General features: G+C 39.0%; 1 protein-coding gene and 3 long non-coding RNA genes across 8 annotated transcripts; 3 read left to right on the top strand and 1 right to left on the bottom strand.

Moving 5' to 3' along the window:
* Positions 1-56017: 56017 nt before the first annotated feature.
* On the top strand, positions 56018-58792 carry LOC143753915 (uncharacterized). The gene is made up of 3 exons (XR_013207837.1): positions 56018-56247; positions 57395-57501; positions 57614-58792. It is a non-coding gene; the product is annotated as an uncharacterized LOC143753915 (long non-coding RNA).
* A 5794-nt stretch (positions 58793-64586) lies between these two features.
* On the bottom strand, positions 64587-68601 carry LOC143753919 (uncharacterized). Its single transcript, XR_013207838.1, has 2 exons — positions 67777-68601; positions 64587-66508 (listed from the first exon to the last, which is right to left on the bottom strand). It is a non-coding gene; the product is annotated as an uncharacterized LOC143753919 (long non-coding RNA).
* A 740-nt stretch (positions 68602-69341) lies between these two features.
* meis1b (Meis homeobox 1 b) lies at positions 69342-133792 on the top strand. 5 transcript variants are annotated; one of them, XR_013207835.1, is made up of 13 exons: positions 69342-70003; positions 71342-71562; positions 72869-73010; positions 73236-73286; positions 73726-73776; positions 74679-74825; positions 83888-83999; positions 100121-100266; positions 116431-116507; positions 127223-127281; positions 128189-128385; positions 128787-128880; positions 132333-133792. XR_013207835.1 is itself a non-coding variant. In XM_077246723.1 (13 exons), exons 1-12 carry the CDS (start codon positions 69992-69994, stop codon positions 128843-128845), a joined length of 1167 nt encoding a protein of 388 aa, XP_077102838.1. In that variant the 5' UTR covers positions 69342-69991; the 3' UTR covers positions 128846-128880; positions 132333-133792. The 5 variants fall into 5 exon arrangements, 4 of the variants coding, with proteins under 4 accessions (XP_077102838.1, XP_077102848.1, XP_077102820.1 ...); XM_077246723.1 differs by having other exon boundaries at positions 128189-128278; XM_077246733.1 differs by having other exon boundaries at positions 127223-127285; positions 128193-128278.
* Positions 116518-119247, top strand: LOC143753921 (uncharacterized). The gene is made up of 2 exons (XR_013207839.1): positions 116518-118209; positions 118244-119247. It is a non-coding gene; the product is annotated as an uncharacterized LOC143753921 (long non-coding RNA).
* Positions 133793-144179: the final 10387 nt, after the last annotated feature.

Here is a 144179-nt window from a genome sequence, read left to right as displayed (position 1 = left end):
CCAGACTCCATCTGTAACTTGTAAACAAAATAAGACAATCAGTTATAAAACTGAAAATACAGCATCTCTTATTTATGAAAGAGCAAATTACATAGAATAATAACAACAACAAAAACATTCTACTTAGACAAGACTTTCCTGCACAAAAGATAAAAGAAAGTATTCTTGCTATTAAGTGCGACAGGCATCCCTTTACCAACTGGCAAATTTGGTAACTTCAGATTAAAGATTAAGGAGTCAAATTTTTTTGGTATTACCGCATTACAGTTAAATGTATTTATACCACGGCGTGCTGTGGTGAACATAAACTGTCCCATAGTCCATATATTTGTTGGGAAGAGAAGTTGGACAGTTTTTTTTTGTCTCGTTCCAGTGATTGACACATCTGGGTGATGGCGTTGGATATACGATAGCTTGTTAGATGTATTTCCACTCACATACCCAACAACTGCTGAACAACGCCGACACACAGTCTTCGTCTTATCAACCACTCTCTCACCTGTACTACTGTAACTGACTGGGAAACCGACGTTTTCCCAAACTTGCGATCTTAAAGAGGCCGACGGGTCCTCTAACTCTTGTGGGTCGCCAATACTCGTCCTTAGTGCTGCTATCTCTGACTCACTCACTGGACTGTCGACCTGACAAAAAACTGCATACATAGGCGGAGGTCGGCTACAGAGGCGCCAATCAGAGCTTCAGAGCTAAGGCGGGGCTACAGATTAGGTGTCCCTGAAGAACCTGCTTATCTAACAGAAGTTCAGCATTACATTAATTAATTTGCACGCAAGTTTTATTTATTTTTATACCGTCTATTCTCTAAGTAAATTCATGCACCGAACCGTGACGCTTGTACTGTTTCGGTTCAATACGAATACATGTACCGTTCCACCCCTACTGTCTAATAGTGATGTATGTCTCGAGACCACTTTTACGTGGTCTTGGTCTTGTTGTGGCCTTGTCACGGCCTTGACGTTCTTTGGTCTTGGTCTTGTCTTGGTCTCGGACCTCTCGGTCTTGTCTAGGTGTCGCTGTCTCAGACCGACATGGTGGTCGGGGGATTTAGCCATACAATACTACAATATCCACGACGACACAACGTTCGATAATGCAACAGTATTTGAATTTTCCTGTGACTCGTTTCGCCTATTTGAACAATGTATATCTTAATGGTCCAGTGGCAGAATTTTCGCCAACTGTGTCAAAGGTTCTGGGTTCCAATCCGCACTTGTAGTTCGTTTTTTTATCAAAACCGATTATGTTCATCAGTGGTTGTATATCAAGCAGGGACACGTTTGTGTGCATTATGTTTTGTGATTTCACCAGAATGAATAGAGAGTACACTAGCAGTGTTGTGCCTGGGAAAAACGGGATGGGGGATGGGAAAAATCTTACATTTCTGTTCAAACTTTGCCCTCCGATAAAATAATTGTTGTCTGTAGTAAATATGGGCTGTGGCAATCATTTTGAAAAATAATAGCTCGCAGCAACATATGGAAAAAAATATCTATGAATATGAACTGAAATGAACTACTTCATTTTAAAATTTGTGAACTGAACTTTAAACTAGTTCATGTAGAAAGTGAACTTTCCCAACACTGTACACTAGTCTGTTTTTTTTTCCCTCCGGTCTCGACTTGGTCTCGGTCTTGGTCTCGACTTGGTCTGTCTTGGTCTTGGTCTTGGTCTTGTCTTGGTCTCGATACCCTCTGGTCTTGGTAGTGTCTTGGTCTCGGTTTAGGCGGTCTTGACTACAAGTCTACTGTCTAATCAGCATCTTGATATGCCACACCTGTGAGGTGGATGGATTATCTCGGCAAAGGAGAAGTGCTTACTAACACAGATATACAGATTTGTGAACAATATTTAAGAGAAATAGGCCTTTTGTGTAAAATAGAAAGAGTATTAGATCTTTGAGTTCAGCTCATGAAAAATGGGGGCAAAAACAAAAGTGTTGCGTTTATAATTTTGTTCAGTAATTTATGTGATATTTAGGAACTTCTGGGAATTACCCTTTACTATTTATTTAACTTTAAATTACATAGTATTTCATAACTTTTAACTATTAATTTGACAGTATTTTACAGTAAAATTAAATAATGAAATGTTAAACCTTTTCACAGTATGTTTTTATAAAAAAAAAAACATTTTTTACAATGTACCGTTGATGGAACAGTTAAATAACCAGAATCATGAAGAGGATTTAGAATCCGAATCTGTATGTAAGCATTTTCATGTATTAATTGCTGTTTTATTGCCAATGTGTGAACAGCTTGTAATGAAACTTAAACAAGACCTTCCCCGACATTCTAGGTCGTCTATAAAGCCCGTAGACTGATAATAATGTGAAGGATTTTTGTCAGGAAAATCAAAAGGATGTGATAATAATAATAATAATAATAATAATAATAATAATAATAATAATAATAATAATAATAATAATAAACTTTATTTTATAGAGCGCCTTTAAAAGCAGCTTCTCAAAGCGCTGTACATAAAATCACAATCCACTGGAAAAGACAACAAATAAAAGTAAAAAAAAAAAAAATCAGCAACATTAATAATAAAAAATAGCTGTAAAGCGATCACGAAGAGACATCAGCAGTCAAATGCAAGTTTAAAAAAAATGTGTCTTGAGAAGAGCTTTAAAAATGCCAAGAGTCTGTGCTTCCCTTAGTTCAGGAGGGAGAGAGTTCCAAAGTCTAGGAGCGTAAACAGAAAAAGCCCTATCACCCATAGATTTTATATTTGATGGTCATATGTGCTCCTGAGAGCCTCTCTTCTGTTCAATGAAATGAATGCTTATACAATATTCAGGACAATGCAGAGTATTAATTACATCATCTGTTAACATGATATTAGTGAATTGCAGAGGTGGCACAACAAACATATCCACATCGCTATGATCAGATGCTTTCTGAACTGCTGTTTTCTCACCGATGTCATTTCTGTTGTGTTTCTGGCTGTGTGTAGTACCTGCCGCTCTGCAGATCCTTCTGAGGAAGGCAACATAAGTGAGAAGCTCAAGTTTTTTTTAATCAATATACCTGATAATTTCAGTCTGGTCTTAACAGATTGTCTGGCACATTTCAGCACAGCTCGTTTTGTCAGTCTGTCACAGAGGCTGATTTGAAGGAGGGGAAAGTACAAAAAGATACTAGACAAAAAAGTTTGCAAAAAAAAAGATGATTTGTGGTTTCTAATGACTCTATTATATCAATTAATGATGTCATTATGTCTATAAAAGCAGCAATATTTGGTCAGGAGAGGGAATGAAACAAAAAAGTCCAAAATACCCTTGTTTCTTATTTCTCTGGTGCCTCACTCCCTTAAGAAAATACAGGGTTTAATGGCTCTAGCAGCTCCGGTGTGTTCCAGCACTAATCAATGTGCTCCACCGACAGCGAGCCAGATCCTCACACAAGGCTGCCAAGACAGTCCTGTATGGCTACCCAAGATCACCATGGTGATCACTCCCATTAGGATAGTTGCTTTCCTGATGTTGAATGTCTGCCTTCAGACACATACAGCCATTATATAAATCTCCTTTCAGAATGTTGGCCTTTTCTAGCCAAGGCTTTTTTTATGTAACAGAAAGGGGCAAGCAAGAGAGAAAACAAGACTCAAAGAGGAGAAGTGCCAGGCCCAAGAATCACATCTGCTAAAGTACTAGAGCATATAAGAAAGCACTAGACACGCATAAGAAAAAGATTAAGAAAATGGAGACATCTTTACTGTTTGAGTGCTTGCTGTATTTTCATTAAATCCCCAGTGGATTCTAGTAAATACTCTTATAGGTATTTGTTCATTTTCCTCCAACTGTACTTGGGAAAGAATTGACACATGTACATGGAATCAGCAGGATAGTTTCATATTTGTGATTTCACTTGTTTTCTATGAAGCTCAGTTGCCTTTTCACCATTTTTATGGACAGTCACAAGAAACTTTTCACAAAAATATAAAAATAGTTTCACATTTCAATAGTTTTGTACATCTATTGAATACAGTTGGTAATAAAACTATGTTATACAAAATCGACTATTTAATTAACAATACAATTAAATAAAAAAAATAGCACTTCAGTACCAGCTAAACTCTATGGATGAATGTCTGTTGACTAGCTGCTGGAACAACAACACAAAGTATGACAATGATAATCTCAGGTACTGTTTGTGTGCTTTATTTAATGTTATACGTGTCTAATGTGTGTTTAAATATCATGTTGTGTGACCATTATAGGATGGTTGTAACATTTTTGACATTTCTTGTTCTTTAAGCCATTCTTTAAGCCATTACGTTAAACATTATATATAACTAGTTTCAAGTGTCTGTAATTAAATGGTGTAGCTGTTAATCTTTGTACCACTACACTAAACACTAAAACATTACAACATGGTGTAATATTTATGCATGTGTGTTATTGGTTTGTGCAGGCAGGCAGACAAAGACACAGAAGATAAAGGTTCCAACACAGTTTACTTATAATCCAAATGGGTAGCTATCCAAACGGTAGAAACAGACACATAGGTATAATGGTGACCAGACAGGGAAGAAGTCAACGTAACTAATATACTAAAGATAACAAGGTGATGAAATTGACACAGCTGACACATCTGGGCCGAGGGTTTTGGAGGACTCAACAGGTTTTTCACTCTGGAGCAATAAGGGTGCACAGTAGGGTGCAGCAAGCTGACATAGCCAGACCTATCGGTGATTCTACCCGTTTAGGGTGAGAACACGGGAGGAGACCGGCTCTACACGTAGGCTATAATATCTAGCGAACATGTTAGGTGTCGCCGAGCCTGCAGCTCTACAGATATCTGTTAGTGAGGAGCCACGTGCCAGCGCCCAGGAGGATGCAACGCCTCTCATGGAGTGAGCTTGGTAAGCCAAGGCGATGGCATCCACTATCCAGTGGGCCATCCTCTGCTTGGAGAGTGCCTTTCCCTTCTGCTGGCCTCCGTAACAGACGAAGAGCTGGTCTGAGGTTCTGAGACTTTGAGTTCTGTCCACGTACAAACGCAGAGCACGAATGGGACAAAGCAAAGCCAGGGCTGGGTCTGCTCCTCCAGGGGCAGCGCTTGTAGGTTCACTACCTGATCCCTGAAGGGAGTGGTAGGAACCTTGGGCACATAGCCAGGCCGGGGTCTCAGTATAACGTGGTTGTCACCCGGCCCGAACTCTAGGCATGATTCGTCAAACTAAAATGCCTGCAGGTCCCCTACTATCTTGACAGAGGCCAATGCAACCAGCAGCAAAGTCTTCATGGAGAGAAGCTTTAAGTCTGCTGATTGGAAGGGCTTAAAGGGAGCATCCTGAAGTGCTCGAAGCACCAGGAAAAGGTCCCAAGAGGGTACCTCAGGAGGTGGGTCAAGGTGGATTTAATCGTCTCGCCCTCCTAAGGAACCTGATGACCAGGTCGTGCTTTCCTACTGTTTTGCCATCTATGTGGTTGTGATATGCTGAAATAGCTGCAGCATGTTCTTTAAGGGAGGAGGGGGACAGCATTCGCTCCAACCCTTGCTGCAAGAAGGAAAGCACGGCCCCCACGAACATCTTCGGGGGTCTTCTCGGCAAGAAGAACACCACTCGATGAACAGGTTCCAGTCAGAAGATCCTTCCTCAGAGGAATGGGCCCGGGAGATAATCACGAGGTGCCTGAGTTCTGGGAACCAAGTCCAGGTTGGCCAATAGGGAGCCATCAGAAGGACCTGATCCTCGTCTTCCCTGACTTTGCACAGGGTCTGTGCAAGTAGGCTCACAGGGAACACGCATATTTGCGGAGGCCCCTCGTCCTCCTTAACTTTGCACAGGTTCTGTGCAAGTGAGCCTATTTGCACAGGGTCTGTGCAAGTAGGCTCATAGGGGACACGCATATTTGCGGAGGCCCCGGGGCCAGCTGTGTGCCAGTGCATCTGTGTCTGTGCACAAGACATGGGCATCGGCTGCTCTGACTGTAGTGGAGCGGATTGCCCGAAATTTAAGGGGACGCCGGGCGAACTGAATCACATAGCCGAGTCTGATGGTCCAAATGAGCCAGCGAGACGGACTGGGGAGCGCTAACCAGATTAAATTTAAAATTAGTGGAGAGGGCTGCAGGTGTGGCAGTTATAATGTTACAAAAGTTTCTATTTAATAAATGCTTTAACACGTTTAATAAATAGATTTAATCAATGCAAATCCATGCTTCATTGAACTTTTTATTCATCAAAGAATCCTGAAAAAAGTATCACCATTTCCATAAAAATGTTAAGCAGGACAACTGTTTTAAACATTGATAATAATAATAATAATAATAGTAATAATAATAATATAATAATAATAATAATAATAATAATAATAATAATAATAATAATAATAATACATGTTTCCTGAGCAGCAAATCAGCATATTAGAATGTTTTCTGAAGGATCATGTGACACTGAAGACTGGTGTAATGATGCTGAAAATTCAACTTTTTCCGTTTTAACAGTTCTTTTAATTTGTAATAATAATTCTCAGTATTACTGGTTTTACTGTATTTTTGATTAAATAAATGCAGCCTTAGTGGGCATAATAGACTTCTTTCAAAAACACAAAAAAGGTTGTTTTTTCAGATGATACAGGCAATGATCAGATATAGATTGATCTATACTGTATAGATGTAAATTCACTCACAGGAAGTACATTGGTAACTTATAATTTTACTTCGTCAGGTTTCCATCTGCCAAAAGGACAATTTGGACTTTATTGCTAAAACAACACATTTTTGTACAGAGGATTTCATTTAAGTACTTTAATAAAATACAACCTTAATATTTCTGCTTTTAAACCCTCATGAATTGTCCTCTGGAAATGTGTTTTCCTTTGTAAGTCCTATACTATTAACCCAACAATTTTGGTTTGGTTGGTTTTTTGCAATCTGAGGACAAATCAGAAGGATTTTTATGCTAACTAACATTATACCACAAATTCTGTCGAAAGAGCTTACCGTATCTTATTGTGATCCCAGAACATTTCTTAAAATAGAACAGCTGTTCCTGTCTTGCATTTAACCCCCTTGTGACTGAATTCAGTCCATTTTAAGAGACTAGAATACTTGAGAAGGTGTCAAAGGCTAAAAAAAGCACTGAGCGAAAAATGCTGTAAAGACAGAAATACTCTGATGATTTAGTACTTGTACAAAGCGCATTCTGCATTTTAGTTAAACAAAAGAACAAAACTCAAAAAAGAGAAAAGAAAACAGTTTTTTTCTTAGTCTTCTGCTCATTGATAGAATGTTTCTCCTCTCCGTTCAATATTTCAGGCGATGTTCATCGGAGAACTCCCAAAGGCCCCCATTGAGATTTGCATCCTGATTTATTTGTCATATATCCTTTATATCTCTAAATTCTTTATACATCTCCAGTGGCAGTATGCATCTTTCATGAGTTCCTCCGCCGTGTTCGCGGTCGGATCCAAACACATTTTACACGTCTGGGCGCTGCTGTACCTCACTTATTTCACCTTGCATGTGTGGGATGGATGGAAAATGTAACGGGAGTTGATAATTTCTCTTTTCACAGCTCGGGAATCATGCAGGTCAAATTCCATTTTACATCCCTGCTGTCTAAAGCTAAGCACTGCAAGGCTGTGGTAAATGCTGTTAGAACGTTATCGACCCCTCATAGGGAGAAAAAACATGGACTAAAATGACAAATAAAACACTACCAGTGTTGAGGAAGCTACTGTCAAACCTATGCAACCTACTCAAATTTTAAAGTAGTTCCCATATACGACTAACCTACAGTATATTTTTGACAAAGTACAAAGCTACAATGAAAGCTGCTAACAGAAAGTAGATGACTACAATGAAGCTACCTATGAGACAACATACGCTACTGGTAAAAGTTTGGAATAGCCTATTTAATTATTATTATTATTATTATTATTATTTATGTATTTGAAAGTCAAAATTGAATTTTGTCTTCAGTGTCACGTGATCCTTCAGAATTTTTTTTTAATATGATGATTTGTTGCTGTTACAACCAGTTGCAGAGATGGAGGAAGCAGGATCTACGTGCAGCAGCTTTATTAAACAAACTCAAAGTTTAACAACCAGATACTCAGGAACAAGATCGGGAACAGAACTACCAAAACAAGTAACTTTAAGAACTGACAAAGAACAAACGGAACACAGGGTGTAAATAGACAGAACGGAAGAGTACTTAACAAGACACACCTGAACTGAACTAACAATGAAGTAGAAACCATGGAAACAAACAAGCTGGGGGCGGAGCAAGACAGAACTAAGACAAATTAACAGATTACAGTAATAAACAAAGACAAGAAGAGAACTCAAAACAGACTGACAGTGTCACAGTTGCTCAGTTGTTAGCAATTATTATTAGTGCTCAACTATTAACAATGGTTCTTATTATTATCAATTTTAAAAACTTGCTGCTAATTAAAGCACATAATTAATATGGAAACCATAATACATGTTTTCCCTAAATTCTTTAATGAATATAAAGCTCAAAAGAACAGCATATGGTAAATATTAACTACAGGTCAAATTTCCATTAAGCTCAGTTGGCTTTCACTATTTTTATGGACAGTCACAAGAATCTTCACAAAAATATAAAAACTATTAGTAGAGTACAATAGATTGTCTGCCTGATATCTAACACTTAATTGTGATGCTCCCCAATAGTCATTTTACTGACTTTAATTGATTTTGAGAATGTCTAAAGTAGACTATTGAAATACTGTAAAATGTAACCCAGCATTTATTTGAAATACATCTTTTGCATTAAAACTTATAATATCAATCTCACTTACCCCCAACTCTTGAACGGCAGTTTATCATGGTTTGCACAAAAATATTAAGCGGCACAACTGTTTTAATAAGTTTATTAATATGTATTAATATATCTAATATATCTGAATAATAAGTAATGTTTCTTGAGCAGCAAATCATTATATTAGAATGATTTCTGAAGGATCACGTGACACTGAAGACTGGAGTAATGATGCTGAAAATTCAGCTTTGCCGTCACAGGAGCCTTGTGGAGTATAGAATACATACAAAAACCCTGACTTATTCCAAACTTTTGACCGTATATTAACAAAAATATGAGGGTTTTTGAACGAATAGCTGAAAAAAAAATGACAGCATCAAACTTTAAAACTAGAAACTGTAAAAGCTGTGCTATGCTATTTTGAAAACTGCTAAGTTACATCCACTAAAAAAAGTCACGACTTTTAGGCTTTCAAATTCTAATAGAGGAAACCGTTGAGTATGAAATGGGTCATCGAAAAAAAAAAATCAACAAATAAGAATCAAGCAAAGGAGTAAGTAAAATGTTTTCAATTCACGCTCTTACTTTACTCAAAAAGACTTTTCTTCCAGTTAAATTCGGAATTGTGTCAGACAATGAAAAGAAATCCTTTCGGATAAGGTTGTTACATGGTGAACGCTACAATGCTTTGAACTTACGTCACACAGAATTAACCCACAGACGGAGGGCGTGAGGGATTGAGATAAACATGTTTGTAATGGTATATAATAATATCCACTTTGGCCAAGGCTTTTTTCCCCCCACTGTGTATTTCCATGCATGTACTGCAGGAAGTTCTCCTTAGCAAGCTGCGATTATTTCAGACCCCCCCCACCCCCCATCTTTTCTCTTTGTTGTCATGCCGTCAGTATTTAAAACGTTCCAGTGATTTTAATTTCACTGACATAGGCACAAGCTAAGGCGGTACATATGTGCCGCAATGTGCGCGAGACGTAGCTTTTCTTCTGATTTGATCATGGACTCGCGGAAACAGATTGCGGTGCCGGAATGTGCCATTGAGCCTTACAAAGCCCATCTGTTTGGGCGACCCAGTGGAAAGACGAACATAGCGGGCAGCAGGCAGAATGATGGAGTACCCATTAAAGATAAGGGAGGTTGGGGTGGCCCACCTCACCAGACTGTTGTTTGGGACACGAAATGGGCCTGCAATTCCTTTCCCCTCCCCATCACCTTCTCAGATTTAACATGGCTGCAGTTTCTGAGGGACTGACATACTTTCACATATGCTGATATCCGTTCGTTTTTTCTATTCGTTGGATTACCTATTGAGGTTTGTGATGGGGGGAGTCATATCACAGCTTTAAATAAGCATGTGTGTGTGACAGCGCACACGTTTCGCTGGAATTTTCCCTCACACACACGTTGTATTCGAATGGTGTGTCACCCTGATGCTAATTCCACCTCTTCTCCAGTAAAGCGTGGGGTTTTGTAGTTCAATGACAGCTCGATAACTAGAGCCGGTTGAGGTGTCTCTGCTACATTTCCCATTTGCCGTCTAATTCACACATCAGACACATGTACTCACAAAAGTGCAGGCGAAACAGGGTAAAGACACTGCCGTGGAGGATTGGGTAATGCTGTCCGCCGGGAAGCAGATAGAGAGAGACTATATCATGTGAACGCTTTGTGTGAGGGGTCAGGTCAGTGGAAATGTACACTAGACCAAATCTCCTGTAGGTTGACTCTGAGAAAGAAAGAAAGGCAGCGAGAGCGAGCATGGAAAAGCCCAGCAGGCAGAAACAGGGTCTGACTGCAAAGCCGTGTTGGGTTATTTTTAATTCATGCACTGCCACCTGGTTAATGGAGTTTTTGGATCTAGCCAGTCTTCCAGGCTGAAACATGGCTTGTTTTAGATGATCTGCTCTGAGCCAAAAGCACTGAAATTATTTATGCTTCCTACTTTACAGGTCCTAGGTAATATCACATAATACTGTTAAAATAGGCAAATGTCAGAAAACATTAGATTTACAAACATTATTTGCTTTGTTTAGAATAACATTTGACAAATATTTTTTATATTTTTCGATATCTTTGCTAAGGCTATTTTGAATGTTCATACTTGGAGATAAGGGTTGGTTCTACTCTGAAAAGCTAAGTGTTAAACTTGTGTGCAGGAGAGATCATGATTCATAGTGTAAAAATGGTTATAATATTAAAATATTCTGTAAAATGTTATTTTGCAGTGTTGTTATTACACGTTACATTTAGTTACTATATAGTAATAACTATAAATTGTGATTTTTAATTACATGCAAGTAACCCTAAACCAAACCCTAATCCTAACCCTATAGTAAGTACATGTAGTTCATTATTATTACTCAGCACTTAAATGTATACTTACACTGTAACACGGACACCTTAAAATAAAGTGTAATCAAATATTCATATCACCACCTCAAACATGACATGGTTTCTCTCAATTAATACGAGGAGTTAGATGCATGTAATTATGCATAAGTTATAGTTATTACAGTAACTACATGTAACAAGGACAGTGTAAAATAATATGTCACCGAAAGTGCTACTAAGTGTTATTATGCTTTTATTTTTTACCAACCACATTATTTTTGGTTAAAATGGAAGTGTATCTTACTCGATTTAATTACTTTTGCAGTTCAATTAAAGTTGATGTAACAAGTGAATTATTAAATGTACAAATAAACAATGTAGTTTCTCAATTAATACAAGGCTGTAGAAACGGCATACATTAAAATAGACTAAGAAATACAGGCATGTTGAGGGGAGGTTTACTATTACTTTTCTAAGCTATCAGATTTATTTTTGTCTGTCGTGATTTTTTAAACTTTAACCAGTAAGCTACCATCCAGAACCTAATGTATGTGCATTTTTAAAAGCAAAACACTGATTTGAATGCTGCTGTGAATATATATATATATATATATATATATATATATATATATATATGTATATATGTATATTATTATTTTTTATTTTTTTTTAAGCTGTCTTTAGCATAAAGATCCTAGTTTTTGTGACTCTTTTTGTGAATTTCTTCAGAAAATGTACTTGTAGTTTTGATCCTTCCACTTCCAGCCAGAAATCATATACTTACATCGTTTTTCCTTTATTAAGGCTTTTATGTGCTCTGGGATTATATGACCTGGCAAAGAAAGCTTGAATCATTTTATTAGACAAAATGGAGTGTATATTGCCTCGTTTTTTCTTTTCTTCCTTCTTCATGGGAAATGGTTCTCACATGTAATACTCAAGATGTGTAAAAAAGCCTAAATCCAGGAACAAAGAGCATCCTAGGTAAAAGAGTTTCTAATTGCAGCAAAGCCAATTACTGCCATATTCCCTGTCTCACTGGCGTGTGCACATGGGGACATGCTCCGCTAGCAGTTTGCTTGTAGAATTAATCACTTTGATGCCAGTTTGAGTGATCCTATCAAATTAAGCTTTGGGTCAAGCATATTAAACAAAAGAGCTGTATCTATCTTTAATATATATCTACAGTGTGGTCCGCATCAAATTGAAATAAATCTAACATGACATTAATAGGTGCTGTCCGACATCACTCGGCGGCTCGCGGATGACTCGCGATGCCAGGGAATCTAATCATCGCCTGCAAATTAAAAAGATTTGAATAGCGATAGCGATAGCACACCGCTCACTGTCCCGGAGTCACTCTCCTCTGACAGTGGCTGGTTACACCGCATTACTCGTGGATGAATGGAACCATTTTCGGGGGCGAATCGATAGACTTAAGCAAGACGTGCCGTTATCTTGATCAAGGCTGAAAATGAGAACAATATCTGAGCCCCGCGAGATAAAGTTATCCATCCGCGCGATTTAAAAGCAATCTCGGTTTGATCAGAGTCCAATGTGCGTGTTTCTCTAATGAGAAACTTTGATGTTATAAAATGGTGTTTGTTCTTACGCCCAAAAGTGCGTAAGTCTTAGCAGCTTTTGAAGGACAGCGGCCTTGTTCTTTTCGAGAAGTACAAATATACTCTGGCGTTCAAAAGTTTTGGATCGGTAAGATTTTTATGGTTTTAAAAGAAACTGCTCACCAAGGGTAGGCTACATTTATTTGATGGAGAAAAAACTAAACAAAAAAAAACAGTAATATTGTGAAATATTATTACGATTTAAAACAGCTGTTTTCTATGTGAATTTATAGTAAAGTGTAATTTATTGCTGAGATGGCAAAGCTTCATTACTGATGAAGTAATGAAGCATTACTGTCAGCATCATTACTCCAGTCTTCAGTGTCACGTGGTCCTTCAGAAATCATTCTAATATGCTGATTTGATGCTCAAGAAACATGTCTTATTATTATCAATGTTGAAAACAGTTATTTACATTTTTATTTCAGGATTCTTTGATGAATAGAAAGTTCAAAAGAACAGCATTTATCTGAAATAGAAAGCTTTTGTAATATTAAATACCACTATTCAAAAGTTTGGTCAGTAATAATTTTATTTTTATCTTTGGGGTTAAAGAAATAAAATAAATCTTTACTTTTATTAATCAAGGATGAATTAAATTGATCAAAAGTTAGAGTAAAGACATTTATGTAAGAACATATTATATTTCAGATAAATGCTGTTCTTTTGTACTGTCTATTCATCAAAGAAATCCTGAAAAAAAAATTTTCAACATTGATAATAATAATGAATGTTTTTTTTGAACATCAAATCAGCATATTTCTGAAGGATCATGTGACACTGAAGACTGGAGTAATGATGCTGAAAGTTCAGCTTTGCTCACAGGAATTAATTACATTTTAAAATTTATTAAAATAGAAAATAGTTATTTTAAATGGTCATAATATTTAACAATATTACTGTTTTTTTTTTTTTTTTTTATCAAATAAATGCAGCCTTGGTGAGCAGAAGAGACTTCTGAAAACTCTTACCGATTCAAAACTATGGACCGGCAGTGTAGATGTAACGTAAGTCTGCATCTAATGAGAAGAACTACTTTTACAAATTGATCTCTGTTCCTGTGGCGAAAACTGTAAGTAGAGATTTTTGAGGGAAAGCTGAGTCACGTGCAGTTGGGCGCTCAGATCCTCAGACACCAAAAGCCTTTTTAACAAGCACTTGTCATCAGATTTGTTTGTTGAAGGGTATAAAAGCGGGTATTAAGCACCCACGCACGTTTCTGGAATCCTCCTTGTCTGATGATAAGATTGAAGTGTTGTTTATTCAAATGAGAAAAAAGTGAGCTTTCAACTTTCTCAGTCATATGGAAGACAGGTTTAGTGCTACAATAAAATGAGAATCAACAAAGTTGATATGGGTATTTACCAATAAAAGCTGCAGTTTTAGTGCTGAAAAGATGTAAGAGGATTATGGTAGTTTAGACTTTGCACTGGTCGGGATCAGGGCCTCTGGCTTTGAATCTAATTGTCATTGTTCCTTCCTTGCGGGCTGAAAATCCTTCCTCTTGTTTCCTGAAGCAGGTCAGCGGTGGATGTGCTGAAAAGGTGACTGATTCCTGTGCCATGGCACGATAGCTCCAATTTACAACATGTGAGGGTTACTTTTACACATAAAACATTGTATTTATAGATACTGTAGATTAAACGCATTGTTCTTATTAGCAGAAACATCTCACACTTACAATACCGGCTACAATTTTGTAATAATTATGTTTCTTTATTAATGATTTTGAAAGAAGTCACCAAGGCTGCATTTGTTTGATCAAAAATACAGTAAGATGGTAACACTGTGAAATGTTACAATATATCTACCCTAATATGCCCATACAAAAATGTATTATATGGCCATATATGTACTTATATTTTAAATAGCATGACATATATCATACATATATTTGACTTATCTGAAAACACAATATATGCCTGCAACATATATGAACATGTATGTGTCCAAACATGTGAAAAAAAATATTTGAGTTCATCCATTATGATACCATATATCTGCATATATTACAGTATAGTATTGGTTTCTCGCATATATGGACAACATTAAGTATAAATATGTGACATACATATTTGTTTCCCACATATTTAATAAATGCATGTAAACATACATGCATGTGATACTGATGCATTGAAATAAGAACATATATGCATATATACATATATGCGTCTTACATATATTGAACATTTATGTGCATATACGGGAAAATATATGGCACTTACATGAAAATGGCAATTTTTGCTATATTTTGAAATATGTGTTTCATATAAGTCTATGTGTTTTATATATATGAATTTTGCATATATTCTCATATAGGCAGCAGACATACATGGGCACTGACATTATATATGTAATTTACTTATACTGACATATATTACATTTCTGTATGGGGGTTGTTTGCTGCTCCTGAAACATGTTGTCTTATCAATGTTGAAAAATGTTTGCTGCTTTTCCCCCCAAAAAACTAGTAAGGAAGTATGGAAGGAAGTCAATGTTTCCACAAAAATATGAAGAAGCACAACTGTTAATCAACATTGTTATTAAATCAACATTGTTAATAAATGTTTCTTGAGCAGCAAATCATCATATTAGAATGATTTCTGAAGGATCATGTGACACTGAATACTGGAGTAACGATGCTGAAAATTCAGCTTTGCATCACAGGAATAAATAAATAATAAATGTAAAATTGTAATACTTTTTCACAATATTACTGTTTTGACTATATTTTTTTATTCAATACATGCAGCCTTGGTGAGCAGGAGAGACTTCTTTCTAATGCATTAAAAAATTAAAATTTTCCAAACTAAGCAGTTGTTTTTGCCATCAAAAACATTTTGGAGGACAGATCATCAAGACAGACTTTGATTTAAAAAAATAAAACTAAGTTTTAAACAGTTAATAGTATACAAACCATTATAATCAACCTTTTCCTACACCATGATACGTTGTAAACAGCACTGATCTTAATCAGAGTATAATTTTTTCAGTGTTTCGTCAGTTGATCGAACAAGTTACACAAACAGCGCAAATGCAACTTGCTATACTGCATCCCTCACAGCTTCATCGTCATTTGTTTTACATCAAATATGTTTGTTAGTTTCCACATTTATTTTTATTTTATTTTACATTAGAAACTCTAATTTCATGCAAAAGGTAGGCTACTATTTCTAGACTCTTTTTTTGAGTTACAGGCCTGTGTTTTATAGTGCTGTGTTTTGTATCGGCTAAGATGGCTGCAGCAGTAGAAGAGGAGGAAGAGGAGGAGGAGGAGGAGGGAGGGAGAGAGGGGGGGTTTTGGGATGGCAGATTTTTCACCTGGAGGCAAATGCAGGGAGAGGAAGCTGTGGGCTTCATCAGGGATCTGCTCGGCTCGGCTCAACGCAGTTCCAGGAAGCACATCTCCTCCGTTATTCATTATTCATCCTGCCTCACAATTAGTTCCCATAATGCTCATGCTACACGTACAGCCTGATATCCCTGCTATCTATACAATGATACACACATTTTTGCTGTGTTTGCTTATTTCTATCTATTCCTGGCTAAATGTTTCCATTTAGCATCACACAGGGTTTACTTTTCGTTAGTTAAAGTAATAGTAATTTTGTCTTACGTTTTTTTTTTGGGCTATAACCTCCATGTCGCTCCAACTTTCTTTCTTCCATGAAAAAAAAAGATCTTTAAAAGAAGCTCCAAAAAGAACAAAACGCATCATAAAAGTAGTCTTTACTGGCAAAACGTGTTTAAATGTGTAATATCCAAATTCTACCGTAGTGTGAAAGAGATTTGAGAACTACTGCAGGTGGGGAGATTATTTATGCCTGATTAGTATAAAAGTAGTTATACTGTAATAAAATAATTGTTTATAACAATTATCACTTTTATATATAAAACCATTATTGACGCTATTATTAAGTTTCAGATAAATGCTGGCACACTGTGTTACATCTAACTTCCAAATAGAAACTGACTATGTTTACAGACACATTATTGTTTTTCAATATTCTGATTAAGCCTTATTTCTCACACAGAGGTTTATATGCTTCACGGCATTTGGAATATTTTTGTATACGTGAAAACTGGCTCATTTAAAAAAGTTTTTTTTTTTTTCTTTAGACATAAATAGAATATGCCAGATGTAATATTGAATATTGAATTGATCTGGTTATGGCACTTGGTTTACATGACAACATAATCCGAATATGACTATATTCCAGTATTAATCTACTTTTTCTTATGTATGTAAACACTGTCACGGGCCCAGACACTCAGCATGCTGTGTGTATTTTCATGGAAGTCATTTTACAATACGTTTCTTTCCACCTCCTTGAAGCTACACACAGACACACACACACACACACACACACACACACACACACACACACACACACACACACACACACACACACACACACACACACACACACACACACACACACACACGCAGGCACAAACTTATGCTCTCTGTACATGACTCCAGACTTTTCATTCTGCATTGGTGATGTAATTCCCCATTTCCTTTAGTGTTTATAAAATTGCTTGTAATCGTAATGGCTGATGAAATAGCTGAAGACATTTTCTGAACATTTTGAGATACATGGCCTGAAAATGGCATATTACTTACAGAGACATTAATTTCCTCATTAGTTTTTTCTCACAGCTAAGATAAAAGTACTTTTAGTAAGTGGAGACGGATGTGAAACAAACCTTCTTCCAGCTGATATCATATGCCACTTCTTCATGTGCGAATCCCAAAGTTATGACTGTGACATAATTAACTGCAAATTGGTGAAGTTGTCATCTTCAAAGGGCCAGAACCCTTTACTCTGGTGTCTTTATTTCCCTTCCAGATGACTGCTGTACTCTCTACTACAGCACACACATCCCATGCTTTTCCTTCAAGATCGATACTGTACTTTCTTTGAGAACTTATTCTGCGTTCGAAGTCTCTAGCTCCAAGCATTTTACAATATGTTGCCTTTTTTTAAGAAGAGGGAAGATTGCCCTTTTGCTCTTGTCTCACACTTCCTGATATATGGGCTTATCAAAGCATCGTTTTATCTTAATAAACCTTAATTTGATGAAATAGCAATTTAGTTTGTGTATCTGCAATCTGCTTTGATATCCAGGATGTCTGGCAGCTAGAAAGATTTCATAGATAAAGAAAATGCAAAATATCCTTTACTAAGAGTCATGCATTTTGATTAAATCAGAGGGCAAGGAAAAGCATGTCACTCTCGTCAAAATCTAGGTCTGTTTAATTGTAATATGAGTAATTTAATAAATAAGGGGTTCTTCTGAATGAAGAATTGTGGCCCAATGAGCAAACAAAGTATTTTAGTTTTTTACCAATAAAACTCTCAGAAATACTTCTGACCTTTTCAGTTAATGAACTATGGAAAATTATAATATTATCTTATATTATACGTGTATATTACTATTACAGATAAAACTATTCATAGACAACTGATTTTATTAAATAAGATCTTTGAAAATTATCTAACTTTTATTCACTTATAATTTATTAACATGAAGCAGCTTATTGATATGAAGGGAGAGTAGCAGAGTAAGTCACCTTTTGAAAGTAACTTGATGCTTCAAATAAAGATCAGTTCTATTGTTACAACAGTAGGTGGTGACAAGTGACTGTTCAAAAATGTATTTGTAATTGAATCATTCATTCAAGAGATACATTCAAAAATGCTGATTCATCCAGTAATGAAACAAGTGAAGGCTGTGCCTCAATTTAAAGGCTGCATCCTTCGAAGGGCAGACTGAGTTTTGTTAAATGGGACAGTTTAGCCTACGGAGGACTGTTCTTGTCGTCCAGTTCTACTGAGTGACAGTAACATTTGTACTGGACTTTTTTAAAAATTATATTAATAAACTGTCTGAAAACAAAACAGGGTTTGTAAACTGTCTAAATTTGTTTACCATGGTCCATTTCTGTATGCAATAAACAGTATAAACTATATATAATCGCATCTTAGTTAGATATGTCGCCATTTGAACCACTTTGAAGTTTTTATTTTTTATTTTTACATTTGTATCATTAGATATTTAAGTAAGTTGAAACCTAATATTTACATTTAAATGTGTAATTCAGCAATTTCTCTCAAAAAAATCCTGTCGTCACCGATGCGCAATGAATTCTGGGATAGGCAAGGCTGTGAAGGATCCATCTGTTGTATCCTTTATTTTATGGGAAACGGAGGACGCATTTGGACAGCCTTCATCTCGCCGCGGTTACACAATCGGCATTCGAATGCGGCCTTCAAAGGACACAGCAGAAGTCTTTATGAATCAAGTATTAAAGAGATTAATTCAAAGATGCTGATTCATCAAGTAATAAAACAAGTGAAGTCTGGATGAGTGAGTCATTGAATCATTCATTCAAACTTTTTTTTTTAAATATATTAATTCTGATTAATTTAGCATTTTTAAATAGACTGCTGCAGTTAATGTATTGTCAGAACCTCTTATTTACATGTTTTTTTTTTATTTAGTTATATGTTAAGAATCATTTTAAAAAATAAAATAAAAATCATGATTCACAATTTATCCAGAATCGTTCAGCTCTATTCCTTATGTTGAATTGTCTGTAAGAATAACTTTACAGAGTAGTTAACCCAAAAATGCAAATTTTCTCATAATTTCTTCAGCCTCATGTTTGAGATGCTTGGCAGAATGTCCATGCTGCTCTGTTCTATACAAGGACAGTGGATGGAGATACTGTCAAGTTAACATAAAAGTAGTCCATATGATTCATGCACTGTATTCTATGTCTTCTGTCATACAACAGCTTTTCGTGATGAGCAGAACAAAAGTTGAGTTGTTATTTATTATCAATCTTCCTTTCTGCTGAAGCTCTTAAATAACACTTGTGCTTATGTTTATTTAAAAAGTATGTATCATTCAAGCTTTTGATGTTTCGACGCCAAAATACATTTTTGGTTCCCAGACTCCCAGGTGTCAGGTGACCAGTAGTGACATGTCAAATGTGAGGAACGCTGCTGCGAATGAAAATTGAGAGCTATGGCAAAGTGGAGGATTATAACAATGACATACATCTGACAACATATTGCGAACTTTATTCATTATATGCATATTTAAAGCTGCGGTAGGTAATTTTTGTTAACAAATATTTGTTAAAACTGTCATTATGTCCTGACAGTAGAATATGAGACAGATAATCTGTGAAAAAATCAAACTCCTCTGGCTCCTCCCAGTGGTCCAATTGCCATTTGCAGAAATACACCGCTCCCGGTCAGAAACAACCAATCAGAGCCAGGAGGAATGTCTTAGCAGTGTCAATCGCGCTCGTGTACGCGCTGATCACCCCTCTCTTGCACAGCGCGAGCGCGTACCGTCGTTCGTGACTCTCCTGTTCGAACTCGTTCATCCAAACGAACAAATCTTTTTTCGAGTCATTTCATTCATTCAACGAACAAAATGACTCGAAAAAAGATTTGTTCATTTTGATGAACGAGTTCGAACAGGAGAGTAACGAACGTGCATCACAGAACAGAGCAAGGCGAGCATTTGTGCTTATAAAACTTAGTTTTTTATTTATTTTTGAAATGACCGATAGTTTCGCTTGATAAGACCCTTATTCATCGTCTGGTATCGTTTAAAGCCCTTTGAAGCTGCACTGAAATGGTCATTTGGTCCTTGAAACGTTTGTGTCCCATTGAAGTCCATTATATGGAGAAAAAGCCTGGAATGTTTTCATAAAAACCTTCATTTCTTTTCGACTGAAGAAAGAAAGACATGGACATCTTGGATGACATGGGGGTGAGTAAATTATCAGCAAAAGTTTTTTTTTAAAAGTGAACTAATCCTTTAACGTTTCTTACTAGCTATTTATAAATTATAGAAAGAGTGCAACGTTATAATGTTACATGTATTGCAAAATACATAATGATTTCAGGACCAAGTTTGTAGTCAAAGTATGGGCAGGCCATAGTCAATGTAAAACATATTGTTGATGTTTCGTCCCTATTAGTGAATGTTCCATAACTTTTTATAATCCGCCATCATCGGTGGTCCTGCTTACTAGCCTGCGCCGTTCACGCACGGCAGGCTCCGCTGTGGGGGAGGAGCTGTGGAGGGAGGAGCTGTGGGGGAGGAGCTGTGGGGGAGGAGCTGTGGAGGGAGGGCTGTAGCGCAGCAGAGAGCAAGGGGGTTGGACCTGTAAGTTGTGCTTGTTCAAATTTTCAGGCTAAGTCAACATTTTCCCCAAACTCCCTACTGCAGCTTTAAATACACCATTCATTACATGTATATTTCATCATTATTATTTATCAAAAGTTTGGGGTTGGTGGGATTTTTTTGTTGTTGTTTTATGCTCACCAAGGCTGCATTTATTTGGTCAAAAATACAGTAAAAACAGTAATATTGTGAAAAATTATTTCAGTTAAAAATAAATGTACTGTGCTTTAATACATTTCAAAATGTAATTTATTCCTCTGATGTAAAGCTGAATTGTCAGTACCATTAGTCCAGTCTTCAGTGTCACATGATCCTTCAGATAACATTCTAATATTCTAATTACTATCAACGTTGTAAACAGTTTTTGCTATAAAATATTTTTTCCAGGATTCCTTTGAATGGAAAGTGAAAAGAACAGCATTTCTGTTGATTTTCTAACATACATAAAGTATGTAATGTCACTTTTGATCAATTTAATGTATCCAAATGCAATTACAATGAAATTAAGAAATTACCAAACGCCTAGTGTGATCCTTCTAAGAGCGAGCTCACAAACTGCTAGCGCATCCCTCGAGCTGGTCTGAGACTCGATGCGAGTCTGGACTGAGGTGTGAGAGATAACAGTCAAGCTTCAGAACATGCTCCTCTTGTGATGGCTGATGGAGGCTGACGGTTCCAGCGTCTGTCAGCGTAAGTGAGCAGCCAGGAGCAAACGAGATTCATTGAAGTTAAACGCTCAGGTTTGGCTAGCCGGCCACACTGCACACTGGTGTCATGTCACATTATGACCTGAAAGTGACAAGAAGGAGTGAATTTGGAGCAAACAGACGGTTGAAATGTGCAAGGTGTGTGTGTATGTGTGCTCTCTTTGTCATCTCAGAGAACATCTTTACTGACAGAACACTTACTTCATTGCACTATTAGGACTTATTTATATTTATCGACAATTTGTCTCATGCATTCTAAACCTCAGATGGCACATTCACTGATTTTCTCCATTGGATGGCTTTGCAAAACTTCCAGGAGTGAGCAAGAGTTTTGCTGGCATCCAGGTTGTTTAAAGGGTCCCAGGCTGCTACAGTGAGTGCTTTTGGGGAAGAAAGTTTAACGGTTTAACAGGCACTGTACTGTATGTTTTACTTCAGCAGTGCAAAGACAGCAAGCATCTTTAAAAGGAAGTGTCTTTAAAGACTTCTTAAAACAGTCCAGTGTTTGGCAATTTCAAATAGCCAGAAGAAGGTTTATTCCACAACTGTGGAGCTAAAACAGAAAAAGCCCGTCAACCCATCAGAATCAGCTTTATTGCCAAGTAAGTTTACAAAAAACAAGGAATTTGTTTTGGCCCATTAGTGCAATGATTTGTACATAAGTCATAAACAATACAAACAATAACTACGATAAATTACTAAAGAGATGTAAAACTATGTAAGGTGCAGTTATCTAGTGAGGTTCTGTGTGAGTGCAGGGAGCAGGCTATAGTCTGTTTGGTTCCAGGGGCATGTTCCTGAGGCCTACAGCTGTAGGAAATAAGCTGTTCTTGTGGCGCGAGGTTTTGGTCCTGATAGACCTCAAACTTCTGCCAGAGGGGAGAGTTCTGAATAGTCTGAATAATCAGCCTCGATCTTTGCTGCTCGCCTCAGCGACCTGGAGGTGTGTAGGGCGCATAGAGACGGCAGATTGCAGCCAATGACCTGCTCTGCAGAGCGGATGATGCGCTGCAGCCTGCCCTTGTCCTTGATGGACAGGTTAGGACGGACTCAATGATGGCAGTGTAGAAGTGCACCAGCATAGTCTTTGGCAGGTTCAACTTTTTAAGCTGCCGCAAGAAGTACATCCTCTGTTGTGCTTTCTTTGTGAGAGAGATGATGTTCAGCTCCCACTTGAGGTCCTGGGCGATGGTGATGTCCAGAAAGCAAAAGGGCTGCACAGAGCTGACTGGGGAGCCCCCAGGACATTTACATTTATTCATTTAGCTGACGCTTTTCTCCAAAGCGACTTACAATTGCTATATATTTCAGAGGTCACATGCCTCTGGAGTAACTAGGGGTTAAGTGTCTTGCTCAGGGACACATTGGTGTCTCACAGTGGATTCGAACCCGGGTCTCTCACACCAAAGGCATGTGTCTTATCCACTGCGCCATCACCATGCACACCCAGCACCCCAGGACAATGGGAGAAATGGAGTCAGAAGAGCAGAGAGAGTGAGTTGGTGTGTAAGAAGCGACTAAAGTACAAAGGTATGCCGGAGCTGTCGCATAAAGAGCCTTATATGTTAAAATCAAGATTTTAAAATCAATACGTGCCTGTACTGGAAACCAATGGAGTTCATTAAGAACAGGACAAGCAGTTGTAGGTCTGTACACGTACTGCAGACTTTTGAATATACTGAAATTTCTTGATATACTTTTCAGAGACACCAGAACAAAGTACATCACAATAATCTAACCTCGACGTAAAGGCATGGATAAGCCTTTCCGCATCAGGCAGAGATAAAGAAGGTCGTAGTCTGGCAATATTTCTGAGATTGAAAAACGTCATTTCGAGAACAAAATAACACCAAGGTTGCGCACTTGTGGTGATGGAGACGCAAGGTCAGAATCAGTAAACAAATTGAGATTAATGCATTTATGCAAAGCTGTCGGCATACCAACAAGAACTAGAAGTTCGGTTTTAGATTCGTTAAGTTTAAGGTAATTGTCATGCATCCACACCATTATTTCTTCCAGACAGGTAGTGAGAGATGTAAGTGCAAGATTAGAATCAGGGTATGTGCTGACATAGATCATCTGCATAACAATGGAACCCCAGACCATACTAATAATGTCACAGAGAGGCAACATCTATGTGCAAAACAAAATGGGTCCAAGTACTGACCCCTGCGGGACACCCTGTTGAAATATTGTTGGCTCGGATTTGGGTTTTTTCCAAACAGACAAATTGAAAACGATCAGTGAGTTAGAACTTAAACCATTCAAACACAACATCAGAGATGCCTAACCAAACACACAGCTTATCCAGAAGGATGCTATGACATATAGTGTCAAAAGCAGCACCAAGGTCTAGCAGGACTAAAATGTTGCAAGCACCCCTATTGGCAGAAGTAAGCAGGTCATAGTCTCTGTGCTGTGTCCAGATCTGAATACAGACTGGAACGGTTCTAATAAATTGCTTTTGGACAGATATTGCTGTAGCTAGCCAACAACGACTCGTTCAAGGACCTTAGCAAAACAGGGTAGATTCGCAAAAGGCCTATAGTTGGATAGATCTTCAGCATCACAACCAGATTTTTTAAGAACTGGTGTGATAGTAGCCGTCTGAAGGGCCACAGGAACCTGGCCAGTAGCTAAGGAATTGTTAATAATTGCAGTGATTTGAAGGGCATAAACATGGTTGGCACTTTTTTAGAACCTCAGTAGGCAGGAGGTCGAGAGAACATGTGGATGAGCTCATAGACATGAACAATTTCAAAACATCTATACTGACAGTGACAAAATTAGAAAAGGAAGTGGAAAGTGAGTTTTTAGAATGAGACTCAGTAGATGGAAAAGAAGAGCCAGAACCAATAGAGCTGTAGATATTATTGACTTTCTCACTAAAGTGTTTGTTGAGTTTGTTACACATCTCAACAGAAGGACAGATATTTTTATTATGAGGTTTAAGAAGTTTGTTGATTGTTTTAAATAACGTCCTCGGATAGGCTGCACTTTCATTGATCATATGTGAATAGTATGTCTCTCTGGTGGCTTTTAAAGTAGAGTCAGCTGGTGTTGTTCAAACATCAATTCATGATCAGTGAGACCAGATTTTCTATACAAGCGCTTAATGCTCCTTCCCCTCAGCTTTGAGTGGACTCAAATTGTTTGTATACCAAGAGGACGACATGGAGAATGTAACAATAATTTATGATAACTAAAGTATATATACAGTATGTATGTATATATATATATATATATATATATATATATATATATATATATATATATATATATATATATATATATATGTTGTTAATATATAACAATATATCTGTTGTTAATATTTTATTTTAAATGCATTTTAAATGTTACATACATTTGATAAATTGATAAGTTGATATTAACTACTTTATTTAACATTTATAGTATAGTTATAGAAGTTATTATAATCTTATAATAATACACATAAGTTATGTGTTATTACAATATAATAACAGAGTGTCTATTTACACTAAGCGTATATAGCTTGCCTTGTTGGCAGAGGCTATTTACACTAATTCTGCCCACTAATGTCTGGCTGGGCCAGAAAAATTACGGAAGACACTGGCTTGTTTAAAGTGGCAATAGTATAAGGCACATAGTAGAAAGTTTTGATGCTTTTTGTGGACTCGCTCCACTCTCTTTTCCCATCACATATTAGATGGGAAAGGCATTTATTTAAATAGAAAAAACATTTAAAAAGTGTAAATAAAGTGTCTAATGTGTGTTTAATAATAAAGTATTTATCGGTTAGGGGTAGGTGTAGCTTTGCTTTATTGTCCAAATAAGGTGGAATCCATTTAATAATTTTAATAAATAAAATAATTTACAATCTATTATAATTGCATACCATTTAATGTACAATAACACCAGGGTGCAAATAGTATCTACCACTATTTATAAGTATAAATAGCATAACAACTATTTACACTTATTGCATAGAAATAACTGTTATTTTTACATAGAGCAAATAGAATCTATTGCTATTTTCACTTAGTGTAAATAGCATCTATATATATTTAAATAGCACATATATTATTATATGCTGCCAAATAATAATTTAAAATTTTACAGGTAAATTAATTATACATTTCTACATTTCTGTAGTGTTTTCTGTACAAGTAACCACAGGCCAACATTGCTTATTTATTATGTGTATTGCTTATAATATTAATTAATTACTTTTTAAATTGTATTCAGATAACCTAAATGGCATGTTAAAAAAACAGTGTTTGGTTTCAGTATTTTCCTTTCTACATAACGTGGTGCTTCTTTGAACAGAAACAGTACAGTGTAGAGAAAACAATCAAGGAGACTAATAAGGAACACAGACGTCAGGCAGACAGGGAAAACCAAAGCCCAATGATAAACATGCAAAACAGAACATGCATGTTACACTTTAAAAAATTTGATACATTTGCATTAGTTCTCCCTTGTATACAGCCTGAGAATGACTCTGAAATCTGTGCACACCATCCCTTGGAAATTGCATAAATCAGACTGGATCTTACTCTTCTGCCAGAGTGCGTCAGGCAATCCGCTTCAGAGTCTTGACTGCTGATGACCACTTTTTTGTTTCATCTCCATCTTTAGAAAGTTCAGTTTCTTAAGGTTGTAGAATTCAGTTCAAAGGAACAACATCAAACTTTGTTTTTTATTCCTTCTTATTGACTTGTCGTACATAGATATTAGGCCTTCAGATGTTCTTGGTCTAAAACAAAGAAAGCTCACTATTGTTCCTCACAGGAAAATCAGTCAGAGACTGAGAAAACAAAACAAAAAGCTCTTCTAAATGAGACAAACCTCACGAAGATAAAACGACAATCAGAGCTAAGTCGATTCATGCCAGCTAAAACAAAGAAGGTCTTTATTGGTCTGTGAATACGGGTGCTTTGAATGTGCAGAAACACAGCTGTGCATCTTTATAGAGACAAACTGATTGTCTGTCTATACCTTGACTGTGCTGTGCGGAATAAAGCCCCATTATCTACAGTCACCTTCATCTGTGTCAGACTCATATAATGAAGATTTTATAAAGCTGGCACTGTAGACAAATGTTTTGGGAAGGATGTCACACAGCCAATACAATGCTGTCATGAGGCAGCAGTGTGAATAAAGCTTAGCAAATGGCAGATGTACAGTGTAATTGTAAATGTTTTTCATTCATTTTTCATTCATGTAGCCCTCGTCTGTCTTCTGCCATTGCGGTTTCAAGGGCTTCTGATTCTCGATCATTCAGTGCATGTTTTAAGGCTGTTTTCACACTCAAATCTATGAGAAATGCATTATGCTGCAATACAGGGGGTCATAAAAAAAAGGCAAATTATAGTATGTCAACAGCATCAGTAATTGAATCAAGTCAAATTCAACCCAGACAACGCTACATTGCTCATTGCACTTTTTGTGACGCTTTCAAGGTAAAATGTCCAATGAGTGGCGCTTTAGGTTTATTTGAAGCAGATAAACGTGAATCTGGCAACGTTGTATTACATTGGTGCCTTGGTTTGCGTATAGTGACGATAAAATTCAAATTAATTAGGTTAATGCTCTATCGTGTTTCACAGGTCTCGCACCCAAGCTTTCCATATCACAAGTAATGCTGTATCAGGTAAACTACCAAGCATGTTTACTCTGTCAGAAAAGACATACAAGTGATTGTGATGCCATCAAAATGTGTTCATGAATGAAAGGAGGTCATAAATCATTGTGCAAAGAACCACATACAAATAAGTCTTTATTAATCAATAATCCAACCAGCCCATAATCATAATTTGTGTGAAAACATATAAAAGTGGTTGGTGTTTTACTGCCACTAGTATTCATTTCAGCTGTAAACAGCAGTAAAGTTCATATAGAGACATTTTTGAAGTTTTACAAAAATGTACGTAGAGTTAACCAGTGAGCCTGGGTTGGCCAATTAGAGTCTCAGCTCTGTTTAACACTTTTTACCATGTTTCAATCCATTCCAAAGATTGTCCTCCAAAATAGAATCTGGCCCTGTTTAGACCTGGTATTAGGATGTGTTTTGGGCCGTCAGATCACAAGTGGGCGACACTAAATACAGGTGTAAACGGGGTCTAAAACTTTTTGAGCTTGTCCACGTTCGACCACTTCTAGAGGTACAGTAGTGGAAAATGCATTTGACCGGATTGCTTTCGTAGTGTAGACGATCATGGGGACAAATGTGTTCAAACAACCACAAAAGACCGTCTTCTCTACGCCAACCGATCTAATGCTTAAACATTATGGGAAGAGCACTAGCCAGACGGGATTTAAACTTTGTCGGCTGGAGACCCAAGTTTGGTTTGAAGATGAAGAACGTACCAAGCACAATGTTCTCTCTCCATTCCTGATTTCTAACACACACTCACAGTGTTCGGCTGGTCTTGTGGCTGTCAGAGCAGAAACTAAAGTTGCTGCTCTCCGTATGTTTTTCCGTCGTCTCCGGGCGCGTTCATATGTAAATTGCGCAAGCTTATTTTGTCCATTAGATTGAAAGATCTGAAAAAGCCCATAGATTTGCTCACACATAGTCCCTCCCCTCGAAGAAATCAGGACAGAAATGTTTGAAAATAGACAAAAGAGACGGATTAAAACACCAGGTGTAAACAGTAATGTGTCTCAGTCATCTGTGATCTGATCGACCAAAACAGCAATGCCAAGTCGACCGAACTTATTGTGTAAACAGGGCGCAAGACATTTAGAATATTAGATCATGGCCTCATTTTTGTAATTCCGGGATTTATTTTTATTATTTTTTTACCTACAATCAGCAGTTCCAGTAGTTTTGTCTTCTGCATCAGTCCTTCCTGCTGTTGCGTGCCTATGCGTGTGTGCAGCATTCGCCCAGTTTCCCTCACTGACACAGATGCACCAACATCTGTGCGCTGCAGCTCTCACGTTCAGCCCGCTCTCTCCTATCTCAGCACGGCCCTCTGACTGGCAGAGAGTGGATGAAGAGAACAATCTGGAACTTCTGTTGCATCACGTGCCCTCTGGGATTCTGGACTTATCAATTATGAATGTGCTGAGATGACACTCTCCTTCTCTTTTTCCTTTTACCTTTTTCTCTCATTTCTCACAGCTTCCTAACGGTGTCTCACCGTTACATATAGCCTAAATCTCAGTGGGAAAGATGCTGTACATTCCCTTACATGTTGGGAAAACTACTCTGAAAATGTACAACTCACAATCTAAAATGTACAGTCAAGCTACTCTTTGTAAAAAGTAGTTAGCTTCATTACGAGCTAAAAACAAGTCGCTAACCACATTGAAACTATTTGAGTCTGGGAATACATTTCTATATAGAGTACACTAATTGTTCAAAAGTTTGGGGTCATTTTTTTAAACAATTACTTTTTTTTAATAAAATTAGGTTTCAAACTTGAACTTTTGATTTTTTTTTTTTTACTTTTTATTAAATAATCCTGGAAAAAAAAAATATTTACTTAACTTACCCCATAATTTAATTTAACCTTTAAGCAGCACAACTGTTACATACTAAAAAATTGAAGTTAGCAGCATTGCTAATTTTATTTAGCTACTCCCTATAGTCTCAGCCTCAGATGTCACGGCCACAGGCATATGGCACACAAAACTGGAAACATTTCAGGAGTCTGGTTAAATTCTACAGGATTTCCGTGAGACGTGAGTCTCATTCATTAACGTTCCGCCTGAAAACAAACATGCCGTGATGCCAAACCCCCTCATTGAAAAAGAAAGCTCTCGTGTTTATAACTGTGATAATGAGCACTTATCAGGATCAACTAAACGTTGGATTTTCAAAAGTATGTGAAATATGTAAAGTTCGCGACACAGACTATTTAAAATACGTCCAAGAGTTTGACACACCGTTCTGTTATTGTAGAGGCATCAAAGTTAAATTTTCACGCCCCTAAACATGACGATGAACACAACGGCCTCTGGCAGTCCTTGGCCAATGAAAGTTGTGATGGAGACTGCACAAGACTAGCCGCTCCCCAACACTGTATATTATTAGTGCTACAGCTTGAATAGATCCTGACGGGTGGGTTCAAGGTCGTGAAGTTTACTTTAGTGTGGTAGGTAGCTGCAAGTGAGCCTGTAGTTAGTGAACAGCTCAGGGCTAATGACTAGTCTGACAGGGGTGATTATTATCAGCTATCTAACTTTAGCCCACAGTGCGGGCCAAATGAGCGACTGCATGTTAGCCAAGGCATGTTAATAAGGTGCCAAACCGATAATGACTTTATGATTGGATAATTAGACAAATGTGTGTAATTGGTTTCTCTCATGGCTTTCTAACTGCAGGAAGACTCCCCACTGACTCTGCAAGGTTGTTTATATGCTGCCGTGCGCAAGCGTCACCTCCACAGACCGGCTGTGTAAATCTTCAAACTTTAAAGTCTTACAATGAGACCCGTACAATTCTGTGGCTAGTGGTGCAGAAATTATACACTTCAACTTTACAATTTTTTCCCTCAGCCTTGAGTTTTAAGAGATATATATATATATATTGAATAAAGACATTTTATCAAGCAAAGTGATTAAGTGACATTCTTTTCATTTGATTTTTCACTACTTTTCAAATGCAATATTTCATGAAATTGTTCATCAAGGGAGATTTTGACCAGTTGACCGAAATACATTTATAAAGTTACAAACTATTTCTATTATATTTCAAATCAGCATATTAGAATGATTTCTGAAGGATCATGTGACAGTGATGACTGGAGTAATGATGCTGAAAATTCAGCTTTGGATCAAATATATAACAGTTATTTTAAATTGCAATAATATTTAATAATATAAATTTTTTCACTGTATTGTTCACTGATCAAACAAATTCAGCCTTGGGGAGCAGAAGAGACTTCTTTCAAAAACATTCAAAAAACGTTTGATTGGTAGTGTACAAAGACTTTAGGTAAACAGGTGTTTGTTATCGTAATTATTTTATATTTTAGCACAGTTGGAATGTTATATTTGGTCAGTATGCAAATCCAGTAAATATTATATAATTTATCTATAATTTACCTGAAACAGAGTGTGCATTTATTCAAATAGTATTTGTGTTCATTCAAGACGTCCAAATAAAATATGTATATTATTTACATGTATTTTATGTAACCTGAAATCTCCAGCAAACACAGCCCACAAGACAGTTGGCTAAAAGACGCAGTAATTGAATAAATGCCTGCTAATTTAGTCTCTTACGCTTCATCAACAGTGACGAGTCAATAAGCTTCAATCATTATGTACCAATTACAGAAACTGACAAAACAGCCAGAAACAGACATATACTGAGAATGTTGAATAACAATTTAACAGAGCAATTAAGGCGTCAATTCCAAAGACAATTATGTTAAACTAATAATTAAGAAAATGATTAATTCACTGTAAGATCAAAAAAGAAATTACTGTAACAATTTCTTCCCCTCTGAAATGTGAAATGCTTTGCTTTTGAAGGGGGTGTTTCCTTGACATTCCGGCAGCCCGGCCTGCTGCTTTAAAAGATGCTTTTTAATCCTTTGGAAAATTACTCTCCAGCTAACGAGTTCTCCTCAACCAACTCCAGACATCATTAAGGACTGGCTTTTGCCCAAGGCTGCGCATGAACCCCTTTTTCAGACTGTACACTTTATCCATAATTCAGCTCTCTTTCTTCAATTATTCAAGCAAATAGTGCAGGAAAATAATGGAGTTCACTGGATCTTACACATAAAACAATTTTAATGTTAGTTTGAATTTTTGACGCTTTGAATCTGTGCGGCGTGTGCACGTGTGCGTATGAGCGAGAGAGAGAGAGAGAGAGAGAGAGAGAGAGAGAGAGAGAGAGAGAGAGAGAGAGAGAGAGCACTACTTCCCTGCCCTGAACCGAACAGCCTGCCAGTGCCCATAAACACATTATCAAAGAGCCAGAGCAGTAAATATATGAGCAGTGAAGCTGTGGGTCCGCGCAAGTACAACCTGGTGGCTTTCAGTAATCTCCACAAAATGTGAATTCCACTCTTTAGAATGTTCTGAATGCATTAAAACCTTCAATGTTAAAGGTGTATCTACACAGGATGTCGAAAATCATGATGATAATGTCAAGACTTCTCTCTAAATTTGTAGTCTAAATTGTTTTTTAAATGAAATTTCATCATTATCCTCATTACTGACAGTTGTACAAACCATGGACTGCTTTGATGCTTTGCGACCCTGTGTGGATTAAGGGGTTAGCCTCACCAAACTGCTGGCATCATTAAAGATGACCTCTGGGGTTTAAGCTTATGTGCGCACACACTGCTGGTTTTGATTTGGCACTTTGATTCTGGCCCCTAATGTGTTAGAATAAAACGAAAGGCAGTGAGACGGATACAAAATATGTTGGTTTAAACCCAAGAATTTCATAAATTAGCTTGATTTCAAAGAATTTCTGTCGGAAAAACTGCTTAATCCGAGGATTTATATGGCATCACCATGCAACAGTTTGAAGCATCACAGAACTGCACAGACATTGTTCGCTGCAACCATTTTGCAACAGCCAATTATTGAAGTAAAAAAAAAAAAAAACTTTTCCAGTTACAAATAACTTTTTTTTTTCAAACAAGTAGCTGCCACATTGTATTATGCACTTAACTTTATTGCTGAGTGAGCTGTAGTTTTATTGAATGTGCTTTCCTAACAGGAACATTACAAAAATAATTCACCAATTTGAGTCCCTGTGGACCATATTTATAGCTGCATATTTAGTAAACTGCTGTTCATTACTGCTTTCTACAGTAATTTAAATTGTATCCTAGTTGTATAATTTGCGCAATCTTTCACTACCGGTCAAAAGTGTTTTTTTGTGTTTGTTTTTGAAAGAAGTTTTTTATGCTCACCAAGCCTGCATTTATTGGATGAAAAATACAGTAAAAACAGTAATATTGTGAAATACTGTTACAATTTAAAAGTTTCACACAATCCTTCAGAAATTATTATAATATGCTAATTTGGTGCTCAATTATCATCACTTGTCATTGGTGTTCAAGTATTAATGATTTTCCTTATTATCATTGTTTAATTGCTGAATAAAATTATTAATTTTCCTCAAACTTTGCAATAGTAATGTGTCCAATCATGGTTTTCACAATATTACTAAGAAGAAACATCTTTTTCAACATTTGATAATAATGAGAAATGTTTCTTGAGCAGTGAATCAGTATATTAGAATGATTTCTGAAGGATCATGTGACACTGAAGACTGGAGTAAGCATGCTGAAAATTCAGCTTTGCATCACAGAAATAAATGACATTTTTAAAGGTTAAATTGTAATAATGATTCATCAAACAAATGCAGTCTTGATGGGCATAACAGACTTTCAAATATCCTAATTCCACACTTCTGTTCAAGTTTGATTCATTTGGCATATTTTAAAAAGATTTAGCCTTCTTAGCTTTAGCGTCATTTAGTGTATTTTTTTTTTAAGTACATTTACTGAAGCTGAACTACTTTAAATTCTGACTAGCTTGTAGCTTGACAGGCTACAGTTTCCTCCGACACCGATTTACTGGTTTTGGACACTTGATTTAACTCCTGCTGCTTCCAAGAAAAAAAAAAGTGAGTGAGTTTTTTAAGGAGAAAAGTTTGTTAATTGGGATGCAATCCATATTTTTTTCTAGCTGCGCCTCATGTTTTGAGACTGTCGTTACGCAGGCTGAATGTTTGAGAGCCCCTGTAGACGGCATGTGTTGTATTTCTCAGTAGGACAAAGACAGCCCGTGTCTGGCTGAGGTAGCATCTAACTAATGGCCATCTGTGTGCGGCAATAATGAAAAATCTCAATCACGTATGGCCACGACGGCTCGTTAGGGAGCAAAATAAAACAGACACCGGCTCAGACGTGCGAGAGCCATCGCGCTAATTTCTCCCTAAAGGACACCTTTCAGATCTTCCAGACAGTGAAGCTTATTTCTTGGTAATATTCCTTTAATTTACATGAGCCTCTTTCTTATGTAGTTATTGGGTAATCTGGCATGACTCCTGAAGGTCTTGTTCTTGTTACCTAGAGTTAAACAAAACAGAAACAGGCGAAAGCTACTGTTTTGCCAACAATCTTTGGTTTAGGCTAAGAGAGCTTTCGACATTCCCCGCAAACCTGCTAACATACTGGAGGTGTGAACGACTGGAAGGAAAATAAAAACATACCACAGGCGCTGTGTACATTTCAAAATACTTTTCATGCTCTGCTCAATATCGTAATGTCTCGCACATGATTCCAGCTGCAAAAGCTGTATGTGTGTGTGTGTGTGTGTATGTAAGGCATTCACAGCACTCTCACCCCGCGAGTCCCAGGGCATTGGGCGGGGGGTGGGAGTGAGACTGTCCTGAGATAAAGCCAGCAAGCCCCTGAACGGCATGACTAATTTGACACATATCTCCGCGTCTCTTCTCTCACTGTCTGCCACCATCAACACTTCCCTCCTTGCCAGCCTGCCATGGAAATGATCCCAGCGCGGTCCGACCCGCCGCTTAGAGCCATCCGTGCCGCATTTCTCTTAATGGACGTGGAAATCTCCAGCAGCCTTGACTTGCTTTTATTGTGGCAAAGGATCAGTCATGGATTCATTTAACCCCGTGTGAGAGATTGTTGTGTTCGTAGGAAATTGGATGCATATGAGTGTCTCTCGCGATATGAGCGTCACGGTTTGGTTCCCTTCACTTTCTCTCTCACTCATACACGTCTTTCAAAACAAGCTGTTGTGCCTAAAGTTCCCGTCATGGTCCCAACCGCTTGTTGGTTAAGCAAACCAGCATGGTTGCGATGAGGGCTGGGCGGTACGAGCAAAATGTTATATCATGATATGAGTCATTTAATCCATGCAACATAGAAATTAATAAGCTGGCCTCAGTGCAAAAAAAGGCTTCACATCATGTTGCACTTAAGTTGAAGACAAAAGACTCAAAACAGTGTAAATAAGGACCTGTTTACACCTGGTATTAAAATTTGTTTTGGTCGATCGGATCACAAGTGGACGACACTAAATACAGGTGTAAACGGGGTCTAATACTTTTGACCACTTCTAGAGATAGCCGAAAAGCATTCGACCGGATTGCTTTCGTAGTGTAAACACTCATGTGGATGAATGTGTTCAAACAGCCACAAAAGACCGTTTTCTCTCCACCGACTGACTTAATGCGTAAACATTATGGGAAGAGCACTAGCCAGACGGGATTTAAACTTTTTTGTCGGCTGGAGACCCAAGTTTGGTTTGAAGATGAAAAACATATCAAGCAGAATGTTCTCTCGCCATTCCTGATTTCTAACACACACTCACAGCGTTCGGCTGGTCTTACGACTATCAGAGCATAAATGAAAGCTGCTGCTCTCTGTGTGTTTTTTATGTCGTCTTCGGTCAAGTTCATATGTAAATTGCATGTAAATATTTTGTCTATTAGATCAAAAGATCTGAAAAATACACACATTTACCCGCCCATAGACCCTCCCCTCAAAGAAATCAGGACAGAAGTGTTACAAAGTGGTAGCGGTATCAGGATTTTCTGCGTTTTTGACGAATATGAAAAAATATATATCAACATTTTGGACCTTAACTTTACAAAAACATACAAAAAGCTTTCTGGAGATCGTCTAAAGTTGAGGATACATTATCGAAATTTCGACAAAAATGGTCAATTGTCAATTGTCAGTAGTCTGGGATGTATTGAAGCACAGCTCATTCAGAAGTAATTTTCAAACCAAGCAGCTTTCTGTTGGTCAATGTGACAAATTCTCTCTTGTTGAAAATCAGCATGTTGAAATGTTTCACTCTCACTTGAAATTCCCGATCGTGTGGATTACTATTGAAATAACTAGATTTTGCCTTTGAATATTTGCCGAACAACACTAAATGTGTGTGCAACTTAACACATCTTTTTTACAGAATCAAATAAAGGTGTTTTTTTTTTCATGTGTGGTTAGAGTGTCTCGCTTTAGTCTATAATCTCCTCTGACATGATTTTGTGCTGCAATAGAATCATTTTTTTATATTGTATGACAGGCGACAACTAGCATTAAGGTCTAAGACACTCCTACAATGTTGGAGTCTACCATTATTAAAGGTATTATCATAAGTGTAGTATTAACATGATATTTATTTCTTTTTTTTTAATATCACGATTTTCGTCAATACCATTTTATTGCAACAACCTTATTCTGAATAAGTATAACCGTATAATTCTCAGTCAACCACATTATTTGATTTCCATATTGATGTAGCAGAAGTTGCATCATGGCTTGACGACCGTAAATGGCTAAATTCCACTATTATGCCTAACAACGCAATATATCTAAATAAATATAAATATATCTGTCATCATACCACACAGTCCTAGTTGCGGCCTTCACTCAGCTGTGCGTGAAAAAGCAAGAGACAGAGAGAGAATCAGACAGTTCAAGTTAATACTAAACAAAGATTTTAACTCCTCTATTATGTCTCTATAGACATCCAATTAAATCACTTGAAGGTTTACATTATTCTTTAATGATAGCAAGTCAGATTATAGCCTGGTGAAATCTTAATGCATCGCACTCTTTTCGGTAAAAGTGGCCTTGTCTTCTGTAATGAGATATGCGCTGTGAAATGTTAATTACACGCAGGGCGAGAAGCAAGAACTGCTTCCAGTTCTGACCCCATTTCTATTCTTTTAATAACAATTACTCGAAGAGAAAGTGGGTTAGAAGAAAATGCAGACTTCACTCGGCCACACATCTGAGACAAAGAAAGCCCAATGTGAACACACCTTACACAAGCTGAACTGCTGATAGGGGCTGTTTACAGGACACTGTTTTCCAACTAAAAACGTAAAACTTTTTATCTGTTTTGGCCGTTTGCTTACACGACAACGGCATTTTGGGTGCCTGAAAACGCAAACTTTTGAAAACGGGTTTCAAAGTGAAGTTTTTGAAAACGGTCTCCGTGTAAACAACAAAAACGCGAATCTCTGATGACGTCATGGACATGCGTATTAGGTGTTCAGTCTATAGTGTTTCATCGCCATCTAACGGCCTGGCAGCAGAATACAGCGGTTTTAGTCGTTTTCACGGATCCGTGTGAATGAAGATCGTTTTGGCAAGGGTGTCGTCTGTACGCGGAACACTCAAAGGAAAAACATATCCTTTTTAAGCAGATTATTGTCGTGTAAACATACCCTCATACTCTTTCCCAACTTTTCTTGAATTCTAACCAGGCCCAGACGGAATCTTCTGCGGAGCGGATCTAAACAAGGTTGAATGTGTTAAACCGACCAGACAGTTGCTGAAGGGATGGCTGAATTAGCCAAAATATGTCATAAACTAACTTTGTGAATGACAAGAGCTCCAATTCTGTGAAAATCATCAGTCACAGATTCCATGTGGGCCCGATTAGAATCTTTTTCATATTATGAATATTAATGAATTGCACTTCCAGTGTGTATTCACACCAAGCACGGACTGACAGACGATTAAAAGGATTTCTACACTTTGGGTATAAGTCTAACACAAAGTTAGAACAAATCTGGTCCTGTTATGAATAACAGTAATTGTTTGGTCGCTCGCCGCCTTTACGCCTTTGCTAACTGGCACCTGCTCCCCCACACGTCACATGACACTACAGCTGTGTCCACATGTTCCCCGGGATAATGCCTGCTTTTGATCAGTCCCCCTGACTTTTTCCAAACGATCTCATCATATTACCGCAGATTGCTACCTATTACTGAGCGATACTCATTCGGCAATTTAGCTGGGAAAATTGCTCAGCTCTGAGGCTAATTTCAGCGGTGACATTTTACTGTTCCGCTGCTGGATAGACAGCAAATGACAAAGAGTAATTAACGCTAAATGAGTCCCTCGTTTTTGTGTGTGTGTTTAAAGGTCTAGCCCATTCATTGAGTTCTCTTGTCTGACCCAGAAGGAATTAAACTTTGTGTTTGTCTATTAAAACAAAGGCGAACACAGCAGTGAGCTAAACAGCATAACTCAGGAGTCTAGGGTAATGCTACACCGCTTCAGGGACACTGTGAGATAATTGCTATGTGTTGTGTGTGTCTTACACCCCATTTCCCTCGCACACAAAAGAGCTTCACACACTCACAAAAAGAAACACATGGATTTATTGTGTCGCCTCACTTGCTGGTAATTTGTTTGCTGCCTTACAGAAGACATTATTGTGGTTAAAAAAGAAGACTGTGAGTGATTAGCTGTTTAGCATGATTGTGTTGCACGGCCAGTCAGATGAATGAGCCATTGGCTTTTTCCCAGGCATTGCATGACACCACTTCAGGAAGAAAAGCAATTCCAGTGTAGATTTATGCTGACTCATTGACACAAATTCAGTTGTACACGATAGATGTTATATACGCTAGTTTGAACCATTTCGGCATGCTTTTAACGTTCAAGTAGCTTGATGAGTTGATTCTGTGGGTAACAGAGAGGGAGATCTACACAAAAATACGTCTTCATTCTCATGTCACCATTTTATCTAAGATGCATCATTCAAAAGAAGCTCAAAACCCAGTGCAAACAGAGCGACACGCGCAGAGAGTTATGAACTCATCTCCATTATGGACTGACCCCGGGATTTATGGAAGAGGAAGTTCGGACGAGGTAGTAAAAATGAAATCATGATGACATTTAAATACGCTGCCTATTAAACGTACGAAAACAGAAGCTCCTCCTGCCAAAAATAACTCGGAGCGGCCCGCCGTCCAAGGCTAAAGGATTGGTGCATCGATCAGCCCAATAGTTATTTCCCCATATGTCTCTCACGCTCTGGAAAAATCTCCACAGGCTTATATATCGGGAATATTATCTATTAGGAGAGATGAAAACCTTCTTTGTGTCCGTGGTTACAAGCTGCTTTAGGGTTTGGGGGAAGAAAAAAAAGAAGCCACCTGAGATGCCATTATTAGATATAACTCCATATTAGCGAATGAACCGCATTTGAATGATATACTAATGATGAGGGTCCTACAGGACTCAGCTGTGTTTAGGGCCAGAAGTATTGGCCTTTGATGAGGAAAAGCCAGACCACTTAATGGAGAGAGCTCTGCCGAGTGGCTCTGCCACCAAAACATATATGCATAATGGAAAAATAATGGAATTTTATAATAATTTGTTTAGCTGGAGAGAGAAACAGAGGGAATTAGAGCTGCTTGGTGCCGCAGCCTGCAGACTACATGCACCTCTGCCATAACAAGATTAGAATTTAAACTATGGAGCGAAAGACTCTCTCTGGCTAGATGAAATATTAAAATAGGCCATGCCTTGGCGCTAGGCTGGAAAAGCTCAGTCTCTTTCTCCATGTGACATTTTTCCAATTCTGACATATGCCTGCCAATCAAAGTGATTGACACCGAACACATCAGGCCACCTGAGCCATTTCACACGATGAATTGCAATGCGCCGCATGAGCATCTCTGCATACGTTACGCCTGCAGTAAATACATCGTTTTTTATTGTTTTTTTTTGGGAGCTGTAGCCCTCGAATGTCCCGTTCATAACTATTTGAATGCGAATCGTCATGAATTATCCACAGCGTCCCTGTGGATGAGCATCCTGGTGTGTCTGTTTATTTCACAGGGAGACGGGTTAAAAGGTTGTCAGAGTCTTCCTGGGGGCTTTAGGCTGGCGCGAACATGTGTTTCCCTCCTGTGATCTTGCTGGAGCTGTGTGTGTTGTGCAGGGTGCATCAGAAAGCATTTGGATCTAGAAAATGTCTGAATGATGCAGGAGGTGTGGAGCACAAGCGTGACCTGGTCACTTCCAGACACACCTTTACCATGTCAGTTTATGCTCAATCTAAACACTAATTTGACTTTTTAAGATGCCATATTGAATAACTTTTGTATATGTGAATGTTTATATTTAATGCCAGTACAAAGTGTTTTCTTAGCATAACTTTACTGTGTTTGCATACGTGTCTGATTTGACTAAGAATGTGATGTATTATTGAAGTTATGAACTCAGAATGAACACAAACGGTACTGAGCTATAATGGGGGCCAGGTAGGTAAAGATTTTCAATCACTAATTTGTAATTGCCACCAGAGGGAGCTAGGATAGTAGCTTTGGGTTAGGATGAAATGAGAGCCGCCTCTGAAACTTTCCTTTCCTGGCCAACCAGATGGAATATTGCAACACCAAAATGCCATTTCTGAAACATTACGAAAAACCTGGGAATCACAAAAGGATTAAAACCAAGTTTTTGTTGGTGTTGTCTTTTTATTTACCCATTCTTACTTATTATTTATTTACAAAATGCTGAAAAATTAAAGCAAAAATAAAAATAATCAGAAGAAACCTCCCAATTACACTCTAAAACATGCTGGGTTGTTTTAACCCAACTTTGGGTCAAATATGGACAAACCCAGCAATTGAGTTACATTTTTAAATTACATTTTTAATCTAATGTTTGAGTTTGTCCATATTTGACCTAAAGTTGGGTTAAAACAACCCAGCATTTTAAATAATTGATATGCATAATAACAATAATAATACTTTGCATTCTAATTTTCTTTTTTCATGATTGGCACAAAATAAACGGACTAATTAACCATCAGGCTTATTATTATTCATGTATTATTATTAATTATTTAATTAATTATTAATTAAACATATTATTATACATTATTATTATATTATAATTTGTTATACTACTTCCACTACTACTATTACTAATAACAATCTAGCATTCTAATTATTTTATTGTTCATGATTGGCATAAAAAAAACGAATAAGCCTACTTTTTAACTATTAGGCTTGTTATTAGAATAAGTAAAAATATGAATATTAATTATTGTTGTTGTTGCTTTTGTTTATCATCATCATCATCATCATGTTTAGCTGTTCTAATAATAAGTTTTTTTGTTTATTTGTGTTGATCATGAAGAAAGGATATACTGCTGAGTTTCGCTAATATAGACTTTTGTTTGAAAGATTTCTCTATTACATTCAAGCCAAATCATAGTGCATTCAAATCCTCTGCTGTCTCTCAGATAGGCAATAACAATCAAGTGTGTTTCACCGCTGTCTCAGCCAACACATCGCGTCATAAATGGAGATATCCCCGTCACGTCTGCTGCAAGTCATGTTGTATTTCTCTCATGCAGCCACAATTCAGCGAACGCATGGTAAAAAGCAAATTCCTCTCTTTATCATCTGATTCTAATTTTGATTTTAATTGTTGCTTAATGTCACGCCATAGCTTCCTGTCCATGATTCATCACTGAGGAATCTGGAGTGGCTTTGCCAGAAAGCTGTTTAGCAAGTGCATAACAGAGCAGCCCAATAGAGATGTCCCTTTATTGACACTGTTAGAGCAGACTCACCCTCACTCCGTGTGTTTACACACACACACACACAGATGTCCTGAAATGTAAGTCTTACAGCTGCCTCACCCTCCTCATACTTGGTGCATTCTGGGATGCTAGTTACCCAGAACTGTTGTTGTATCTGCTAATGCTATATTTATTTTTACTCAGTAGGTGTTCATACTGTAAAAGCATAATGACCAGAAGCCCCTTCTAAGGGTGTTGATCCTGTTCAGGGGTTTTAAATGCTTCACAGGAATGTTGTCTAATATGTGAATGCAATGAATGAACTCAAAAGCTGCATTGAATTACTTTTAAATCAATAAATGTCATTTTTTATCAGTATTAAATGGACCAAAATTAGAATCTTTGACAATGTCAACTGGACTATTCAGATCACACTTTGGTCCACTTAAGGGGTTACTCGTGTGAAAATACTGTAGTCTTTAACCATGAACAATTGTTGGGGACCCACAACTATCGTCAAATAGGAATGATGTCACACTTTAGAGTTCTGTCTTGTTTCTTTTTCAAAGTACTGTGGTTTGTGACTAGTCAAACATGACTCAACTATGGAACACATATCAACCCAACAAACAGTGTTTAGTTGGAGCTTAGGTGAATGTGTACATTTTCTGTGGAGGTCTATGGGAACTTTTTTTTTTTTTTTTTTACCATTTACTGGAAAAGTTCACAAAGAAAATTCTAGGCCTATTTTGTAAGTCTGCAGCACAGAAGCTCTGGTAGGTGTTAAAAGTTTGTACAGCGACAATATGTTGGGTTTGTCAAGTAATTAAATATAAATGAACAAAACCAATAAGATAAAAGTGCTAAATAAACAAATAAACAAATAAAACTCATTATTATAACAATTATTTGTGAAAGAAATTAGCAACTATTCAGAAAGTAAATGTATTGAAGTTGCAGTAAATCCTGTCAAAAGTTGCAGTAAATCCTGTCAAATTTCAAACAAATTCTATCATTTTGGACTTTCTATTCTATTCTATAAAGCAGCAGCACAACTGTTTTCAACATTGATATTAATAAGAAATGTTTCTTGAGCAGCAAATCATCATATTAGAATGATTTCTGAAGGATCATGTGACACTAAAGACTGGAGTAATGATGCTGAAAATTCAGCTTTGATCAGAGGAATAAATTACATTTTAAAATGTTTTAAATAGAAAACAGTTGTTTTACTTTGTAATAATAATATTTCACAGTATTACTTTTTACTATAAAAATAATGAGCAACCTTGAAATGAAATATGAAATAGTGAACAGCCTTGGTGAGCATGAAAGACTTTCAAAAAACTTTTCTAAAATTTTGAACTATCTGATTGTATATATATATATATATATATATATATATATATATATATATATATACTGTATATGAAATTGTTAGCAATTATTTTGTTAACAGCTTAGGTCTCTGTATATGCAAGACAGGCTGCTGACACAGTATGTTCTCACAGTCCTGTGTAATTCCATAGAGTGAGTGTGTGTGTGTTTGCATGTGAGAAACGCTGAATGGGAGTGCAAGATACGGAGAGGCACGCTGAGATAATGAAAAAGAGACAATTCTTCCAGACACAGTCTCTTCTCATACTCTGCTGCTCCTTCTGTTGCACAGTTCTGTTTGGAGCCAAACAGTCAAGAATGCGGGGTATCATTTCCTGCAGAGAGATGACGTTCGTGGAAAGGAGGAAAAAAAAGAGAGAAAGCGGCGAAGGAAAAAAAGCCCGCGCCAAAGGGAGGCTTAGTGGTGTCAGACTCAGGAAACAGAGTTTTCAGATTTGAGGGGTTAGAGACTGAATGTGTGGAGAGAAAGCACTGGAGCTTCCATGGAGTGTGTGTGAGGCCGAGAGCTGGCAGCTGTTGTGGTAGGGCAAGACTGGGCAGGCTCCGGTGCTCGGCCCCAGGGAAGCGCCAAGCTGCCAAAGTGCCCTGGCAGGGGCCCGCGATGGGTCCGCAGGAACAGAAGAGCCTCTTTGTGCTCACCTTGCCAGCAGAAACTCGGCCTGCCTCCTCTGCTCCGCGCTCGGGTCGGGTCTGCTCCGCTGTGCTTGACGCACAATACGGCGACTCGCTAGCGGTGAAGCCACAAATCAGAGCCAGAGTCACGAAAAGTGTTCGTCTCTCTAAATGCACCATCAATTAAGATCTTTTACAAACCAAGGGTGCGTTTCCAGAAAAGCATTGTTAGCCAACTAGGGTTGCAAGTTCATTTGTTATCAGCATAGTTCAACGAGTCTGTGTTTCCCAAAACCATAGATCTAACAAACATTCGCAAACAGCATCACAAAGTTGTGTGTTTGGAACGACAGCTCTCGACCTGTGGTTATAAGCGTAGTTTATTGTTCGCATGACATGTGGACTCAAGAAATCCTTATCTTGTGCAAAATAAGCAAGCTAGCATTCAGTACAATCTGTATCTTCTATTTAGAATACATACAAATGTCATTTTTGTCTTTTAGTTTGACAAGAGATTTAAACTGTCGTTTTTGTGACTGTGCATGTGCGGACGTGCTCTAGTACGTAAGAACGAGTCTATGATTGAATCTGGAAATAAAGCAGAATAAAAGAGAAAAAATAGAAATAGACCTCAGATGCCATGTCCGTAATTAATAGCAAAGCATCTAGCATTAATTCGATCTCAAACAGATTCATTAAAAGAAGTTGTTACTCCACCACGTGCGTGACATCATTAACCAACGTGGTTGAACGACCACTTTGTGACAATACGGTTTCGGGAAACAGTCGTGACTAGCTAGTTGATTTCTTCAACGATGCATCGTACTATTGTAGTTAAGCAGCGAGTTACGTCATTGTACGGGAAACGCACCCCTGGTTGTCGGACCTGTACGTTCGGTCGCGTCGGCTTCAGAGGTGAGAGACGTCTGCCCATGTCTCCTTCAGCGGGGCAACTCTGGAGTCAGCTGTCTGACAGCGCTTCTCAGCTCATTAAATGAAATCCCACAGCCCGCACAGAAGAATTTAAATGAGAACATGCGTTTGATGTGTGGGACTCCCCCCTCCGTATGTGGTATGGCCAGGAAGAGACTGGGTGGTAAACGCCTTGTTTAAGGCACTGACGGGTGAAGGTCTCGCAGGCCGACCTTGGGGAACTTAGCTGAAACTGTATATGTGTAAATCCATTGCAAATCCCCAGACCTTTTTTTCCCCCCTTACAGCCTGACTCCCTCAAGAAACTGGATCACTGCACTGTTTACAAGACCTCATGATTCATTTGGGATAAGGGGGCTTGACAAGGCAGGACCTAGGTCACTATATGCAAAGATTGTAACCTAAAACCAAGGTGAAAAAATCTCTTTAATGAGGACATGAGGTAACTAGTATGGGATAATTGGACTTTAACCCTGTTTTCTACATTCCTCATGAATACGGGATAGAATAATTTAGACAGTTGGATTGGGTTTGAGTGATACACAATTGAAAACTTCAAAAGAGCAACTAAGATCAAATGGGTCAATGATGACATATAAGGGTGTCCAAAATATAGACAGGAAAAACGTTAGTTTAAAACATATGTGACAAGTACTCACTTTGAATTTTAAATCATGTTGGTTCCATAGTTTCGAAAAACCTTTATAGCTTTTTCAAGAAATAATTGAATGACTCATGCCATGTGGTGTAACCAAGTAAAACAACCTGAACCTTACCTTGTCATAAAAAAGACAAATTATCTGATATTTTAAGAGACTCCTTGACTCAAGTCAAGTCACCTTTATTTATATAGCGCTTTTTACAACACAGATTGTTTCAAAGCAGCTTTACATTGATAACATTAAAATAATGCAACACGTTTATTTCTAGAAGAAAATAACGTCATAGTCCAGCTTAAGTAATTTCAGTGATGGTTCATTTTTGTTGTAAAAAGTTATTAATTTAGTTCATTTTTATATCTAGCCGCTCTGGAGAAAACCGTGACCAGCTCAGTTCAGTTCTCATATAATGGTGTCAATGCTGGTAGATCAGTAATATTGTAGAATATTAAATGTTAAATGTCCCCAACTAAGCAAGCCAAAAGCCAAAGGTGAAAAAAGTCATGAGGGTCCCTGGGGTCTTTCAGGATCATTTCCTATTATTTATGTATTTATCCTCTTATTGGCTGCACTACATGACTTTAATTTGGTGGATTTAAAAAAAAATTGAATTATAAAAAAAGATAATTCAAAACTACTTGACAAGGTTTTATTTTCAAAAAGTGTCTTTTTTTCTCTTTGTTTTATTCAGAAATGAAATGCGTGCTTATGTATTCATGTTGTTGTATGTATGAACTGCACTATTTGTATTTATTAGTAAATGAATAGATAGGATGCAAATGAGCATCATCGTTTACCCCTAAATTTAATAATGTGTAAATCAATTGAAGTAAACAATTTCATTCTGTTCTTGATGCTTGATCAGTTTATTTATGCCATGTGACAACAAATGACAAGGGTTTTGTTTGCATGGTGCCGTCCTTTGTATATACTGTCATTATGTATCACAGACCTTATGTATGAGCAACACCTTTTTGATATCAGGCTGCTCTCGCTACGCTGCATTCCCTGTTGTCGTGTTATTGGATTATTTGGTACTCGCACAAAACCACAAGGTCGAAGCAATCACCAGCTCATAAACTCCTGATCGGGTTTGTACATGGAATCATATCCACATGGCCTCTCGATAATGATCAAATCTGTGATAACCAATACAAGATTTTATGGGATATTGCACAACTTACTCACTTGGCACTTGGGCTTAAGCAGTCAGAACGGGAGAAATAGAGATCTGAAGCCTCTATTTGAGTGTTTACTGAGGGCTCAGAGAGCTAGTGCATTTCAGAGGAGCATCTTAACCCACCTCAAACCCCTTCATCCTCCTCCTCCTCCCGCACCCCCCCCCCCTCCCCTCCTCCAGCGCTCTCAGTCTCTGTATCGGGTTTTGTAAGGGATTTGCCTCCCGAATCCCTCAAATCAACAGAGGATAGATGCCCATTGTGTTTAATCAAAGCACTTCCTTCCCATAATCCTTCAATTCTAACAGGAAGAATGGGAATGTGAAGGGGAATGCCATGGATGTAGCCCATGAAGGCCCACATTATCCAGTCTCATTTGGATTTCTCCAGCAGGCAGTGCCAGGGCCCGGTCCTTGTTTGTTGATATTTCATTTATCTGTTCTTTCTTACTTTGGTTTGTGTGTCTTGGGCTTTTTTTTGTTGCCATTGCTGACATATTCAGTTGTGGATAGATGTCAGCTCCCCAATCATGTTTACATTGGAAAATAATTGACTTGTCACCTGTAGAAACCTGCTTATGGGTTTAAATCTGTAGCCGTGCTTGGCATCGTATGTGTGTACTGTTTATGCCCCCGTCAGGTGAAAGCAGCAAAACGTGTTGGAATTGGCTTGCCGTAATCCTGTTCGGTCTAGTAATCAAGTTAATCCTCGGGGACTCACCTTGTTTGCACTTTCTCCCATAAGTCCCTGGGGCAGTGCACCCACCTGACACCAAGGTATTCAAGACTGTTTTTACCAGACGTAACACAGCGCTATACGCATGGTACAAGTTCAGTACAAGCTATACTCGGTTGACATAATCCTGACTACCTCAAACATTTATTTCCATTTTTTTTTTTTAAATCAGTGTTTGAGATACTTTTAATGGAAGTGAATGGGGCCAATACAGTATTTTTTCATCAACCGGAAGGAAACCAATCCGAATCTGTTTACATGGACCCTAAACATTGCAATCCGATTCACATATTCATTTAAATGTGTATCACATGCAGGGATTAACATTTTTTTTCTCACCAGCCTCTGTGGCTAATGGTTTTCCAAAGTTACAAGCCACTCAGCCTTTTCACTGGCCACAATTTTGACATCGATACCATGGTGAAAAACTGCCATGTAGATATTTTTTATATTATGTCATAATTTGGCAGGAGTTATATTAGGCTGCTGTAATTTTGAGACCTGACACACGGACCCATTATACTGTTACACATGCGTTTTCTTTCTCAACTATTTACGTTCACTTGAAACATAACTTACTGTGTTTATGTGAATACTCGCAAAGACTGGCATTTTGACATTATTTTGTGTGTATTTGACTGTTTAAGCACAATAAGCAGCGAAAAAGAACTCAATTTTGTACTGAGAGGTGGCTTTATGTGCGTGCACTTTGAGTGTGAGCATAAAATCTGCAGGACTGAGTAAAATTATGCTCAAAATGATGAGTGAGGGGAGGCGGGTTAATGTGTAACTCGCTCTCTGAGAGATGAGAGAGCGAGGATGCGCAGCTGTTATCGTGTATATATTCTGCGGAAAATTTGTAATGGAAGTGTTTCCGATAGTTCAGTATCGATATGTACCGAAAAATCTATATTTTTGGCAACAATACATTGCACTTAGTTTATTATTTCAGATGCCTTGTTAAAAGACTACAATTGGAAAATGTATATATTATTTCTAAAATGTATTCTAAAAACTTCAGCGGAAGCACAGTCAGTAAAGAACCGGAGAAAGTCACCGCGATAACTTCACCGGAGCTACCGTGATTATAATTGCCATTTTTGCCTTGTGGCATATCTAAAAGGAAAAAATGTCAGAAGACCTTTTAATAAACATTTAGTAAATATTCAGTCTCCTTCACTGATGAGTTCGTAAGATGCGAGACGTGAATAAATGCATTTTTGTAAGATGTAAAATGTATGTAAACAAATGCATCACTGCTTATGTGCGCAAGGTAAAATGATTCAATTGAGAAAATAGTCAGCTTCAAATGTTTTCAACTATTGTAATTCCGCCAACCCTGTTTTTATTTATTTATTTATTTATGTAATCCTTTCCTTTTCTTTTTGAGCATCTTGATTGATTGAGGTGTTTACATGAAGGCTTTCAGTCCAATTATAAACATATTATTTGGGTGCATGTAAGCGTAGCTACTGTTTCAATAGTATCGCCACAACACACAAACCATATGCAGGTCTGAAACACACAAACCATATACACACTCTGAAACACACAAACCATATACCATATTCATGGATGTTTTTTATGAATGATTTTGTTGTGAAAAATCACTTACTGATCTTTCCAGTGTACCATTGTATAATTATACCCTATTAACAATAATTCACGAGTTTACATGTTAATGAAATCTGATGTAATATTATAATGCGTATTTGGCTTGCTGTCCGGGGGGAGGGCTCCGAGCTCAGAATTCGGCCCGACCCCAGAGTACTCCCCCCATGACCTTAGAGATCATAGGTATCTATGAGCGGACCCAGCCGAATGTGGGGTGAAGGGGTGGTGGTGGGATGCTGAGAAATTAGTCATGAGACAGGAGATAAGGGAAGGCTTTATTTATACTGGCTTCTTCTTGTGCTGATTGAATGATTACCTGAACATGCTCCTCCCGAACTTTGTTACATAAAACTTAATTTAATTAAAAATAATAACCATTAACAATAATACCCTAAAATAAACCCTGAAACAGCTTTACAGATCAAGCAATCCATGGTTTAAAAAGAAACAAATGTAAGTAGATTTATATAAGTGGAATATTCACATTTCTGCTTTTTAATCCTCTTAAAATTGGCTCCATTTATTTCCATTGTATAAGTACCCCATCATAACATTTATTTATTTTATGATGGTGCACTTACACTATATTTTTTTTTTAAATAAGAAAATTGAGGGACTAGTCAAAATAATTTCTGGTGTTAATCAACATTATTGCTACAAATGCTGTCGATTAAGCTTTACCTGTATGGAACCTAGATGGTTCCTTGAGCATGTTCTGCTGACTAAATGCATGTGCAGAATCCAATTCTGAAAACAGTATGTCATCAGCAGACGGCAGGCAAGAGAAAGCGCAATGGTTTTAAGTTCACACGACATGGGCTCTTGGTGGATCATTCATCCTTTACTCTGGACCACAAGCCTGGGCTCAGATCCAACCAGATCTCAGCCAAGGCCTTTCCATGGGCCTGTATTACTCCTGAGGGAAAGGTATCTAAGCCTTCTCCACTGCACAGTTTCCCATTGCCTTTCTACTTGAGTGGGTGGCCCCCGTGTGTCCTGGCTCCTGGTCTTTCGGTGACGGAGACCACTCTCTGCTCTGGAGGAGGTGTAATCAAACCCCGCAGTCGGAGACAGCAGCAAACGGCAGGAGACTATAGAGGGAAGATTAAAGATCCATCTCATATTTTCCCTCCATGTGCACTGAATAAGCATTGTAATCCGTGGAATCAAATGCTTCTAATGTACCCCTCAAGGGTCATGATATCGCGTATGTGACATTTAGCTATTTTAAAACACTTTCCCATCTCATATCAAATACTGACAGTGAAGCCTGGACTGAATACTGTGTGTCGTCTACACCGAATGTCTGACAATGACATTACCTTAGATCTCATGCATTTCAGCTTGAATTGTAAACGGATACTTCTGTATGTGATGTGTAAATTGATATTGATGATCAAAGTAAACAATATGACCCTTTCTATGAGGCTTTGATTTGAACCTTTTGAAGAGAGTCCAAACCAATTAATGAAGTTTGGAGTTGAGTCCCAGGAGCTTCATTAGAAGCACAAACGGTGATTTCAAAGACAGCTGCCATTTCTCTCCTATGGTTTCTTCTCAACTTCATTTAGCACTAGACAACAACTAACGGTTCGTTTCAGCTCATAATTTGTTGAAGCAACCCAGCAATCGCTCAATTGGAGTATGAATGCCAAGAGATGTTTTAGTTTTTTTCATGGAACATGATGTTGTCAGACAAGGACAAATGCCCTTTTTCCTGAGAAAGATTAATGATAGCTGGTAATCTGACTAGGGTTGTTTAAGAGAGGAACAGGTTTGCTGCGTATTGATAGCTATTCCCATTTTGGGCCATTCTCCAAGGAAACAGGAAGTGGCCATTGAGACTGCTGAGCTTCTGAGGAAATATGTTATAGCTGTTTGTGTCAGCTGAGACTGTATTTAGATTTAAAAAAGCTGAATTGAGAAAAAAAAACACAAATCAGGACAAATAGATATACCATTAAGTTATTTTCGTGAGTTTGCTATTTGCTGAAAATCTACTGTGACAGCTCTCAATCCTTGTTTGCACTTTCAAAATTTCAAACTTGGTATTTCAGGATTGATTATATGACTAGATCTAAAATCTAATTGCAATTTTTCTGATAAAAATTGTGATTGCTATCAAAAATGTGTTTTTTTTTAAATCTCATATTGCTGCACAAATTTTATAAAATTGTTTTTATTATAGATCAAAAAAATACTTCTACTACTACTACTAATAGACGATTTGGCATCAGACGTCACGGTTACGTCACTGCAGATGTGTGCTCCCTGTGGTGGCAGAAAAACAGTTGACCAAGTGAAATGGGCAAAATCCATGGAATAAAAGAGAAAGTATTTTCCCTTTGGATGTCAGGATCTGAATGCACAAAAATATAGTCTTCATTTTTATATACAGTGTTTGAAGATTCCCTTTGAAATAGGCATTTATGGTTGTAAGCCACAGCCTGGACTAATGAAACCTGCGATGATGGTCTGCTATTAAAGCATTGATTTCATGTAAACAATAGGTTTACATAGATAACATTTAAACATATAACATTTTTATCTCACAATTCTGACTTTTTTCTCGCAGTTGTGAGTTTATGTCTCCCGATTCAGACTTTATAACTCGCAATTGCAAAGGAGGCAAAAAGTTAGAATTGCACAATATAAACTCTCAATTCTGCTTATAACTGCTTCTCATTACGCGAATGGGAAGATGGTTGCCGTATTTAGCGTTCCCAAATGCATGTTATATGCGACTCAAAATCAGAGCACATGCAAAGATGAGTTCATGTGCAGCAGCATTTACTGCAAACTGAGTGCTGTGAGATACAGAAAACACCAGATCATGAGCTGCTCACGTGTAAGAACACAGTGCCGTGCTTCACTCTGAAACACACACAGCGCATATGTTCATTTATCGCAGCATTTGCGATTCAATAATTGCCCTAAGCCTCATTGCGATTTCAGTTTTATTTTGATCAAACGTGCAGCCCTGTGTCAAACCTGGTGCGATGATGTGGCCTGTTTGAAATACAGCGCATAAGTCTTTTATGGTGTGTTCGGTCAATTTCCTACAGCTTCTGTTGTATGGGATAGAGCAGGACAGGGAGTCATACAATTTACGATTGACATGAGGTGGACAGAATTTTCAATTTAGGTAAATTCCATCTGAAACTGTGATGTGCAGATTAAAGTGCACTTTAAACCTTACTCTTTATTTATATAGCCAGATATCATCAAAATTGATAACTGAACGAATTGCTAAATTAAATAATATTTGCTTAAAGTTCTACGTTTAAAGGCTCATTTCTTTTTCATCTCCTCTTCAACAGTGGCAAGGAAACCCCTCGGTTACACACACTTATGAAAAGCAGAGCAGCTTAACCGAGGCCGGCCTCCTGCAGGAGATTTTGTCAGTTTGCTTTTTTCCACCAGCAACAGGATCAGCCGTAAATACTCTCTTCCCAGGAGTGCGCATGGCTTCTCTTTTACACAGATTCACACACTCTCTATAGCTCTTCTCTCTCTCCCTCTTTTTGTGGGTCCTACAAACAGTCGAACTCCTTTCTTAGCCATTGGTTCCTAACCCAGATCAAATGTTAGGGTTTAAAAAGCTAAAGTCTGATGTGGATGAGCAACTGCCCATAAAACACTTTAATCCCTAATGCTGTAATGTATTTAATTTCACACTCTCTGCTGCTGTGTCCCCTTTTTAGAATTACTGAGGGTGGGGGCTGGGTCAGGGTCTGGGACAGAGGGGGCCACTCAAGCCCTTCCAATGCAAAATATGAAGATTGAGGACGCCGCTCTAAAACATTTGAGCTCTTCATAGAGCTGGAACCACAGAATGCCACTGCACTGTTTGGATGCTTGTATTTAAATTGGAGCAGAGGGCTTTAAAGAGCAGAGGAATGCAATGATATCTGCATTGTCCTAAACCCTGCTTGAGAGACCCGGGCAAATCCCATTGTATGCGTGTTACTATGGAGCTTCATAAAGTTGAAGACCAATATAGTTGTGCCTTTATTAGATGAGGATCTGCACAGGCGGATGGGATATTGGATGCAATAATTCCCTGCTAGGAGTGCACACATAGCCTCTTTTATATCGCCCTCTAATATCCAATTTACGGGCGAGAGGACCTCAGCCAACTGAGCCCACTAAGTTAAAATGCAAAGTCTTCAGCGTGAGATGGAATTAAGGCCAACTTTTCCTCTCTTGTGTTTGCCAACACTTTTGAGGTTTAAAGAAATATGAAACTTTTCTCTTTTTTCCCCTCAGTCTCTTTTATGGGAGATAGATGCAACTGAACACATCAACTAACTCAGATGTGAGATGAAAACTCGCAGCTTTTGTGATTTCGCGTGTTGTTCGATAAAAGGGTTTATATTATGTTTGGATAACTGTGTGTTTAATTAAAAAGTAAATTAAGAAGATGCTGGCAAAGTTAGCCCTGTTGGACATACTTGCCACTGACAGTTTTCTTTGGACCTACTAGAATCCTGTTATTCGGTTTAGGAAAAAAAAAGCTTAAACTTAACTTGGTGCTCTTAACAAACAAAAAGAACAGGGTTCTATCTCTTTAGACAAATCATTTGGAGGCATTGAATTCAAGTGCTTTAGTTCTTCAGATCTCTGCTTGGTTCTAAGGGGTTTGTTTTACACGTGCGCGCACACACACACACACACACACACACACACACACACACAGTCAGTTTTCAATTTATTTTGGTGTCTAATTCTCCCACGGACCCTGATACAATCACTGCAAGCGGATGTATTTACTCATAACAAGGCTTAGCTGCAGCCCTGTAAATAAGAATATATGGTGATTTATACGCTAAGCACCAAGGATTGTGTTGCCCTGCTGGTTTAAGCATTTTACACTTTGATAAACTCACCCGAGGCTCTCTGCCACTTTGGGTACTAAACCCTCAGTGTTGACCCAACCCTGCTGCCTTTTGCCCTATTAAGCAGGCAAAACCAATCTGATAAGTGCACATGCCGTTTTCTGGCTCAAAGTGTTATACATGCTTGCCATGGAGTTGTGATGATTTTCTGAAGAAAAAATAAAAATACCACTGAAAACAACGACAAATTTGGTTATCTTGACAAAAAAAAGCAAACCCAAAGTTCCACATGAATGCTGATGTCACCAACACAACTGAACACAACACAAAAACACAAACAACATAAAAGCAACAGCTTGAAATGGGAGACGTTTACTGCATTTATTATTTACTTCCGTAAAGGCAAAAGCTAATGACAGTGTGCAGAGGTCATAAAACAATCATCCATCTTATTATTTGATCATTTCTACTCGATGGCTTCATGGCCATGAAAATGGAATGAAATACTGGGCTTGTCAATAGTGGATCCATAATGACTGTGCTATTTGGCTTTTGCTTTAGAATAATTTAAAAGCTCAGTAATCAATAACTAATCTTGGCTATAGTCAGATGAAATGAAATAAAGTGGTAAATGAAGAGGCACACTATCATAAGATACACTCACACCTTCCTTAGCGAATTAGTCATTGTAATTGTGATTTATCCTAAGTTTTTTTCCCCCTACGTTGACTGCCGTTTGGGATGGAAAATCTGCTCAGTTCTGCGGAATAGATTTAAACAGACACAATTTGTTAAATGAGCTGAGAGTACAACACACACTGCATAACATCTTTTCCTAACTGACTATGTTTGTCTGGTTTTCCAACTACAACAATCTAAATATCGTTAAAACAAGATAAATTTACCTGAAGTAAATCTCCACAACACATTATGACTGATTTCTTATGCTTAAACTAAATGAGGGGAAAAAAAAATTTGCTCATGCATGAAGACAAAATACACATTAATAACTATGAGATTAAGTCACATTAACTATTTTTTTCTTGGTTTTAAGGATACTTAAATTTTCCTTTTTTTGAACTATCAGTGTAAAGTTAGATATTTTTAGAAACAAGACTTGACATTTACGAGGAAAGAAACCATTATTAAATTAGGCAAATATATAGTTTAATTATAAAAAATTATGTAGAACTTTATGAAAGATGGGCATCTAGATTTTCTGGAAATCTGCAAATCTCTCTGCGAATACAAATTCCCTTGTGTGGGTCTGCTCAACTTAACAATCTGGAGCAATACAGAAAGTATCTACAACTGTTGGGATAATGCTAAACTTCTACATGTGTGTGTTTACAGTGGCCCCAAAAGAATTTGAACAAGTCTGAATACCATTGCATTAAACAATCAACCAAACAAATGCCACAAAGGTTTTTTGAGCCGTTTTTCCAGTGCCTTTTAATCAACTGGTGTTTTGATTATTTTTAGTGGATATATTTACTCACTTTGTGTAAAGAATCACATTAACTATCGACATGATTGACTATAACGTCTGACAACCAGTATTACCTATGTTCTACATCGATCAAAACCAACAAACATCCTTTGTGGAGTCCAAATACTTGGGCCTCTGTATGTAAAGGACATGACTTTCACAGTGCAACGTTTGAGGCATGCAGTGGAGTTGGGCTGCTTGCATTTATTAGCGCAGGCCCATCTGTAAATGTTTCTAGAGCTTTAGTGTGTAGTATTTAGTGGACATGCTCACAGCTGCTTTGAAACAGACCACTGCTTTGTGCAGTCACCCTGTGCCCTCTATGACCTCTACCTGCACTGCAGAGCAAACAGAGAGTCAGGAGAAGAGAAAGGATGAGAGAGAGAGAGAGAGAGAGAGAGAGAGAGAGAGAGAGAGAGAGAGAGAGAGAGAGAGAGAGAGAGAGAGAGAGAGAGAGAGAGAGAGAGAGAGAGAGAGAGGGCGCTGCTCTGGCGGAGCTCTGTTAATTCTTCCATATCTAAGCCTCTTTGCTGAGGCTCTCTTTGTCTTCAAAGTCCGAGTCATTAAGGACTAATCCTATCACTCCACCTAATCTGAAGTCGTGGAGTCAGAGTCCAGCTTTCCCTAAAATGGCCTTTGTAGAGCCTAAATAGACATGGTTAAGTTTTAGTCAAGAGCATCCAAAAGTGCCCCTCTCCCATTTTGTGACCCCGGTCCTTCAGGCTCAGTCCTCCCCAAAAATTTAATGGAGTGCTGTTAATGAATCTTCCCCTCTGCTCCTTTATTCACTCCCGCTCATGGGTCTACAGGCCCCACGGGGGGAAATAAGAGCACCGCTCACTTTCACAAAAAAACAAAACAAAGTTTAAGGGCTGATATACTGGGGAAATTGAAGAATTAAATCATTTTGAATAAAACGAAGTTCGCTTTGGGAGTTCAAACCAGCTAGTAAACGCCAAACTACCATTGGTTCGTGGCAATAACGTAATAAGTTGTTGTGCTCTGGGGCTCCGCCTACTTTGACGTGGAAATCTCTAGTTTAGTTCTTCTGTTCAGTCTGTTCAATATATCTGTGCCATATATAGAGATGTGATTTGACTTGAGCTCATGCAAACATATTCACATAGCTATCATCAATTGCTTTCTTAACTTCTGCTTTCTCAACGTTGTCATTTTTGTTGTTGTTATTGAGAGGAAAGAGCATATATTTCCATATATATATATACTACATCAGGATGGTCGCTAACAGTAAACAGCTGCAAATGTCTTTTGAACTACTATTCCCCCCTAAGTGAAGAACGGAAATAAATTTGGCTTTAGTACACAAGAGCCTTTATTTTGTGGAAACCATAGATGTTCAGTGACATGATATTCAGATTGTCGCTTGATCAATATGTGCTTTTCGATGGCAAATTCTTAGATTTGAACTTCCCAAGCCATCTAAACTTTAACATGTAGTTGCGTCCTTATTATGTAGTGTGCTTTATAGCAACATGACATCTGCCAGCGTGGATTTCCCCCCAGTTCTGTTTGAGGACAGCTGTTCGTAAACACAGTGTTCAGGCTTAGTTGTCTGGCTATTAAACCATTAAGAGAGCATTGCTCAAATAGTAAAATAGTGAAAGTGTTTACATAGTGTCTTTCTGGGGTTTGTTAGCCAGGCCGTTGTGGAGAGAGTTGGGTCTGGAGTGTTTTTGGCAGTTACCCACCCTACTCGACCAAAAGCGGCTTAATGAGGCTCAGACAAAACTTTGTAAACATGTTAAGGTAGCCTGCTAGTGTATGTGTCCCTTATCAGGAGCTGAAGCTAGAAATAAATGATAAAGAAGTTACCTAAGCAGATACTCCATTTACTGGTAAGTGAAGAAACTTCTTGATCTATATATTTACACTTGTTTTGTCTTTCGTCATCCTTGTGAGAGCCAAGTTTTTAAAAATGTCCTAGCAAGAAACTTGTCATGAATATGTCTGGGGTCATATTTCATACCAATATCAAACGAAATAAATATTTTTAGGACCACTCATATTTGTTTGCTTTTATTGCCATGACAGTTGAGCACTTTTTCAGCACATAACTCCTCATCTGTGTCTTCTTTTGCAGTCTAAAGGCAGATATAGATGCCTAAAAAGACGCCAGAAAAAAGACCAATTACAATTGAATGTGGAAATAAATGCAAGGAGAAGACTGATTACATTTTGGTGTGCAGATATTACTGTTAGTTTGAAATTCAATAGCAAACAAAATTGTGGTCACATTTTAGATTTGGGTCCAATTCTCACTATTTACTAACTATTAACTATGACTTTTGACTCAATGAACTACCAATTACTGCTTATTGATAGTTAGTAAGGAAGTTGTTAAGTTTAGCTATTGGGTAAGATTAAGAGATGTAGAATATAGTCATGCAGAATAAGGCATTACTATGTGCTTTATAAGTACTAATAAACAGCCAATAACCTAGTAATATGCATGATAATATACAACTTGTGTATACAACGAAATGTAATTTATAATTTGAACAAAAACTGATATTTTTTAACTGAAATTACTGTTCAAAAGTTTGTGGTCTCTCAGATTTTTTGGCTGTTATTAAAAAAGAAGTATCTCCAAGGCTGCATTTATTTGATAAAAATAGAGCTTAATGTATCCCATATATATATATATATATATATATATATATATATATATACTAACCCCTATGTAAACAATAATCATGAATTCTCATTAATTATCATATTAATTTCGCAGTATGTTTTTTCTTTTTTTTTCTTTTAATGATATAGTGTATTGTATATTTAATGCACATAACTATATACATAGCCATCTTCTGCCTAAAGCCTGGTGTCTGTCGTTCTGCTTTTATTGTCACTGGAGAAACAAATGAAAACCATGTGTTGTTCAAGGGTAATAATGGTGCTGTAAAGTGACAGAACAACAAGAGAGTAGTTTTACTGTGCCGTAAATGCAGGTACGAGTCTTTATCATGGGATCTCGTGTTGCAGGGGATGCTGGTCTGGGAACTCCTGCTCATGGAGACAGAAACGGCCCTCACTGCGGCTCCAGGGCCCCCACCCACACCAGGAATTACGCCAACACCGAAGGGTCAGGGGTCAGTCTCTAAAATGTTTATGCTCCGTCCTGTGATTTTGAACTCCCCCCGCTATTTTGGTAGGAGCCCCAAATTTCGAAATGACTTCAAATGTGTATTTTTGTTGTCACAGGCTCAAACTCTGAGAGACTGCTGGGGTGTGTTTATGAACACTGTCTCCGATGGTAAAGATCAACGGCTGCTTTCGCCACAGTAATTGGGGGGTTATGGCTGAACCATATTGACTGGCATCACTTTAGAGACATAATGGAGAACATAATGGAGACTATATTTTATTTTGCGTAATTATAAAATCAGGTTTACTATCGTTAACAAAAAAACCCAAAAAAAAACAGTTTCATTATTTGAAATAAAATAAAATAGATTTTACTTGTCAAGTCAACATTTCTTTTTTTCTTCTTTTTTTCATTCAATTAAACTTGTAGAACTAAAACAATCACAGCTAAATAAACTGAAAATAATAAATTAAAAATAAAAACAAAACTACAGTTTATAGACATAAAAAAATACCAAAATTCCTAACAATTTAATAAATTATGAGGCACATCAGTTCATGAAAAAATAACAACCAACCTTTTGTAATGTTTTTATTAACCTCAAAAACTGCGTTGTAGCTGCGCATACCTTTTTAATAAAGAAAATATCAACTACATGTCAACAGATGAGGGACACAGCCTACTTGTAAAAGCAACACAATCACTATAAGGGTGTAAAACTCTGACAGCTTGTTATCTTTCAGTGACAGAAGCCAAATCAGCACGGCTTACCGACCCAATGTAAATCAGCGGCGTAAAATAAGCAGTGGCTAAATCAGCCAGAGACAGAGAGGCTCTTTGTTGCAGCGTGCAGATTAATATCTTAAGCGTGTACCATTGTTCAGAGTTATGTCACCAGCGGCCGTAATGATATCTTAAATTAATGAAGTGATGAAAGCGGCGAAGGAGAGGCCTGTGATTTACAGGATTGCTTTTAGCTGATGCACACCGCCATCAGTGGAGATAAATCAGCCGCTGGGAGCCATGGGGGAAAATGAATGGATCTGCACACGGGTTTACAGTTCAATTAGTAAGGCACAAGGACGCCAGCGCAAAGTAATTAGCCCGGCCAGGTATTTAGATGAAAGAAGCGGCAAATGAAACAACGGAAGATGCATTTTCTGTTGGAGGAACATCTTAGGTCTTTGCTGAGTTATGCTTCTAAAATAGATATACAGCAAACACATCATTTCATATTTTTTTTAATGTAGGTGACAAATTCAATAATTTCAAGGTGAAGTGTTTTATTTCTCCACAAAAAAAAAAGTCGGTTTGCAAACAGTCCCTCCATCTTTAATTGTTCTTCTAACTATAAGTAACTATTCAACATGTGATCTAACTCATTCGAGTATTATTAGACTGTCTGCTTAAAGGGATAGTTCACCCAAAAATTCTGTCAGTAATTACTCACCCTCATGTTATTCCAACCCCGTAAGACCTTTGTTCATCTTCGGGAAACAAATTAAGATATTTTTGATTAATTCTGAGAGCTGGATCACTTCTCCATAGGCTTTTAAGGGATTGAAACTTGTTCCCCGAAAAGTTATTAAAGACATCGTTAAAATAGTCCAAGTGACTACAGTGGCTCAATCCTAAGTTTATCAAACGACGAGAATACTTTTTGTGCGCAAAACCCCCCAAAAATTACGACTTCATTTCGTAGTGCTTCTGTGTTGTACGTCACACGCATCACACACATGACCAGCGTCGGCCAATAGTGAGCCTACGTGTGACGTACAACACAGAGAAGCACTACGCTGTTAAACTACGTGAACTGACTCGAGAAACACAGAGAAGGAAATTAATAGTTGAAATAAAGTCGTTATTTTTTTTTTGTGCACAAAAAGTATTCTCGTCGCTTGATAAACTTAAGATTGAGCCACTGTAGTCACTATTTTAACGATGTCTTTAACAACTTTTCGGGGAACAAGCTTCAATCCCTTTAGAAGCCTATGGAGGAGTGATCCAGCTCTCAGATTTAATCAAAAATATCTGAATTCGTGTTTCCGAAGATGAACGAAGGTCTTACAGGGTTGGAACAACATGAGGGTGAGTAAATACTGACAGAATTTTCATTTTTGGGTGAACTATCCCTTTAATATTTGCTAACACTTTATTTTGAAGCTCCTCAATAGACATTCTACTGGCAACTATACGTCAACAGATTCTACTAACCTGAACCCTGATCCTAACCTGTAACCGTCTACTACAGTCTACTAATACTCTAATGAGAGTTAGTTGACATATAGTTGCAAAGTTACCTTTAACAATGTCTAAAGTGGATCATAGAAATAAAGTGAAACCAACAGTCCTGCCTCAAACTCATGCTATTGGTCCAACTGATCAAGTGCAGTGTTTTTATAGAACCAAAACTGCCAAATTACTCTTTTTGTTGTTTTTGCATGTTCTGCTGAGGTATTTTTTTTTTAACAGAAAATAAGGTAAAACTTTAAAGTCATCATAAACCAGAGTTGCGGTAGTCTTTAATTCCCTATTGTTATGTATATCCAAGTAAAACGGCTTCTCGAACAAGAACAAATGTAGTGCGGGACTTGATTTTGTTCATCTGTAATTGATTGGATGGTTTTGGTTTGCTATTGATGTGATGTCATGTGAGTGACAGGTTGCCCCGCCCTCACGCCAGTAAACACGTCATCAGAGGAGAAAAGTTGGTCAGAGTTTGTTGTTTTTTTTCCCAAAAAATGTCTTCTTCATTCATAATAAATACAGCAAAATTCCATTTAAAAAATGAACTTTCAAATTTTATTTCATGGTGACTGAAAGACTTAAACGTGTGGTAATGGGGAATTTATCCCTAATTACAACCAACCTGAGAAGGCTCCCCAGTAAAGCAGAATGACCTCCACATGCCCTGACCTTCTTTTTATTCTGCTTAACAGGCAGGCTTAGTGAACTACTAAGGTAACTGATGCCACTTTCTCAGAAAATCAATAATTAAATTCGGTCGTACATGGACCGGTGGCCTGCACCTGAACTGGAGTTTTGTTTTTCATTCCCCCATAAAGTGGTCCAGCATTCTCTCTAGATTACTTTACGCCATGTCAGATCACATACACTACCTGGCAAAAGTTTGGACACAAATACTCATTGTGTATTATTACTATTTCCAACATTTTAGAGTAATAGTACAGTCTTTATTCAAAACTATGAAATAACAGAATTGGAAGTATCAGAATTATATTAAAAAAACTGTTATATTTTAGCTTATTTTTGCTAGTGGTTCTGCTGGACATTCTCTCAACCAACTTAATGGGATGTAGTCAACATGCTGGACACTTGTTGACTGCTTTTCTTTCATTCTGCTTTTCTTTTATTTTTGAAAGTACAATTGAAGTTTTGTAATATATATATATATATATATATATATATATATATATATATATATATTAGGGCTGTGCAACAATTAATCGCATTCAAAGTAGCAGTTTATTTACATGTGTGTTTACTGTGTATAATTGTTTTGTATATATAAATACACACACATGCATGTACATATTTAAGTAAAACATATTTTATAATATGTAATTATACACAGTACGCACACATATATTATGTAAAGACACACTTTATTTTGGATACAATTAATTGTGATTAATCCTTGCACAGCACTCATATATATATATATATATATATATATATATATACAATTGATATCTGTCTACAAAGCTAATCTGAAGCATTAAGCGAAAGCATTATGGTTTTAAAATCATGAGAAACATAAATTCAGTCAAGTTTGTTTACACTTCTGACTGGTAGCGTACACAATCTGTGGTATTTTATTATTTTCTAAGGAATGACAGTAAAGACATTTATCATGTTACAAAAGATGTATATGTCAAATAATCTTTTTTTTTTATTTTCTATTCATCAAAGTATCCTGAGAAAATGTATCAGTTTCCTCCAAATATGAAGCAGCAAAAACTGTTTTCAACATTGATAATAAGAAATATTTCTTGAGCAGCAAATCTGCATATTAGAATTGATTTCTGAAGGATCATGTGACACTGAAGACTGGAGTAATGATGCTGAAAATTCAGCTTTGCATCACAGAAATAAATTACATTTGTAAAAATATTAAAACAAAGTTATTTTAAATTGTAATAATATTTCACGTTATTACTGTTTTTACTTTTGATCATATCATTATACCCTGTGTTAGCTATAATAAAGAGACTTTCAAAAGCATTACAAATCTTACCGAATCCAAACTTTTGAACGATTGTGTAAATCTTTAAGGTCTTGCTATAACATCAATTCTCAGCTGTCAGTTTCCTGTATATGTTTAAAGGGTGTTGTGGCATTACCATGTTGTAGTTATCACCTTAACTGAAGTTGTTTTTGTTGAATTGAGCTGTAAACTCATTTAACAGGGTGCTGCATGTGACAGTGGTGTAAACTTCACTCAGTGTAAACCACATTCCCTGTGACCCGGCTCGACGCTCCTGTTCCCACACCATTTGTTCACAAACGCAGTCCTGCTTTCCCGTGGCATGAGAGGCTCACCTTGATACTGAAAATTCCTTCTCTGGTGAACCCGTTTTGTTTTGTAATGTCAATTCATTACACAATTTTTGATGTTAATGTTGTTACTTTTTATAAACTGTAAATCTCCAGATCAGCACACGACCAGCGATGTTCAGGCTAATGTTTGCAGCTTGTATCACCTTGGAGTGCCTCTCTCTCTCTCTCTCTCTCTCTCTCTCTCTCTCTCTCTCTCTCTCTCTCTCTCTCTCTCTCTCTCTCTCTCTCTTTCTGGTTTAAGTTTCCATTAGGGACTCGGCGAGACCCACGGCGTCAGAGCCCATTCAGTCTATTGTTAATCGAGAGCGTCTACAATCAAAGTGTGGAGTGTTTGGGTCAGAAGCCTCAGCGATTGTGGCCTACCCCAGGGCAAGAGTGTGGCCCCCAGGGACCCAAGCGCACCAACCTTCTACACCGCACAGCTATGAAGTTTAGCCGGGGGACTCCAGTGCTTCAAAGAGCTAATGACCAACTCCAGAAATATTTGCTTGATTGAGTGCGTGGTTGACTTGAAGGCTACCATTTTCCTCATATTGATCCACAGGTGAGGTCTTTTGTTTCACTAATAAAAAAACAACAAAAACTTGAGCTAGCTCATCAATCAAAACTTTTGTAACTATTAAAATTAAATAGTATTTTTTTTTTCTTCATGGCTTTTATTCCATGACTGTTGTCATAGAGATAATTTATTTGCTAGTGTATTTAAATTAACTTGGCATATAGACATAATAAAAAAATAAACACAAACAAAAAAGATCGATGACTCATCTTGCACTAATGGGCGTGTCCAAAGCTCTCCAGATGAGGATGTCCCTCCCCTTAATACTCAATCAACCTTGTTGTAGTATTCAATTCAATTCTGTTTATTTATATAGCACCTTTAAAACAACCTTGGTTGACCAAAGTGCTGTACATAAAAAGCAAGAAAAAAAGCAAAAATCACTCACTGTATGATATTGTAGTAGTACATTTCATTTTCAATCTATTTTTTTTAACCAACATTAGAGTAAGCTGGCTTTTATTCCATGTCTGTTGACAGTGAGATAATATACTGTACTTAATTTAGTAAAAAGACTAATTATATAATTAATATAAATAAAAACATACCAAAAATATTGATGACTCATCTTGCACTAATGGGCGTGTCCAAATTTTGATCAGATAAAATGCTTTCCAGATGAGGAATGTCCCTACAATTATTACTCAATCAACATTGAGTAATACTGTATGGAATTGTATGACATTGTAGTAGTACATTTTATATTATTTTTTTTAAAACAAAATTGCAGTTGTCTGGCTTTTATTCTGTCTGTTAGCATCGAGATCATCAATATGCCAGTGTACTTAACTTAATTTAGCAGATAGACATGATTCAAATAAATAGAAACAGACCAAAAATATTGATGACTCATCTTGCACCCATGGGCGTGTCCAAATTTTGGTCCAATAAAAAGCTTTCTGTATGAAGATGAGGACCTCTTAACACTACCTGCTTTGCAATATCAAGAAGCATATTATGATGCAAAAGAAAGGCTATACTGGCTATAAAGGGAAGAACGCTTTCGACATTGTTTCAATATGTATATAATATACATCAATATGCTTAGCAAACAAGGTTTTGAAGAGCTATTTCAATCTCAGACCACCATTGTGTTGTAGACCACCCTTGTGTTGGTGTAGTCAGGCTCATAATATTTTTGACAAATATAACTTCTTTTCAGGTTACCGGATTTATAGTCCATCTTAGTTGGCATTAGTGGGATTGTACAGTACATGCAAAGAAGTGCCCTCTAACTTCTGAATGTGAGGATGCACATGAAGCGCACTGACCCGGCCCTCAAGGATGGTCTTGATATGAAGACTTGGCCGTGTAGAGACTCATTAGTGTGTGCTGGTACTCTGAGCCCAGGCCTGGCTCTCTCCCTGTGTCCTTGCACGAATATACGGGTCTTCACACGTCCTCCGCAAAAGCACTCTTTTGCCGCCACCCCTCCTTTTTTTCCCCTCTTCTCTCTTTCTCTCAAAGGTGCTGATCAATTCACAGCCTCCTCCGGAGGTGTGAGACTCATCCCTGCACTTTGTGATTGGCTTAGGCGTCACAGACCCTCTGTCGTTCTCGTTCTCCCCTTCTCGCTATCTCTCATTGAGGGCAGCGGCCTACTCTTTTCACCTCTGGGCTCTGCCAGCCTGTGGCTATAGGCTCCGGTCAAATGAAATCACACTAATCAAACCCCCTCTCCTTCAGCCCCCCCCCTCTCTCTCTCTCTCCCACCTTCTCCTCCTCTCTCGTGGCTCTGAGCCCATTAGCACACCTGAAATAATAACTCAAGTGACAAATGTTTTGGCACTTATAGCTGATAGACCAAGAGAAAGGGTGGGATTGAGCACACCACACTCTCAGAGACTCAGACACGGTATTTTCCGATCCCAACTGTGTCAACAGGCAAAGCTGACAAATTTAGAAATCATGTGAAAACTTGATGTTAACAATAAAAACACAAATTCAAGTGCAGTATTTGTGTTTTTTTAATAGAAATCTCATTTTCAGACATTTACAGTGTTCGTTTCATTGATCACGAATTAGTTTAAGCATTCTCAACAAAACAATTCAATTCAACTGTACAAACTTCACAAATGTAACAACATACTGATATCTCACAAGTGCTTTACTTTATGCTTCTTCACTAATAATCTATTAATGTTATTTTAAACTGGCCATGCACTTTTTTTTGTGTAAAATCCAATAATAAGCCATATTAAACCTGATTATAATATTGAATACTTCAAGTAAGAACGTAAACGGTGTCGTATAATTTGTGAAGTGTTGTTGACCCTTCTGTTGTTTGGTTTTTCATTGTTCTTGTTGACACAAGCGCGCGTAGATGAAAGGCATTATAAATACCTGCATATTCATTTTTATTTATTTAAGATTTGTAATTTTAATATTACTGTTTTTGTTTTACTTATTCCTAATTGATGTTAATCAGTTACGGGAAAACAGAAAAAATATTTACAGCCGAAAACCTCAAGAAGTCAACGCGCAATTTATTTTAATTATTATTTTTTGCTAATTAATAGGTGAACACAGACGAATAGTGGGACATTTTCTGATGATTTGTTTTTAACACAAATATCCAAATGGTTACATCAGTATCACAACATGCGATCAACAATGCAGATTGGAATGGAAGAATAAACTTAAAATAATAAAGATTAAGCTGAATTAAGAGTAAGTTGCCAGATTTTTAAACTTTGACGGGTCTGTCACAATGATGCGCCATCAAACTTTGTCAAGTAGGCTACTTTTAAATATTCATGCAGTCTCCTAAATTCTCATAATTGATTATTATCATTAATAAACTAAGAATGAGTATTTTAACTATTATTTAAGATTAGAGCGATATTATTGACGGCAAATCTCCTGCTTTTGTGCATGTCAGAAAAGGGATTGCGTCTCTCATTAAGAAACAAAGAAAGAAAATTCAGTATGTTTCCAGTAGAAGGCGCACATGATCAAGCATACAGGTCACTGCGAGCCTTTGCATATGAAAAATATGTTTTTCTTTTGGATCTTCTGTAGTAGTTTACATTATTGCAAATCCAATTGGCCTGCAGTACGTTTCTCAATTGAGAAGGATTTGAAAATAAATAAGATCAAGCTAAATAAAACAAAAAAAGTATGCTCAAATAAAATCACAAAGCGAAATTAAAATAAAAACACACTTTCTAATATTAATTAGCCCTATAAATAAACATGAAATAAACAAATTAGCTTAGCGCTTCTTTTTGTAATATTTCCAACTAATAAAACGTAAGTAAATAGCCTTAATCTAGTTTTTACACTACACCTGCATAAAAATTATTTTAGCCATTGTTTCCCCCCTCCGACTAATTGTTCCTAAAATTCCTGGACGCAGTGCGCGTGTTTGATTCATTCACGTAGCCTGGAAAACATACGAACCATCAAAAGTGCACAGAGTTTTTTAGTTCCACAGTTTCGTCGTCATAATCTTGCCATGCAGGAACATGGATTTAATTTCCCACACGATTAGTAAATAAAGATTCACTTATTTTAGTTGCTAGTTGTCTAAAACGTCTCCGTTGTGCGCTCGGAGAAGGAAACGCATAGAGTAGCTAAATGATTATTTGAATATTCAAACATTTCAAATTTGACAAGCACTTGAAACACGCTGTGAGAGCATTATAACCAAGCAGTGGAAAGATAGAAAAAAGAAAGTTAGTAGCCTGCTGTTTTCTCCCATGCGTCTTACCCATTCCCACTAGTCTTGTAGGTTCCATGCAGTTGTCAGTGGTGGAGAAGGCAGGGTTCACTGCTGACTGGCCCCTGGTCGCTGATCGCTGTGGGGGGAAATAAAGGATGACCTCCGTTTGACTTCTGAACCACAGCGGCATGTTGCTTTCAATAGCGACTTAGGGAGAGAAAGATTCAAATGAATAACAAATATTGAGGCAGAATGGGAACATTTTTGTAATAAACATCCACGTCTTCATGCGTTCCAACACGTTCTTGTTTACAAGAGTGACTCAAATCTGCTAAAAGCAACAGCCGAATTGTTCAAAAATCCCTTGTTCTAAAATTAGATATATTTATTGTATATCTATACTTAATATGTGTACTAAATACTTGGTGCACGTGTTCCTAATTAAATAAGTTTGTTACTTTGTTTGGTTACACTCTATTTTAAGGTGTCCGTGTTAGATTGTAAATATATACTGTGTAATAATAATTACCTACATACTGAACTTACTATAGGGTTCTGGTTTGGTTTGGGGTTAGTTGCATGTAGTTATGCATAATTTATAGTTATTACTATAGTAACTGCATGTAACATGCGTAACAAGGACACTGTTAAATAAAGTGTAACTTTATTTTAAGGTGTCCTTGTTAAACTGTATTTATACATGTAAGTTCTGAGTGATATTAATTAACTACATGTAGCTACTTCATATATAATGTTAAGGTTGGTTTAGGGTAAGTTGCATGTAATTGTCAATAATTTATAGTTATTACCAACTACTTACATGTAACAAAGACACTGTAAAATAAAGTGTTACCATCATTTTAATAATTAAATTAAGCCTAAATGGATACTTTGAAACACACTCAACCCTATTGCGTAGATGTACAAATGTCGCCAGTGCTTTCCATGTGATATAATGCCCGTTTAGTTTTCTCGGTAAACAGTCGGACTTATTTTGAAACATTTTACGTCGAACGATTCACATCTCTTTCTAAGCCCAAATTATCCGAAATGATGGCATTAACTCAGTGAGGCGTGCTAAAATCTGCTGACCCTCACTAAAAGGCAACCTAAACAGTGAAAGTCCGTGCCCTCATTGTGCTCTATTGCGTCCTTTTATAGATGCTAATTGAAGGAACTTAATTACTTTATAATGCTATTCTGGTACTGTGACAGCAGTTAAGCGTTTGGGTAAGTACAGCTTTCAAGTCATGCCGTTTGGTTCTCACATAATTGAGACAGAGACAAAACTAATGTTAAGATTACAAACATCAATAAAACAAACGAGTTGACTTCATGCATATTGTATACATCACAATATGCATTACAACTATAGTACATACTTAATTGAAATTATAAAAAAAAATGTTGAACAAACAATATGTTAGATAAACTAAAACTTTATAGTAGACTTGGAAAAGACAATAGCTACTTACCAATAAAGGCGTGCGTGATTGCCTGTTGTACGGAGTTGGGAATATCTGTTACATTTGCTTCACGAATCCTCCTTTCATTTGTGTTAAAGTCCACATCAGATTCCGCACCGCGCGGCGCGCACCCTTCGTTTGCCGTGCGCTTTGGAGATTTGAGGTAATTTCATGCCTGTAAATACGCGCGGCTCTTCCGCGGGAAGCGAGGATTGTGTGATGCTCGTGGCAGCTGATAAGACACTGTTCCTTGCATTAATCGCTTCTGATCGATGACAGATCCTCCTCAGACAAACTTCATACACCTTGTCACCGGGTCAGTTGTATTGCCCACAATGGTGCACTTCAGCCTACATCAGTCAGTGTGTGTTTAAATCCGCTTATTCAGCCTTCTTTTGAGCATTTTGTGGAAGATGTATTATTTATAATAACAACGAGATTCCTTTATTTGGGGAGATGTATTTTGAAATTTACCAGAACACAAAGCACTTCTCCAAACTGTTTAAGCAAAAGGGAATATGTTGCACATTTTTGTAGACTGATAAAAAGTTATATCCGCAACTTTAAATGAGGAATAGAACTATGATGGTAAGAAAGAGTGAATGAGCAAATTACAAAAAATAAATAAATATTTAGATATTAAAAATAATGAATATCTTGTCTCCATGAGTATTATGTGTGTTTGAATGGGAGAGAGAAGGAGACTATGTGTGTGTGTGTGTGTGTGTGTGTGTGTGAGAGAGAGAGAGAGAGAGAGAGAGAGAGAGAGAGAGAGAGAGAGAGAGAGAGCATAGAACAAAACAGAATACGAAGAATACATTTTCCCTCCAGATTACAGTATTTTCATTCCACCCTTTCTTTATTTATGGAAGCATATCGAGAGATAAATTAATGATTGATCATTCTTTGAACCAATAGACGGCTTGATTCACTGTAGCACGCTTTCATTGGACACTGCACCAAAACTCCTAAGATCCTACAGTAAGTGGATGAGCCCATTCACAAATGGCAGGGGTGTTTTGGCTCAGAGCGCGCGCAGCACTGCTGAAGTGCAGCATATGCTGTTTCTGAATAATCATGTTCGTGTGAAATGTAAAGTAAATAGGCATATGGCATAAGAACCCCTGATTTTTCGTATTATTGACGGAGTACATTTCTATAGGGTTCCGCGTAATAGCACACGACGCGTGGGTAAACTTCTTTACGCGGCTTAAACAGGGTGTCCAAGTTTCTCGACAGTTGTAAATAGATTCTAAAATCACAACTGATAATACACATAAGCAGTGTTGAGAGTGACTTGGTGTGAAAGAGTCCAGGCTCCCCAAATAGTCACTGCTTTTATGTAAACACGTACATGACTTTATATATTGTACGTTTTGGCATGAATTATGAACGCAATGCCGTCGACCAAAAAGCACAAAGCGGTCTGTACATGTTATTATATCTCGGCTCATGTTGAATCGTGGTTGTGGTCTGCGCTTTTCTGCGTCCCACACATTTCACCCCCCTGCTTTGGCTGGAACTTGATGTGGCCCATCGCATTGTGCAAGACGCGACCTGTTATGGCCACCACTACTTCCGGGTTTCTGCAGTCTGGTCCAGATTCAGCTGCTGAGCCGCGTTCAACACACACTCATTGTACACAAACGGAGAAAGGCAGCTCGCAGCATCGATCGTGGCTCCTTTAAGAAAAACTAAGCCAGAATTATCAGCCCACCTCCTCTTGATCTCATTTAGAAGCTATTGCATAAAAAATCAACTCAGGAGCCGAGAGTGATCAAAGAAACGAGAGAGAGCTTCATTTTTGTGCTTTTGAGTAGTATTCTCGTTAGGGGTGCTAACCAGTGGAAGCGCGCAGAGGATCATCATTCATTCAGCACTTTGACAAGCTCGCGTTTGATTGATTGACAGCCGGAGTGGCAAAAAGCCATGAGATGCGCTAGTTTTGTTTGAGGGGCTGTTTTCATACTGCTTTGGAAAAGAAGATTTCGGTCGATCCTTGTCGCTGTCCAGGGGAAAGAAAGCGAAGGGGACTTATCGCCTAACGCGCCTGGCTGAACTTGTGGTGAAGGACTGGCTTCATCGCTCGCTTGAAAAAGGCGTTTGGATTTTTTAGGGGGAAAACATATCCCGCATTTGGAATTTGCGTGTTTATTTCCCATTCACCCTGGCCTGATAGGGGATATATTTTTGATTAAAGGAAGACGAGGGAGTGTGGAGGGCGATGGCGCAGAGGGTACGTATCCCGAAAAGTTTCTTCGACTCCGTATTGCTGAAAGCAGTTGGAAATACTGAAACGTGGCCGATGACAGTCTCGCAGTCAACCTTTCTCTTCTTTTGCCTGCCAACTTTTCTTTTTTTCTTTTCTTTTTTTACATCGCTCACTTGCGTGCATGTCCCTTTTGGGACACTGAAACAATTTAGGAAAAAATATGATACTTTCTATTTACGTTTGACAGGGAGCAATTCCTATTTTTTTAACTACTTTTACTAAACGCACTGCAAGTATCTCTTCAAAAGGCCAAATTATTTAAAGGTTTTAAACTATTTGAATAGTTCAACTTTCATAACTAAAACTTATCATAATACATGCTATGATAACACACTGTGCAGGAATATTAATAGGGAGCAAATTCAACCGAGCTGTATTATTATTATTATTTTTTTTACTATATTCTATATAATAACATTCACTTTCAAATAGCAGTACAATGAAACAGTTGTGCGCTTGAACTTGTAAAATTGACATTTACTGGTTGGCCACTTTTTACTTTGCATTTATAATCAAATGTAAACAATCACAAAGTAGATTTCATCTCAACCCTCCGACCTTTTGCTTTTGATGGTGGAACTACAACAGCTCCCTGCTGTCCTGCTTACACCTCTGTAGATTTAGAATTCAAAAGTGTCATGTTCTCATCATCACACTTTCCTATATTGCAATATCATTACACTTATAATAGTTACGATAAATGATCAATGTCTCTAATAAAATATTCCATTTAACTGGAAGGCTCGAATGACCAACGTAAATTTGTGTTTAATCAGACTAATCTTAATAGTTTTGCAGATATGTTAATATTTGAAGAAGCATGTAATGCATTTAGTTTGACAATAATATAATACACAGTTATTGCATGCACATGACATTGCCTGTTACTCGAGCTGAACTCGTGAAAATATAAAATGCACATAAGAAGTGATATTTTTTGTGATGATCTCAATAAAGCTGTAGCTCAGTACTTCATGTGAATGTGTCCGACGCTACATTCTAAGTCTGTCTGTTAATCAAAAATCACATGATAGCTTCTGCAATCAATAAATGGTGTTTCTTGCGCATAGTGTAAGAAACACGAGATGGTATGCATGTTCATTGATATATTTAATTACTTTGTAATACCAGAACAAAGTGTTTCATTTCGCAAAAGCCTTATTTATTTTTTAGTCCGAGAACATCCGATGTAGCTGCCATTCATATTTCCTTTTAGTGTAGTTTTTTTCTTTCTATTTATGCATTCTGCAAGAGATACAAGTGACAACATGGGAATGTTGCCCTTCGTGTGTGTGTGTGCAGTACGAAGACATACCCCACTATGGGATGGACGGAGTAGGAATCCCGAGCACGATGTACGGGGACCCGCACGCTGCCAGATCCATGCAGGCTGTTCACCTGAACCACGGGCCCCAGCTCCACTCCCACCAGTACCCGCACACAGCCCACACCAACGCCATGCCGCCCAGCATGGGCTCGTCCGTCAATGACGCTCTAAAAAGAGATAAAGACTCCATTTACGGGTACGTGGAGATAGCCAAGACATATATTTTATGATGAAGTTTCCCCATAACACATTATTCCACCCGTAATAGTTTCTGTAAAACATATTGAGAACTTGAGGCGCCATGAATGTTTAGTTTTTGTTTTTCTAAAAGCCCCCCCCCCCCCCCCTTACTTTTGGATGAGTTCATCCTTTTAAAAACATGTGTTACTGTTTATTTTGCATTTCTTTTTCTGACATGTTTTTGTTGTTGTTTTAAATTTCTTACTAATGTTTAGTTTTAGACTTCAATATTTAAGTCGGGTAAATATTTCATTTAAAAAATCGGGAAGCACTTTATTTTACAGTCCTGTTCCCCATATACATACTATGCACGTAGTATAGTATTTACAATAAATGAGTAATAACTCAGTACTAACCCTTAACCTACCCCTAAATCTAACCTTAACCCAGGTAATTACTTATTTTATATTCTTTATATATATTTTTTAGTAGCTAATGAAAAAAAAGTGCAACCAAAAATTGTTGCTGATAAAACATCGATGTGTAGGCTATGTTATAGGCTATTTCAGCTAACTTTTTAATTGTTAACATCAGGCCTGTTTATTTGTTAAATGGATAAAATACATATTTTGGACAGATGCGCACAGAAGTGATTCCCATACTATAAACACTCCTAAAAACAATGAAGGATTTTTTTTCTCATGCACATGTTCTAATATGTGAAAATAAGTGCGGAGTGACTCCAAAAGCGCCTGGCATACAAAATCTGCTTGAGCATAATAGTTTTCGTCACAGTGCCGTATATAAATATGGTTGCCGTTCGAAACAGAAATTTATACGAATTCAGTAACAAGCTATAGAACTTCCTCTCATTCATTATGGATTAGATACGTACCTAAAAATGTACTCACGATATAGGCCCACTATTTGAACCACGTTACAACTGCATGCTTGGCCTAGAATCAACGCAAGCATTTAAGGTGCTCCAACCTTGTAGACCGCTGTTTATATTGACAATACGTTCAGCAATCCAGTTTACATTTGACACAGTATTATGCACAACTAACAAGCTCGTTATAACGCAAGTCGCAAGAAAATGAATCGACATAAACACTTTCACCATATTATCGTGGCGCAGTGGTACTCAAGCAGTTTTGTTTGCTGACATAAATTAAATTATTTAATTAAATATGAACTTCTCAAACACAAATGAGATTGTTATCATGCGTTCTTATACAATGAGAATGAGTTGTGAAGTGTTATAAAGTATCGTGTGCTAATCCAGAGCTTCCCCAGCAGTGACCTTTGTGTTTTTATTCCAGGCACCCTCTGTTCCCACTTCTAGCACTGATTTTTGAGAAATGTGAATTAGCCACTTGCACACCTAGAGAGCCCGGTGTGGCTGGAGGCGATGTGTGTTCATCAGAGTCTTTCAATGAAGATATAGCAGTGTTCGCAAAACAGGTCAGAAACTGTTTTATTGCGCAAAAAAAAGGTTGTGCATGTTTTAATGTGTAGTTGTTGTACTGTCTGTAACTTTATACCATGCTATAATAATACTTGATATTAATTTTGCATTAATAAACACATGAGCTAATCAATGCATTTCAAATCAATTTGCGTTTTTTTTTTAAATGAACGTATTTTTTTCCTCACAATTTTAAATTATTTACATTCATATCGTCTCAGATTCGAGCAGAAAAGCCGCTATTTTCATCAAACCCTGAGCTGGATAATTTGGTGAGTAAATTTGTATTATTATTTTGTATTTGCCTGCAAGAGTTTTAATTTTAAACTTTTATGAACTATTCAGAAAGTTTTGTTGATTTCTTACCATTGCTAATTGTTATGGATAACTACCGTTTTAGTTTTTTTTCTTTCCTTTTTTGGTAAGGGTTGAATTTAAATACAATTTATTTCTTAGCATTGAAGCTTATGTTGATGGAGGACACACATCCCCCTAGTTACAGCATGGATTACACTGATAATGTATTCATAAATGAAGTATAATCTGATTTAATTGCCATGCATTGCCTAGATAGTAATCTTATGTCGTAAATTATCCTAGATGTCATAAATCACATAATTGTGTAACTATCGTTTGTAATTGTCCTGGGGCTGTTGATTCCGTCACCTTTAAAGTGAACCCCTTTTTTCTTCGTTTGTTCATTCCCCCCAGATGATACAAGCCATTCAAGTTTTACGGTTTCATCTTTTGGAGCTCGAAAAGGTAATCAAAGTTTCCCCCAACTGGCCAGTCCTCACTTCAAACCTATGGGCCTCATCTGCATAAATGTATTTTTTCCTGGTCTGTTGTAATTAGTGTCAAAATCAATCACGCTGCCTATTTCTCCTCCGAGTTTAATTACAATGCAACCTGCTTCCACGGCCACAGATATTCCAGAGCAGTAATTTCAGTGTTTCTCTGCTTGTTGTGCCAGCTATCGGTGTTTTGTTAATTTATTAGGCCTATATGATTATATGATATGATGAAGTCGACCATGTTGATTATCAGCGGTTGTTATCAGCGATACAACATGGAGGAATTTTATCAACACCTGTTTCCACGACGAGAGTTAGCCTATCAAGTAATTTATCGCCAAACCATATGGTTTTACAGTATTGAATACACATAATAACCATTGGCCGCAAGTCTCCTGATATTTGCATGAGCCTCTGGGGTTATGTGTGCTGAGATAACGCGGCAAAGCGATATTTCGAGCATTCAGCCATACATGAAGAATTCTCCTCTCGCCACTGAATGTCATCCACCATATTATACCCTTGTAAAGAGGTGGTAATGAAATAACTGGACGAAATTAAACAGTTTACCTTAAATGTCAGTCAAGCAGGCCATCTCTCTAATGACCACAACCCCGGGAGCAGATGAATTTAACACGGGTGTTGAATACGGTGTTGCCAGTGAGTCGTCTTGTCAGTGTCAATTTTCTGCGATATCTCTATTTTGAGAGGGAGTAAAGTTATTTCCCATTCTGCATGCGTCTGATAGCTATCAGAGAAGGCCATTGGGAGAGGTTTTCCATGTCAATAGGAGTTCTGGATGCACTTGTCAACTCGCTGTGATGACCCTTTGTGATTTTTTCCCCCCCTTGCTTCCTTTTGTATCTATAGGTACATGAACTTTGTGACAATTTCTGTCATCGGTACATCAGCTGTTTGAAGGGAAAGATGCCCATCGACTTGGTTATAGACGACAGAGAAGGAGGATCAAAATCAGACAGTGAAGAAATTACAAGATCATCGGGGCCCCTTGATCAGGTACGTGAAGGAGTTCATTTCTTTCCCGGCCATTCAGATTGTCTTTTGGGTCACTTTCTCTGCTCGGCGTTATTTGCATACGATTAAGGCTTTTAAATTCCATCGGATTGAAAAATTTGGAATAATGTGGCCCATTATTGCTTCATTACGGTTTGATCCCGGAACTGACCCGAGGAGATTAGCTCGTGAAAGCATTGCCATAAACTTGACCTGTTTCTTGTCGATTTTAATTTAGCCCTTTCCCTCTTCTTTTCTCTCGTCTGCCTTTTTTTTTAATCATACCAAATGGTTAGGCTATCTATGGTATTTTACGGAAATATTACGAAGCTAATGGAGACATAGCCATAGTAGACATTTAGAGATTTGGTGCTTTGGTTTTCTGCTGTTGTTCACGCTTCATTAGTTGCCTTGTCAGGGTTTTTCCTCAGACAAGAGCGCGCATTTGCTCAGAGTTCTACTCTCATCGCTTTGAATAGCATAAGCAATGCGCGTTCATGTTTGAGCAGTAGCTACTGTGCCATACAGTATTCTGTGTTCTATATAGGAAAATCTATCTTTATGGAATTCTGTGTCTCTGTGCTTTTTTAATATTCGCAAGCTTGTGCTGGTGGATTCTTTGATGTTTCTTGAACTTTACGCACTTTTTAATTGAACTTGTAGGCTACGTGTCCATTGCTTGTAGCGCAACACGTCGATTATATTTATTTAAAATATAGGCTACCTATTTTTTAATTAATAATATTAATTCTGTGAGGGGCAATTGTTTAAAAAAAGTGGCTATATTAAGGGGATTAGTGGATTCACAAGCATAAAAAGTAATGAAGCGATTAGGCTAAATAATTTAAATCCGTCATCTTCCATATGGCTGAGTGGTCGAATAAAGCATTGAGCAGTTTTATCTTTCTAATGTGTGCCACCAGCTTTTATATGAGGAAGAGAAACCCCTGTTCCATTCATTACTAAACAAGGCTTTAATAAAACGACCTCTGGTTGCTTTAGTCTTCTATCTCGGCTGTATTAATGATTATGTTAATGAGCAGATCTGTGCAGATAATGCATCTAATTCAACTGCAGCATTAAATAGCATGATGTCAATTGTGTTTATAACTCTTTTAACAAAACTTAATGGCATGTGGGCATTTATTTTTTATTTTTTACTTTTGAGCAGAGATTAATCTAAGCGATAGAAATAAATTAGGCTGAAGACCCCTGGGTATGCAGGTATAACTTGATAAGAGCAATTTATGCTTTGCTCGAGGGCACGAATTCAGATCTTTAATTGACATTAAGATGAAGACGTGACCTATATATTTTTTTTCTTGATGACGTCTAACGTTTTAATATTAGGGCTTAGGTGTTTACATCTTTCCTGAAAGTCTGATTTCCCTATTTAAACCGGCCAACTTTTCAAAAGTTTGCTAATGCGAGGTAGGATCTGTTTTGGTTTTATTATGACTTGTACATAAAGCCGTTATTTAGGATTGTAGGCCTACTGCTTAAAATTAGATCTTACTAATTTAACCACGATCTTAACTGAACTAACCATGAGCAATACGTTTGTTATTGTGTTTGTTAATCTTTGTCATCGTTTGTTAATAAAAAAATACAGCTGTTCAATGTTTGTTCATGTTAGGTTACAGTGCGTTAACTAATGTTAACAAGATTTTAATAAAAGTATTAGTAAATTATAAAATATTAGTAAATGTTGAAATTAACATTAACAAAGATTAATAAGTATTTTATAAGTGCAGCTCATTAGTTCATGTTAACTGATGTAGCCGAGTTAACTAATGTTAACTAATGAACCTTACTGTAAAATGTTACCAATAAGTTTAAGATAACTATGCGTAGTGGGCGATCTCTGTGCAGTTTTTGGTTAACAGTGTTAAAGTTAACTTCATCGAGTATTTGACTCTAGGACCTATTTGTATTTTACAAAAATCTTCTTTTTTTGGGTACAGTTCTGAGCTTGCTAGGCGGTGACATCCCTAACGAATTTGCGTCGCTCATGCATTATCTCGTTCCATATGTATTTTTAATATATGCCCTCGGGCATAAAGTTGAATTGGACTGAAAAAAAAAAAATCTCCTTTGTGCAAATTCTTAACAATGTTAACAATTGGGGGAGAGAGGCGGTTCATTTATTCAAAGGCCAATTTATTCCAGCAGGAATACTGCAGCATAAGAACATCTGAAATATACATAGAATTTATTAAACTCTGTAGTCCAGGGCTGTTCTGTGTTTTCGTCCTCCGTGCACTGAAGCATCGAATCAATAATGTCTCAACTCCAGCTTAGCATTGTTTTGCAAGTATCGTGTGAAGAGAAGGAGGGCAGAGCGCAGGGGTGAAAAAGTCAGAGTCTCTCTCTCTCTCTCTCTCTCTCTCTCTCTCTCTCTCTCTCTCTCTCTCTCTCTCTCTCTCGAACTGGTGAATGCGGCTCAGCCAGTTTGGATCACGTTGTTTTCCTCGTCGGGCTATATTGCGCTGATAAACGCGCGGCCATATGAGCCTCAGGTGCCGTATGAGTGGAGCCGGGACTAGTTAACTACTAGTTAACCCCTTCAAACCGGTCTTCAGTCAGGAGGATCCTGTACAGTAGATCCTACCACAACTATATATTGTATAATTACCACATTAATGAAACAAAAAAATGACAGAGTAAATAAATGTAGTATTAAGTCGTATATTATTTAAACAATTTGAACGCTAATGTAAAGTGTGGCACACACACACACACACACACACACACACACACACACACACACACACACACACACACACACACACACACACACACACACACACACACACACACACACACACACACACACACACACATATCCATCTTCAATTAAGGGCACATTTTTTGCTATTTTTTTTAAACTGTTTCAAACTATGTTTCTCTAATATTGATCTGATCACAGGTTTGATTAACCTTCAAGTGTATTTTTGTATAATGAGTTCTAGAAAAAGTTTTATGTTCAATAAGTTATGACAACATATGTTTTTACATTGCTTGAACTCATCAAAATAAGTTAAGCAATTTTCAACTTTTTTATGTTATACAAGATTCAAAACATTATTTAAGTCAGTTTAATGTAATTTAAGTTGAAATGACTTAAACATCTAAGTTGATTGATCTTCTTTTTTTTACAGTGTGGAGAAAGTTTAGTTATTTTTTTCTAAACCAGGTTCAACATTTTCTTCAATTGACTTCCAACTCATAAAATCAAATAGTTTGTTTCTGAATTAAAATGATGAAATACTGATTTGATTGGTAAAAAAAAATGTAAATGGTGGAAAAATTGTTAATTCTCAAAAATGCTTTGTGTGATGGCAATGCAGTGACTTTTTGTTATAAAATACTAAATTAACCGTTAATTTATTTATAATAAATTAACTGAAATTATTAGATTAATTTAGGAAATAGTGCAAAGTTGATTTTTTTTTGTTGACATTAACACTTTTTATGCATTAATTATCAAGTTAAAAAGTCTGGGTAGAGATTTTTTTCAACATTTAAACCTTTAAAAAAGAACTTACAAAAGCAACAATAAAAGTATAAAGCGCTAATAATGTAAGCTTTAAAACTGACTTGGGTAAAACTATGATAGAATTGTTGCAAAACAAGAATGATTTTGGTTTATTTTGCTTTTCTTTTCTTTTCTACCTTGGAGACAGAAAAGTTATTCCAGTTGAAGAATCACCCATGCATTATTTTTTTTCCCTCTCATTTGTTATAATTATTATGTGTGCTATGTCATAGAAATTTTTAAGTGAAATTAGTCACGACTGACTGATTTTGATACGATAATTGATCAATAGATTTAGTGGCGTCAGAGTAATGACTTTATCTTTAAGGTTTATTGCCTTCTTGTGCCTCAGCTCAAAGCAGGATCATTTGTTTTCCGATTGGCTGTCTCGTGGTAACTTGTGTGTGACGTATTTTCTCCGTGCTGACGCTCTTTTCCACGGGATGCAGCGTTTGCACAGTTGTCTTTAATTGCAGAGAGGCACTGCCATTTGCTAATGAACTCAATGCCATGAAAACCTCCGCAGTGCTTAGACTTCAGTACTCGAGGGCTCTTTAGATTATTCCATGCGGCCTGAAGAGGGGTTGAAATAATTGAAATGCTGAATAGTTTCTCTGTTTGCAGTTTCCTTGCTGTTTTGTTCAGGGCCAATTTAAAAACTAGGGGTGTTATTACAGAGTATAAGCTATGTTATTGATGAATTGCATAGAGGCCACCCAGAAGTTGTGCCATTTTTGTGCTTAATAATTTGTGATTCAAAATATAGTTTTGCACAATTTCTTTTAAGCTCAGCTTGTAGTGAATGAGAACATTTGAAGAGTTTTAAAGGGGTTGTTTAAATAATGTTTCCCTGTCATGAGAGATTCCTTCGGTTGCTGTTTTATCCTCACTGTCGAATGTATCACTTGTGCTCAAGCAAACATCTTTTCACACTTTTGGATTAGAGCTGAGTGCACAAAATCTGTTTTTATTCACTCTTTTTAAAGAAATGCAGATTATTTGCGTCTTTTGATGTTATGCAATGTTAGGGCAATGTTAAAATTATGATGTGATCTAATCATTCTGTTTGTTGAAGCAATGAGAAGGTGAGATCCCTCGTTCTTTATCTGGAGAGATGTTGGCTGCTTTCAACGATTCAACAAGTGATATAAAGAGCAAACGTGACTATTTTTACCCTTTGAAAAAGTGGCATGGGAAAATTATATAAATGTGTTTGATTAGTTAAATTGAAAACAGGCGTTATGCATCGAGTTATCTGCTCTTTTTAAAGATCTGCTGATGAGATAAATAAGTTAGCCCTATTCATATTTATATATACTATTCATAAACATATAATGTTGCTTCATGCTAAGTGTAACTTTTTGTCTGAATTATATTCTTTAGAGTTGTTTCCAAAGTTAAACTTCTTCGCAGTTATTCCATCGTTTTTTGTCTAATGATCAACTTTCGAGAAATGAAGCTTGAGGATTCCACTCCAAAGTCTTTTAGCCAGTTTTGTAATTAAAGGACATGTGTGATTATCCAGTAGTGCCATTAAGGGCGACTTTACTGGTTTTGAAACGAGATCTCACCCACAGGCCATTTTAAGAGATTTTGCTTTCTCTGTAGACCAAAAGTCCCTCCTCCCCGATTTTGCTCCATTTTGCTTTGTAAGATTTGTTAAAGGAGGTGTTTGGGGTATTGGACTTTTCTAGCATTCACCCTCCCTTTTTTGTTTCTGTGCATGTCATTATCACATCCATTCATTTAAGAAGCCCTAATGCTTTTCTGCAGAGTTGAACCGACAGCCACGTGGTCTGTTATCAACATTGAGGATCTCAGCCTTATCAACAAGCCAGGGTAAACAAATAAACAAGTGTCCTGAACAGATTTAGTTTCTGGTTGCAATCCACTGGGCAAAGTTCATGTGTGAACCTTGTGCTTCCCAAGTATTTCCCAGCAGAGCTTGAGTATTTTAGTGAGCTTGTTCAAGTGTCTTTGCTAATCTGGTTTGATGAGGCATATAAAACTCTCTCTCTCTCTCTCTCTCTCTCTCTCTCTCTCTCTCTCTCTCTCTCTCTCTCTCTCTCTCTCTCTCTCTCTCTCTCTCTCTCTCTCTCTCTCTCTCTCTCTCTCTCTCTCTCTCTCTCTCTCTCTCTCTCTCTCTCTCTCTCTCTCTCTCTCTCTCTCTCTCAGTCCGTTTTGTTGTGCTATCTAGATAAAGCCAGGAACCAAAAATAGCCTAGTACAATGTGACACTGGTGAGTCTGTGTTAAAAAAAATAAAAAATAGAGAGAGTGAGAGAGCAGTCACTGTGGCATGAAATTGTAAACATATACTGTTTATGAGTTTTCTTTCCCCTGTGAAGTCTACAGTAACCTGAAACATTTTTCTTTATTATTATAAATGAATTGGAAGCCCAATATTCTTTGCATGAGTGCGTGTATAATGTGCAGAGAAAGAGAGCTTCCATCTAAGACCCAACACAATGAAAATGCAATGAATTGGAATGCCTCACCGATCATAGCAGAATCAGAATTTCCAGCAAGGAAAATCTTTTCATGGCGAATTAAGTGGTGGAGGAAGAAAATGGTAATGAAAAAAAAAAGAAAAAAAGGAAAGGCACAGATGACAAACGCTTCTCCCTGGGCTACGCACTGCAGCTTTAAGAACTTTAGCTAAAGCTATGCAGAATAGAATGTGGAAAATTGAATTTACTAAACAATTAAGCATTGAATTAATCTACATCCTGCACTGGAGAGAGAGAATGACACGAGGAGGGAGAGAGAAAAGAAGCAAGGGAAGAGAAATCGTGGAGGGGGAAGCGATGAAGCCCCCCCCCCCCCCACTAAAAAAAAAGAAAAGAAAAAAGCACTGAATAAATTGTAGCTAGCTCATTAGAGGGACAGTGAATATATCAAGTGTGTTGTTGTGTGCAGCAGGACAGGCACTCATCTCTCCTGTAACCATCTGCATCCACACCGCCTCCACCCGCTGTTCATTTTGGCCCACATATTTACTCCTTCTCTCACGCGCCTGTGCGGTTTCCTCCGGGTTTCTGCTCGACGGCGGACTGCTCTTCGTTCTGGATGTTTTTTAATATTATTAATTAGCTGTTAGATCTGTGGTGGACGAGATTGTCGGGGCAGTTATAAATAGACTGTAGTGCACCCTGGAGATGTCACTCACCCTCGACCGAGACCCTCCCCCATTCCCATGGGGCCGAGCGACAGCCTCCCACAAGCCCTGCTGCTCTTTTGTTCAATTACAGTTAATGCAATAGTTTGCTATTTTCTCCGTTCTAATTATATTTTCAAGTGGGATTTGTTGTGCGTAAAAAAACATCCTTTTACGTGTGAGGACTCTAGGGTTCTCGGTCTCCAGGGTGCTGTACCATTCTTTTCCACAAAGCTCTGAATAAACAAGTTCCCTCCATTTTTTCTCTCTCTCTCGCTCTTTCTTTTACAAAGAGTTGTAGAAACTGGCAATTTCAGTTTTAACTGTTTGCTCCCTGGGCATGTGTTCTAGATTACCTCTTACAGCATACTTTTGGTATGCTGCAGAATACACCATTTTTTTTGGGTGACTGTTTCTGGACATTTTTTAAAAATATCTGCTGAGCGACTGGCACTATTTTGCCTCACAAGTTTTTAGGAGACTTGTGGCAAATATATCATATTGCAGTTTGGTTTGTTCCATTTTTTTATTTTTTTTTATATTTACCAAGAAATGTTTTGTTTGGTTTTCATTCTAAGAGTACAGTATAAATAGAAGAGATCAATATTTACATGTTTAGTTACTTCAGGAGTGTAGTTATAAAATCAACAGAGCTAAAACTTTCCATTTTCCAAACAGCTTGTCCTTTATACATTTATGTTTGTTATGTTTACATTTAGACATAATTATGAATAATGAAACATTCGGGTAACACTTTATTTTTAAAGTGATATACATGTACTATAGTAAAAGCAGTAAATTCAGTAACACTTTATTTAAAGCATTTGTCTATAACGCATTATAAAAGTATTCATAATGTACATCATAATGCATTATACTATTCACAGATTCCTTGTTACATCTGATACTGGTTGTTTGTCGAGTTGTAATGCATTTTACTTTCTAATGGTGTATTATAATGCATTATAACTGTGGTTACAATTATTCATGAGACCATACAATGCATTATAAGATTTATTACAATGCATAATTAATGCATTCAAATATATAAATTATTCAAATTATACATAAAGGCTTTAAGTAAAGTGTTACCAATTATGCATAATTACATAGTAACTAACCCTAAACCAAACTCTAACCCTAACCGTAACTCTATAGTAAGTACATGTAGTTAATTAATATTACTTAGTACTTAGTAATATACTTAGTAATATTACTTAGTACTTATTTGTGTAAGTACAAATCACACATGAATACAAAGGTTTTTTTTTTGGGGGGGGGGGACAGGTCAAAACAAGTCTATTTTGATTATACTTTCAGCTTTCAGTAAGAATACACCATTCTTAACTATGTTTAGCACATTATTCCATGTTTAAATGCCAAGAACTGAATATTCACCTCAAAATTGGTATAAAAAAAAAAGGTCTAAAGATTTTCTGGGCCTGCTATTGAGCATTATCATCTCTGATGCTCATATTTTCCTCCCACACTAATGTTACTTTTGTGGAGGCACCCTGTGATAAGAGGCAACATCTGTTTTGTTCTATAGTACAAGTAGACCCTGCATGCGGCTGAGTGTGTGCAGGCCTCGGCTCGCCATTGTTCTGTCCACTTCTCTTTATCCCCATGTCTGCTCCATTTGCCACATACCATCCGGCCAACAGCTGACACTTTCTCTCTATTATACACCTAAGCTTAATTGTCAATAGGATTTCTATCTTTTTTCCCTCCTCCTCTTCCCAACTTCAAGGAGAATGGCTCTTATTTGATTTCATTTTGATTCGCTAGGCCAGCGACAAGCGAACAGAACAGCCTCACACTCACACACACACACACGCATATACCCTCCCTTGCTCTAGGATATAAGAGATGAGTGACTGGTTCTTGTTGTATTCAGAGTTAGCCAGTTCATGTGTAGGGACAGGCATACACATCTTAGCTGCTATTGCTAATTCTTCTCTTATTGTTTTTATTTTTTGTTTCTGGATTATGGATAATCTGTCTTGGGTAATACAACTTTTTTTTACTTACAATTTAATTGTGTTAATTAAAATAGTGCTGCATTTTTATTTTATTTTTACCTGCCTTCTGTTTTGCTACATTCTGTTTGTTTTGTGTGAGTCTAAGGAAGCCAGTGTGGCGTCAGAGCTCAGTGACTGGGTTTGGTCTATAAGTCTTGTAAGCTTTGCTGATTGAAGTGCTGTGTGAAGTTGTAGTGACTGATATAAGAGGATGAAAAACAACAAAATGAGGAACATCTGATAAAGCCAGCTGTCTTTGTAACATGGGACTATAGCGTGTGCATGTTTTCCTGTGATCTGATGCCTGATTGTGTGCCTTACTCTCTGTCTCTCTCTCTCTTTCCGCACAGACCTCATGGAACAGAGACCATGATGATACAGCTTCTACACGCTCCGGGGGCACACCGGGACCATCCAGCGGAGGACACACATCGCACAGCGGGGACAACAGCAGCGAACAAGGTAAAGTTCTGAGACATCCTCTGATGCATATGTATAGGATATGGGATAAGGTAGAGTCATCCCACTCATTATCATAAAATAAAAAAAATTGACAGTGTCATCAGGACTGTAAATTATATTGCATGTTAAAAAACTACTTACCAATGAAAGAAATCAAAGGACATTGAATATTGATTTAGAAACGAGAGGAAGTAGCAGAGTTGGGTCGAAAATATGGGACAGCGATCAGTTGTATAGTTTGCACAATACGTGATTGACCGATCAGAGTAAAGTATTCCAGAGAGCGGTGTAAAAAGTATGTTTCTATGAAAGTGTCAGCATCTGACTATGCAGATGTGTCTAGCTTACCATCTTAAGCCAAGCTTATGTATGTAGAGAGCAGGAGAGAGTTAAAGCAGATGTTTAGGCCGCTGCTGGCCAGTGATGTGGCGTAGGTCCATCAGCTGGTTGTGATAAGACTGCATTAATGAACCTTCCTCTGGGCACATCTGGACAGGGGGTCTGAAGAAAAACGCTAGTGATGACAGTATAACAAAAGAGATTTTACACTGATGAAGCTCTATATGTTCTGTTATACTCCAGTCCAAGATTTTTGAATTGTTCAAAGAGAAAAGATACATTCTCAAAAAACAATCTTGGATATCTTCTTGGTAGGATTTTCCTCTCAAAGGAATGAAAGCCAACTTCACTCACTTCATGTCATGTCTGTAAAATTCACACTATAAACAGAGTCATCAGATGTTCGGCATGGTGATTGGTTAGTTGTGTGGTTTCGCCAATGAGAACTGATGTAGGAGGTGCCGAATGGAGGAGTGGAGGAGGGTTTCAAACAAACTGTAGGCAAAAAGCAACTTCATTTATTATTGAAAGGGATGTCAAGGCAGCAGTTTGAGGGCTGCACAGCCAGCAGGCAAAGCAGGGATGAGAGCAGAAAGGACCACATTATGTTCCAGATGACTGAGCAACGATTTATTTACCAGCGCCGGTTTTCCCCCTCCACAGAGAGGGAGAGTAATAAGAGAGAGGCCGGCCCAGCCGAGTTGGTCAGATGGCCAATGACTAATGGCCGGTTGCTCGCCACACTCTGATTGGATGCCTTAATGAGCACATTTTGTGCCAAGTTTGGGCTCCTGCCTACGGTGACCTTTGATCTTTATTGACCAAAGTGACACGTCATTTTTCACATACTTCCAATTATCGTCAGGCTTTTAATGTCCATCCCCCTCCTTCTTCCCCTCATGTTCCCTCACCCCAGTGTTTGGGATGAGTGTTTGTTGTGTCGTGCGGTAGCAGGAAGGGCTGCTGTGAGGCTGAGCTATGAACCTGGATGTATGCTGAGTTTGTTCAGTGTGAACAAATGACCCAAGCACTTCAGCCCCTTCGGCCTTATTCACGCCAGTGGAGGTTTAGTGGAAGTATTATGTTAATGTGGGTTAATTGCTGATTGTGTAAAGCAGTGCTGCTATCCGCATTAGCATGTTCTGCAAGGAGTGACTTCATAATCCCAATAAGACCATTGCTGTTAGCCAAGAAACTCATGCCAATATGTCCCCAACTGGCCCCTTCTCTCAGTCTCAGACTTTCTTCTGAGATTTTTTCTTTCCATGTGCTTACACTTATAATTAGCTTTAACATGTTATCTACCTTATAAATATCTATAAGAAAGATTCTTGTTGCATATTTCCTGCATCTTTGAAATAAAAAAACCAGAGTGAAGGAAATGAGAATGACTTTTATGCTATAACAGCATCATAACATAACAGTCATAAACCTTCCAACTGCAAAGAAACATTGTACCCACATGCATAACATAGTACATCTGTAACCCATCAACATAGAGATTGGCACCATAGCTGATGGTTCTAGTGGTTGCCATCCACACCATGTTTTCCATACCACACCTAAATAGCATCTTAGTACGACTGAGGACAGCATTTTCCTTGTTCATGATTATGTGGCCTTCAAAGTGCGAGTGTTCCCCTTTAAGGAGGGAGAATAAAGCCCGCTCCTCCCTCACTGCACTCACAGAAACTTTCTTAGCGGAGTGCAGCAGAGACTCAGTCCAGCCCATCTCCAATTAGACCCCATATATTAGCGTGCTCGCATGCACCCGCCTTTGTTTAACAGCCGTCCTCTCGGGGGACATCTTCTGGAATTGTATTTTGAAGACATCTTTTCTGAGCATCCACCCTCAGTGGGTAAAAAGAAAACAAATCATTATTATAGACTGTCGAGTATTGCTCACTCTGGACTCTTGGCAAGACCAGCGCCCACCCAGATTAAACAAGACACCCTTGGGCTGCAGTGAGAACGAAGGCGATATGAACCCCTACCAAAAAAGGGAAGGGCGCGTGGAAAATGACATGCATTCACTTACGCAGATATCATGCTGAGTGTTTTGAAAGGCTTTGGGTTTCTCTGCCTCATCAAAGGGTCTGGGAACAAGGTGATGACTACAGGAGTCAGATATGTATCAGCAATTACCAGGACCCATTTGCGAAAGGCCCCATGTGTGCCAAGTCAAATAGTTCCTGTGAGGCTCTTGTTATTGTCTGCATAAATTTACATGCAGAGCCATGGACTCCAAAACTGTACTGCGGTAAGACTGTGGGAGCCAGTCAGAGCTCAAGTGGGTTACTCAAAGCGAGTTATGAAGTATATTTACTTGACCAAACTCGGCTGGAATGTCTATTGACGAATGCGACCATTCAGGTGTGGTGTAAACAGGTCAATGTACAGTAAAAACCCACTGAAACGGGCTAAGATGTGTGAAAATTTTTGAATGTGCTTGTAAAAAATATACAGGTCAATGAACAGTACTGTAAATGTTACGTGGACTCTTTTGATGCTATTATTTGTGTCGAGAAAAGCTGCAGCTAAACTTCATGCATCAAACTAATCATTACTTTGCTAGATTGATTGTGGTGAGTGCTGTTGTCATCATTGACTTAATGGTCAGTTTGCTACCGGCCTGTGTGAAGGTCAGTCTGAGCGAGAGCTCTCATTGGCTCCTGGCCACCATCTCTGCTCTGTGATTGGCAGACATCTGAGACTGACCAGCAGACATGGCCTCTGACAGGATGCCAGCGAACCTCTGAGGCTGGCTCCGCCCACCGAGCCCCCGCCTCACGTGTTTGTCAAAGTCACCCGTTAATTGCAACGATTGTCCAGCAGACTGGAAGAACCCTGCCACTTTCTCTCTTGCTTTTTCTTTCGGTCTCTGAGTGCCGCCTGCATGCCTTTGCATTTCTCATGTGCTATTTTCAGTGCTCTCCTCAATTGCCTTGTGCACTACAATGCTGATCACTTTCCTTTTTGATTTTACAGCAGGGTCCTGGCTTTGTTTATCTCAGTCACTTTGAGCTGTTAGGAGGACGCTCCTCCATTCGCTCGCTGTCTGGATGCCCTTGCTCTTTGACTTTGTTTTTTTGCTTTAATCGTGCCTGGTGTGTACGAATGTTGTGCTTCAAAGAGCGATAGGAGCTCTATGTTGTCATTCAGGTGTAGTCAGTCAGCAGTTGTTCCTGCCTCACTAGATTCTTCTCTGTGCATGCAAAAGTGCTGCACACAGGAGGGGGAGGCTGAACGCTCTATGCTCTCTCCGTGTATCAGTGGCAGCACGTTGGTGGGGTAATCTGGTTAAATCAGAGGCATAATGGCTGATAAAAGGTGTGCGGTTTTTATAGTGCAGGGATCTAACAACGGCACCGGGCGGCCCGAGCAGCCCCTGCTGTTTTTCTCTCTCATTCACATCACACATCACATCATACACACCCACAGAAGGAGCAGAGAAGAAAGAAAGAGAGAGAGGAAAAGGCATAGAGAAAGCAAGGGATCACAGGAAAAAGAATAAGGTACCAATTCTAGTAAGTGCAGGTAAGCGTTTGGGAATGCACATGCTTGACAAGAAGTACAAAATCAAAGAACAATTTTTATTTAACAGAATGCACCATGTTCACTCTTCCAAGCCCCTTTGCATGATGCGCTTATGAATTTCACATTGGCTGAATTTTGCCATTACAACAAAGTCATGGATATGCTAGCGGGTGTCAGCGAGGGGCACGTATAGAGCTGTCCTCTAGTGGCTAGTGGAATCTAAATTGTTAAAAGCGCTATATAAATGAAGCTGGGAAGGATAGCGTGTGGAACTTAAGGGAATCTGAACCACTGGCGTGTTTATGACCCCAGTGAATCTCAGTAGTGATGGCACAACCAACAATCTACCACTTGTTTCTCCAAAAACGATCAGCACCAATGGCTTTATGGCCCTACTCCTGATAAGACAGTATGTACGCACAGCAGTCCCATGGTGAAAAAGGGGAAATGCCACTGGTTCCCACACCAAGGGACAGTTTGCCTTTGGGATTAGGGTGATGTCCTCTGTCATGTGGGAAAAAGGAGAGTGAAAAGTGAGAAAGTGCAAGCAAACAACCTCCCCCCTCCTTTCCCCCATATATCAGCTGTTTCTTCTGCTTTCCTAATCATTGCCTTTAACTAGCTTTCATAGTCTGATTGAGCACCTTGTCTCTGGGCAGATAATACTCATAAAGCTGGTATATAAAGTGTCACTGTTATGTTTGCTCTTCTGTTTGCTCTGGGATTTAACTACTGGTGAAGTACTTCTCTTATCCCCCCCACCCATGACCATGTGAACTCTGGGAGATGGATGGCTCAAGTGCTACTGACATCTTTTTCTTCATCTATCTACTGTTCTCTGATATAAGAGTTTGGTTCAATGTGGTAAGGTTGCATCTCTTTTTGTTGTAAAGACTCGTCATCCTCTTAAAGGTTTTTATATTTGATTTTTTGTGCCTCTAGTGGTACCAAACAAAGGTCCAGCTGACCCCACTGGACTATTCCTTCATTTTTAAAAAGTGTTACCGTTTAAGGTGTTTGGGGTCTGATTAAAACTATGTATATATTTTATACAAATGAATAAAAAATACAAATAAATCCAGTATAAATCAGATAATTTCTACATTTAAATAAAGGTCTGTTCCTAGAGCACAAACACACAAACACACACACACACACACACACACACACACACACACACACACACACACACACACACACACACACACACACACACACACACACACACACACACACACACACACACACACACACACACACACACACACACATGCGGGTGTCTGGGCCATTGTTTAGATTTTGGCAAATAAAATCAGACATAAATTGGTGCTGTTGATTGGTTTTGTATTATACTGGTTTTATTTACTTTTTAAAATTCATCTTTTGTTCTAAAAAAATAAATCATTTGTGATAAATAATTTTCTGAAATAAATAGTATGTGATTTCAGTCATGTATTTTAGTGGTGACTTGTAAATTTATGTATAATAATAATTTTGTAAACAAATTTATGTAAAAAAAACTTTGACAAAAATACAGATTTTTTATGTATATTCACAAAATATATATCATAAAGTTGTGAGGAGAAGTATCAAGAAAAATGAAGTGAAAATGAAATGAGTCCCTTTGGACCTCTACTGGATATATGTGGCCTTTGCACTTTCTTTCTTCAACTATAATTCCTAAAGTTTTTCCACAAACCTGCAGATGGCAGTATTCTATCCCTAACACATAGAGCAATGTCCCAAAACAATTTAGATTTAATTAAGATCATCATTTAAATGATTTTTTCATTAAAAAAAATCATGAGCCAATTTATGGTGTAGTTTAGTAACTGTGCAGTAAATAGGTAAAAAACTACCAAATATCCACAAAAACACAGCATAAATGTTTAGTGATATATATATATATATATATATATATATATATATATATATATATATATATATATATATATACAATGATATATAGTTTGCCATATACAAAATTGATATTTCCTTATGCAATCACTCCGTTGGGGTCTATCTGACCCGAAGCACCAAATTATAAACCCTACTTGAGCACTGATTAAGGGTTACGCAACCCAACATCGTCTGAACCAATGGTGTGGGGCAGAACTACTTGTTTAATCAAGAAATGGAAGAAAGGGGAGCCTTTGAAAGCCATCATTATTTTTGCAATTCTCTTTGGTACCACTAGTAGTGCAGAAATTCCACACTTCGCCATTAAGGGTGTTTTGCCCTAGGGAGAAGGAGTTTCGGTTTGGAGTCATTTGCTATGTGATGTTCAGTTTAAGTGGGAAGCAGACGTAAATTTAGATCAAATGCTATAATTGTGGTGTGTTGATGATGTAGACACTTTTCATCTGTCTCCATGTGTACAGGAAGTCCTTCTAAACCAACCCTCTTTTACTTGCCAAAACCAGATTTTTGGTGTTTGCTGAATATTCCCTTCACAGCCACTCACTGTCATTATCGCTCATCTTCTTGTACATTCTCAAAACTTGAAATTGAAAGTTCTCTTTTCTGATGTTCTGGTCAGCAACATTACTGAAAGATCAGATCAACTGTAGAGTTATTGGTCATCAGTAGAATACTGATAATTGATAACTGAAATAGCTAGTAGAAAAGTGCTCTTTTTCGGATATCTGCTTCATTCATAGTTGATTCGTCAGATGCAGGGTCACTGTTGAGAGGGGTCATGTTTTTTTGGGGTTTTTTTTGCACAATTTCTGTTCCTTTTCCTGATCTGCTCCTAATGGCTGGGAAACCCCATGGCTCCATTCAAAAAATCCCCACGGAACAATACAAATCCCCACAGATGTCATCTGATCTGTGCTGTAGAGGTGCATGTGAATTTGGAAAATCAGCGCAGCTCATCACTGACGTGTCACAATGCATTAGGTCTGCTTTAGAAGCATTACTCAGCACGGCCCGGGAGGAGCAGTGCAAACCCACTGAGTGTCTATCAGATATGCTGTATCCAAGTTTTTAGGAAAGAGCTGATATCACCCAATGAGATATGCTATCACCGTTTGGTTCGCCTGATAAAGAGGGCAGGAAGGCCAGAGCAGGGAGGCAAAAAGGAAGGGAGGGATGGAGGGGAGTTTGAGGAACAGTGAGTGACAGTAAACAAACAGGCTTTAACTCTTTGTTCATTAATCAGATGCTCTTGTGTGGCTGTGTCACATGCACTCGCCTTAGTTTATTTAGGCCTTTGATAAAGAGATTAGCAATCTCTTTTTGGGTTATCCTCTGCCAAAAAGACGTCTCTTGTTGACGATTCTCTTTACAATATCCCCACTGACCTGTAGGAGCTAGTCAACCACGATGAGCGCCTGATATTTTGTTTCCCAATAAATTTAGATTAAAAATATAAATCTTTTTGTAGCCATTGCAGGAAAAAACATTATCCCAGTTGGATAATCCTCCTGTGATCTGTAGGGATGTACATTCTTTCTCTAAGCAGGAGGCCAGTCTTTTTATTAGCGGTATCACTGTGGGTTTGAGTCCAGCTTAAAGCCACAAACAGTATTGTGCTAATTTTAGCCTCCAAAGAGGATGAGGATGAGTAGCCTGCTGCTAGTTTGCCATATGCTGTCCTACCGATAATACTGCATGAGGAATATTTTCCTGCCGATAGTGACTGGGACTGTGCATGGTAGGTCCTGGGACTGTTACAAAGACTTGTGCGCTGTCCAGAAGAGATATGACGAGGTGATGCTTGGTAGCAGGTCAAAATGTTCTCTCTGATAGACCAAACTCTACTCTCTGATTGTTCGTTTTTTCTTCCATATGTCTTTCTCCTCATATGCATTGACATTTTCCAGAGGCTTTTTGGTATGTCCATTGCTGTTTGCCATGTTAATTTACCCATATGAATAACACTGTATTTTCCACCACTTGACACCAAATAATTAAATTTTGATACGTCAGAACTTCAATCGCAAAGAACTTTAATGCATGAAGCCCAACAAAGAACGAAGGAATTTTCCAAGCCTTTTTGGAGACACCCCAGAAAGTCAATTTCATGCGAGCAAACACCACCAAAGCTCCATATATGGGGACTTTGGCTTCCCTTGCACTGTGTGCTAAAGCTATTTGACCTTTGTATTTGTCACCAGAGACTTCTCACAGAGAGGGATTATTTGGTGGGGTGCTGGAGTTTTGCAATGGCGGTGAACGAAGGTGTGTGCAGATGGAGGCCGGTGCAAAAAGCACCAGGGGGAGGGCTGTGTTAACAACGGGCCGAAAGCTTGACCCAGGACTGACCCTTACTAAACAATCCTCTCCCAGAACCTAGCCCTGGTCTTTTGACATGGATACCTGCTGAAGGGATTTAGGGGTAAAGATAAAGACCTCCTCAAGCGTTTCTTTTTTTAAGATTTAAGGAGGGAGAGAGAGATAACAAACAAACAAAAGTTGTATGCTTTTAGAGGGTGTGTATGTGTATGGAGAGAGGGTGTGTTTGCTTAATGTGTGCTTGAGAGAGTGAATGCATGTGTGTGCGAGCATGCGTGCACTTTTTTTCTTCTTTTTTTTTTTTTGTGCAAGCCGTAACCCGATCACCAGCAATGCCCTGGGAGCCCGACTGAGTCAAAGAATGGCAGGAACCAGAAAGATTCCCAGCTTGATAACCTAAAAAATGTCCCAAAATTTCCTCAGAGCTGTCCCTGCTCTTTGTGAATATATGTGTAAGTGCGTGTGTGTTTGTGGTCTCACAGCCGAGCTGTAATGGTATCGCCCATGTCCAGCCGCCCCTGATCTGTTGCAGTCAGGAAGCAGACGTTCAGCCCAACTCTGTTTCCGTCACTTCCAGCCCTGAGCCTTATCTCCCTAGTTCACCATAAGCTGATCGAACTACAATTCCCCCACATTCCCTCTGCTCCACTTCCTGTGCCCTCAGCATGTCTGACAGGGGTGAATTTTAGGCCTTCGTTAGACTGCAGTAAATATAGGCATAACGGATCTGTCACTTTGAATGAAGGGCAGCTTATTAAAGAAATGTCTCCTGATGTTACAGTTCATCCTCGAATGACTTAATTTTTCCTATGTCTTTATTCTTCATCATTTTTCACAACCAAGGGTCAAGGGTTGGCTGTCAGCATGTCTGTCTCCATTGAGTTTCTTAACATTTTTGTGGAATCAATGACACCATTCAAACATTTTGTGGCAATATTAAAAAAAGAGAGAAATGTATACTTTTTATTCATCAAGGATACATTTAATTACAAAATATTATATTTAATAAATGCTTAATTCAAATAATCCCTTAAGAAAGTATCACCATTTAAAAAAAAAAAAAATGTTATGCAGCACAACTGTTTTTACCATTGATAATAATAATAATAATAATAATAATAATAATAATAATTGCATCACAGGAATAAAGTACATTTGAAAATATATTAAATTAGAACACAGTTCTTTTAATTTATAATAATATTTTGCAATATTACTGTTTTTACTGTGTTTTTGATCAAATAATTGCAGTCTTCGCGAGTAAAAGAGACGTCTTTCAAAAACATAAACAAATGTAATGTGTTCAATATATATATATATATATATATATATATATATATATATATATATATATATATATATATATATATATATATCAACACATAAATCTGTAAGTCACCAGGAAAAGTCTGGGAAGTGTTTTCTTGTAGTTAGCCAATCTGATTTCAGCATTAATTATTAATCCCAAGGAATATGTATGTTGCCTATATATCCAATCAAGCTATCTAAGCAGATGGAATTGAGCTGAATGAGAGTGCTAGCTGTTAACTTTCTCCAGCATATATAGACTCTTTAGGTGAAACGGGGGTCTTCTGCAGTATGTGCAGACATAATGGATCTGAATGAAAAGCAGCTTATCATTGATAGAAAAGCTATTTGAGGTTACATTTCATCCTTTGGATGACTTTTTCCCAGCACCATGTTTTCAGTAATAACAGTGCCCGGGTTTTCTTTATAAGCAGGGATCATTGTGTAATTCTGCCATACAATTCACTCTCCATGTTAACTACATTTAAAAAACGCAGTGGAGACCAAGCATGCTTTTATTAGAAGTGAAATACCCTCACATTATCTACTGTACTACAGCCCAATGGATGGCGATACGCTGTAGTTGGGGGAAATCCCAGTGCTTTAGAGCACTTATCTCAGCCTGTGTCATTTAGATAGCTGCCATGTGGAAAATTATCTGCCAGAAGACAATAATGAAGACCGACGCAGTTAACCACACGTCTCTGGTTGCGTTTCGCTCATTACTAAAATATTTTTAAAAAAACACAAAGGAACAATACAAAACCTTTTATCTCCAGGCCTCTGTCTGTTACAGATATTGAAAAGTTGCTGTTCTCAATTGAGTCAGAGGATGAATGTCATGTCTTTATTTGGCTGTGTGTGTGTATTGTTTTAGGTTCACCTAGAGTAGATGATGAGAGGTTTAAAAGCGCTCAGATGAGTTGAATCCCAGGCAGATTGCTGCAGTAGTGCTGTTGTTGCGACCAGCAAAGGCTCTTAGCTTTTGTTGCGAGCCATGTTTCTTTTTTTAAAAAACACTTTCCTCTCAGCCATCCGGTCTGCCTGGATATCGAACAAAGCTGGCCCTGGAGAAGGTGTCAAAAGCTGTCTGAGAGAGAGAGCGAGAGAGAGAGAGAGAGAGAGAGAGAGAGAGAGAGAGAGAGAGAGGGGGGGGGGGGGGGTAGAGCGTGTATACTCTGTGTGTGTGCGTGTGTGTGTGTGTGTGTGTTGCCTCAGTGGAATCAGAGGACTCTTAAAGTGTTCCCGTTTGAACCTCACCAGCCTGCCTTTTCTGCCCGCCTTATATCTTCAGATTAAAAAAAATTACAAAGGAGAAAAATCAATAGTTACACAGTAAAAGTGCTCGACATGAAAGGGTAAACTCAGGGCCCTACACTTTCATTTGACCGTTTTCCCCCCTCGACACACGGACCGGAGGAAGAATGAAAAGAGGAGGAGGGGAGGGAAAGGGAGAGAGTGAGAGAGTGAGAGAGACCTCAGTTTAATGCTGTATTTGTGCCCCTGGGCCTCAGTACGCTTTCCAATGTGTCGGGGGCTTCAGTGGAAGTGACCCCTACACAGACATGGACGAAAAAGAGCCGTAACATTTGCAATGACATTTTTGCCATCACCTGTGGGTATGTCAGCGGCCTGATCCCGGAGACCTGGGAATATGCATGAAGAGCTCTCATCTAGGACTCACGCGGGCGACTCCGTTTAATTAGAGGCATTATAACACTGAATATGAGGCACATTATGCATATATACTCTCTCTGTTAGCCCCGCTGCGAGGCGATGACAGAGACGCACGACGTACGGCTGAAAGACTTGTAATTACAATATTTTCCCCCCTCGAATTATGAATTACAGATCTGTCACTGTCATCATATGTGTAATAAAGGGGGGGCAGTGTCATTATTTAAGATGCCTGCAGTTATTTAAATCGGTCATTATTTACTGTCATTATTTCAAATGAATCCCGGGTAATTACAGATTGTAATTATGACTCTCCGCAGATTAGTATTTACAGTGCTATTTTTTTCTTCATAATTATAAATCTAAAAAGTAGTTGAGCATTAATACACACATATGCACAGCTATGCATATCACATGACACAAGTGATCAATTCTCAAAGAGCCAAACATAGTCAACATAACTAAAGATCTGCCACATTGCCGCCATGTCGCATCTCATTAAACCCTCTATTTTCCTTTTTATGTATCCCTCCAAGTCAGAAACTAGAGGAGCTAAGGCCATTTTGCTGGAAGAGCAAGTGATTGCAGTCAGCAGACCGCTACTAATGTTTGTATGTATTTTAGGAACAGAAAATGTATGGTGGGGCAAGCGTGCACGGCAAGCTCCCTGCTAATCTGAGTGTCTCTTGTTGGGAATCATACCGCAGGAATTCCTGCATGTTCAGAATTTTTTTGAGGTGGGAGGCGCTTGTGACCCATGCAAAGGGAACCCCCGCTGCCTGGTCCATTCTAACCATGTGAATGGCCTGAATACAATGAACCCGGCTTTATCTTTTCTTCCCCGACCCTCCCCTCTTCCCATTTGCCCACTCTCTTTATATGCGACTCTCTGTATGTGTGCGTGTGTGTGTGTGTGTGTGTGTGTGTGTGTGTGTGTGTGTGTGTGTGTGTGTGTGTGTGTGTGTGTGTGTGTGTGTTAGAAGGAAGAGTGTGTGAACGTGTGTGAATGTGTGCATAGTGAAAAGAAGGCGGATGGCAGGCCCTTAAGGCTGAGGTTTTGCAGGACCAGGAAAGCCGTGGTACAGTCATATGAGAGTGTGTTTGAATATTAAGGGAGAGTGAGAGAGCAGCACAGGTCACCTGACTCCCTCCGCAGGGAGAGGCCAGAGGTGCTCTAGAAATCATCCATGGACCAAATGTGGTGTAAAGCAAAAGCCAATCTGTTTCCACAGCTTGGCCCTATCCATCAGACCATGGCCAATAAAATGTAGTCAAAACACTTCTTAAAATTGGGCAAGCAGCTATACAGCATGAGCAATGACAGCCTGACTTATCCAAGTGTTGAAAATATTAAAATTAAACCCTGATGAAAAACTGCATACATTGTGATTAAGATTCTGTTATCCCCAATGGCCTTGTTATGGGTGACATGTCTAAATTTCAATCATAAATGGAAAAATAACGTATTGCTAATAACTAAGCTTTATTGCTTAGATAAACAGATAGCCCCACCCTCAAACTCACACCATTGGTTGATCCAATGCTATTATCATGTCAGAAATTTAAACTAGCTTTACCAGCAAGTTCTGTTCTCTGGACAGAGCCATCATCTAGACCTAGCCAAACCAACAACTAACCATCCTGACTGGTCTTTACAGCAGAGGTGGCAGGTCTCCATCTCAAAAAATGTAGCATCAAGTCATCTTTTTTGTTGCATGTAAATGAACGCTTGACATTGTGCTTGCGGGATTGGAAGTGCCACTCTGCTAATTTGTAAAGCAGCAGAAAAATGGCTGACACTTTGGAGTTGTGTACACACACGGCAAGGGGAACAGGTAGTGCCCTTTTTGAGTAATCGGATCATAACAGATTAGCCTACATCTCTGTGATAATGTCAGAAAGCGCCTTTAGTAAGTTAAAGAGAGTGGTGGAGATAGAGAGAGAGAGAGAGAGAGAGAGAGAGAGAGAGACAGAGAGAGAGAGAGAGAGAGAGAGAGAGAGAGAGGTGGCTGAAAAGATAGAGAGAGCAGGAGACAGGTATTGAGATGGAGCAGATGAGCCAATCAGAAGAGCTGGCTGACAAAGGCATGTTGGGAAGCTAACCTGATTTTAGCAGCAGCCAGGCATCTAGAGCGTCACATGCTGATCTCATGCACGGATGTGTGTGTGTGCGCGTACGAGGGGGTCATAAAAAATTCTCTCCCTGGTTAGCCGCGGGGCATCCTCCTCAGCCTCTGGCCTGCTCCAGTCACTGGCCTGCTCTCTAATTGCTGCATAGACTCCACCACACATGGCCAGATGAGATGACATTTTCTTCTCTGTCAGTGGCGGACTGGACCGCGCGTCCCCCCTCCCTGTAGTAGTTGCTAAGACGCTGTCATAACCCATTAGCAGTTGGCCAAAGTTCGCCCGTGGCATTTCCTCATGGCATCAGCGAAAAGGCGCATAAATCTGCCAGTGGAGCCTGCTGCTGGACTAATGAGGCTGTGAGCTTGTTTATGGACTAGCATCATTTTTATGATTATTTCCACCTTTTCAGTCTCGCCGCCATCATTCGTCTTTATTTGGCGCGGGTAGAGTACAGAAGCTCGGCAACGGCCTGACATTTTGAAATGAAAGTGCCGTATTGACACTGCCACATGCCTAAGCCGACACACCAGTGCTAAAATAGATGCAAAATTAGCCCTAGTCGAATAAGTTGAGCCAGTATAAAATTGCACCGAAGATAAAAATAACAATAAAATTGACAGCTATAAGCATGTTGAAATAGGTCTCCTGAACGTACATCTCTGTTACAGCCCTAGAACAGAGTCAGGGAAGTGATGCCTTTTTAGCCAATCAGCCTTTTTGTGAGCTGTTTTGCATGTTTGATTTTTCTGACATAATTTTGGAGGACAAAATAGATAAAATCTCTTACAACACAAAAAAAACCACAGTCACACTATGCCATATTTTTTTTGCATGTAACTGAACAGTTACTGTGTTGACTAGCAATGAGATGAGTATTTGACAGAAACGTGCTGTATAGACACTGCCATGTGCTTACACTGACACTGCCATGCTAAAAAAGAGGTGAAATTAGTACCAGACTCGACTAAGTTAAATCGGTATCAAATTTCGTCAAAAATGGAAATCCCAATAAAATTGACAGCTTTCGTTTCCCTCCCCCTCGTTTACCTTGAAGGTGCAGGCCTTAAGAGGTTAGTTTTTAAGGAAAATATTGGGGAAGAGAGGTTAAATAGTTCAAAATGGCTAGAAGAGCCGGAAGACCAAAGCTCAAGAGAGCACACACACAACAGAGTTACCTTAGACATCACTCAAACGGCCCCTGCCCTTTTTCACTCTTTCGTCGTACCCCCCTTCCCTCTTCCTCCGTCTGACCTGATATCCAGTGTTTGCTTCTGTTTTGCTAACTCGCATGGGACAAGCCTTGGGTTTATTATTTTAGGCTTTGCTGAACACGAACTAGTCTTTACACCGGATTTGAAGCATTTGCTTCTAATGAAAATGGTGTCTTAGATTACAAACCAGCGGTGCCACTGCCTCTCCAGATGGGAGCTGGGAAGTTCTATTTGCCTAAACACAGTCGGAAGACAAACTGCTCTCTGAGCCAGGGCTGTTTTTGGCATCAGGTAATGATGTAATCGAAACTCGCCTTTGACAGCTTTTAGTTTTGATTTTTTTTTTTTTTTGTCTCTGTGTTGGGGGAGAGCGATTTAACTCTGGTCAGTTTCTTAGTAAGTGACAGACTGAGGGAAAGTGCCCTTGTGTAAAAGGCAAAGCCATTGTATCTACATAAGTCTTCACTTAAAAAGTCTCAGCCTTTTCTGGGGCTTCTCTCCTAGGTGGAGAGGGCTGGCGGAGTGTTTTATATGGAATGTAGAAAGCCTTCGCTCTCCTAATGGCGTATATAATTCAGGTGCCCGCAAGGCATGCTTTCAGGAATTCTTTTGCCTGAGGTAATGGGGAGCAAAGACTCTTTTAGACCCTTGATTATTCTATTGATGCATGGAGCTGAGAAAAAAATTATCTCCAACCGGATTACTGCAGACATTTCCATTAATTATCAATGATACAGGTGCCTTATATCGCTGACTGAAAGCTACAGCGAGAGAAAGAGTTAAACCACCATAATCTCTCTTTACGAATAGCGCTGGGGCTTTTGGAAGTGCTTTATATGTAATCAATAAGTTACTCTCTTCGTTCCTGTACCTCCGTTATTGAAATGCTTGCAACGTGCTGTTGTTTGCCTCGTTCGTGTTTCTTTTATGGTGTATTATTTGAATTGTGGGTTCATGATAACAATTATCAGAAGTCTTCTCAGTGGCGGGTTCGGGCTCTCATTGAGGAAGAATGCGTACGATAATTGGGGGATCTGAATAAAATCAGTGTACACAAGCAAACTGGCAATGTGAGGCTGAAAAGGCGACGTAAGCCATCTCCTCTGCTCTGGTATGTCGAACTGCCCATTATAAAGCCTTATCGAGCACCCACAGGTTGCTGCAAGCACCCATGCAGCATTGTTATTAAAATGCAGCTCTTTGAAAGGACTGCCGTTTTGTGCAGCAGCCATATTCACCCCCCTCCTTCCCCTTTTTTATATTGTGTAACTCCCCCACCTGAGGTAAAAAGACACCGGGGCAAGCTTCAATCAATATTTCCCTGGGATAATGAAGACTAAATCTCTCTGTCATTCTCAATTCATTGGTGACTCACTGTGTTGGAAGGCAGGGGGGAAATGCGACCTTACAAGTCCATTGTACTCTCTCTCTCTCTTTCTGAGCGGTGTGTGGGGGATGAGAAAGGGGGGTTATTTATAAAAGTATTAAAAATGAATGCATTCAGACGTGACACTTCAAAAAAGCACTATTGTTGCCAGCTTACCCTGTTGCCTAGTTTTTTTTTGTGTGTGTGTGAGTGTGTGTGTGTGTGTGGGGGGGGGGGGGGGTGTCGGGTGCACTGTCTACTTCTGTGTTTCTGTTACTGATCAGGACCTGTGTGTGTGGTGTGTGTTCTGACAGGTGACGGGCTGGACAACAGTGTGGCATCACCCAGCACAGGAGATGACGACGACCCCGACAAGGAGAAGAAGAGGAATAAAAAACGGGGTATCTTCCCTAAAGTGGCGACCAACATTATGAGGGCATGGCTTTTCCAGCACTTGACGGTGAGTTCCTCTTGCTGCTTCTCTGAGTCTTTTACAGCCAATACTGAATGCTGCACTTCAAAGCCCTTGAAATGGTCAACGCACATGCTTTCATTCACTTTATCTTTCCTAGCCTTAACAACACATGCTCTAAGTTTTAGGCCAAGAAAAAAAAAAACAGCATCAAGTTAAAGATAGCAAAGATAGAAGCTAGACGACAGAAGTCTTCAATTTCAATACTTTTTTACTGTTATTCATGGAGATTTTTAGAATTCTTCATACAGTGTGTGTCAGCGTATTTTTCCATATTAACATTGACTTGAGATTGAGATTATGGTACATTTTGGTCACTTAAGCAACACTTAAAGATGTCTATATGCCATTACATTAAGAAAGTGTCCAACCAAGTGGCATATAATTAAAAAAAGAAGACAGCAAGCACACTTTACAATTGTGTGAGGCTTAACATTTAAATTATATATATAAAAAATATATATGTATTGTTCAAAATGACTACAAAGTATTTGTAGTATCAAATCACGTAAGTGTAGCATTTAAATACTTTTTGGAGCCACTGTACATCTTTAGTTACATGATCAAAACTGGGTTAGCTAGTTAGTTGAATGTGTATTTTGGGCTGGTGGTTGGTTCTCTTACTGTGGCTGTCCACACCTGCCAAAGAGAAGTGATAGAGCAGCACAGGCCATTGATGTGGTTGGCTGTTCCTCTTGCTTTGACGGATTTCACTTCCACTATTTCATTTACCACAAAGTAATAGGAGTGCTGTCAAGACACCACTTATCTCCATATATCTACCCTTCTCACAGGCTTAACACACCTCTGCCAGCCTCGCTCTCTCACTCATACACACACATGCACACTCTGCACAACTCATAATAATAATGTCTCTTAATTAAAGACAGTGAAATGTTCACGTAGGTGTATTTTCAATAAACATATTACTTAAGCCTTCCCTTGTTTGTGTTACGCTTTATGACTGAAGTAGCTATTATGGCCAGCAGCATGCATTTTTAGGTGTTGAAAGGAAGTGTGTTTCTAACCAAGCTGGAGTCAAAAGGGAACCCATTTGATCAGTGCGAAAAGCCCCCACATGCTCGCCCCCTGCCCCCCATTTCTTACATCTGTGGCACAGAAACTATGCCTGAGTACCCCAGAACTTCACCTGCCCCAAGCACACCCCCAACACACACGTACACATACACACACACTCAAACCCCCATCAACTACCAACTTTAGCGGCCCCAGGAGAAAGGTGTGTGAAAAGAAAGCCATTTGCCAGTTCACACAGGCACACACATACGTACACACAAACAACAGTGTGCAATATCCACAAGAGCATAGACTGATGGAAGTTTAGTTTCCTGTTTGTCTTGGCTCACTATTATGGTGGACAGTATTATGTCATTGAGAGCTTGTTCTATGTGAAGTGTTTGTATTTAACTATACTTCAGGGACAAAACTGTCCTGGAAGTTTGCTAAATCTGACCCTATTTTAGGACATCTTCAAGGTGAAAATGATAAATAAATAGTTTATTATTATTATAAAAATGCATTATTTTTCAAAAGGTACAGTTAGAGTTTAGATTAGGCTTAGAATACCACTCTTACAATTGCTCTACAAACCCTCCTACTCTAAGTATTAAACTTTGCTGCGTAACATGTCCTTGGTTGTTCGTGCTCTGTGTATCTTAAATGATAGGATTTGTTAAGGAACGATGTGCCATTACATTGAAGAAAACATACCTTACAATTTTGCACCCTAGCAAGCACTTAGCAGTGCTCTAGCAACTACTTAGAACACTTAGCAAACAACCACATAACATCAAACAAGCAAACACCCCTAACAGCCTTGCATTGTGATTGTGGGACACTTTTAAATGAAATGACAGTGATTGCTAGTAGACGTTTATACTTGACTTTAGTATCCAATCAATCTCCAATTAGTTGAAAATGACTGTAAACACTCTTTAGATAGAGAGAGAGAGAGAGAGAGAGAGAGAGAGAGAGAGAGAGAGAGAGCAAAACAGTGCTTCAGATGAAAAAAGGTAAAGAAACCAATGTTACCCCGCACCCCACAAAGAATGAGGGAAAAAGGGATAGATTAGACCGATAGGGAGAGGGAGAAAGGAAGTTGACTTTAATACAGAGACAATGAGTGTTGCTTTCATCAGATCGAAACATAAATGGAAACACTTTCAGGCTCTGCCGTAAATAGGTTTGTACAGCACTCCTTACGGCAAACTTGAGAAATTAGACTCGTTTCACTCCCTGCTTTGAGTGCTTCACTCTGACAGCTCAGCATTTGAATGGGGAACAAAACAACATGCAGCATGTGAGGAACGGATGACTGATCATAAGGACAATGCAATCGTCTCGCCTTCCGTTTTTAACCGTCTTCAACCGTACTCAAAGGACGTCGGAAAGTCTCAACTGGGGACACAAAGATGTAGGAGAAAGTGTGAGAGCTCAGGATTGATGTAAGAGGTATTGCTGAATGTCTCTTTTCCTCTGAATCAATGTGTCAAGGAACAGTCCTCATGTCTGGCTCCTGGTGATAAAGATAGCGGCAATTAGTGAGCGGCACAAACAACACACGCAGATGATAGCCTTCTGTCTTAGAGAAATATATGTGTAGCACAGTTTACGGACCAACCGCAGAAGGAATGCGCTCTTTGCATGTCACATGAATCATACGGTAAAGCCATTGTGCCGAGAAGGAAGTGTGAAGTGGGTGGCAGTACAAGATAATTCTGATGAGCCATTCGGTGGAAGAGTAGGAGAGGAAAACAATAAGCGGAACGGAGACTGATACAGAGGAGATGGTGAAGGCTTATGGGGCTGCTACACCCTAAAGCTGCTGTTTAATCAGCTGTTTTCAGTTCCCAGTTATTAGCTGGCTTGCAGGGCGAGTGGAAGAGGGAGTTTTCCAGGTCTGAGAATAGCATGGAGAAAGAGGGAGAGATGCTAGCTAATTACTCTTCACTCACAAGTGTTTTAGGATGCTGTAAAGCTGGCGTGAACACATTCCAATAAACTTTGTGGTGAAATAAAAAACAAAAAACAAAAGGCCCTAAACTTCTGTTATTTTTCCTGCTTTAACTGTTGTTGTTGTTGTTGTTTTTTTAATTATCTGAACAAAGATAGTGAGACTGTGCCAGGCATCCTGGAGAGGAATGCTGGGTGCACTGAGCAGCTTTCCTGTTCCCGTGGCCGTGAAATTGGACTCTTTGCCCCCCTCCTTCCCATTCCTTGTTCCCTCCTGATTTTCACCCTCTATCTCACAAACAGTATTTTCTTGTTTAATTTAACAAGAAAAGAGTTATAAATGGAAGCCATTGCTCCAAATCCCGCTGTGCTTATGTTTTTGCACTCAGCTCCCCAGTGAAAGGGCAATTTGCTAAATTATGTGATAGAGTAATTAGATGAAAGCCAGGTTTCAGATTGTTGCTATGCAGCCACAATAAGGACTGATCCTGAAACAGCTGAATATTAGGCTGGCTCTGGGCTTCGTCCTGTTTGTACACAGAACTGGAGAACGAGAGGAAGCCTCCATAACAGGTCGTAAAAAGCAAACCACAGCACAGTGTGCAATCTCCCCCCCTATTTTACGTGGTATTTGTGTTCAAAATGAGACTGGAAGGCATAATCACTTTTAATGCAATTAGGCTTCAATTTAGCACCCTCTTCACACACATGTAACAATTTTGGTGGAGGCAACATTCTTGTTTTTTTTTCTTACTCGCTGGGAGCACAATTTGCCAAACCTCAACTGTACTGCATCTTGAGCAGAACCAGGTGTGAAAAACGCTATAACTCATTTCTGCACTCGATGGACTGAATCGTGCAGAGGGCCCTGAGCTGGTTGTACGGGCTGTGTCCTCTTCGGGGAGTTGGGTTAAATTTGTTGCCCCATAGTTGGATGCTGGAGTCAGGGGGAGAGAGTTGGTTTGAATTGGCCTGCTGATGATTTCCTGGGCAAAATTACAGATGTTCAGCACATGACCTCCTCAAAAAGCATTGCATGGAAAGCACAGAGGGGTTTTCAAAAGGCCGGGGTTCTCGGTTTTACTTAAAAAAACACTGAAATGGAGTCATACATTTGGAACAAAGTAGTGAATTTTCCTACATGCCCAATTTAATTCACTAAGTCAAGATACGATTTGCACTAACATGTCTCACCTATTAATACAAATCTATGAACTTGTGCAGTGTAGAAGAATATATGTGGTGGAAGTGCTGTACATAGCAAAATAGGAGCGATAAAATGCACTTGTTATGACCAACAGATAGATCCACAGTTTTTAAAAAGAATGAAAAAAGCTGCCATTGTATTCATAGTTCTTAGCATTAGATACCATCCTGAAAGTTGTCTGTAAAATGGTTGAGATGGTGCTGTGTGTTGACATTGTTCAAACAGCAAGACCCGCCACTCATATCGCCATAGCAACTGGGTGCCCTGACAGATCTTATCACAAGGGTTTGGACCTGATGATATGTTGCCTTGACCACCTTTAGTTGTCAAGCTAGCCTGTTATCTCCTCAATGAAAACTTTTGAGAGACTTAAATGGCACATTGCAAACACAAAAATAAATTTGTAATTTATCAAACATACAATTTTTTCTAGACAATATATAATTTCTAAAATGTACTGTACATTTTTGCAATGTGTCTTTATAAAATATTTTATTATGGGAATGCATTTTTTTATATAGGCTATATAAGATTTTTTCTTTGAAATCCAAGGAATACCATGAAATACCAGGCCGTCATGGAAGTGTTCAAGAACATGAAAGTACAGCAGTATTTTTTTAAAGGTAACAAATATGTGTATTGTCATCAAGAAACATAAACACCCCCAGAATTGTCTGTCTACATAACATCACAGGATCTATTTTGTATCGCATAAAAAACATGGGCACCATTATCTCACGTGAGGCTCCTGGCTGGCTCCTCTTTGTCAAGAAAAGTAACATCCTTGTAAACAAACTTAGGCATGGTAACATTTAGCCAAGAGCTCACTCTAAATAGCCTTGTCAAAAAAGCCACCACATCCATTAGAGGTCAGAGGTCAACCAGGCCTTAGATGCCATTAGTCCGTGGTTGTTTATTGCCGTGAAATGTCAGCGTACTGGTCACCCATGGCAACCCCAGTGTGGCACTCTGCATCTGGCCTGGTGGGGAGCCCTACTCTCCAGTGTTCTCTCACTTTTACCACACAAGGCCAAACCTCAAAAGAGCCATGCACAAATCAAATGACCTGGAGCTCTGAGTGTGCATTGTTTTTACATTCATTCACTCGTTCATTCATTTTTAACTAGAGCAGAAAGTCCATGTAGATTAATATTTGCAAATTGAATTTAGCAGCCAAAGGTCGCTGGTTATTTCTTAATTCCATCTAAGTGGCAGTGAGTACTGGAGGCGCCATAAAATTGAAATAGCTTCAAGGAATTCTTCAGACAGTGAGGATCAAGCACTGTGGATCTTTGAAAAAAAAGGCTACTTTCTTGACTTCTTCTGTACTTTATGTTCTTCTGAACTGTGCTTCTTTGCTGTTTTACTATGTTTCTTTCAGCCAACTGGGTCTCTACCTCAGCTGTTTTAGCTTTTTTTTGTTTGGTCTCTGTGGTGTTTTTGTTTGAGAGAGAGGATACATGTTTATTTGTGTGTGTGAGACATTTGGAAGCAGTGACTTGATACTTTTTTTTATAAAAGTTGGTGTCAAAGAAGAGGCAGCTGAGTCAATCTTAGGGCTGTGGCTGCCCATTGAGGCAGGATGCGCCCCCCTGCTCCCACATCTTGTAATGAAAACATCATCAATTACCCCACTGACAGGCCCCTGGGATGTGGGGCAGGCAACTCTTTGGGGCTGGTCTTTGTGGATAGACAGCCCCCTTCACCCCCACCCCTCACCCCTAGAGAGGGAAAGAGAGAGAGGGTGGAAAAGGACTGTATATCCATCATTGGCAAGGCTTCGAGGGTGACAGCGTAAAAGGCATTGGTGTGTCATGGGCAGAATGGATTGAATTGGCAGACTCCACATGGTGCAAGAAGAGGTGGATGGACGCTGCTCTGTCACTAGTGACACAGCCTTTCACAGGCCATCTGTGCCCTGATTGATGAGCACCACATCAGTAGATGTTTTTCTACCCAAGCCCACCACAGCGTCCCCAACATCAGCTGCACCTTTGGACTGAGGCTTTGGAACAAAGACAGAACAGTGCTTAATTGACACCACTCTCTTTCTGCGTCTCAACGCAGTTGGTTGGCTCCCTTCCTCTGTAATATCCCTGAAAGGCAGTTAAGTTTTACTTCATGCAACCTCTGAACTGTTTAAGCATAGCTGGTCCAGATGAGAGCTGTCCCTCAGACTTCCTCCCTGCTCTCTAGAACCTGACAAATTTGTAATGCCCACAGGGCCAGCCACTGATGCAGCCATGTCATTTGAGAAGATAGTGTTCATGTACACTGTTTTCCACTAGTAGGCCTACACAGGTGGGCCTCACTGAATTTCACCCATCCAGCTTGTTAACATAAACTCTTAGGAACTTTCATTACGTTGTCAGTGAATGAAAGTTATACTCCGGCCTGCTATATCATAACAGTATTGTATTTCATTATCAGCTACTAGTGAAGGATTAGCCACTAACGACTGTTGAGTGTGAGATCTCACATGGTCTCCTGTCTGCATACCAGCCATGGCATTAACGTGACAAACCGTGCTGTCTGTCTCTCAATTCTAGTTTATGTGTAACCCCACTAAAATACTTTGTCAGCATGAACTCTGGAAGAAGCTTGGTGATGGCGCAATGGATAAGACACATGCCTTTGATGTGAGAGACCCGGGTTCGAATCCACTGTGTGACACCAATGTGTCCCTGAGCAAGACACTTAACCCCTAATTGCTCCAGAGGCGTGTGACCTCTGACATATCAATTGTCATAGCAATTTTAAGTCGCTTTGGATAAAAGCGTCAGCTAAATGAATAAATGTAAATGTAAGCTTGGAGCTCAGGTGTGGTGCAAGGTTCTCCTATATTCACCACCTTCTGAGCAGTCTGTCTGTCAAAGAAATCCAGTAGCCTATTGTGGAAATACAGTATAAGTATCCTGAAGTCTGGTACATTCCATTTAGATATCCACTAATCACTCAGTGTTGGTGACCATGGTAGTGTTAGTTCGGTTGTCATTGGGATGGATTTATGGGGCATTTAGGGAGGATGTTAATCAGGGATTATGGTAGATGCTTGATCCACAACTGCCATAGTTGGGAACGGCAGAGTATACAACCTCAGGTGACATAAGGACAGTCATATTTGGATGTCTATGCAAGTCTGCGTTCTACAGCATTGTCAATTTGAATCTTTGGGTGTCAGTCCAGCGTGTTCTGTTCTGTAATGCATCTTAATCCGAGGAGGACTGTTGGCCAGAATTTAGCTATGGTCTTGCCAAGAGCTAAAGGTCCATTGATGTTTTTAGATGGCGCTATGTGTGGAGATTCAGACCAGGCTTTGCTGATTTACCCTAGCTATGCTGTAATCGTCAGTGCTCAGGGATCTTTCCGCCTGCAGTCACCAGCTCAATACCTTTTACTTACAGCCACTGCAGAGCATTCCCCCACAGAGCAGAGCTCCAGCAGTCTGTCCCAGATACTCTTGGCTCACTCTGTTTGTGTGTGCATGCGCGCCAGTGTATGCCTGATGGATTATATGGCAGCAGAGACGCGGTAATCAGTTTGCACGTTTGCTGAACTAATTTATCAATTCGGTTCCTCCTACTTGTAATCTCAGCCATGCGTGCTGCTCTGAGCTCATTGTGCTTTTCATCTGGGGACAAACAGTTCTTCAGGAGAAAACGGCACTACCCTCAGGCCTCTTGATGGGTTTTTTCCCCTTCCTCTCCATGAAGGAGTCACAGAGCATCAACAGTGTCTAGCAATGTGTCTGAAAAAAAAAAAGTATACAAACATTGAAACACATGCATTCATTTCTGCATCATTATTACCTAGACTGACACTGCTTCATTTTGCATCACTCCATTCCAGTTTGCAAGCGAAGTGGGCCAAAACAGGAAAAGGGGGGCAACCATTTTATAGTCTATCATTAACTGTGCTCTCTTGGATAGGAGATAAATTAAATTATTTTATACCATCATGCGCAAGTGCATACATAGTTTAATGGAGCTAGCAAGTCCTGAATCCAAAACCCTTTTAAAGTGCCGTTGCCTTTGTTGTCATTGATTTCCCAAGGTGATGAACAAAGGGTAAATGGTCTCAGACACTTAAAACCTCTTAGATTTGTCTTTATTTGCCTTAACTTTATCCAGGGCCTGGCACATACTCAACTATTGAATAGGATTCTCCCCATTTAGCTCTGATAGTGGATCTTGACCTTTTCCTGCCGCGCTGAGTGCATGGTGTTTCCTGTCGCAATAAGGGATGCATGGCTGCATGGGAGCTGCATTGAGAGCACCTGCTGATCCATGTCGTCCCCATGGAGATTTCAGCGTGCAGCCAGGGGATCACTCCCCAGTGTGAGACATCTGCAATATGTGTCTTGAACTAGACATGGCCGTATTTCATCAGATTAGATTCAGACGTTAATAGAAAGTGTGAGTTCACTAGGAGAGGAAGAGAGTGTTGGTCAGTGGGCCTTTTTATTTTTCTTTCTCTCTGTTATCAGTGGAGTGTTTTAGCTGTGGTGGAAAAGGAAGCAGACAGAGGCAAGGCGCTGCTCACTTGTTTGTTACGACAGATTAAGTCATCGATTTGTATAAGCTGTGCACCGATGGAGAAGGATCTGTCTTCCGCTCAGAGAGAGAGAGAGAGAGAGAGAGAGAGAGAGAGAGAGAGAGAGAGAGAGAGAGAGAGAGAGAGAGAGAGAGAGAATGAAAGAAAAGAAGAGGTGGGAGAAGTAGATAAAATGAGATCACAAAAGAAGAGGAAAGGAGAAATATGTCTCTGTGTTGTTCTTTCCTTCACTCTGCCCACTATTATCCGGGCAGTGACATGGCATAAGGGAGCAATTGTAAAATACCTTTACCTTCTTTTAACTCTTTTCCAACCGTGACCAGGTTTCTCCTCCCCCTCAGGCCCTCCATTGAACATTAATTAAATGGCCAGGGCAAAAGGGTAATCATGATAATAACATAATAATATCGTGCAAGTTATTAGAATTTTTTTGTGGTTCCTAAATTGCTTCCTTTGAGTATCACATTTCAGTGGAATTAGCTAAAGGACAATTTCCTTGAAGGTAAAGGCATTGGAAAGGATTCTTTGGTCAAGGTGCAATATAGTAACCCGATTCTCTTAACATTTAATGCACCATGAGTTCCTGCTCCTGCCACTCGGCCCCCACATTCAACAAACCCAGTTTTGGCTGTTGGGAGGCAGGAGGGTGGAGTAGCTTGTGTACCGAAGCATGCGTTAATAGCCCTGCTTTGCATTTCACTCGCAGTCCTCTTGACAATAGCTAAAACAATCATTTGCGTGTTTATCAGCTTTAAACAATCTCAAGCCACTCTGATTTTGTGTGTCAAGCACAACCGCGGGCTGGCACTCTCCAGAGTTGGTTGGCCGAGGTGGCATGTACCTCTTTGTCCATGATGCTACCTGACTGACTGTGCTAAAACACCCTTCCCAACAGATATTAGACTCCCCCGCCTAGTGCCAGCAGCCCACCTCCAGCTGCGGTCGGCATGGCAAGGCACAGCGCAGCTGAATTGCTTTTGAATGTTCCCCCTCAAATAGGCTGTAATTACAAGCTTAAAGAGGTTTAGTGGTCCAGTAAACTACATAATCACCCCTGAATTAGCCCGGGCTCATCAGCCGCAGTCCACCAAGCTCCAGTCAGTGTTTGCAGGCTGGCCCCCTTATTACCGTGTGACTGTGAACAGCAGGTGTGGAACAACATGCATCCCCCTTAAACACAGACTCCCCACCCTTCCACTGGTATCTGTAATGAGACTGAATAAGAGGCTGCCTACCCTACTGCAACTGACTTTTATATCAGTGCCTGGACCAGGCTTACCTCTTTGTAGGCGCTTGAAGCTATAGGCCATCTCATGAAAAATATAGCTCTGCTCTCCTCTATGTAAAGCTATTCAAATACTAGTCACTGTCTTCAAATGAAGTGGCTTACAAATCCGGGTGTCCAGATATGTGTTATTTTGTCTTTTGCCTGTTGCACTTTGCATTTTTAGATGCAAAGCCTTTAGCTCAAATTTGATAATGTTGATTTAGAGCATTGTGGGCTTGGAGGTTTACACAGATATGGATATATCTGATTTGTATTCCAGCCCACACCCATTTCTTAATTTTAGACTTAAATTCTGTCCTCAGTTGCCTTTAAAACAAGAGTGCCTATTCCCATTCCCATAAGAACTTGTGTTACACCCTATTCCCTAAACCAACAAAAAATGTTTTTAAGAGAATGACTAATTAAAATGCTGGAAACCAAATTAAACATATCCTCTTTTATCAAAAGTAGAGATTAAATGGTGAAAAAATGCCAAGGGTGAAATTTCCCCAGCTTTAGCTTGTTGTAGTACAAGGATTTCTAAAAACACTGTGTGTGAATAATTCATGTGCCGGCTTTGTGTTGACTTAGCTCGCTACAAACTTAGTGGAGCTCCCAATGAAGCATTCCCACTTTCTGTGAGCCAGCCAGTCACCAACTCCGCCAGGGCATCTTAAACCCTGGCCTCCAGTTGTTTTCCAAATCTAAGATCTTTCTCTCTCCTTTGTTTTTGTCTCATTGGTGAATCAATCTTAGGAAGAAATTGGGTTACAGAAGCATTGCTGTTTTTTTTTCTATGACTATATCTCTCTCTCTCTCTCTCTCTCTCTCTCTCTCTCTCTCTCTCTCTCTCTCTCTCTCTCTCTCTCTCACTCACTCTCTCTCTTCAGTTTTGATGTTTTGTTTTTTTCTTAATGAAAGACAAAACCTGTTTATGCCATGTACACAAAAAGGAATTTGAAATGTCTCAACTTCTCCTCAGCCAAGAAAAATCTCTGAGGTCAAGACTCATTGTGCTTTCTTGAGAAATAACACCTTTCAATGTTTGTAAATAACTTTGCTACAAAGCATAATTGTACATAGTTGTCTAGAGAGATGAAAATGCTCGTATCCAAATATCAAGGGTAATCCTTTCTCCCCCGGCCTAAGGTTTGGGCTGGATGTTGTAGGTGGCCCTATCTGCAAAAGGCCTGAAGCTGTAGCTCTGGTACAGTTAATGCTAGCAGAGCTGGAGTAGGTGGAGCACTAAACTTCAGACATAATCCTGTTTTCTCAAGGGCCAAGCCATGGAAGAGCGGTGGACGCAGCCCACACGTACAGTGGCTTGTTCTGAGATGGGATATAGAAATGATACTCAGTAGACACCTAGGCCAAAATGGCCCCTGGATCAACCCTAAGGCATTCCTCAGGGGCAGCTTGGCTTCCATGGGGATTAGCCACAAGGAATATGGAAGTGAGGCTGCAGTAGGAGACCTAGCTGAAATGAACCCTCACATACCTTGAAAGGACCCACTGACCTTAGACGCTCCTGCAACATATTTAGTATTAGACATCACATTTCTCCTGGAGATGGGCACTTAGTGGAGGCATTGCCAGATGGAGTTTCCTGCGACTCAGTGGGCATGTTATATTTTTGTGCCATGCCTCCCCACTAATTTTCTGTGTGAGGAATAAGCACCATGTTCAGCACACTTATTTTATTAAGTTAATCTTGTATGGAAAGCTTCTTTAATCCAAATCACACAGGATAGAGAGAAATGTTCCCTTAAATAGAACATAACGATAATAACGGTAATGTGGGTAATGAAAGCAGCAGAGTGGGGGAGAGGGGATTGTGGCTGATTGTAATTAACTGGTTAAATGGAACACAAAAAGATGTGTCCACAGCGATTGGGGGAGGTTGTGTTCAGTATGTGGCCTTAGCCAACCCCGGGAGTCGATGGGTAAAGAAATACTGCTGGGATTCTGGGTTTTTTTTTTTTTTTTTTTTTTTGCGGGGGAAGCAAAATGATGAAGAAAATGAAGAGATGAAAAGAACTTCCAAAATAGTTCTCCCCTCACAGTGAACCAGAGAATCCTGTCTAAGGACCTGATAAGGAGCGCAGCTGGAGTTCATCCAGACCTCCTCCTCCCTGTTCTACATAGACACAACTCTCCCCACAAAGACATAAAGACCAAGAGTACACACCTCTCATGTTTCTGCTCTCATAGTCTGAGTTGTACCTTTCAGGGTACAGTGCTGTAACTACTGGAATTATACCCTCTCCCACAGAAAGGTCTCCTGACACAACTTGACTCCTCATATCTTGGCTGTATTCAAAACAGCATTCTCGGTCAGCGCTCTGAATTGTGGGTAAGGAGAGCAGAGTAAGCCGAGGGTTAGGGGGGAAGTCTGAGTTCTGTTTCAAGAAGCAATCTTTAGCTCTACCAGTGAGAGCATGAGAGAATGGGAGAGACCTGTTCACCTCTCTTATCTTGCTGATAGGACACGGACTCTACGCTCTTCCCCGCCATTCCCTGTCTGAGGGGGTCATGGAGGAAGACCAGGAGGGACAATTGTTGATGCACTGGTAGACACACACACACACACACACACACACAGAGAGAGAAAGATAAGATACATGATGGAGAACTGAGCACGGGGAGGATCGTTGAGCATCGTTGGCTTGGTATCCACAAGTGCAGAAGAGGCTGGACATTCTGATGAAAGGAGTAGTATATTTGGACAAGACGTATCATTAAGATAGGCGAAGGGAAACAGGGAGGATTCGATGAGACTTTCCATCTGTTCTTTAGGCAGTGTTATTGCTTTCTCACTAAAGCATCACGAGACCCTGAGAAAACAATTCTCACCCAGTACTGCTGCCAAGAGGATTAAAATACTCAGTCTCTCTCTGACTATAATAAAATCTGTTGGTTTCTCTCCGTTAAACCAGAATCTAAATCACACTGTTTTGACGCATAGAGATAATTTGGTGTTTGGAGACCCACACAAAGGGAAAAAAAGAGTTTCTAAACATATCCACATGAGTTCATGAAAGCTTTAATATTATGAAATACATCAGCAAGTATGGAAAATATTTATGAGAAGATTGTTACAAGAGTTGGAATGGATGAACATTTAGGAAAGGAAGGGAAGGGGTTGCACAAATCTGAAATATGCAGAAAGTAGTGTGAACAGTAATCTGTTTGAGAGCAGGCATCAGAGACACCTACATATAAGAGAATTTGTAAAAAAAAAAAAAAAAAAAAAGAAACATAAAAAAAGGCCAAATCAACATGAAAAATAATATTCACTCAAAGTCTGCCACAATAAAGTAAATTTCTGTATCGCGTGTTGTGATTGCAAATAGACGCTTGACAATTTACTTAAAAAATGAAAAAAGGCTCTAAGTTAGAAGTGTATTTGGATGTTTTCCAGATATGACAAGTCTAAATAGGGCCTCAGTCACTGCTGCCCCATTCTACTCAAATACTGGTGTGGCTACATCGGGGTCATTATGACAACAAAGGTGAGGCACATATGATGCTGTAGGCGAAAGAGCTTGACCCAGTTGGCGTTTGTACAGGAATCCTGTTTGGGTACTGCTGAATGCTCACAGTCGAAGCCACCTGTCAATCACAGAACAGGTCTTTGTATGGGGTTTCTAGGATTTAATGAGAAGTTAGGATAGGATTAGGTTACATTTAAGTTGAGCTGAAACTTGACTGCTCGTTTTCTCCACCCCATTGTGCATTGTTGTAACATTTCATTTTGTAAGTTGTCTAACAAGTTGCCTTAGTTGACAGTCCTCCTCCCACTACTTTTCTTAAAAGTGAAGCCAGCACATTGCATTCTTCATTTTATACTTCATCAATATTTTTATGATATTTAACACTTGAGTTTTAGTGTGAATCATTCCCTAGTTACCCCTACCTTTACAAGTTTGGACCACATAATGTTTGACTCATAAAACGTAGCTGTGTAAGAGATTTCAAAATAGCAGTTGCAAAATAATTTTGTATGTAATTGGTCTGGCAATATGATAATTTTTTCTTTCCAAATTGTGTTGTCTGAGTAAAACGGAATTTAAAAGGTTTTAGTGTGGGAGAGGTAGTGTGAAGAACACAATGATGTGTGAATCTCATCCGGTCACAGCGCTCATTCCTGGAATTGCAGTGCCGTAGAACTGGAGTCATTCTTTGTGGGGCCGGTAGCAGAACAGGCAGCGTTAGTGCAGTCATATAGCCTTCGGCACTGCCTTCCCCCAAATAGTCATGAGGCCTCTGATTCTTTTGTCCAGACATGTACTTCAATATAGGGCTGACTAGCCATTGTGCCACACTTAATGCCATTATTTTCTACACAGTCCGTGTTTAAAATTGGGCATGACTTTTTCCCTCTCAGATGATTTGGTGAACTACAGAATAGGACAATGATGAAAATAATCTCATGTTGGAGTTGATTTTATGATTATAGTTACCATTAAATGTTTGATGCTCACAGGCCTGCTATCAATGATGATCACTGATCAGATGACAGTGAGAGAGGCTGGAATGTTGTTTTCTCACATTTCCAGTCCTGGCCCTGGTTTCACACAAACTTTATCATTGTAGTTTATAACGACGGACAATGGATATGATAAGGGGAAAAAATTTAGATTTTTTTTAATCTACTCAGAAATGGCTGGAGGCGTCACTACAATTATAACTTTCTGCATGAAATAATAAACAGTTTGTTCCAATTACCTACAATTGGATCACATGAAAATGACAGAGCGACAGGAAAACAGCTTGCTTTCTCTGGCAGTACCAGTAAATAAACATGCATTCAGCAACATGAAAGACATTCCAATTTATTATTGCTCAAAAAAGAGCAGACAACCCATGGCGCCAACCATTTTTACATTTCTGTTTGTTCATTTGGAAGCCTTGTTCTTATTATGCTTCTCAAAGGGTGAATCAGAATCACAATTGATGATGTCTTCCTTTGCAACGCTATACGTTAGATCATATAAGTAAAAGCAAATTATATTCACAAGCCCCCTTTCCTTGCCTCATACATGGTTCAACCAGTTACTGTGCTGCAATGTCAATGATGTTGACTCATAAAGGATTGAAGTTGCTGTTTAACAGCGATTCATTGTCACATTGCTTGATTTGCAACCCAAAGCCAAGTTAAAGCCCCTGTCTCTGTTAATCTCTAACAGGTTGTGCCAGGTTTGGTACTGGGCTTAGAAGGTTTGAATCTGTTAGCATAGTGAGACAAAGGGCACACTGAGCCATCCACAAAGACTGGATGTGTCCAGGTTTGTGTATTGTGTTGAAAAAGCATAATATGAAAATAGTGTTCCACAGAAATGGGAAAGCCGTTATTGCTGTGCTTTGAGGCCATGCACAGGGTTCTCTCTCACTCTTTTTCTCTCTGTCTAGGTATAAATATGGTGTAAATATCTTTGCACCTCCCATTTTACATGCTCAGCAGGGGACTCAACGCAGGCTCTGTCTTGTCTTTTTTGTGAACAGCACATTGTTTAGACTCAAAGCTAGCTAGCTCCATACTTCACACTAACGCTAATATAAATCAAGCAAATCTCAGCTCACCATTATTTAAACAGCTGGATCCGCTCAAATCAAGTTCATAACTTTAAGAACTCAGCTGTATCGAAGAAGCTTATTTTCAGTACTTTGGTATTGTCCATGTTGACATTTAGATATTAACTGGCTAATCATCAAAAAGGAGGGTTATCTTACAGCTTTTAAAAAGGGAAGAGGTCTGTAAATATATGTGGTCTGTATTTCACGCAAGGCTTCAGATATCCATTCTCCATCATGCATTCATGGCAGAAAGATGACTAGAATAAATTTCAGTAGGGTTGCACGGCATAGCACTCTAATTACTGTTTCTGTTCCCACACTTCACTTAACTTTATAATTGGCTTGCCTTTTTCGCTGCCATTAATTACACGATTTCATATTCCATTAATGACTCTAAGAAAGAGACACACCTCACTTTTTCACACTAATTAACAGCTGCTTTGCCACTTTTCCACACAAACGTGTGAGCAACGTTTCCCTTCTGTACCTCAGACCTTTCTCTCACTAACAAATGTGCTCATTAATTGATTTATTTACAATGTTTCTCATATCATTTCCTGTGTTTTTTTTCTAGCACCCCTACCCTTCAGAAGAACAGAAAAAGCAACTGGCACAAGACACCGGACTCACTATACTACAAGTGAACAACTGGTAAGTCAATTGTACTTTTGTGTTTACATGCAATCAATAGCTTCGCCCCTGGCAAGCAGCTCCTAATGATTTGAATTAATACACTCCCCTCCCCCCGCTTTTACTCGCCCCTCCCATCAGTCTTCCACTTATCGCCTCATCTCCCTGCAAATCAATTCACCCAAAGGGATATTGCCGCCAGGAATTTTCCAACATTTTTCTTTTTTTCTTGTTTGTTCTATCATTCAAATATGCACCCCTGTGAGAGCAGCTACTCTTGCGCCTCTCTCAACTCCCTCTCGAAACCCGTCTGGCCCGCAATCACTGTGACATGGGACTTGTTGTCTCTGCCTAACCAGCGAGTATTTTCACCGTTCCCACGTCAAAAGTTCTGTAAAGGTTGACAGAACCTTTTGCACGGGTGCGTTTGTTATCAGTGAAGGCTATCATAGATACTTATTGTTATTAGCCATGTCTAATAAAGGGCCTGAGATAAGGAGTGGAGAGCTGAAACTGAGCAAAGGAAGGAACGTTTATGCAAGAACACAAAGAACAACCTTAGCCACACATTTCTCTCTCCACTCTTGTTCTCTGAGTGTCAGAGATTGATATTGCAAAGGATCTGATTACATGCCCTAATCCATTTTGCTGAATTAACCGGCCTTGATGTAGGCGCTCAGAACATGGGATAGGTTACTTTACTTTAAAAAATGCATTCTGAAACAAATTACTAATCACAAAATAATTACCGCACAAAGGTAATCAGTAGCTTAATCATCCGATATCATTCCATCAAACTACTTTTGATTAAAAAGTTATTGAAGTGAGTTGACAGCTGTAAAAATGGTTTGAACATGTTTCACTTGAGTGTCATGTCATTTACATGCAATGGTTGCATTTATCGTGGAAGCTGGCTTCTTATGAACTTGTGCTAAGTGATATGGAATGCAAGTCTGAAAGTTTGTATTCTAGTAATTGTTGGTAGGACTATACATTTTTATTTAAAGTTGTGAATTCTGCTAGCACTTGTTTTTTTTATCAAATCTATTGCTAAACATATTGAATTTAACTGTAATACATTACACTTTTGTATCCTTATTATGTAATGTTATTCCATCAGGCTTCTGAAGCTTATTAACAAACAATATCTTGATATGCACACCAGATGTTAGGAGAGCTAGAGAGATGGGAGATGTATTAAAGCCCATTAGACAAAATGTAATTTCTGACATAATCATAATCCTTACCATTGTTCAGTTTGGTACCTTGGAGACAAGACTAAGAATGAGGATTAATTTACAAAAGTGGCCTATCAGTGGGACGCAGGCTGGCGGACACAGGGAATCTTGTTGGGGTTATCAATTTCTGTGACCTCACAACTACCCATGGGAGATCAATTCTTTCAGCCATATTAGTTAGCAGAGAGAACACAGGCAATTACTTCACACACTGTCCTGTCCTGCACCAGCACTCTGGCTGCTGGGCTGACTCATTTTGTAGCAGGATTTGGTGTATGTTGGAAGAATTGTAATATTGCCTGTATTGGTGTGGATGCGGGAGAAAGAGCACTTGTCTAAGCGATGAACCAGAGGTGGTCGATTTAAGCAGCATTAGCCACTAAACCCTGCATGCTGAGATCTGGCTGCCCTCTCCCAGATTGTGTGCATCAATGTTATTGTGTGTTTGGTTATGTGTAGAAGGGCACAGATGACATGGAAAGTGTGTATGGAAATAGAGAGAGAGAGAGAGAGAGAGAGAGAGAGAGAGAGAGAGAGAGAGAGAGAGAGAGAGAGAGAGAGAGGCTCAGCACATTTGGGGTTAGAGAGTAGGATCTGTCATTTCATAGGCCTGTGGTTGTGCTTAGTAGGAATCTCACCATTGGGTGTCTCCATGGCAACCCCTGGTGATGTTACCTCCTGACCTGCTGATTTTTAGAGGCAATTTCCCTAGCTGTGATTCTGTTTATCAGACTAGTCAAAGCACAGGGCCAACATAGCTTACTCCCAACAAACAGTATTCGTGCAAGATTTACATAATTAAATTGTAGAATGCATCTCTATTCAATTAATATGTAAGTTCATATCATTCAGCTATATATCAGAGCAAAACTAATTTTTTTTTTTTATTATTGGACTCAAGGGTGAACATGAGGAAACGTGACACCAAACAAACAGCTAACAGATTGAGCTAAACAAGAGATCAACTGAAAATGACAGCTTCCTTAAGCCCTGCTCTCATAGACTTGTTAACACACATGTATGTGTCCATTATTGATGAAGACTCAGAGAATCCGCAGGCTGAAGATTAAATAAAAAATACTAAAGGCCATGCGGGGTGCTGATCACTCATGAATTATTGGCGATAACATAGCGTGAGGGACCGCTGGAAATCTGGGTCCACATATTAACAATCGACCCATGTGCATGTGTGTTTATTCGACATGAATTAAGTGTTTGAAAACTATTCCTCAAATCTGGACAACATGCAGTAGATGTACACTTAGTCACACCCTTATGGAGACTCTTACGCACACATGAGCAGAGACGCATGCGTGCCAGTGGACACGCATGAGCACACAGATACAGCCTAAGACACAGAGAGCAAACACGGCATCAAAGAGGGGATGTGGATAGACGGTGTGGGATCTATTTTTGGAGGGTTGATGTCAGAGCTTTGATAGGGATTATGCACAACCGCATAATGATGTGGAGGTACAGTCAGTCGTTCAACATCCAAATGTAAAACTTCGATGGAACATTAAGAATAAGGAAAGATGAAGAGAGAAAGACAACTTTTAGCCTTTGACGATAAGAGGAAGCATTCTCAGAACACTCCATAAAGATCCGTGATGTAAAATCAATGGGCGGGTCATCAGGTTTCGCATGTTGCCCGTTCTTCCCTTCCTGACGGAATTTAATAATCGCTTTAAAGATGCTGTTTAAACCTTAGGGATGGATTGTTTTGTCAATAAGGCGGCTTTTATGAAAGTCTTAAAAGCATGGAGTGAAGTGTGGCGGGGCTACTTTAGAGAAACAGCGTCCACACACCCTGGATCAGGTTTCTGCGCCTGAGAGAAAAAAGGAGTGAGAGAGAGAACTGGATGACTGGCATGCTTCACTTCTTTGACAGCCAAGCCCGCCCATGTCAAGAGAAGTTGAAACTTGTTCAAGAAAAGCTCTGGATGATTGCTCTATGTGCATTTCGTGTGCAGTATTTGGCAGTGTTCTTATAGCTTAGGGGAAAATGTGACCCCTGACCCAGTAGGTTTCTTCGAGAGGTGATACACAATGTTTTTACCTATACAGATGCAAAATCTATGTGGTATCTAGTAGACTACAATGAGCTTAATTCTCCTGAGCTTTCAAAGAGCAACATCTGAGCAAAAAAATGTTTTTTTGAGTTCTAGTTTTAGACTTTATGTGTGTAAGCGTTTGCTAGATCTATAATTCTGAATGTATTGTACATGCACAATTATTTGCTTAAGCTGAAAATGCATGTATTTCTGTGGTGTCACTGTGCATATATGTATATATGTATGTGTGTATGTGTGCGTGCATGCAACAGTGCAACAGCGGCCCAAAGGACGTGAATAGGTCTGGGTGAGATGAGCCATAGCCCATGTCCTGGAGCGGCCTTCACACAGTCTTCCTGTCAAGGTGCTTTAGCATGAATATCCGTGGCCTTTCAACAAAATACCAACACACCCTGGGGTCAAACCGCCAAACAAAAGACATATTTACACCAGCGAGACACAGGCATGTGGCCCAACCTACACCCTCAAAATCCCCCTGCTACATCAGGCAAAGATGGAAACATAGTGAAGAGCTCAGCTCCATGAAGCTGGATGGATATAGGGATTGTTTGCCTTGCTGCACAGTTGGGCTCAGTCTGTTCTCAAGTGTTTGCTAACAATTCTGCCATACTGGAATTTCAGCACTTGCTCAGACCTGATCTCTGTGTTGTGTCAACAGCAGACAAGTTGGAGTGGTTCTCTCTCTCTCTCTCTCTCTCTCTCTCTCTCTCTCTCTCTCTCTCTCTCTCTCTCTCTCTCTCTCTCTCTCTGTGTGTGTGTGTGTGTATGTGTGTGTGTGTGTGTGTGTCTGTGAGTGTGTGTGCGTGCATGTGTGTGCGTTTAGTCATGTGTGTTGGACTGGGTGTGCATGTGTGTGTGTGTATGTGTGTGTGTAAACGAGACCAGCGGAGTTAAAATAGTTTCTTTGTCTTGGAGAGAATGTGTCTCTATATGTGGTCTATATGTGGAGATATATGTGCATGGATGCCTCTTTGGCAGTGGGTTGTCGTAGGATATGTGCGTATGCATGCATTCGTACAGAGTCTGTGAACCATACAAGGGTGCACCCCCCCTCTTTCTCTCCCACTGTCTTACATCACAACAGGCCCCAGGCAATGCCTACATTTTTCTTCTTTTCTCTACTTTTTTATCCTCTCTTTTGTGGGGGAATGTGAACATGACAGACGGAGGGTGGATTGGCACTAGAGCATATTGGTTATGTTTATAAATCTAGGAACAGATTGGACCGCTGATTAGCGAGCCGACCACTGATTAGCTAATGAGCTTTTAACATTACAGTGATTGCAAGGTCATGCTGAACTTCACCCTTCCAACAACAACCACAAAAATAAGCACACTAGAGCAAGTAACACCTCATATATTTATTCTATAGGCAATGTACAATGTATAAAAAAGTAAAAAAATATTGTCCACGCCATAATGTTTTATTTAAAATGTGAAGTGTGCAATTTCTGCACAATTAGCTTCACCAAATGAAATTGCAAAAATAATGAAAACATTGATTTTTAAACGAGTTGATGAAAACTCCTGTCTGTCATTGGTCGACAAACATATGCAGTTTGTCATTTGCTTTCTATTTTTAACATCTTACATTGTTAACCTATTCTTTGCAACACCTTACATTTCATATTAAATATAGTGATGCATAAATCAAACAGTACCATGGTTCTGTATATATCGGAATACTTGATCTGATACTAACATGGTGCTGCCACAGTATGTTTTTGTAAGGCAAGTTGAAGCAAAAAAGTGACTAAACTTGTCAGATCACAAATCTGAAACTTAATTATTTCATGTATGGCCTCTACTGGTTATTCAAATTAACATACCATCAGTCATAGTGTTTTACTCAGTTGGTTGGTGCATGGTTAATAAGGCCAGTCAGATCTTCTGTGTAAGGTCTTGTATGTGTGTCAATAGAACTGGCAGTGCCAGCATGAGCTCTACAGCACCCGGTAGAGACCACCACAGTGACAGCTAGGCGAAGGACCTATTAAACCTGCCGCCGTGATGTCATTTCCTCTCTTATGTGCCATGTGCTGCCACACACAGGGCAGCATTTGACGTCCCAACTCTGTGCGGTTGTTTGTTTGCATGTTTGCCCAGACAGAGAGGGAGTACTCTCTGGCCCAAGCACTTGCCTGAGGCATCAGTCTGCATGAAGAGCCTTCAGAGATAGGCGACAACATGAAATGGAGAGCGTTCCAATGTTGTGTTTGTGAAGTGGGCAAGTGATGGTGCCCTCCCTCACTGATGTATTATTGCTCTCTTTCTCTTGCTCTCTCTGGACTGGGTGGAGAATCAGAGGAGAGCAGGCAGGCCGTGTTCATGCCAAGAATGACCTCATAGTCCCCGACTCCAGAGGAGTGGGGAACCGTCTCTGAAGCATATCCAGCACCTCGCAGCAGTTGCGCTCCGCTTTGTTTTTCAGCGGTCGTTTGAATGCCACAACAGAGGTTGATCACAGCAATGGTCTCCTCTTGTCTCAAGCTGGAGGTTTCCTGGACTGAAGTCTTCATGCATGTTCCTGGCTGAATTGTTCTCTCGAGCAAGTCGTAGCAATCATTGCTGCGGCCCTCTCTCTTTCTCACAGACCGACTGTGTTTATAAAGTGTGTTCCTCAGCCCCCAGGCGGCGGCCCCACTCTTTAAAAGCGGCTTTAGAGGGGACTTCACAGCTCTGTTAATGGAAAGGTTTCGACTTTGTTTGGTGAGAGGAGCTTGTGGGGGTGAGTTTGCTGAAGTAATAGCCAGCCTCTGTTGGAGGGGGGCTGATGCAGCAGGGATTAGACCAGCCCCTACTTGAGAGCCTCCTTTACATCTCCTCTGTCTTCTTTGAGCAGGCTGTTTTTCTCTGCTAGAGCGGGCCAGGTAATCCCGGTAATGTCTGTGGAAATTAGAAGCAAGGAATTGCTAGCCAAATACACACTACAAAGTTTTGGGAGTGACGACTACATTAAAATGTGAGAGTGAATTCCCCAAAATATTGTTCTGTATGTGTACAGAATACCAGAGTCACTCTAAAAATTCCAGTGGTCGACTTAATGATAACTATGGCAAATCTCACAGTTGTATGCAAGAAACCTGAAAGCCAACTGGTATTAGCTGGTGTAAGCAGCTAAAGCAAAATTTGCAAATAAGTCCAGACACATGCGTATGTTTCTGTGATTTTCTAGCACCACACCTCAAATGACCTGTCAGTGTCTAAAAGAGAATGATGTCACTGCATTAACAACTCGTTTGCATAAGCACTCTGGAGAAAGAGTGGCATCCATCTTTAGCAATAGTGTGTACATGGCCCCTGCTTCTCAAGACCCAGCAGAGTGGGATCTTCTTATGGGATTCCACCAACCAGGGCGGTCTAAGAAACAGCTGAGGGGTCGATGGGGAGACCTGTGTTATTAAGAACATGAAGAGAAGTGAGAAAGGCAGAAACATGCAGTGCGAGAGGAGGAAGAGGGGTGGGATGTGGCTGAATGGAATTGTCTGAGGTGAGAGATGCAAACGGGTGTTGGAAGTTGGTCCTTTATGTATGCCCCATTGCCTCTAGCCTGTCTCCAGCAACGGAACAGGTTAACACCACTCCTCCAGGCCTGGCTTGCAGTGCACTGATTAAAAGGTGTGTGTAAATGTATGTATGTGTGTGAGAGCGAGGGCGGGTGGATTGGGGTGGGGGGAGGAAGAGTGTAAATGGAATTTGTGCAGCAAACAGCTGGACTAGTTTATTTAAACACTGGCAGGCCATAGCGACTGACCCCAGATTGACTCGGAGAGAGGAGGAGCCGAGGTGGACTTTTATGACTTTTAGGTCGAGATGAGATGCTCGTATTTATAAAAATTGCCTTGAGGCATGCCAACATGTGAATTACTAATTACTTAAGTAAATGGATCTCTGGAGCAGACACTGATAATAAAGTTGGTTTCACCAGAGGGGTCTTATTGCTTGATTAGCTAGTTGAATTAAAGCAGCTACTTCAAAAATGTAGTTTGCCAATGTACAAGGTACACATTATTTGAAATCGTTACGCAGTTGAGCTATCATTTTTAAAAAAGTAGCTCATTACATTAGAAGCTAACAACTATAACTACATTGTTAAAGGAGAAATATAATATATGCTATTTGATTTTTTAATTTATAATTTAATTAGTATAATTTTTTGATGAAGAAACATCTCAATTAGGGCGACAGCATTAAACTTGAACAGATACAGTACATGTATAGCTACAAAGCTAGAAAACACATTAATTTGAATTTCTTTTCCTATTTATTATTTTTCTTTATATTTAAATACTTAAAAAAAGATCTCAATGCCTAAAATTTCAAGCAGGGTCTCAAATCCTTTTTTTTTTTCAGTTTGAACAAATCAATGAATATAACATTATTTATAAATATGACTTAGTTTGAGTGTGCGCAATACAGTGCGAACAAACAGCAATGTAGTGTTATGTCACAAAGTAACTTGTAACTGGAAAAGCTACAATGTTTTAAAAACAGCTGAGCTTCTGTCACACTACTGAAAATGTAGTTTGTAGCTATATTTATAGCTCGTTACTCCCAAAAACAGAGGTAGCACAATAGATAAATTGATAATGCACTCTTACTTCATTTTAACTTATAATTATCCTAAAACCATAACATATTTTATGTATTTTCTTTTAATACATATTTTCCTGAAGATTCCTGTAGAGCCACAGATGCAGATCCGAATCATCAGATCATTCTATTCCATCGGTATTAGTGATATGCCTGTTTGTGGGTTTTTAATATACATGTAAATGTAGCTGAGTGTGTTGAAATGTGATTTCATGAGTGAATTCGGTCCTCCGTAGTCATGCATGCGCCTCCTCAAACACTTTAGATCTGAGAGAAAAGGAACGAGCAGACGAAAGGGGCATTTCTGAGAAAAATGACACACTTCATATGCATTTAGATAGACATACTGAAATATAACCTTTTGTATCTTCAATCCGGATCTTTCCAGCAACACTTATTAAATTATTCCCTAATTGGTCACGCAACAAAGGCAGCTGATGAAAAAGACAATTTCTTGCTTTTAATTGGCCATTTCACGTGCCGTTCGTGCTACACCTGTGCGTTTGTAATGAGAGTGGGATATTAGCGGAGGCCCTGGCAAACCCGACAGAGATCAGATCGACTGTCAGTGAAGTCTGGAATGAGCAATAGAGCTTCAACACATTATGAAACACACACACACACACACACACACACACACACACAAACACACACACACACACACACACACACACACACACACACACACACACACACACACACACACACACACACTAACAGAATGAGAAGAACCAAACTGCCCTCTATCAAGGTTCATTTGGCTTATAAACACTCTCATTTCAATCTTTTTTTCTTGGCCTTTTAGTGAAGCTCTGTATTTTTAACCCTCCTCTTTTTATCCTTCGTTGGAGGTGCCACTAGTGGCGTTTTGCTTTAAAATAGCCCCCCATTGTCCTGAGCTAGACTGAATAGTTGGCTTCATTGTGTGCCTATGGGAAGTAGAAACTGAACAGGCCATAAATGCAGTCCTATAGCGCGGAGAGGTCGCGCAAAGGTGAACTTTTACTCCTAATGGAGGCTCCAGCTTTAGCCTGGCCCGTATGGCTCTCTGCTCCTTTTGATTGCCTTCTTAACCGTCAGCGCCAGGGCGTCCGCCTGGCTCACAGAACAGAGCATGACCATTCTTTCTCTTTTTCCTCACACTCCTACACCCCCACCCTCACCCCCACCACCTCTCCATCCCCCTGCCTGGTATTGTGTAGCACTTGTCCTTTGTTCCAGCTTTTGGCGCATCTGGCCTTAGATATAAGGAGGAACGAGAGAGGAAGCTTAAGATACCTTTAAAAAAAAAACAGCGTTTCCACAATTTGAAAGAAAGCGAGTGGAAAAAAGGCAGAGGGAGAACGAGTGAGCGAGGGAGGAAAATCCAAACGGCAGAGGTCAGCAGATAGACAACAGTACCCCCCCCCCTTGACCCCAGCCTGAGATGAAGGCAGTAAAAGGAATGCCTAGTCTGAGACTCCCCCTGCTCTCCAGCCCACTGCTGGTGATAAAACTCCAGACATTCTCTCATTTGATGGTGCACTGCCATGTCAGTACATTCCTCCCCAATCTTTTTTTTCAGCCTTTAAGGTGATGCCGTAGAGTGATATTGGTGATAATTATATGAGAAAGTTGTGCTCTCTGGTAAAATAAATTTTAAGGAATAAAAAACAAGCTTTATAGCACAAGAGGCAATTCCCTACATACAGTAATATTACCATGGGTAAACATGAAGAGTACCTAAATGTCACCTTAACCAAAATTAAAATAGAATAATATAGTTCATTATTCAAACTGTAGGTGATTTCTGGGTTAAAATAAGTTGGAATTATCTATTTTATAATTAAGAAGCAAGAAGCTTAGCAGATGCCTCTGTGAAAATTTCTTTGTCCGTTAGTTCTGCTCTGTCTCTTTATTTCTCCCTTTCTCTCGCTCTCTCCCTCCACCCAAGCTCTCCTCCTTTGCTTTTCTCAGTCTGAAAAGAGGAGTGGAGCTATTGTTTCCTTAAAAGTCTACTAATTCCCCCCTCAAAGGATGAAATGGAAGTGTCCAACTGTGGTAACAGCAGGAGGACATAAATCAAGTTGGAACCCCTGAGCTTAGACTCCAGGAGGTGACCAGGGTCATCGGGTCACTAGAGGGGATTTAGGCACAACAAGGCCAGAGCACTCTGATGTATGGTGCAAGAAGGTTGTGGGTCAGAAGCTACAGGGGCCAGCTATGTTTTTGTCACAAATGTTATGCACAATATGCAGAAATGCAGAACAGCCTGCTTTTTTCAGCGAGGTAAAAAACAACAACGCATTGAACCCACAGTTTCATTATTCTCTCTCTAGGGAGGCACACGGGAAAAGAAAACATGGCTTGTACTAGTGTTCTTTGACAATGCAACACTTTTTCTGTTAGTAAACATTTCCTAAACATGTTAATTCCTGTGGTGCATATCAACTGTGTTACATATGGCATCAGGGTTTGAATTGCTCAGTGATTTGAAATAAAGTTAATACAAAAAAGGAAAAGGACTCTCTTGAACTGCATAGATGGATAAAAACACCACTGTCTTCAAAGTGCTTTTGTGCACTTCGCTTAGTAGGCAATATATATTAAGCCAGCACACGTTTGTACAAGTCATAAGCTTTGTGAACATTTCTGTGTTATGGAACAACTCTCTGACACTCCCACAGGAGTACTAGAGGATTAGAGAAAAAAATCCCCCAATTACCCCTCTGATTAGTTATCTGGGCTGATCTGGACAGCGGCAGGCATGGACATGACTGTGTTTACAGAAAAAGACAGCAAAAACTCCAGTCACTTTTCCATCATATGTTGCATTATCTTGTTTTTACAGGTTCATTAACGCAAGAAGAAGAATAGTACAGCCCATGATCGACCAGTCCAACCGAGCAGGCAAGTCCCCCATAGTTTCTGTATTCAAGTCCCGCAGGCGAAAGCCCCCTGCAAGCCATGCACCCGGAGGCCCACCTGCCGGTAAATACTTAGCCCAGCCTGGATGTCAACAATGATTGACCACTAAAATCCATCCAATTAACCCAAAGCACTAATCATGCTGATTTGGGCGCTATATAACCCAGTGACAAAGAGAAGCGAGCAAACACATACGATGGATTAAAGTATTGAAACAGTAACTACAACTGTTTCCTCCTTATCCAACTCATTATCCTCCAAAAGTTAAGTGGAGAGCAGTTTGGCCAAGTAAAGAGGATATTCATCAGTGTTTTTTATTCTGTATTGGCTGTGTTTGCCTCCTAGTTCAGTTCCTCCTGTTAGTGAACAGTGCCCCTGGTGCATGGCTTGTTGTGGACTGCTGTAAAGTTTATTACCTGTAATAGGGTTCAGGGGGCAGGGTTGCATTAGGGACTCAGTAAAGTTCAAAGGCATTCATTGGGGTTGAGCTGTTGTTTTTGACCAAATAATCCCCCGGCACACACATTTTCAATAGTGTGAACTCATGGTAAGTACATCTAAATTAGGTTGTGTGGGGAAAAATATATCACTTTGGGTTTTTTTTTTCACTTTTTAATTTATTATTGAACAGTTTCACTAAAGTGCTGTCTAAAAATGTTTTCTGCATGTATAGGATATATGCTCAGTTCTTTGATCCTAGTACTTAAGCTTCGTTGAGCATGTTCTGTCAAGTGTTTTACCTCTCACAAAACCCAAAGAAACCGTGTGAAATGCCTCAGTCTGCATGTGGGCTAACAGATGATGTTTCTCCTGCGACTGAAACTTAATTAAAAGCACTAATTGACCACTGTTCATTTCCCCCACATTCCCTCACCATACCCTCCTGCAGTAAGTCAAGGAGCTCCCTACAACCCAGATGGTCAACCCATGGGAGGCTTCGTGATGGACGGCCAGCAGCACATGGGAATCAGACCACCTGGTAAGACCTTGGCGTGTCGTCTTCTCCTCTGACATCTCCCACCTTCCCACAAGCCCCCCATCACTACCTCCTTCTCAGACTGACACTGAGACCCTTGGCTAGCACAGGTGTGGTCCAATGCATTATACCCCTTTGTCCCTTCATGTTTCTTTACTTAGACTTTCCTTTCTAATAACCATCTTCACAGAATTTGCTCTCATCTCTAAATCTAAATCTGTTCCACTTTGTGCAACTGGTCACTGTTGCTAACCACTCATTCCCTCCCACCTCACCAGTTAAACTGCTAGATTTGTCCAAAGCCAGGCTTCCTTCCAACCTTTGAATGCATTATTTACTTGTATTTTTTTTTAACTTATATTGTCTTATTTGTACTATTTGGTGTTCTTCTCTTTTCATTTAATAAACGGGGATTGTGCTTTTGTTTCTAGACCTCCTGTCTCTGAGCTGTTGTCTGTTTATTTTCTCATCTTTCGGCATCTTCTTCTTCGATTGTTTTCTCTCCTTCTAGGGCCTATGAGTGGGATGGGCATGAATATGGGCATGGAGGGACAGTGGCACTACATGTAACCTTCTAGTTAACCAATCGCAAAGCAATGGGGGAAGTAAGTACAAAAGCAGGGTCACCAAGCATCCACAATGTTTTCAGCAATTCATTTGGTTTGCTTTTACGAAATGGGAGAGAAATGTCTCTTTTCCTCGAGACAACACGCTGCTTTTTCCTGCTTACCAATACTAATATTTCTTGTTCTTGTGGGTGACTAGCTTCAATCAGGAGTTGGTGTGCTTGTGTGTGTGATCTTTGTCACATTTTCTTACTTATGAAAATTTTTGGCCATGTTACTTAACTGTGCATAGAGTCATATAGAAAGGGGAAATGAGTGTGGGCGAGAGAGAGAGAGAGAGAGAGAGAGAGAGAGAGAGAGAGAGAGAGAGAGAGAGAGAGAGAGAGGAGGAATAGCTGTGTGGGGAAAGAGGCGAATGGAGGGTGGGGGGATTGAGATTGGGGTTTTGGTCGGAGAAAGGGAGGGGTGTGTTACCATAGCAACAGACTGATTGGCAAAATGTAAGCAGTCTGGCAGCAGTGCAAGGAGAGAAAAGTGCATGTCCCCAAAGTGTCATAAATCTGTCTCCCTACAGTTGATGCATGAGTTACATTTATACACCAACCTGCGAGGCAACGCACAAAGAATCGCTCTCTCACCCCACAGACAAATACATAGTCACACATTTGGAAATTGTGTCAGTCTTGCCTGGAATGTTTTAGGTGGAGCTGCTTCTATCGACCCTGACTTGGTCCACTATTTTCTTGTCTGTCTTTCCTAATAGGATTACTAATGGCAAAGGCAGGGAAGATGAAGGAGTGCAAAATGGAGGTGTGCACAGCAGGGTACACAGCTTAGTCCAGCCTAATTGACTATATCCAAATTAAATATGCCATCACAAGCGGTGTGACAAATGGATTTGACTTATTCAGTATACAAAAATAGCGATCATTAATGCAGTCAAGCACAGAATGCCTCTGTTGTCAAAGATACTCTCTACTTGACTGTCTTTAACCGAGAGACATGGGCTGATAACCCAAGCTCTGTGCTTTAAACGTCACGTCCACGCTCTGTGTGCATATCTAAACACTGAGAGTGTTTCCCGGTGTCCAAATGGCTGCTTACAGCAGCTGCCGTAGTTCCCAGAAGACATGTGAGAAACCTGCTTTAAACAGCCTCAATTTGCTTGCCGAATTCTGTAATTGGGCCGCGTGTGGAATCTTAGATGAGATGGGTTGTGGGGGAAAAAGAGAGCGAGCGAGAGGGGGAAATGAGGAAAGAAAGGAGGCAGAGTGTGACAGAAATGTGTCGCCATGGTGAAGAATGCCTGGTCTTTATTGCTTCATCACTGAAAATTCCTAGCTTGTCTAATTTAAATATTGTTACTATAGTTTCTAGGTCAATTAAATGTAAGTGATGTGCTTTATACTTTGCGACCAATTAAATTAATAGGTTATTACAAAAAAAAGTTATCTTATTTGATTAAGAGACCAAGGCTTCATTATATTTTATAAGCAATTTTCATTAGTTGAAGAATCCTCCTCAAGGCGAGATTAAGCAGTTATTTTCTGGGAAGTCCAAAGACCTGAAATTAAGGTGTTCCAAGCAGTCACACTGCAACATTACTTAAAACCAAAGCCAATTAAACCTACTTAGCAAAGCGTTATGCTTTCTGCCCATGACGATTATAGAGCTTATAGCTCTCCGAAACAATACACCTGTCAGCGTGGATAAAGCCTGCCTACTCAAGCAGAAGAGGACGAGCCTTTGATAAACGAGGGAATGACTGTTTTATGACCATTTCCCCCTGTACCATTCTTTGTGTTTCTTCCACAAAATTAGCCGAGGGTGGCCAAAAAAAAATTCATTTTAATTTCAAGACAATAGTGAACGCAGAGAGCATTAATTATGGGCATATGGACAAAAATGTTGCCCTCCCCGCCCAAAGCTGGTATGCTTTGGTGAGCTGGAAGCTCTGCTGGAGACTCCTTTGTCTGAAATTTCATTCCTCCCATTCATTAAGCAGAAGTTTGTTAACCTTTTGCAGGGTCAAGGTACCCATTTTTCTGCTCTGAACTTTTACTTTTAGGGGAGAAAGGGTCTTCAGGGATTTGGCTCCTGTATTGTCTTTGTCAAACATCCCCTGTTGATTTGGTCCCATGGCACCTCTGAAAATAGACAGGCAAGGAGCTCAATGTATTGATTGACTTATTAAGTGAAAAACCACATTTGCAACGTGTGCCCTTTTCACGTCCGAGTATTGCTTTTCTGGTAGAGTAGATGTTTTCCTTCCTCACTAAACAACGTGTACAAGGATTGAAATCAAATACAGCTGATGACCCCTCAAAAGCTTGGGTCAGGCCTTTAGCAGTAAATAACTGCAGGGGCATACAGATTACCACTCCACATGCTAGTGCAAAACACCAACCATTATATATGTCATTCTAAAGCTGAAACCTAAAGACCTATAATCAGAACAATAACAAAAGGGCTGTTTTAACTTGAGGTTGATTTGCTACTTTGTATTGCCGCTGTCACAGGGTTAGTGGCCTTTCTGCTCCTGGCACGTGCACGCACCCAGGTGAGGCCTCTCAAGTGACGGCCTTTGTAAATTTTCACCTTTCGTCTCTAATTTAAGCACAATGGTGCCGTTTCTCTGAGGGGCTCTCAAGAGCGAGCCACAGACCTTTGCTCATTGTGCTTAAAGTGAGATAAGTGAGGGGAGAACATAGAATAAAGGCATGGCTTATTTTACCTCATTTGTCATTGTTGTGGCTTCCTCTGGCATAAAGACTTGGCCCGTGCTTAGGACAAACGGCAGTTCATTTCCACATATGTGCCATTTAGTGTTAGACTTTAAATTTGTATAATTTCATTTCAATAATACAACCAACATGTAATGAAAATTTTAAGATACAGTAAAATTATTGGTGATTGTCCTCTATTTAAAAAAAGGTCAATGGCTATAATATAAGCACATCATTGTCACTGTTATCCAGTGGGGAGCCACTTAATAGATTTCATAGTGTTGTTCTCTGAGATGAATATAAAATTAGCAAATTAAGCCTAACAACAGCTACATATCAGCTTTCTGGTTGACCTTAGTGAAGGACAACCTTCCAGTTGACTAGTCGGGTATGACCGTGGCAGATTTCAGACCTGATGCACACGGCACTGAGTACAGATCCCTGGTACAGATCCCTGCATGCAGCAGCAAAGTGCTGTGTTCAGGCCAGTGAGTTAGTCCCTAGAGAGCCACCCTCTCCCAATACACAGATTCCTCTTCGAGTCTCTTCCAATTCATTACAGAGGACAGTCCTCCCTCGAAGGCTTCTCTTACAATCACATGACTCGAATGTTTTCTGGTGCTGTGATTGTAGAGTCAGATCTTTTTTTGTCAAAGAAAACTGTTGCCTTGATGAACTCCCAAACATAATATAGATAACGTTATGTCTAACTATTACAAATGCATCATCAATAATCACTGTGATCTTCTGCTTTTTTTCCCCTAGGACTACAAGGCATGCCAGGGGAATACCTGTCACACAGTGGCCCAGTGGGTATGGCTATGGGGCAACCAGGCTACAGCGCCTCCCAGATGCCCCACCACCCTGCTCAGTTGCGGCACGGCCCTCCCATGCGTTCCTACATCCCTGGACACCCCCACCACCCAGCGATGTTAATGCACGGAGGACCGCCACACCCTGCCATGCCCATGTCAGCCTCTAGCCCCCCTATGTTCAATCCAGGAGACCCTAACATGGGAGGACAATTCATGGACATCCATGCCCAGTAATTTACTAAAAAGGATTCTTTAAATGACTGTGATGGACAGATGAGGAGCTGCGATTGGTTTTTCTGGGGCTTGCAAAGCACCGATTACATACTGACTTGCTACAGAGACTGAGGAGCTTGCATCTTGGCTATAGATTCGGACCAAGAAAGAAGCAGATTTCTGTATACTATGGGACACTTTATAAGGAGGTGCCCTTTGCTTAGACACAAAAAAAGAGAGAAAGAGAGAGAGAGAGAGAGAGAGAGAGAGAGAGAGAGAGAGAGAGAGAGAGAGAGAGAGAGAGATAGAGAGAGAGCGAGAAAGAGCAGGAGAGAACGATTGAATTTATTACTATATCAGCCTCTAAAGGGGAGGGATGAGGATATACTGTATACTGTTGTAAAATTGCATTGGACTTTCATAAGAACTGGGAAAAAAGTATTGTAAATGCTATCGTATTGTTCTGCATATTATGCTGTTTCTAATAGATTTTTTTTTAAAAAGGATGTGAACTTTTTTTCTTTCCACACTATGTGTGTGCCATCTCCATAGACTTTTGGCCTCCTCCATAAATCACTTTGCGTTTAAACGAGAAAAAAATATATGTGAATAAATCAATAATTCATTGAATACATGTTTGCCAGGCCAAATTTTTTTTTTGTCCTGTGGGAGGGCGGATTTTCCAAGACTCATCGTGGCCTTAGGAAGAAACTGAGTGAAATCCACCTGTCTGAGCCACATCCTCTTGCCTTTCAGGAGGTCTCCATTTTGCATTCCCAATTTATACATCATAATGGAACTGGCCCCATCACCATTGGAACCAATGAAAATTATTTTCACTTACCTTTACTGGATGTGTGAGAAGCTGAATGTGAAGGACAAGCATGTGTGTGTGTGTGTGTGTGTGTGTGTGTGTGTGTGTGTGTGTGTGTGTGTGTGTGTGTGTGTGTGTGTGTGTGTGTGTGTGTGTGTGTGTGTGTGTGTGTGTGTGTGTGTGTGTGTGTGTGTGTGTGTGTGTGTGTGTGAAGCCAACCCATCACACTTTCAGAGTTTAAGTTATAAATGGGATTTGGGATTCATGCTTTTGATTAAGCAAACCTGTTTTTTGGGGGATATTGGTTTAACTTGTTGCTATCACTTGTTTGAATTTTGAAGAGTTTATGTATACATTGTAAATGAATAAATTTTGTGTAAAAAGAGGGGAACATGAGCTATTTTCATATATTTGAGGATTCCTGGCCTGGTTTGATTTTAGGAGTGTTTCATTTTTGACGCTTTAGGTTTACTGAATATAACCTTCAGGTTTTGTCTGTCTGTCACACAAATGCTACAAATCCTTTAAAATGTTGGGCAATTTAATTTACTCATTTGTTTTCAGCTACAAAATAAGAGTGTAGTTTCCCCTCAACATTAGATAACCCCAATTAGATAGATTTTCAAAATGGTTCTAATATTCATTAGCCCAAGTTCATTTTAATTTGATTTGGATTTTTTTTTTCATTGTTAATTTTGATAACCACATTACATGCTTTTCCTACCCTTAGTAATGAATCCACTGAATCAAACTTTGTGTCTATAAGCCACTTTCATTTTCAGCCAGGGATCATAATTTGAGACTTTTATAGGCTAGGCCTACAGGCTTATCCTATCTAAAATCTTTGGGTCACACTTTTCAGAGTAATTAAGTTCTGAGTAACACAAATGAACAACAAGTTATTATTTTATGCATTGCATGTAATTTAAAATTTTGTTGTAATTAATTATAATAGCACATGAGTTACAAGAACGCTGTAATGTAAAACATGAACATGGTCTGAACATGAGGCTTGGCCTACAGGGGGGTCACACCTTTCACTGTAGTGTCCACAAAGTAATTATATTCTGAGTAACACAAATGAACAGGAAGTTATTATTTTAAGAGTTGCATGCAATTACACATTTTGTTGTAATTAATTATAATAACACGTAACAAGAACACTTTAATGTAAAGTGCACATGGTCTGGGGCGCTAATGCACAAGGTGAGTCCAACTTTTTAAAGAAAGGGCAACATATATCACACGTCGTCAAGCAGAATGAAATTGATGACGTTTGTTTAAATACAGCATAATCAACTTTCCTACGTTTGCTAATGTGCAACAAATGTGCGGCCCGTTCGAAGAACCGAGACTCAAAGGGGGGGTTGAATGAGGTGGAGGGACGGATAAAGGAAGAATTATCCCCCGTTCAACATTAAAATTCATTTACATAAAATTGCCACAAACACTTAAAGGGGAAGATTAGTTCCCCCTCACGCCTTATTTCACTCACTCAAAGGCTCCGTCTAGAGCGCTTGAAACGGCAATATCCAGGCTATGGCTGTTTCCAAGCTACCCGCTAAAACCAGGCGCTTAATAATTCTAAATCAGACACAACTAATCGAAATGTATGTTTACGATGGATTCGACACGACTGCGTAAGGGAAATGTGCTATATTCTTGTGGGAATTCTGAAAAAAACTTACCCAGCTTGTACGGGTGGTGCCAGGTTAAACTACACTCCCATAGTAAATCAATACGTTCCCTTTCTCAACCCCGTCTTTCAGTTTTCTATCGCCATTGTATTTTTATTACCTTCTCTTTGCAGAATGTTTTGCTCTCAAGCAACGCGGAACACAGGCGACGGTTTAATGACACCGTTTCATCTCCTCAGATTTGAATTCCTCAACCATTCGCCATTCAGTGCTCTGGAGACGCGGGCGGAGATAAATCCCATGTTTGACTGCCATCTTTAGGGGATCTGGAAAACTGTCCTTCAGGGGCATATTTAATATCTTGAAGTTTATCCAGGGATTTCATTATGGACTGAAATAGTAAAGTGCTAAATAATTTAAAAAAATAATAATTTAGTACTTGTTTGATAATATCATGTAAAATTATAGGAGCTAACTTTTAGTGTTTTTGTCACACTTTAGCCTATACGTTTAGGTTACCATATACTAGGCTACTGAGTAGGCCTAATATTAATGTGCAATATGTAACATTAATAAGCATTATGTAGCCTATGTCATATTTTATCTTTTTTGGAGCACCCATTGTTTATTGTTGTTGTTGGAATTAATTATTTTAATGTGTTGGCTAAAATATGAAGGCTAACAGTAATACGTGCATAATAACTTTATAACTACTAATAACTACTTAATAACTACTTTATCTAGCCTATAGTTACTGCCAACGCACAGCTAGCCTATGCCAAATCGTAGCTATATCAAAGATATGAATTTTAGTAGACCTATCAGACATCACGGCCTACATACAGAACATTAGTTTAGAAAGACCAGTTTGCTTTTAATTCTGTTCTGTTCACACTTACTCCCTGGGTATAAGTAAGTTTCCTAATGAGCGTTTCGTGACCTTTGCAAATGAACATGATTATTGATTTTCTACATTTACCCGCAGCCAAACACACATAAAGACGACGCCTTTTCCATCTGTTGTTTAAGAAGAAAGAAGAAAGCTTTTATCTGGCTTTGACCACATACTGAACTCTGTGAGTAATGACTGAAAGAAATTTGTTCCATAAGCACAGAGGTGCCCAAACAGGACTTTCTGCCTCCCATAAAGAGCAGCATGGGCTGGGCTGTTGCATGTTTCTGTCATCTGTACTCTGTACTCGAGTAGTTTTGCTTCAGTTTGAAAACTTTCACAAAGGGTCATGTGTCTTCGCAGCACGCAGGCAGTGGCATTGGCAGATGCAAATGTGGTCCACTCACCATTCATTGGTCATGTTTGTCCACTGCTCCATGAAGTGTGTATGTGTGTGTGTGTGTGTGTGTGTGTGTGTGTGTGTGTGTGTGTGTGTGTGTGTGTGTGTGTGTGTGTGTGTGTGTGTGTGTGTGTGTGTGTGTGTGTGTGTGTGTGGTGGGGGTGGACTGGTAATCCTTACATGATGGGACAAATTGTCCACACGAAATTCTTGTCCGTGTGGGGGAATTTTTTGGTCCACATGAAGAAAACAACTTATAAATCATGTATATAAACTAAGTGATGTTTTTTGAAAATGGAATAATGCATTTTTCTATTATGGGTAGGGTTAGTGTAAGGGGATAGAATATAAAGTTTGTACAGTATAAAAATCATTATGTCTATTTAAAGTCCCCGTGAAAACACGACGCGTGTGTGTGTGAGAGAGAGAGAGAGAGAGAGAGAGAGAGAGAGAGAGAGAGAGAGAGAGAGAGAGAGAGAGAGAGAGAGAGATAGCCTACCGCAGAAACAAAACATAAGCACAATAACATTATCCTACACTGTATTCAATAGGCTATGTTACTTGCAAATGCAACATAAAATAGGCTAAGGCTTAAATAGCCTAATAATAATAACTAAAAATCGATGTAGCCTGCTTATAAATATATATTTAGGTTATAGGTTATAGCCTAAAGCAAATAATAATTGTACAGTATTGCAGGCACTTGCAATGCAATTGTAATCAATACAGAGCAAGAATGTAAGAGTTGTAAAGACCAAGCAAGATTTCACGTTGTTCAAGTGAAGTATCTATTTGACATGTCACTATGTCACTTTCTTTTTAACTAACCGAATCAAATCATGCTTTTTAGTTTCTTGTTTATTTTCAAGGTCTCACAGACGACCAATTTAAAATATAGGTTAGATTTCGGCAATAAAGCCCAAAACAAATACACAATAGCCTAAATAGATGATCAGTCAGGTCGTTTTATATATAATTGCAAGACCAATAGTGAGAAAGCGATGCTAGATGTGTCTGTATGCAATTGCAACTTTGTTTCACTAACGTCTCAAGCGTGTTACCACATAGAATAATGTTATGTGGCAGCTGGTGGACTATAACAGAGAGAAGTCTGGAGAAAAGAGATGGACTGTCCAAAACTGTAGGGCCATTTTGGATGTCATCTGTTTCCTTGGTGACTTCGCCCACCCCTGAAAGCCCCTGGGCTCCAGGATTGTTGGAGAGAAACGCGCTATTTTCTGCACTATCATCTATCACTGTCAGCACGTAATGATTCCCCTCGCAGCTCCTTATTGATGTTTGTAATTGCATTATCTCATAAGGGGGTGATCAATGAAAGCGGGCTGCTTTCGGGGGTCAGAGGATGCTGGATTGCTTTCTTGTCCGTTCAATTCAATAAGCGCTTATTATAAAGCTCCGTGCTCCACAATTAAAGAAAAAAATATTTGATACACAGAATAGCGAATAGCTGTTTTGTGTAACCTCATAAAAACAAACAGTAGGCTATAAAAACGATGAACAACATTTCGACACAATTACTACATTTTTTACGCGCGTAAAGAGACATTTTGAATGCAAAAAAACACAAAATAAAAAATTTAAATAAGGTTTGGAATATACTGTTTATGAGGACTGAACGCACGAAAAGTCTATTTATTGTTTGTGTCAGAACGGACTTGAAGAATATATTTAAAAATATCAAGTGACTTCCCAAGTGACTTTTCCCCCCTTCAAAGTGCACTTGAAGAAATTGAGTCCAACATAAAGCACGGAAATTAAGCAATAATGTATTATTTGAGCTTCCAGAGGGAGAGCTGGTAAGCCACGAAGCAAACAAATGCGTCCTTTGCCATGCATGACGAACAATAGTAGCTTTCCCACTGATAGCAACACACGAAGAGACATGAGATTGATTTATCAATAAGCCTGCATCTACCAGAAATAATAATAATATATATATATATATATATATATGTGTGTGTGTGTGTGTGTGTGTGTGTGTGTGTGTGTGTGTGTGTGTGTGTTCGTGTGTGTGTGTGTGTGTTTTCTCTTTATATTTTATGCTAGGCATTAGCCTACTTTTAAGTGTTTTGAATGGCGACAATGCCATAGGAAAAATATCCATATATTTATTTATTTACTGATGTATAACTTAAACTCTTAGCTACGGCACAAAAGAGCTGCTGACATCGGATAATAATATAGATATTAATGAGACGGCGTGTAGGTTCCTGCAGGTACAATGACGCGTTCGTTGGAAAAGTGTCTGTATCTCTAAAGATAAAAATTGTTACATATACAGACATTATTATTATATTACACTGTAAAACATATTTTCATTATTTATCACAACTTTTTTTTTCTTTTGTCAAATCAACTTAGATAATTAATATGGTTCAGATAACAATATTTAGAGCTTTAAACCAATATCCTTTGTATCAACTCACATTTTTAATTTCAAAGAACACAACATTTTAAGGCAAGCATCTTACTCTTTTAAGTTAAACCAACATTTTGTTTTTACAGTGTATTATTAGTATTATTATTATTATTAATTCGTGGGAAATGTGGTAGACTACTTATTTGTCTGTTTAAATGGCAAAAGTAGGCTAAGGAGAGCTGCTATGTTACAATCGGGGCATCGTGCAACAGAACCGCGTAGTATCTCTGAACCGCTCTCTCACTTTCTCTCTCGATCACTATCAAGGCCACCACGGCTGCAGCTTACGAAGGACAAGAGCCGGTAAAGCAGCCTCGGATGTCAGGGAAAGGTGCGCCAGCCCGGCTCCCATCTTCACCTGCTGAGATCCGATCCAATAATAGCCGTTGTGTGTTAGGCTTTAATGAGAGCTCACCGACCCCCACCTGCCCAAAAGTCTCGATGAATGCCAAAACGCACTCAACAGCATCATCTCTCCGCTCTCTTTTATGTTATGAGGTATTATGTTTCGCTTACAATAACCACTTATGTTCTCTCTTCGCTTTGATCCCGGTGAGACAGTGAAGTATATGCATCTGCTGTTAGGGGCGAAAGATAAACGCAACACACATTCAAAGATCAAACTAAAAGAGCCTATCAAGTTATGAGAACTTTTGCACGATTGCGGAAGTAAAGTAATATTATTTTAAATATATATATTTTTGTATAACATTTCGACAAAAAATATAATTAAAGACTACGCTACTATTGATTCAGCGAGCAAGCACAGAAACTCACATTGAGTTGAAAGTAGGCTAGCACACTCACCTATAGGTATAAATAACTCTTACCAATTATATTAACGAATGCATTCTACTTACTTTGTAATAATAAATTAGTATAATGTTATTTTATCTCTTACACCGCTTTGTTAGTAAGGTTGTGTTTGTCGCAATACCCTTGAAGCAATTAATCACAATATTCCATTGGAAATAATTATTTAGAGTGTCTTAATATGCAATTGCAATATGCAAATCAACAAATCTGTGAAGATAAATAATCGAATGAAGACAAAATTCCTATTAATAATTTCATTTTAAATCGGTATGAATGCAGAGACCTCTTGAGAGAAACTTTGATACAGTATTAAATCCCTGTGTGTCACATGACTGAAACCGAAGGTGAAAAGGTCACGACTACTTTAGGTAAATATGTGAGCTGCAAGTTGAGACAAGGCAGAGAGTCACAAATTCCACTCGCATAGCAGAAGAGTGATAAACCTCTGACCCGAGGCCAGTGGCCTCCTCATTTATTTATTTTCGGAGGCTGTAATTCGGTCTATGGGAACGTGTCTTTTTGATGTGCCAGTTTTGCTGCAAGAATCTGATGGACAACGAGCCAAGAATGAGCAAAACCGATACATCAAAAAGAACCATTCAATATAACATTACTGAATTACAGCAGTCTATTATAATAGCCTTCTTTTCAGTTTGAATAGGCTACCTTACATCGTGGTAACACTCGATAATTAATCAGTGGATTGATATCATATCGGTGAATGAAAGATTAATAATAACAATATTAATACATTGCTACACTTTCATTAATTATAACTATTTTAAAAAATGTCGTATTTAAGACACTTGATTTCAAGGAAAAAGACTATAATGCAGTATAGTGATTTTTTGAGAAATTAGAGGTTTATATTAGTCTCGTTCACCTTTACGTAACCGACTTTTTATTAAAAAGTGAAAATATCTGATATAAAAAATTGATAAAAAAAATCTTTACATAAAATAAAAATTCTGATCATACACAGTTATGAGGGTCTATCTTGCAGATATCATTACCTGTTTTATAATTATCTTCGTCACTTGTCAATATAATGACTTCTTGCATGTTGGTCAAGAAATAATAATAAGAATAATCAAGCAGTGAAGCATAAGATTATATATATATATATATATATATATAATCCATAAAATTGTCCCAGCATGAGTTTTTGTCTTGACGGGTTGGTCTGCTTTTCTTTGTGCTCTAGGCTGATTCTCTAGTAATGCTGTAAATGAAACAGTTGTTTATTCACACATCAAGCTCCGTCTTAAGACAACCATTTCCTAATGATGAATTAAATCCGGTAGTGATTTCAAAGTAACACCCAGAGTGTATCTGTGCCTTACAGCGCGCATAATTATCAGCCACACATCCGTGGCGGGTTAAAAATGTCAGCAAGAAGCTCTCTCACCTTGTCAGTTTTTCCGAAGTTGCGTGTTTTCACTTTCCCACCCTGAAGTCGTAGTGCTTGAATCAGACGCCAATATAGGCTACTTTGTTATTGTTGTTGCAGTGAAGAAGCGCGCGCAAACCCACAGGATGGTCTCAGAAAATGTATTCGCACTGTTCATTAAGTAAATCTAATTATAAGTTTTGGTATGCAGCTGTTTTTACTTTTAATCAACGGGAGTCATTTTCACACTTTATCACACTTGTAAACACCGTGCAAGCGCGGATAAACTATTATTTAGATAGAATGCAAATTCCTCAAGGGTGAAATAGACAGTGATATATTCAAGACACGTATAAAACAATCATGGACGGTTATATTTCTTTGTGCAGCTTCATATCATTAACATGCAATAGGCTGTATAATCGTGTTGTAAGTTATTATCGTTAGTAGAGCAGACTTTTTAGCGTGATTGACAGCTCATTATAACCGATTTTTGCAGAGGCATCAAATAAAATAGATTATCCTGCTGGCTCATTCATGCATCCTTTGGCAAATCTTTATATTTATTCATCTGTTTTGTTTTCTTTTCAGTCATCTCTCACTGTAAGCTTACTGCTTCAGTAGAAATATTTTGCTTTTTTAACGCTTTGCAATGTCTGGTTGTGAATCGGGCGTTAGAGCATGTGACAGGCCGCAAGTTTATACCAGTAGGACTGTTTATTTTACACAAGTATTTTAAGTCGCACCCATTCAGGCAACGCAGGGTTGGGCACTTGGCTGGATTAGCCTACTATCTTAGCTGCCATGGTGTCATGATGCCAAAATATTACAACAACTGGGAAAGAATTTACCCAAATCAAAAATATGCACACTTTTGTAGCACTTGAAGTAAGCTGCTAGCATGTCTTTGTATTACATGTAGAGAAAGGGACCCAGTTACAGTAATAGAAGCTTTCAGACGTCTTAAACCTGAACCCAAAGCCACGCTTTCTGCTGTGTAGTTTATGGACCATAGACAGTTTATAAAGAGCAATGTAGTCTATCAGACTGGCTGACTGCCTCTGCACAAGAGATTCAGTTAGAAAGAGTGCTGTGGAGGTTTTCAGGTAACAGTGGGGAGCCCATCGGCTACTTACCCTAAACCAAACATTAAAGGAAGTGGAAGAGCCTCTTCTACCTCTTTAAACTGTAAAGCAGAGGAGAACATGATAAATGGACGACGTGACTTGCTATGTATTGTTGTTCTGCTCCTGTGCTGTTGTATTTGTATTCAACATAATATAATTGTACTATTGTCCGAATTAATGGTAGTCTTTTCTAACTTTAATGAATTAATTGAAATAATGTATTGATAGATTTTTTTTTCGGTAGAACTTTATTTTACAGTCATGTTCCGCGTGTACATATTATGTACCTAATATAGTAATTACACTGTAAAAAATATGATCAATTATGACAACATGTGTTTTTACATTGCTTTAACTCAGTGGTTCTCAACTCCAGTCCTCGGGACCCACTGCTCTGCACATTTTTTATGTCTCCTTATTTAACACACCTGATCCAGATCACCAGCTCGTTAGGAGAGACTCCTTGATCTGAACTGAGTGTGTCAGATAAGAGAGACATACAAAATGTGCAGAGCAGTGGGTCCCGAGGACTGGAGTTGAGAACCACTGCTTTAACTCAGCAAAATATGTTAAGCAGCTGTTTTATTAGTTGTACAAGATTCAACTATTTTTTAAGTCAGTTTAATGTAATTTAAATTGAAATGACTTAAACATCCAAGTTTATTGTTCTAAACCATTTAAGCAACTTTTCTTTACAGTGTATAATAACTGGGTAATACCAAGCACTAATAAAAGTACTTACGTACCCCTAAACCTAACCTTAACCCATGTAGTTACCTTGTATTGCCCAGTACTTCCTTATACACTGTAAGTACATGTGTAAAATAAAGTTTGGTTACACTTTATTTTAAGGTGTCATTAGTTTAGTTATATATATAAGTACTGAGTAATATTAAGCTACTACATGTACTTACTATAGGGTTAGGGTAGGATTAGGATTTGGTCGAGGGTTAATTGCATGTAATTATGCATCATTTACTGTTAATACTATGGAAAGTACATCTAACATATGTAACAAGGACACTGTAAAATAAAGTGTTACCGAAAGTGTTTCTAGTTGTTAAAAAGCTATAGTTTTCCCGGATCTCAAATCCCCTGTAATTCTCTGTTTGACGTAACATTATTTCCCACTCCACGGTAATTTAACATCTATACCTGTGGCAATATGTTGAAAGACCAATGAAGGATTAACTGAAGTGTGAGTAAGAGACAAAGTCATTGACGCGTGAGAAACAGAACGCCCAAATATTTGAGCTGATTCAAAGATGTGCCACCTCCATTCCTGCAACTGTTTATGTATGAGATAAATCCCTCTCCACTTAGATGTAGAGGAAACAAATCCATCTGATAAGGGACCCCTTTGCCCCGACCCCTCACACTTTACTTTGGACGAGGCTACACATTTAGCATAAAAGCTTTTAGTGCACCGTGCCACATTTGAGGCAGGCTATTGTTAGGCTTTGTGATGGATTAGCCTGAGAATGTTAGTGTTACATGCTATAACATTTTTGAATTATTAGGGTTTGTATAAGCAGGGTCATCGGCACTAAATAGGATGTCAATGGGTAAAACACAACCCGAAGATAAATAATAAGCGCTTTAATTGAGTAACCTGAGTTGCACCTCCGCAGATCCGGGATAAAAGCATTATTTGAACTGAAGGGTGTTGGCTAAAGGGTTAAGAGGACAGGCAAACCGCTCTAATGCCGCCAGGTGTTTCTGACTCGATTTTACATCCATCAGAGTCGTGTTTTATTTTAGTTCAATCCGGTACGTCTTTGTTTTAGACTTATTTGTTGCTCTGATGTTGTATTAAAATTACTTTCTCTTCCCTTACTACACGTTATCATTCATCTTCAGCGGTTTCACCTGTGTTTCAGTGAGTTATGCTAATTTCCTATACATGGTAAAAGGATAGCAATATTTCTACAGTTTTAGTATTATGTCATGAGCATTTCAGGCCAGTGCTCCAAAGTCTTTGTGGTGTAGGTTTTCTTTTCCATTGTGGAAAAAATACAGGTTCAGAAGCCTATTAAAGGGATTGTTTACCCAAAAATGAAAATTAGCC

Source organism: Siphateles boraxobius, unplaced genomic scaffold (genome assembly GCF_051911475.1).
Source record: "Siphateles boraxobius isolate OS27281-9 unplaced genomic scaffold, OSU_SipBor_1 104, whole genome shotgun sequence".
Lineage (NCBI taxonomy): Eukaryota > Metazoa > Chordata > Actinopteri > Cypriniformes > Leuciscidae > Siphateles > Siphateles boraxobius.
The sequence above is the reverse complement of the archived record's forward strand: the minus strand, read 5'-3'. Positions and strand labels throughout refer to the sequence as shown.

Excerpts from the sequence above, each read along its gene's own strand:
- meis1b (XM_077246705.1), top strand. Across the intron at positions 71,563-72,868 it reads GATAAAGACTCCATTTACGG|GCACCCTCTGTTCCCACTTC; the intron begins GTACGTGGAGAT and ends TTTTTATTCCAG. Across the intron at positions 73,777-74,678 it reads ATCTTTTGGAGCTCGAAAAG|GTACATGAACTTTGTGACAA; the intron begins GTAATCAAAGTT and ends TTGTATCTATAG.